Source organism: Cydia amplana, chromosome 8 (genome assembly GCF_948474715.1).
Source record: "Cydia amplana chromosome 8, ilCydAmpl1.1, whole genome shotgun sequence".
NCBI classification, from domain to species: domain Eukaryota; kingdom Metazoa; phylum Arthropoda; class Insecta; order Lepidoptera; family Tortricidae; genus Cydia; species Cydia amplana.
Genome location: NC_086076.1, coordinates 15,255,718 through 15,399,896, shown reverse-complemented (window position 1 = coordinate 15,399,896; position 144,179 = coordinate 15,255,718). Strand labels below are relative to the sequence as shown.

The following is a 144,179-nucleotide window of genomic DNA, read 5'->3' as shown; positions in this document are numbered from 1 at the left end:
ATAGAGCAAAAAAAATCGTGTTTGTTGTATGGAAGCCCCCCTTAAATATTTATTTTATTTTATTTTTAGTATTTGTTGTTATAGCGGCCACAGAGATACCTACATCATCTTCCTCGCGTTGTCCCGGCATTTTGCCACGGCTCATGGGAGCCTGGGGTCCGCTTGGCAACTAATCCCAGTAATTGGCGTGGGAACTAGTTTTTACGAAAGCGACTGCCATCTGACCTTCCAACCCAGAGGGTAAACTAGGCCCGTATTGGGATTAGTCCGGTTTCCTCACGATGTTTTCCTTCACCGAAAAGCGACTGGTAAATATCAAATGATATTTCGTACATAAGTTCCGAAAAACTCATTGGTACGAGCCGGGGTTCGAACCCGCGACCTCCGGATTGCAAGTCGCATGCTCTTACCGCTAGGCCACCAGCGCTTCCTACAGGTAACAGAGATACCTACATCATTTGTGAAAATTTCAACTGTTTAGCTATCGCGGTTCATGAGATACAGCCTGGTGACAGACGGACGGACGGACGGACGGACGGAAGGACGGACAGCGAAGTCCCGTTTTTTATCCTTTGGGTACGGAACCCTAAAAACGGCTGCATATGTGAGATTTAAATGCATACAACCTGTTGAGCTGAGATGACCTTTTAGATAGAAATAGCAACCATTTATTCGTGGCAAACATGGTTACATGCAAAAAGTTAATGAAAAATAGGTAAAAATTAGAAAAAGCAAACTAAGAACACATAGCATATTTATGTCATAACATAACACAATTAGTAGATGATACGGTCCCGATTCAGTATGGTGCTAGCCTGGCTGGGCTAACGCTGGGTAAATTCTACTCGTATCTAGATTAAACTTCAAAAATGAAATGAATTTCGATCAACATTAACTATACTTTTTACTATTTTTGTTGTCTTTTGCTTTTATCTTACTTACGCGGTCCGTTCCCTACACGGCTACCATCAGTTTTTCACTGACAAACGCCGTCGAGAACGTAATTTACTTTCTACATCGATACTCGATAGCGTATAATATGCCAGTTTTAACACTGTCAGTGACTCATGGTACGGGCTCTAATTCGTCAGAATCTTTGTATATTTATGCTTTATCCGTGTACTTACGTTCAAAAATATTATTTCTGTGGCAATTAGCCTAACCTAGCCTAACCTAGTCACACTGACAATAAATGTAAGTACTTAAGTGTGTTATACCATTTCAGAATTGTTACGGTTTTGATCTCATTTTGATATGACTTTGAAGATGGCTCACGCTCACAATCACAAAGACAATCTTCAAGGTCGTATCAAAACTAGTTCAAAATTGGGATCAACCTCCTAGTCCGTCATGAATGTATTGTCAGTGGGGAGACACTCCTGACTTCGGGCAAACTCGGCTCCGTTCGGCTCAGCATTGCTACGAGCGAGCAATTATTAGGGTTGATACAACTTGACGTCCCTTTGCGTGCACGACCACAGATAAGATAATTACTTGAATTTTGACAACTCTAAATAGTCAAAAGGGATAGTGCTATAAGTTAGAAAGGGATATAACGATTCGACCTTGAATCGCTCTTACATCGGTTTTGTAGGAAGTGTCCTTTCTGTACAGTAGTATTATTACTTATTCTGTGGTATCGCTATCGTAACATTCTATAAAACAAGCTTATTAGTGGCAATATCAATAAATAGCAGAGGCTCCCGAGACGCGACCTCCACGGAACTAGTTCCAAAGTAAATGTCAACGGCTATTATTACACGGACAGGTCAGCGGGGTCAGACGGTTCACTGTGGTCTTAACACGCAATCACACAAACCTCACATTCTTTAGATAATTATGTTATTAGCAGACTTGCCTTTTTTGAAAGATAATTGGATTTTTATCTTGGAAATATTTTGGAACTATTTAGGAAACAAATGACATTGACCTATTTTTGTTTGGCTTTATTTTAATAAGGATGTTTTGGAACACTTTTGACGCATTATTTTATTGTACTCCGGATTCAATGCTAGTCAAAATAGTTACCAAATTAATTCAGATGAAAATAAATATTAAATAAATATAGATGAAGAAAAGTAAATTAAATAATTAAATTGTACACAACCCATTTAATAATTACGAAAGACTTAAAGCGCCACCTAACGTCACATACACGAATGTTTATGATCATCGCGCAACATACAAGCCAAATCACTATCGATACCGGCGTTGCAAAACACTACAGTACTTACTAATAGATGTCGCTTATAAATAAAAAAAGATAGAAATCGATAAAAGTGAATTATCACCTTTTTGTGTTAGTTGGACGTAATTGGTAAACTCGAAACGTATAGTTTTAATAATTCATAAAATAGAGTTAGACCAAGATTACTCTGCAACGATTTTGTCGATTTTGATTGCACAGACTGTGCAAGTGTTATTGATACGTCATGATTTGAAGAAGTTTGACGTTTAAAATAATACTTGCACAGTCTGAGCTATCAAAATCGCTGCAAACTTATCTTGGTACAACTCTAAACTACCTTTGTCCTAAACATGTTTTAGAAAACCAAAAAAATAAGGAGTTTATGTATGACTTTGTGGAATGTTAGCTTACCTATCTGTTGGAATGCCTAAATGAAAAAATAAATAAGTCATGAAACGAAAATAAAAGAAACATAAGATTTCATAATTTTCTTGTATTTTCAAGTATGTATTAAAAGTATAAAAATATCTTTGTACAATGTAATTTTACTAACTAGTTAAACACCAACATGAGATCCATTAGGCAATGGAATATAGCACTGTTGGCTTTAGATACCTTATGACGAAACAGGGATTACAAACGGGCAAACTGAAGAAACTAATGTTACGGGAAGTCTATTGTATTTATATCTGATAGGACAGATCGCTTAAACAAATCTGAAACATTTCTATTTACAGGATCATTAACGTGTCAGATATTTTTAAGTTCTTCATCTGTTTAGATTTCAGATATTTATTTTAGTAGGTAACCCTTAAATTTCTCAATTCGCCTCATTCCCGCCGGCTTCGTCACAAGATACCTTAATATGGTTCTGTTTAACGCGTTTGATAACACAGTTCTCAATTAGTTTGCAGGCTGAGGGGGAGCAGTGGCGAGATAAGCGAGGGCGCGTTGGATAGCCTCAGGGATCGGTGGCGGGGTGGGCAGGTGAGCGCCCTGGGGCTGGAAGCCATTCTCGTTAGCGATGTACGAAAGTTGCACGGGGACTCCATCTATGCTAGTGTAGGAGGACTGTCCCTGCACTTCAAGAGCAAGCTCTTCGGCGCCAATGTTCTTAAGAGCACCCCGTTCATTGGCCGCGATGCCGTTGGAAGTCTCGAATTCCCACTGATACGAACCATCAGGGTTAATTTGACTGTCCTGCTTAAGGATCTGAGCGGTTTGGTCCTGAGGAGCTGCCACGGCCACCGCTACAAGGGCGAAAAGAACCTGAAACATAGTTTTTTTTTTCAATTAGGTGTTGTCGATGGGGAAAGTAATAGATATCAAATTTTGATGAAAATATGACGTTAATGATGACACCCCCTCAGTTTGTTCTATTCAAGTCGGTACAAAGTTTAGACGGACGCTAGACGGATGTTTTAGAAAGTTGTTAAAAATATTTTAAAGCAAATTTCAAAATTCACATATTTGCACAATCACTGACACTTACAATAGATTTCATGTTTGTGTTGGGTGGGTGAGGGCACTAGACAATGATGATCTAACTCTGTTTTCATCGGTATATATAGTGGTCAGGGCGATGCGCCTTCCACCGCAGGCGGTATTGCACCACCGGAGTTCAATCGGTGATACATTATCATGAGGCTGAAGCCAATCATGTGTGAGCTTGCGTGTTCTCAACATCTTAGCCTTAATTTGTAACTTTAATTACATTTTAATCAGGTTAGCCCCAGAATAGAAAGGACAACGCGAAGCCCTGGTTGAAAAGGGCCTGGCGGGGATAACCCCGGTTAAAACCGTCGGAGGGCAAAGGCAAGATAAAAGAACAAACTTAATGACCAATTTTATGAACTGGGAATGTTCCTCAATGTTCCACCATAGGGCCAAACACAGATACATTATAGTACCTATCGCATTCGGTTCGGTCGGTTTCGGTTCGACGCACACTTAACCGTATTTTTTGCATTACAATTAATCCGCATAAGATTTTATACCTACCTAATGATTAAATGTTGACAGAATTTATAATTATAGGATTAAATATTTCGCTGTTTACATTACAAATACAAATACAAATAATTTATTGAGAAAAGTATAGTACAGTGGTTGCTCTTAAAGACTAAGAATTTATAAAGACAAGTGATTTACAAATGCCTGAACTAGGATTCCCTGTGTTTCAGGCAGCGAAGGACAATATTAACTATTTATTAATTATTCACTTAATTATAAACTATAAGTAGTACACAATACAAGTCTTATTACCTAAACAAAAAAGTAGGTTCTTAAGTATTAAATATCAGAATACAGTAGGCAGTAGGTAATCATTTTACGACTATTAGTAAGTTCTCTGTATCATCGTACGTCATTTTTTGAAAGGCGCGTCGTAGAGTATTCTTGCAACAAGCATAGCTAAGTGGGTATAAGTCTAGTGTTGCATTTAACCTGTTGTACAAAAATGGGCCCAAAAAGACAAAGAATCTAGATGAAAATACGTATTTTCTTTGTACGGTTTGCATGCATATAATATCTTTGCGCCTTTTATTTCTATAATCAGTGTTGAAAGGAGTTCTGGCGTGCTGCTTTAGTACTGTGCTTAATATATATAATTGACGAACAGTTAGTACTTCACATGATTTATAAAGGAGGTCAGTAGGGTATAGGAATGGGCGGGAAGTGGCTACCTTTAATAAGGCTCTTTGAGCTCTTTCTAGGGTTAGTAGTGTAGTTTTAGCTGTGCCACCCCAAGACGAGATGCAGTAAGTTAGTATCGATTGACATATATTGACATTAAAAAGCAATAGAAAAATCGTTAAGAGATTATCAATAAAAAATCAATTTGATTACAGTTGTGAATTGCAGATTATAATATTAGGTAAATAGGTATTAGCTAATACCTAGGACTGCTATGAGAGTTAAATTTGAGTGGTTTGCGCTGCAGTAGCTGCAGGTAGGCAGCGTAATTTTTTCACTTCAACAATAATCAACTAAAATGGTAAACTAAAAGAGACCATACGAAAACGTCATAGGTACGAGTAGGTATTTACACGAAAGAGTTGTAATTAGGGGTCACTTTCTTTGGCCGAAAAAGTAACTCGTTTCAAGGTACCTATTTGCTAAATGGCATTGATATGAATTACATTGATAATGTTATATTGATTATACTAACTCGATTTGCATTAGGTACTCATTTCCTATTCATGTTATTCGGGTATCAATGAGAAATGTTGCGTCAAATATTATTTTATTATACATTGTTATATTCGAGTGAAATATAAGAAAATTTCCATGCCCGTATCCTTTACTCTTGTAAATGTATTTGTATGTAAAAGTCACAAAGTGGCATTATAGACCGGGCCGCGTCCGGACCGGAGCTTCCGGCGCTTACTTTTTGATAACGTGATTTACGTGATGCTTTCCATAGAAAATGAAGCTCCTGTAGGGACGATCGGATTTATTTTTCTGAACTAAAATTATGTAAAACTACCTAGTTTCTGCTTGCGACTTTGTCTGCATGGAATGATAATGATGATTTTCCCCGGGACTCAAACAATCTCTATGCCTAATTTCAACTAAATCGGTTCAGCGGTTTAAGCGTGAAGAGGTAACAGACAGACAGACACACATTCGCATTTATAATATTAGTATTCAAGTATTCATTTATAATACAGGGTGGAACAGAACGAAGAACTTTTACAAAAACGGGGAATTGTTCGAGGGGGGAGCTTTATATTTTCCCAATGAACTATGTTCATATTCTTTACTATTTACGAGATAAAGCCGGTTAAACTTTAGTGCAAAAATCCACTTGTTTCAACCCTAGCAAGTTGATCGGGCGATGACGTCATGAAAATAAGTTTAATGACCTTTTGTAGCAAAAATGAAAAAAAAATGACAATGACATGTCACTGCTAAATAAATGTAGGAATTGACAGGTCTAGCTAGGTTGCCGATCACAAATAATAAACAAGAAGGTTAAACCAACCAAAGTTTAGCAAAGAAGTTACTCATTTCAACTACAGACAAAGAAAATCATACTCTCTTTATTTTCTAGTAACTGTCCATCGGTAAGTTATTCTAATGTTTTAATAGTGCAATGTCTTCGCTAAGAATATTTAAAAGAGTAACAAAGCTATCATGTAGCGACGAAACTTTTTAAGACTTATTAATCATACTGGCCGGTTAAAAGTGCTTGACGATTGATTGAATACAATTTGACGTTGTGTCATTGGCAAAAATCTCATATCGTGTTACAAATTTACAAAATGCCTCAATTGAATGCTAGAGGTTATTTAAATTTGCTTTTTTTTGTACGCAGAGTGCAATTACAATGCCGCCGAAGCCTTACGCTAGTACTGAAACAGGTACCCACCACCCCATCCAACAGGGCATATGACAATTTTGCGTGCTATTGATCGTGTTACCAACAATAGAAACATCGTACCACGAACGGGGCAGGATGACCAACGCGGTGGACGCGTTGTGCAGCATGCTGTACGATTCGAAGAGAGGGTACTGCAATACTTCGATCGAAATCCAAGGGCAAGTTCGAGACAGGCGGGCCAACATTTTGGAACGAATCATACAAAAATACTACGAATATTAAAACATGCCGGCCGTCACCCGTACAAAATTCAAAGGGTTCAGGCTTTGCTTCCAAGAGACTGTCCTGTCCGGGAAGCATACTACCGGTGGCTTTTGGAAAGGTTGGCGGACTATGGAGAGTTTCTCAAACACGTAATTTGGACCAACGAGAGTTTGTTCACACGAAACGGTATGTGGAACCGCCGTAATGAGCATATCTATGCTGAAGAAACCCCATTCGCATATCGTTATGCAGGACACCAGTATCGTTGATCAGTGAACGTTTGGGCGGCAATTCAGACACCATTATAGGGCCTGTGTTTTTACCACCAACTCTCAACTCTCAACAGAGTGGGATACATGAATCTTTTAGATACGGAGCTTTTCGAGTACCTCGAAGATTTGCCATTGGCCGAAAGACCACTTATCTGGTACCAACAAGATGGAGCACCAGCCCATTCCACACATGAAGTGCGACGTAAACTGACGGAGCTTTTCGGACGTCAGTGGATTGGACGATTTGGACCACGCCGTTGGCCAGCTAGGTCTCCGGACCTAACGCCGCGGATTTCTTTCTGTGGGGTACTTTAAAAGATATGGTGTTCAAAGAAGAGTGTAACACCGCAGAAGAGATGAGACATAGGCCTACGGTTGCCTTTGAAACTCTCCGTAGGAGAAACATCCGCACCCAAATGTTGTCGCAGGTACACCGACATACGCGAGCACGGGCAGCAGCGTGCATAATCAGACATGGCGGTACTTTTGAACATCGCATGTAAATAGTGTAAATTTGTATTCTAGGTATGTGAAGTCAGTGACATCTGTCATACTGTGCAAATGTAAACACACAGTAACTTTATAGTGGCAGTTAGGGTTGTCACCTATAGTAAAATGATGAATTTTGAATGTCTTTTTGTTTTACTTAACCTAGCTTTAAAATGATAATAAATTGATTGAAAATTAATTAGATAACAATATACTTTCAGCAAAGATCATAGTAAAGTACCACCCTGTATACGTAGGGATTAAGTTAAGCCGATCCCTAAAAAAGTGGACAATACCAGGCCTATGGAACTCTCCGCGCGAGCTCGGTTTTATACCTACGAATCTGTTCCCGTTCACGGTAGAAAAGCAAACCAGTTGGTTGCCACACGCGCTCACGCACGCACGTCGCGTCGCCGCGCGCTCGAATATACCTACTAAAATGTATGCGAAAGAAATGTCTTCGTCACGAACAAATAACACAACTTGTAGTGTGGATGAATGCAGAAACAACAAAACTAATAAAAAATACTGTTTTTGCTCTTCCGATAGATAGGAAAAGTAAGTAGACATTCTCAATACAAGTACTTATACCAATTAGGTATTTTTATTTTTACGATAGTTGCAAGCTACAAGCTACGTAGGTGGTATTGAATTATTGATTCCTTGCGCGGTTTATAAAACGGCGTAAACACTGCGTTTACTGCAGGGAGTGAAATGCGTCGGAATGAAACGCATAAACGGAATATTGTAATTACTTATTGCAACTTATCTTGCTCATGGTTATTTTACGCTATGATTTTATATGGCCAGTTCTAATGCTAGTTTGACAATTAAAACTTATATTTTTATCTTCTATAGAATCTATAGTTTAAGTAGGTACTTATTAACCGAACCGAACCGAAGACAATGTTAGGTACCTACTTATTTGTAATCATTTCTAAGCGTCGGCAACCCTAGCGTTACGCCGGTGCGCGCGGTGCGGGGAGCGGCGCGTTGAAGGTCATTCCATTGTATTTTAGTGTAAGTATTAAAACGGTAGGTATTTGCGTTTTCTTTGAGAGATAAGTATCTGTTCCTAAGAACTATTATATAATCTGTGACAATACTTTGTTCTGGCTTAAATAGGTCTTACCTATAATATTTTTACGACCCTAATTTCCATATTAACGTCTATTTCAATGTTGGTCAACGCGATGTTATGTTAGATTATTAAAATGTATTAATTTATGCATCGGTTTATATAATGAAAATGTTGCCTAAAATAGTGAAATACAATAGATAATATTACAAACCGGTCGAACAAAAGGATCACATGACATAACCGAATATGGCATGAAGTATAAGTAGGTACCTACTTATACGAGTACCTAAAGTGGAAAAATACAAAACTATGACTTTTTTATTATCCGAATCGTCCGACCTGACAATCTGTAGCTATTTATTCATACTTAATTCATAATTTCTTTTAGTAATACCACTATATATATATCTTGGTTGTAAATAAATTATTAATATTATTCTTTAAATATATTGCAACCATGGTACAGTACAGATGTCAAATATACTAATAATAAAATACTTACAATAAAAGCGCTGACTTTCGCTTTCGGGTTAGCATTACGCTGAGGCCATTTTGTGGTACTTATACTATAATTTTTGTTTAAAATATACTTTTTGTAATACGTTTGTATAAAATGTAGTTTTAGTTTGCCATGAATAAACGAATTTATTCTATTCTTATTCTAATAATATTCGTATGCAGAGGCAGACCAAAAAAGAGATGGCGGGATGACCTTGACGCTTTTTGCAGCGACTGGCGGGAACATGCAACAAACCGTGATGAGTGGTGGAAGAAAGGGGAGGCCTTTTCCCAGCAGTGGGACACGAAATAGGCTAGGTGACCTCCATACAACTTCCTCCATATAAACTTAAAACGCAAAATCTCGCAAAATAGTATAAAGGTGACCTGTGTCACCGTACCCATGCTGTTTGAAAATACTATATGTATATCTAGGTGTTTATTATGAGAGGTCTCGTCACCAATAGGTTGGTACATAATATGTACCGTTATTAAACTTTGACATATGCATAAAACCGCAAATTAAATGGACTATATTTATTACACCCCGGCTACTTCAGATTTCAAGATCAAGAGAAAAGAATAGAGCATCTAAGTTATAGTATCTAAATGTCAATTAAATTAGCACGTTATTTGCATCTAGTGCAGAGCACTGCAAAAATCCTACCTACCTACCTAATTTTGTTTCTCGGTTTTCCTGTAGAAAGGAGCACCTTTCTACAGGAAAACCGAGAAACAAAATTAGGTAGGTAGGTAGGATTTTTTTTTGGCAAAAAGCCATTTTATCAAGCCATTCGACGTTTTCTGTAGCAATGCATTCAGCTGTATTGCTGTGCAGTAGTACTGCTGCAGCACTGCTGCTGACTGCATTGCTACAGGAAATGTCAGAAACAATGCTGATGCTTGGAATTTTGACATTCCCTGCAGCAGTCATGCATAGCAGCGCCGCGACAGTATCTCGCCCGCCAGATAAGTAGACTATCCGTTCTGCTCTAATTTATAGAGTCAGAAGCTCCTGTGCTAAGCCTACTCGGTAAATAACCCAATATTAATTATAAGTAGTTATAGATAATACTGTAACTGTAGTTAGTTTAAAATCCTATATTGAGGATAACTTGGAAATATCTAGATACCTAAAGTCTATTTTTTTATTCGGTAGACTAAAATGACATTTCATACTATGAAATGTCATTTTAGTCTACGGAATAAAAAAAAAGACTAACCTATTTATAGTACCTATTAACACTAATTAAATATATCAGTTTAAGGATCAAAACAAACAACGATGAAAAATTCCAAGTATTTGGTATATTTATGGTCCGTATAAAAGTACAAAATGAGAAATCACTAATAGTTATGAGTATTGTGTTTAGGCCTGAAGTTATTGTTGGTTTTCAGGCTGTGGGGGGGCGGTGGCGATGTAGGCTAGTGCGCGCTGGATGGCCTCGGGGACCGGGGGGGCGGTGGGGAGGTGGGCTCCCTGGGGCTGGTAGCCGTTCTCGTCAGCGGTGTAAGTCAGCTGAATGTTTCCGTTTTCCCCAGGGTATTGGAACTGGCCATGCACCTCCAGAGCCTCGACTTCACCGACCTTCTTCAAGTCGCCTTTCTGGTCAGCGCTGATCCCGTTGCCGGTCTCGAAAGAGTACGAGTATGAGCCGTCTCCGTTCACCTCGCTGTCCTGACGCACTATCGGGACGGGCTCCGTCGAGCCCTGGGGCGCCGCGAACGCCACCGCGACCAGCATAGACACCAAAATCTGGAAAAACACAAGGTTTTAGTCGCCGGAAAACACTAACACTTAAAACTTCTTTGCATTTTTATCAGCAATCACGGAACTGAACGCGTATTGTTTACTGCATTATATCACTGGCACAAAAAATCCATGCGAATCACTTGACACTTACGATGGACTTCATCTTGTCAATAGAGTAGTTGGGGAGAAGACGAGTGTGTCTCAACTGGTACCGATAAATCCTGACAATTTGGCTATTTATAGTAAGTGTCAGCGACCACCTCCTTGCATTTCTAGTTGCACAATTCGTTAGCATCGTACGAAATAAGTAAACATTAGGTGCATTAACGCGTGCCTTGTATGTACTTAGCGGGCGACGTAATGGCTGTCAACAAATCTAGCGGAATTTCCAATTTGTTCAGGTTTGGCCTTAGCCCACGCCGGTATTTACGATTGCATTCACTAGAGAGGTGTTAAGGCGTTTATTTGTCTCCTGAAGGTCCCCCTATTAGGGATAAATCATTAAAACATTTATTATGGATTTTCACTAGGCCAAGTTTCTTTAAACGTTAACTTATACAATTTTTCTGAATTTGTTACACTATTTCCATCGACATTTATTCAGTCTTTGATCTATTTCATTTTAAGTATCACCATTTTGTCTAAATTTAAGTCAGTTTGTAGATGTCACGTTTCAGTAGGTACATGTCGATGTCGGTAGGTCAAAAAACTGTTGAAATCCAATGTCAACTGCTCAATTCCTCGATTAGATGCGTTAGGTATGTATTTCGAGTAGATTTCGTGGTCTTCGTGCGTAATTTGATTATTTTTCAATTATAGACAGTTGAGAAAAACTCTATGAAGGCAAACAAGTAGGTATCTATTGCCAAATTTAAGATAACTATTGCAAAATTACAACTACAAAATTCAAATACTTATTACTTACACCTGAACGAAAATATTAAAGTTATCGAGTACCTATCTACTTGAGTAGAAATTCAACTGAATGACATATTGCCAAAACCAAGAGCAATCTTACTTCATAACAATTAAATTTATAGCCACTATCTTATCATACATTGCGTCGGTTAAGTAGGTTAAGTTCGCACTGTAAATTCATGGCAATATCATTTTGTTAATGTATTACATGAGCGTTCATTCAATCTGACGCGTCAGCACTTCTTGTGTCTGCCATCGTCATAACAAGCAGACAATATTGAACTTTATTTGTAAGACAATAAGATTGAAGATATGATGAGTAGATTTCCGTAACCGATGTCTCGGTAACTCAAGATGATATGACGCACGATGTGTTAAGGTCAGCATTCCGCGAAGATAACCCCAATATGGGCAAAACGGTGCATTTCTGAGGAAACGTTAATTTTATGCGGTTTCAAAGGAAAAGATGTTTATCTAAATGTAGAGACCTTTTACTAAAATAGCTTTGTAATTTTCCTTATGTCCTGAGGCTCGGACTGAATTCTGGGCTGACATGAAGAAGACCTGAGGGCCTACCGCGAACCTCGTTCGACGTGTTGCCTTCCTGTCACACTTACGTACGAATTTACAAGTGCGACAGAGAGCCAACACGTCGAACGTGGTTCGCGGTAGGCCCTCTGCAACCTCTGGGCCGGGCCTTTTTTAATTGCAATCACTATAACATTATATCACCGAATTGGTTCGAAATGGCATCTCGGAGGCCAATTCATAGTTACCTACATTTTGATGTCATTTTGTTATCAATTCACCCGTGCGTCGCGCTCGCGTCAATATATGTAGGTATACTATACGAAGTACGAACAAGTATGAGCGAAATACACTCGCGATTGATTACAAAATTACATCGAAGTGTACGTTCAAATTGGCCTCTGGCTTAGTAGCCCCTAATTCATTTTTGCATAATCGCAGACAATTGAAATGATTGATTCTTTATGATCATCATTAACAGTAACATAAAATGTCACATGAACAAATGCTGTGACATCTTGCATGAAATCAAGCATCATCTTAAATAAAAGTCGAACATCATACAGGTATTGCCTAATCATTTTGAATAGGTTTAAGATAACAAAAGGACTTTATATGTCTTACATAAGTATAAACACTTCAGTCGACAAGTCCATGTTATCTGGGTTCCGTGGCTTACCTATTAGTTTTTTTTATTTAAATGTTTTTTGTAAATATATTTACATTGTTTTTTATTTTGTTTAATACACTTTCGCTACTATTATATAATAAAAAAAATACTTTAAAAAGGTTTTTGGATCTATATTTTTAAATTAATATAGAATTACCTAGTCTGTTCGGAAAGAGAAGATTCGTTGAATGTATTGGCCCCCATACATTCCACGACTCTTCTCTTTCCACACAGACTCTAGGGTAACGGCACCAGTGGCCAGCCAGGTACCAGTGGTCAGCCTTTTGAGTCGTTTATTGGTCATAAATATCTGGTATATTCGTTTAAACGAATCGCGAGTACTCAAATAGGAGCTATGATTCCTTATTGGTTAATACGTCACACGACAGGTGCGGTGAGGGAACGGGGGGAAGAAATATACTCGTTCATACAGGTGCTGTTTGTCCACGAGTGCAATAGTGTCATGTCCGCCATATTTTTTACTGCACGTGGTGTTCTCTTAACAGGCAAGAAAAACTATGTTTTAATGTTAAAAGTTATTGTTTTTGTTAATTATTGGTTTATTTATTAGTTTATCTATTAAATTGCATTATATTTGAATGAAAATATCAATATTTTACTTATAAATTGAGGGGGCTGGCCACTGGATAACACTTTTTTCCAAAGAATCCAGTGCCCAGCCCCCCACGGCTGACCTTTGGGTTATTCGTTTATTTTATTATTTTCGAGCCAATGCGACCGTTAGGACCGTTAAATTTACATTTTCAAATTTAGTTAGGCATGCCCTAGTCAATTTAAAGTAAAATCCAGTAGTCAGCCGCATTTGAAATAACGTTTTAATGCGGCTGAGCACTGGGTTTCGCGGATCCAGTACTCAGCCATTGACCTTGCTTGGTACGTGTCCGCCAAAAATATGTCCACATTTTTAAACACTATCTCATTGAAATAAGATTCAAAAGTGTATACATATTTTTGACGTTAACTATACATAACTATCATTTTGCTTTTTCCTGGTCGGTATATGACTTTGTTTATTAATGATAGGTTAGATCTGCATAGACTCGATTAATTATTTTTTACCGAATACCTACTAGGAACAAAATTATATATTACCTGATTTACCTCGTTAATTTTTGACGGATTAATTATTAGAAAATAAATATTGCGATTCTTAGTTTGCAAGAATAATGTTAATTAATTAAGTACCTATGGCCAACAAATTTCGTGTCATAAGAATTGTATGCACCTATAAGATTTTTTTTTATTAAATAAGTAAACAAGTAGGTAAGTAATACATATATGCAAAAAAAATATAAACTAAAATTACAAAATACAACTAACTACAATAACGATAACAAAAATTATAAAAAAATATATATTATAATATCGTTGATTTTGATATAAATATTAGTGATTTTAATCTAATTATTATGAATAGTTTATATAGGCTGAGTACTGGGTACACAGAGGCTGCTTACTGGATTTTGGAGGCTGACTACTGGAGAAAAGTGCCACTTTTTGTTTAAACTTAATTAGAGATATTATAAAGAGGATTGTTATTTTTTTTAATATTTTGTTTTAAAACTATGATAAACAATTGATCTAACCATGTCATTTGTTTAATTGTCCGACTAATCCTGTAGAAATGCCGAACGTTCAAACTTAAAAAAGTAGTTATAAGGCTGACTACTGGTGCCTTTACCCTACTAATATAATATAGTTATTGTCTCAAAAGCATTTAAGTAATTCTTTCAAAAACAGTCTGAAAATGATTACTATGAGAAAAATTATCACATCGTTATTGCTTGAGTGACACTACAGAGATTGTAGTGACAGATGCCCGGCATAAAAAGTGTTAAATATTGTTTCTTGCTCCTACAATCAGATCAATACAAGGCTTACTTGGTGGTGATATTAGGCAATGTATATGATATTGATATTAGATAGATAAAGACTGTTACTCGTACTTAACATATTTAACTTAGTCACAAAAATCCTTGCTCATCATAAAAACTAAATGCGCTTTCCAGTTTTTTGATCAACAACGCCCAAAAAACGATTTTGGTATATACCTAAACATCATTTTGACGGGCCTAGGGTTTGCACGACGGATCCGAAATGTATGGGAAGATCTGCGGATACGGATCCAGATCCGTATAATTTCATACATTCCGGATCCGAAATGCAAATCCTAGACGGGCCTCATGAGGACAATAATTGTGCACAAAATACGACACGAGTTACTCGTAACCATATTCTGTGAGCACTGTTCCAATTTTAAATGAAGAATTTGAATACCTTCTCTTAGATAATGAATCCTTTTGTACATATAGGTACCTGTAAAGAGTTGGCAACACGCTGTTGATACCTCTAGAGTTGCAAGCGTCCTTGCGCCTCGGTGTCCACTTAATCCAATTAGGCTTGGACTTGTTTACCGCCGTCGTGATATTAAAGAAGTATTAAAATAATTGTATGAGACTACGACGGAACCCTAATTTCTTTGACTCACCGTAATATCTTCGAAGTCTTCAAACACATTTCGTTAGATGAATTAATTATATTTGTTGGGAGTGGCCGAGTGACTGATGTATGGTTATGATAATTCGACGAAGTCACGCGCCATTTTGATACTGCAATGGGTTTCATTCGCGATATTACCAAATGTAAGAAATAAATGTTTAATTACAGATTTATGATAAATGTCATTATCCCCGTTACGACATGAAATTCGGACTGCGGAAAAGATATTTATGTGTCGTTGGAAGGTTTCCAAATTTGCGAAATTGCTAATACATGGAAAAATCTTCTCATATTTAAAATAGGGATTTAAAAAATCCATTCACAAAATGAAATTATTCTGTTTATTGCTTTCCACCATTTTATCCGTAACTTACACATCGTATGGATAAATCAACAGTCTAGTTTTTTACATAGGGCTGAAGACCCGAAGCACCCGAGCTCGGCGCGTTTCCTTTAAAGCTAGTCCGAAGGCCGAGTGGCAGGATTCAGGTACTCTATTATGGCTGCGTCTCTGATACGGCTTACCTATTTTTTGTCACTGTGATCCACGTAATAGGAAGTGGACGTAGTGGAGCGTAGCCAGTGATCATTTGCAACTTCAAATGATCAAATTCGTTTATTCTTCAAATTAATTGTATGGAACTGAAACATGTGAACTGTAAAACGTAATGTACATTCATAAACTTCCTTCAATTCATTTACTTTACAATAAAAAATTATTAAAAATACAGGCGCGAACCTAATTGATATGTAAATTAAATATAATCATTAAGCGACGCTGACATTAACCTTACATGTTATTCAATTAAGATTGAATTTTTACTCGATAATGTCGTTTTCAGAACATAAACATGTCAAGCATTTATATTAAAAACGCAAGTTGACATGAATACTGGCATTTTGAATATAATTAAAAGTTTCGAACTATATTGCGATGCCTTGTTTAAGCGATTGGTTAAATAAGAAAGACTTATTTACCAAACAAGTACCTAATACAGTTTCGTAACATAAATATACCGCGGTATTCGGAAAACAAGATCCGTTCTAGAGAAGAGAACGATACGATATGTACTAGATACCTGGTAGTTAATGTCACTTTTATGTTAAATTATCGTATTAATATGGTTTCAAAATCGTTTTGAGATCTAAAAGTACATAACGAGACGTTTTAGACATTGTGGAAATCGTTCAAGAGTATCATTCAAATTTGACAGGCTAGATCTTTAAAATATCGTTGCCGTATCTTGGTGATGTCTAATAGATATCTAGGTCAAAATCCGAATCGGGCCCATAGTTGAAACTTGAAGGATGATTGAGAACTGAGAAGGATGCGATATGTATATAGTAATCAATATAATCATAGACAATTACATGATCGGCAACAAGCATGTGACACCCGTGAAGGCCACTTTATGGTGTCAGCCGTGTGCTTCGCATTATTGGACAGGCCGTCATACAAAGGTACCTCTATCTACACATTGTATTATTTTTTCAGACAATTAATTTAATATTGATGTCTTTAAATTTTTTTGCAAGAATTAAAAGGTTGAACATGTAGATTGTCATAACTATATATTTGGTATTGAAAAACTACGAAACAGCAATATTTTAGCTATATTTTGTCTCTCATGGGTCTGTATATCTATACTTTACAATTCATTTAAGTACCTAAATAATTTCGCAGCATGCAGCGATTGATTTTACTTTGTTGTATAAACTAGGTATTCTAAACTACACGATTAGGTACGATACGAAGCAAAACAACCTAAGAATATATTATTACGAAAATTATATAGGTATCCGTATAATATCTTTATGTATTTATTTTTATAAAATCTCAAAACAATGTGACAAAACGATGAAAATCACATTCTGTACGACGAACCAACCTTTCTTAAATTAGTTTTTGTTAGGGTTTTGATGTTCTTAAAATAATTCAAAGCTCAAAAACTTTTTTGATCTTGTTGTTTCTGTGTATTTCTGTTTACTTCATGACCACTCAAAAATGTAATTTATCCATAGGAAATAAAACCTTTGGCTACTGAAAATCTTTTTAGGAACCGTAAGTAAAAATTATACAAAAAAAAACACGTGGAATACCCTAAGTATATTTTTCGTACATACACGTCATAAGTATGTTCGCTCTTCGTAGTTATCTGTAAAAATTGAATAACCGACATAATAATATGCTTTTTTTTATTATATTCAACTTTATGACATCATCTTCATTTCAATTTTACTGCACCCTGCCTACTTTTTGCGAGAGAGGTGTACTGGGATAAGAATCACATAGATATTATGTAACATACCTACTTATAAAACTATATTTTTAAAATCGGCATTCTCAAGCCACTTTATTACCCATAAACCCAAATAATATATTAGATAAAAATTGCCTTACACCGTTTTGCCACATGGCCGCTGGTTGCCAACCGACCGGGTCAAGAGGTCGTTAGGAGTGAAGTTTATGGCGCGCGACCTTGACACGTGTGGGGAAAGTGATTCGACCGGTTCTTGGGCAAGCCAGACGCCAACCCGATTGTTCGAGAACAACCGAAAGGCGCTCATCAGAGGGCCTACCGCGAACCACTATGCTCGTTTGGCTATTTGTCTCTGTCGCTCGAATATGCAAGAGAATAGAGTGGCAGATAATTATATTCCGATTCTTGATGTTCGCAGTAAGTCCACTGAGCCTATAGCTTGCTCTTTCGATATTAGTTTTCTGCGAGTTTTACCTGTTGTAAATTTTGTTGTAAGTTATCATTATTTAAATTGATTTATAATTTAAATTAACGGGGTGACACAAGTGTTTGAGGAAGAAAGCGTTTAAGCTGTACTAAAAACAATTAAAAATGTGTTTTTGTCATACATATAATGAAATGTAATGAAATATCTTTTAATTTAGGTAGGTACTACTTATTCAACCATGTTTTGTTGCTACGACAGCTGCTCTGCGATAGAAAAAGGCATTGTAACAATAATTATTTAATTCATATTGTTTAAATAAAATAATTTCATAACATAAAACACATTTATTTTAAGTTATTAATTAAATACAAATATAAAAACAACATAAAATGCTTAAAACTACACACTTTTATTTTTTACATTTTTGTTTTGAAAACAATAATAATATTTATTTATAACAACTAGCAGAATTATCTAAGCCTTTTACTTTGTTACATATTATTTGCCTCAGAAGGAAAAGACCATAGAATAGGTAATATCATGCATTTTTCATCAAACATTTTATATACAAAATAACACTTCTTTGTTGCTTTTACTCAAAAGAATTATAGCAGAATGTCCTGAAGTATGATCAAAAACGGACTAAGGAAAGAGAATGTCAAAAATTGCCCACAATGAAAGAAAGAAAATAGGAATACAGAACTTGGAGAAAGAAGTAGAAGATGATTTAAAATAGACTTGCTGTGAAGGTACATTTAACAGTAGATACATTTAAAAAAATTGAAATACAGTCCAGGCGAAGGCGTAGCCAAGACCACGTAACATAAAATTATGTCGCATCTGTCATCTCGATACATTTTCACGTTTTGTTTGAAGTTTGTTTTGTATGATTGTCATCTTGATTAATGCTCCATATTTAATCGTTCGGCTGTAGAAGACTATTCGCTGTACGTCCTATTGAGTTCTGTAGTTCCTGTTGTCAGGGGTCGGAGGCGGCAGCGTGGCGAGGTAATCCAGAGCCTTCTGGATGTCAGCTGGGATCGGGGGAGGGGTCGGGAGATGCGCCCCTTGGGGTTGGAAACCGTTCTCGTCCGCGATGTAGGTTAGCTGGATAACCTACAAAGGGAAATTTAATTTGTATATTGGCCTGCATATTGGCCGCGGGCTAAATAGGCTAAATAGTCACAGGTTAAATTAAATCTCAGCACTAGATAAAACCGGATACGCAGCACCTGACCGTTAAATCTAAGTAGCTATTGTTACGCGGGCATCCTTTGTTCAAATCCAGTTTGCTATTTTGAAAGCCTACGACTTAAAAGCCACCTACTTTTAGAAATCAAAAAGATGACATCTATTTGAATTTATATTGTGGTCTCGAAAGTTTGATATTGAATGATACTGACTTGCTATTGTGCTATTGTTATATTATCAAGATGAGAGGATCAGACTAGTTGTGTACTGGTATTCTGTGTATATCTAAATGTTCAAACAGGTGATTGGATAACATAATTCGATAGGGGGGTAATACGAGTAGGCAGGCATCGTACAACAATCAATTCAATGTTAATTTCATTCAATTTCGACCTATTACGCACATAGTAGGTACGCATCTTTTAAATTTAATCTATAAGTAGTACGCCAGATACTTAGACGTTACATTACGGCTTTCTTTATTTGATCCGTTCACCTCTTTGGTGATCTGCTTCTTAGGTCGACTTTGCCTTGCACTACCAGGCACTCTTTTTGATGCCTTCGAATAAAATCATTGCATGCCACGACATGGCATAATGCCACAACCTAGCTACTGAAACAAAATGCAGCTCATTTTTAACCCTTAATGTTGCCAAATGTCTACAAAGACAGCTCACAGATTAAGGGTTAAACAAATTCTATTTGTTCCTGTATATTATTTCAATAGTAAAACTAATAAATTTTCCGAATTATTACATAAATTTACGCAGTATTTTAATTTATAAAAATTACATTTGTTTATAGACGAAATGTCGGAAAACTTGAAAAAACCTGGAAGTTGATGATTTTTAGTATGTGATTTTGGGCAGATTTTTCGGGGATTGTAATTATTTTATATTTACAAACTTTATCATAGGAACATTACAAATAGTGTACCTTTCTGACGGCAGTTAAGATTTTTCCTATACCCCTTACTAATAGCTATATATTTCCAAAAATATGATTTAGCCTATGCAACTTTTAACACTGATTTCGCGGTGAAAATCGATGATATCTTTTTTTTAACTATTTTTCCTAGAAACGGCAAACAATTATGTGATACATAGATTAATTTCGGGCAAAAAGAAAATATCATGCATTTAAGGGTTAAGAAGAAACGTTAAAATTTCACTAATCTAAAAAGTAAAGGTGTTGTCTTAACTTACCTGGCCATCAGGAGCGGTGTACTGATATTGTCCTTGCGCTGTCTGCGCCTCCTGGTCTGGGACACCCAGGTTCTTCACGTAGCCCTGCTCTTCAGCCGCGATTCCGTTGCCGGTCTCATAACTGAATGATAATTAAAAGAGTAAGAATAAATAACGAACCAACAAAGCGGGACTATTTTTACTAGATGAAAATAAGTAATGTGACCAATTTACCTACTAGTCCTTTTATTAAAACATTTACATTGTTAATTTTGTGAGATGAAAACTCGTTCCAACATAATTGCAATAATTCATTAGCAAAATTTAGCTTCACGTCAAAACTTTTTTATATTATTATTCTGTCGTAATTATTTGTATTGACAAAACATTTGTCAACACAAGGCGAATATGATTAAATAAAAACAAGGACATACTTGAGGCATTAATATAAAAAGCTTTAAAGGCCTAATGCTAAGGCTTAATGTGTGCAGTCGGTTCACCAATTTAAATTTAACGACCATTAAAAAAAAAACAAATTCTCATCCTATTTTATATTTTTGAATGTGAATGCGGCTTGGTTTTAGATTTGTTAATAGCCTACTTAGTCGCTAGCCGTATTTTACACTATCCAAGATGGAGTTGATCCCACTCCCCCAATATTCATTGATAATTACCGTAAAATGTGCCTACTTTGCTCCTTTGTGGGTAACTATGCTCCAATTTAAAAAATGACTTATCGTTTATTATATCCAACCATGATATTTCTATATTATTATTTATATACTCAGATAAACGAAATTGTATATATTTTTTGAATTGCTACTTTAGTCATAAAATATTCTCTTTTCTTGGCGGGGTCTATTAATTTGGCGCACAATGGGGTGACTTTGACTATAGGTAGGAGCAAAAATACCCCCAACAATGAGTATGTTGTGCCCCGTATTCAAAGCTTCTTTTATATAAAACAACATTTCATAAAGTTGATTTACCGATGAAATATGTCATAGGGTTTGCACGACGGATCCGAAATGTATGGGAAGATCCGCGGATCCGGATCCAGTTCCGGATAATTTCATACATTCCGGATCCGGATTGCAAACCTTAGTCACATGAGATGTTCTTCTTCATATTCAATTTGTCTGAATATTTAAATGAGGAACAGTTTAAAAAAGATTCAAAATTTGCTTAAAGTGGAGCCAATTTTGGAGCAAAGTCGGACCGTTTTACGGTATTTCACCTCCATTTGTATGAGCCGTCGGGGTTGATGACCTGTTCCTGCCTGATGATGGGGATGGGGGTCGTATATTGAGGATCTTGGAAGGTCTGGAAACTGCTGACGTCAGCGCTGACTGCGGCTACTGCCAAGACGAGGATCACCTAGAAATAAGAGTAACATTGCTTACATCTACGGTACAGTCCTCAGAAGTGGAATTATACTTGGTCAACCAGATCTTGAAAGTAGAAAAAGGCGGCAAATTTGAAAAATGTAGGCGCGAAGGGATATCGTGCCATAGAAAATTTGAATTTCGCGCCTTTTTTTACTGACAAGATTTGGTTGACCAGCTATAGATTTGATATTACCCGCAATGCATCTCGCGATAATTGTAATGGTGCGAGTAGGTGAGCCAGCTGGGAGTAACGCCACATCAATATAAAATCAAGAATTGTCATTTAAAGTATGAACGTCGCTCTGCTACGAATATGCTTAGGAGGAGTTAACCACCGTCCCCTCTACCTTACCAACCCGACATTATCTTATTACATTTTATTAACAAAATTAAATTTATTAGCAAAAGTGTACTCTGCCTGAAACAAATGTTTTATTGTTATTGAAACTTCTCAAGAAATAAACATCCCACCAAAAACATTTTCATGTAAAATGTTGCCAAGACGAAACCATAAGGCTCGCACTGACAAAAAGTTATCAGATCTCTTGTAGAGCCAAGCTTCTAACTCTACAGGCCTTACCTTCACGGACTTCTACACCTTAGTCCAAATATGTGGCTTGACCGTTTCGTCACATGGGCGTTAGGTGAAAAATGTATTCACTATTCATTATTTTTTGTTATAAAATAGTTCTTGTAATAATGAAACTGACTGACTTCAGGAAGTACCCTAGAGGTTTTGATGATCAACAGTGAGTGAGTGAGTGAGTGAGTCAGTGACGAAATCGGGGTTTTTTAGACATTAATAAAATCTTAAGTATAAGAGCTATGCAATTGAACATTTTTATACTTAATAACTCCACTATTGACATCATATCCCGAGAGTTTTGTTTATCTGGTATAATCCAAACCCAAGTTAAGAGGGTTCAAAAAAACGACGAAGCGCTTCGAGAAAAGGTAGGTAGTGCCCTTGCGCTTCGCTTTGCTCGTCTTGGCGGGGGCACTGCCGTGCCCCCAGATATCAAGATTGCCTTTTTTTGCAATTTAACGCGCACTAAATTAAGTCCACAATTTATCTTGAGGGTAATAAAGTATATTATTCACTTTTTACTAATAACCAAAGGTTCCAAAAGAGGCATAATTTGGCTCAAAAAATTACTCCGAGACGTTATGGAATTTCCATAAATAAGAGATCTTACTCCGTGCCTTTCGCAAGAGTACAGACGGATTAACTCACGAATTTCATATTAAAAATAATGTCTATATGTTAACAGAAGTAGCCGTGAAACAATAACGCTAATAACGGTTTACGATAATGGTACCTAAAGCGATAAACGTATTAAAATATTGCAAAATAGGTAGATGGTGATGGTGGTATAAAAATACGTATATTCTATAATATTTATCTGTACGAATTGATATTATCACGAATCGTCTTAGTTTACGTAACTTCCGTGAATGAATAAGGGGTCTATTTCACTAAGTTCCGTCGATTAGTTACAACTGTCATTATTACAATTGAATCATTGGTGGTGGTGATGGTATCGTGCACTTACATAGCATGGTATGGCTAAAGTGAGCTTTGGTGCCGTCAATAAAGTAGGTACTTACTTCATGCATAATCAATTCATCATCATCAATGCGTCTAAATAATTTATAGCGTAACCTGTAACCTCGTACTTACTGTTTTAGATATATGTGAGATTCGTTTCATAAATTAAGATTACCTAACCTAGGTAATGAACACCTTCTTCATTACCTAAATTTGAAATAGTTCTAGAAAATAGATCTTACGCTTTAAATTCGTTAACCTCAGCTCAAGACCAGTAAAACTTAAAAAATAGTTGAGAGCAATACTCACAAAGCGCATCATGTTGTATGTATGTTGGCTGCAGGTTGCAAGTCTGATGACAAAGCTTGGAATGATGCACTCACAACGCACCCCCTGTATTTATACGTAAAAATTGGTTGCAACTACTTATCGTGGCAGATACGACATGTAATTTAGCATATTTTATGGTGCACTCGAGGACCGGCCCTTGCCGACAGAGGAGCAGTCATTGTGACACGTTCTCTAGGTATTTGTGACTGTTGTAATTTAATTAGTTTTTCACCACACCTGCTGGTAAAGGCCTTCTTCATTGTTCAAACCGATCTACTGACGGTTATTTCAACTAATGAAAACTCAGTAAGGTTGCGTTGTTTTATAATTAGACACGGTATATATCATTAAACCAGCTTGTAAGTACCATGAAACTGTTTTATCCCCGAAATATTTATTACTTAGGTGATATTTAGCATAGGTGATAGCTCATTCGGAAACCGGGAAGTAAATCAAATATACGTATTTTGTAAGATTTAATTATTATACTAAATGACTCTCTAAAGAAAGGTATAGTCAGCAATAGAATATTGCTGTGAAAACTGTTTTTGCCTAAAAGTATATTAATCGAATTATTACTTATTCCTTAAAATAAAATAATAAGTCATTTGATTAAATAACTTGTTAGAATAATGTTACGTTACGGGAGCTTGCAAGCAAAGCGTTATAATCCGCTTTAGTAGACTGATAAAATTACAGTTCACAGGCAGGTATATATGCTACCATTCTAGTAGATCATAGAATCATATAAAAAATATGCTTTTATTTATATGCATTCAGTCTTATACGTAGGTGTGTATAAGTATTTAATTCTTTGCAACGTGTACCCATTTTCCTGCTTGCTAAGTGTACGCAAAACACGCACAAAGACGCGCAAATTCCTATACGAAGAAGCGAACCATTCATTATCCAGACACGCCATAAAGTAAGAAATATGAAAAAGAAAAGTTTTCAAGTAAACGCGTGTCAGGCTTAACATTACGTAAGGAATCGTCGCAGTTCCGCCAGCTTACTTGAAAGGGCTCATGCGCGTTGGTATCATAAAGAGCGTTCGCCGTTTGTAGAAGCGGGTAAAGTTAACCTTAGCATGGAGCATCGCAGGATGCAAACCAGTCGCTTTGATTGCGAGTGTGTCGAGTGACATGCCCGCACTTTAGCGGTTAGGGTCCCGTAGCCAAATACGAAAACCTACGTCTTGGAATAAAGGCTTAGGCCATCTAGTTGATTTAGCTGCAAGCCCACGCTGGATCGGGTAAAATATATGGGACCCTACCACCTCAGCTGGTCTCAAACTCATGCTACATACCTGCAAGTTACATCTTATTCTATCTACCATACGAAGTCCTATTGTTTAAGGACGATGCTCATGTTAAGTCCTTCCTTTGTAGTCGGGAGTTCAAAGATTTGTATATAAAAGCATCCGTAGAAGCAAATTACAGCTATTGCATAAGATATTGACAATTGTCTAAAAGAATTTGAACTAAAATTGGTATATGCAGTTATGTATTATAAAATGTATGAACTACAAATGAGATTATTATACTCACACAGAACCCTCAGTGTGTAACACCAACTTGCGCGGAGCATTTTTTTGTCATTTATTGAAATTGCACCACCAAGGCTCCATATAAAATAACATTATTTTCTTATTGACTTTAATTGCTGTCAAGACCAGTTGTGCAGTAACGCGCTGCAAATTAGTACGTGCATGAAATTTTATGATCTGATGGATTCACTGCATGGCATTCATATTGAAATATGCAATTGTTCATACAAAGTTAAAGTTCAAGAGGTTTTTATGGAAGACTGGCGAATTTATGTTGGTGTATATACTATAGCGGTTTTTTATCAGTGTGGCTTTGAATAATGGCTCACGAAGTGCATAATTTCTTGTCAAAAAGTATGAATTGTCTACAGAATGTAAATCCTATCTTCTCTTGTGCCTGCCTACTTAATTATTTTTTACGAACACCGCGATATAGGTACATAATATATAAGGGCTTATTATTAACCGGGCAACTAAAATCTTAAACAGGAACTTCCATTGGGCATATAATAATATAATTTGGCTGTGCATTAATATTTTAGCGCCATAAAAAAAATATTAGCCTCAAATATAAGCATCATATTATTAAAAATACTGGCAGTAAAATCAAGCCACCCAAACAAAGAACTTAAAGTGATAGGTTGGCGTCTAAAATAATAAATTGGCAACTAATGTCGTAAAGCAACCATACAATTTAGTTGTCATCTAGTTGTTAACACCTAAGTACCGTAAAATGGGGTGAGTAGGGTCAAAACTGAAATTCAAACCTCGATAACATTTTATTTTTACATATGAAAACTGAATGGTGTATATAATAAGTGTTCCGGACGTTTATATTTTAGTTTTTATTTTATTTTGGGTAGTTCCATTTCATAACTTTGACGATTAAGAGGAAAACCCACCTCACCCCGTAGTGCCTCGTATTTGGGGTGAGAGGGGTTTTCATACAAAGGTTTGTTGGATAGATTTTTTTTATTATGCGTATTACTATAGCTCCATTTTAAATTGGAATACATTATTTTTGTATCAGTAGCCTTAAAATCCCTTCTCACCCCCCTCTCAAACCTTCTCTCCCCATTCATAACCCACCCCTCCCCGCGAAACCTACTCACCCCGTTCTACGGCAATCAACTAATCATAACTGAGCATAATTATCGTTTCAGCTAGGTACTATTTTAACACGAAAGCAGTTAAATTTAATGAATATTGGTCACTTTTTACACAAAATACCTACGTCAAATTAATTTACCAATACGCAATGGTCAGTATACTTATAGTCGAAATTTCTAAAAAATCATGATTTTTGTATGAGTAGCCTTAAAATCCCTTCTCACCCCCCTCTCAAACCTTCTCTCCCCATTCATAACCCACCTCTCCCCGAGAAACCTACTCACCCCGTTTTACGGTAATCAACTAATCATAACTGAGCATAATTATCGTTTCAGCTAGGTAGTATTTTAACACGAAAGCAGTTAAATTTAATGAATATTGGTCACTTTTTACACAAAATACCTCAAATTAATTTACCAATACGCAATGGTCAGTATACTTATAGTCGAAATTTCTAATCATGAAACGCCTAATGGCCATTATACCATTAGATCTTTAAGTTTTTAATTACTAATTTCAATAGTTACCACTGTGTTCTGCTAGAGTCAACAGATAGGTGCGACGACGAGCGAAGCGAGGAGGAGCGTGTTAGGCTGACCGTGTAATGACCAAACAAAATATTTTAAAAGAACTTCATTTTTGAATTAATAGATAGCCGTTTTCTTTTTAAAATGTCCTTCATAAATGGTCTCCAATATAATAATTCAGTTTCCAAATAAATACTTAGTACCTGCCTAAAAATAATCAAAAGCTGTAACGGCATTAAAATACAACTCATATTGATATATTTCAAGGTTCCGTTTTTGTTGCCAAACTATTAATTTTAGTACCCATTTCTATTTTTTTAAACTACCCAAATTCGATAATTAGTTGACCGGTTAAATACGTGCCATATATAAGTATATACTCGTATTTAAGTATAAGCTTTTGACTATTTTTAGTGTTACACAGGTGGCCCAAAAATATGTAACTACGTGGACCCATATTTTTTTGGATATTTTTTCTTACTCAAACTTCTAAACTAAAAAAACTAAAACTAAATCATATAACTAATAAACCAATTATTTTTCGAAATTTCCTCCTTTACCTCAGATACAAAAACGAAAAGATTGTGAAAACGTAACAATTCTGTGTGAACGTAGGTATTACTTGGGCCACCCTACTTAATTTCAAGACTAGCTAGAAGTAGCTAGAAGTGAACTCTACTATAACTTTAACTCTTAAAAAAATTGCATAATTTTTTCAAGTCAGTGTACAGAGGTAGGTAACCTATAAGATAACTATAGTTGTATTTTATGGAAACTTAAAAAAAAGTAGCTAGAAGTGAACTCTACTATAACTTTAACTCTTAAAAAAATTGCATAATTTTTTCAAGTCAGTGTACAGAGGTAGGTAACCTATAAGATAACTATAGTTGTATTTTATGGAAACTTAAAAAAAAGTTCCAGCCCAAAATGAGCATCATCTGTAATTAGACTCATATGGGAATGAATCACTGGTTTTTTGCTAACTCAATTAAACTCGTATTAAATCTCCTTTAATCTTATTCCGAGGAACGCGTTGTCGACGTTTAAGCGTTTCGGTAATTTACCGGCGCCATATTGATTAATGTGGACCCTACGGCTGCATGCGCAAGCGCAACGTCTCTGCGCAACCTGCTGTCGAATGTTCAGGGGCTAAAATAAATTGGATCTGTAGTTTGAATAAGAATAAGGGTCGCTGTCACTGAAACAGATTTAAAGAGAATCATGCTATTTTTTCCTGTCCTGACTCACTCGCTCTCCTACACCTTTCACACACACATACACCCACACACACACAAACACACATATACACACCCTAAAAGCACACACCTTATCACCCTCTCTCACACATTATTTTAATTAGGTTTAGTTACTTTAGTTACTGTTACTTACTCTTTTGTAAGCCTCAAGATACAGGCTCAGCCTAGTTTGGGGCTTACTGGACACCTTTGTGCATGCGTATTTTATTATAAATAAAAATTATTCTTATTCTTACCTACTTTACGATAATATTTCTACTTCTAAAAAGGATGTGTATGTAATGTCTTTTTAATCTACTTTTACTGCCAAAGTTGGCCAGCCTAACTATTTCCTATTATTCTATATTGTATACTATTTCTGTAAATCGCTTTACTTCTTTCAGTTATGTATGTATGTAAACACTTTATTGTACATAAGACAGGTTAAGATACAATTAAAAGAAAGTATACAATGTACAAAGGCGAACTTATCCCTATAAGGGATCTCTTCCAGTCAACCTTTGAGCAATTGAGAGTAGACAAATGAAAATGACAGACAAACGAACACATGTACTGAAAAGCAAATTATGGTTCAATTATTACCCAAGTAAATAATTAAAACCTTTAGCCTACATTACATTTTAGTTATCAATCTAATAAGACGACGAAGACTTGTAGTGAAGACTTGCGTTCAAACAAATAAAAAAAAACAATACCGTTTTTTACAGTACTTTAATTTCATTATAATTAATCTAGCACAATATAGGTACCTATCTCTAGCTCATGTGTTATTAGAATCGTTTTATACCTCCTTTTTTGGGTCTTCCTTCTTATTCTGATTGTTGTTGCTGTTTACGTTGTTCAACCAAGAGGGACGGTAGGGGTTGTAAGGATTGTAGGTAGCCGGGTCGTAAGGGGCCCTGGGATCATAAGGGTACCTGGGATCGTAGGGTTTTCGAGGGTTCTGGGGATACCGGGCATCATACGGGTACCTCGGGTCATAGGGTCTGTTCAATCTGCTGTACCCGTTGTACCCATTGTACCCGCTGTAGCGGCCGTCAAAGCGGTTGAAGGGGCTGTAGGGATTGTTGAAAGCTCGGTCGATGATTGGTTTGCCGTCCTTGTCTAGCACGGGCGCTGGTAATACGCCCTTGCCATCGGCGGGGATGTGAACCCCTGAAGGTCTAAATCCTGTATAATACAAGAGTATTAATGCCTTTTTTGTAGTATCAACTTACACACCTACTTATTTTGAATGTAATAGGAAAAGTTGAATGTACCGGCTTCTGTCGCCTAAATAGTGTTTTTAACCCTCGACGCAAAAAGAGGTGTGTTATATGTTTGACGGCAATGTCTGTCTGTCTCCCTATCATAAATCAATATTTTTTTCATAAATAGCACAAAGGTTAGGTATAATTATAAATAAGTAAATAACAATAACATCGCAACCAGACTGCGCTATGTATTAAAAAAATGTCTCACTGGCTTTTCTTTTCAGTGTCAAAATTTAGTTGTAAATTGTAATAAGCTTCAGAAACACACGCTAGACCGGGCTGGGGCCGGGCCGGAGCTTCCGGCGCTTCGTTTTCTATGGAAAGCACCTCGTTAATATCACCATCAGCCGTCAAAGAAAATGACATGTCGGAACGCCTCGGCCCGGACGCGGCCCGGTCTAGCGTGAGTCATCCTTTATACCAGGGATGTTGCGAATATCCGCAACCGCGGAACTTCCGCATTATTTTCAACATCCGCATCTGCATCCACACCCGCATAAAATCGATGCGGAGTTTAATGCGGAAGCGGATGTGGAACAGGTCGGTACAGGAACGTCTTAGCATCGGCGTAAGTGCTAGACTGCTAGGTAATTTAGTCATTAGCCAAAAAAACCTATTAGAAATGAGCAGTCAAGCGTGAGTGGGACTTAATGTACGGAACCCTTGGAACGCGAGTCCGACTCGCACTTGGCCGGTTTTTTGAAATAAAAATTACTAAAATGTAATATTTGACGTTTTTTATGTACCTATCTTGACATCCGCATCCGCATCCGCGGATGTGAGTCTTTAAAAATCCGCATCCGCGGATGTCAAAAAATCGGCATCCGCAACATCCCTGCTTTATACCACACTTGCCTTCATGCAGTATCACTGATATATTAACATATTATAAGCTCATTATTACCTCGCATACTTGCAAAAAGATTAATGTGGAATGAATGCATATTTACCATTTTCATCAGCGATGTAGCTGACTTGAATGGGCGTGCCGTCCGGCGCGACGTAGGCGTAGCTGCCCTGCACTACCTGTTAATTGACGAGTTTACGTATTACAAAGCGGACCCTTAGGCGGTCTCAACTAGTATTCTACGTCATATTTTTAAAGCTCATAACATCGCTAATATTATATGTTTATGATAACAATAAATTGCCAACTTGTCAGCTTTATCTTTCCATTTACGAAAAGTAATGTTTGACAATAGTCGGTTTAACGGCCTCCTATACCTAATCGGTAGTCACTAGTCACTGTATTTGGTGTACTTACTAAACTGGATGTCCCATGTTTGAGTAACTACTATGCGATCCTAAGCTTTGGATGTTTTCTATGTATTTAAGTATGTATTTATCTATTTAATCATTTATATCGTCACTCATAGCACAAACTTTACTTAATTTGAGCTAGGATGATGTGTAAAATTTACCCCAAATATAAAAAAAGATATATAGCTGCTATAACGCGAGCTTATATTAAAAGAAGTTGAATTGAGCCTTGGGTCGTAAATTGACCCTGTCAGAGTAGCATTATTCAATAAAGTTGAAAAAATATGGAGTTAAAAGGTTTCACTTCGTTTTTAATGCGAAATGATCTGAAGGCGGAGGAATTTTTAATCGATGCGTTAACATTTATTCATTGTTCATTATTATATTGAAAAAAAGGCAAACTATTATTGTTATGTAATAATATTTATATTGATTATTACTTTAAACAATGTATATGTATATAATGAAAAGAAACTTAATAGGTTTTCAATATTTTTGATAATTATCATAAGCAAATCACTGATTGCTTTATTTTTTAAGTTGTTTGATGGTTTTCCCTTAGTTAGTCAATATTTTACGTATTTCGAAGGTGCAATATAAGGGCTGTTCCGTACCGTGAGTTGGTTCAACTGACCTGCGTTCCCTGGGGTTCCCCTGCGTTGTCGATGTAAGCGTCTTTCAGGTACCCTGTTTCTTGAACTTGCTTTCCATCAGCAGTGGAAAAACTAGACAAACAGACCAAGAAAGTTTTAGCGAAAAACCATCTAGAGGAAAGTTCATCATTCTTCTCTATACAAACGTAGCCCCCATTTTCCTCACTGGATTCATTAATTTATTCTTTTAAAATTATGGCTTCAGTCCAGTAAGACTGGCCCCTATTCGAGATACAACTGTCAGATTTCGCGTCCACTTCAATTCAACAGTTGATTGAATCGCAAATCGCATGTTCATCAACTGCGAAGTTCAACTTAGTTTTATTACTACTTTAAGGTTTATAATGGTCTGGTTGTCACCTAACTGTAGATTGCTAATGTCAAATTTTGACACAGGATTGTTACGATTCAACAGGAGTTCAACACGATACGTCAAACGTCGCTTGTCGAATACCCCTCCTGTACAACAAACACATAGGGGCTGTATATATTTTAGCAATTATAATTTTAATTAGTAAGTAAAAAGTATAATTTAGATCCTAAATATTATCAGAATACACAGTTAATATGGATATTGCTATATATGGTGTGGTCACTTTATTGCACTGACACTACCGTACCAAGAGTGATCTGACACTATGGGGTATTTTCCTCTTTGCAAACGTTTCAACATGTAGAAGTTTTTCGAGTTCAGGAGTTTTTCTATCCTCTTTGAGATTTACATGAGAAAAACGCTTTTAAATGCTTACCTGTAAGAATAGCTGCCATCAGCGCCATGATCGTTGCTATACGTCAGAATAGGCACAGCCTGCCCCACGGCAGGGTTGTAATACGGGTTGTTGTATCCAGCGACTCCAGGGACCAAGGGTCGTGGAGTAGGGCCGAAGGGGAAGATAGTTGGGGCCACCGGTGGGATTGGGGGTAGACCTGGAGGCACGTATGGCACGGGGGTCACTCCGAGGGGTAGAGGAGAGGAAAGTGTCTGCCCACTTGCTAACGAGCAGCAGAGGAGGATGCAAGGAAGAAAACGTATCATCTGTGGAAGGAAAAAAAATTTTTGAGTATACATTAGGTTTGCTTCATCATAATTATATAGATGTGACAGGAGCAATAAACTAAACTGTAGACTGTACGCCTCAAACTGACCAACATTTGTTCAGCGACTTTTAAAAATATCTTTAATTATTAGTACCTTACCTACACTTTAAGTTTGTTCTAAAGGCGCCCACTGATTAACAGTCCGCCGGACGATATCGGCCTGTCAGTTAGAATAAAAATTTGACAGCTCCGAACAACTGACAGGCCGATATCGTCCGGCGGACTGGTAATCAGTGGGCCCCTTTAGACGCAATGTATTGCGAATTTTGTTATGTTTAAAGCGTGACAAGCAACGCCAATTACACTGATGACAGCGTACATTGGAAGTTATTTAATTTGTATAAAAAAGAGAAATTCTAAAGACTTGATAATTTTTAAAAGCTTTTAAACAAACGTTTTATCGTTTGAGGACTACAACCTATGATTTAATTATTTTCTCTTGTTACAGGAAACACCCGGTATAATACTTTTTTAATAGATTGCCACATTGTGAAAATAATATGGACATTATATAAATTTACATTCTGATATTTTTTATGTTTATTATTAAAAGATTGATTGGTTAATTGATTACAAACTTTTTTTTTTTCTTTTAAACATACCATGTGGGGTACCCAATGAAAGGGCTTTGTGAGTAGATCACAAATATATAACATGCTGTAACACTTTCAATACTTGGTCTAACTTTTTTTTTTGTTGAATGATTTGCAGTAAATCGCTAAGGTCTTGTCTTATCTAGTAACTGATTCAATTATTTTATTCACGCGCCGCGGCGCTATCGTGCGGTACCTCCTAACTATGTGCGAAGTATGTAAGTCGAGCACTATTTCCTGTTTGCATTGTTTCATTAACTTCGTAATGAAAATAATTTGACCACTTACTTTTTTATTCTTATTATTTTGGTGATTATATTAAATATTTAACCGGTTGAAAGGTACCTAAAATATTGGCACGAGTGACGTTAAACTTGCGACTGATTCGGTTCTTAATTCGCCGTTCACAATTAACAATTATTTTACCTCTGTGAGCTCCTAATCCGTCTCGCGTTGAACTCAGCTAGCTACTGTAACCGTGGGATCCAAATATTCCATTTATACGTGCAGGGTTGCTTTGTGCCGATATTTTTTGTTATGCCATCACTCAAACGTGAGCCCCGCACACGTCTCTTTACCTACCAACTGTTTAGGATGTACTTAAATGTTCGCCGATGTTCGTACACCACGAACCAGAGTCATTTACCAATTTTAACCGAAAATTACTATAAACGCTACCAGCTGCAGTGCCTACGCAGGGATTATCCACTCATATGTTGCACAAATACCCCTCGGTGGTCTATTACAATTTAGCGCTACAACGGATACCCTGTTTTGCATTGAATGGTTATCACGAACTGGCATTTCCGAGTTACAAATGTATAGGTTGTAACGTAAATTACATACCAGTCAAAACTATTAACAAGAGCGCTTGGAAGACAACTGTAACATTATTTCAATTATCGAGTGCTATGTCTTAATTTGAACGTTTAGTTCTCATTCTAGTATTAGGTACAACAAGGGCATATTGGTGGTTGTTTGTTACACTTTAGGTAGGTATAGTTGATAGATTTAGGGACCTACTTAGTGCTGGATTAATGGATTAAGAGGCTTTTTTTACTAAAATAAATTAAACTGCGATAGATATAACTACCACAATTGCAATCAATTTTGTAAACGCCAGGTACAAGTACTTTCCAAGTACTTTCCAAGTACCGTGCCAACAAGTTGGCACGGTACTTGGAAAGTACTCTATAAAGACGGTGTACACTCCTTTATTCAAAGTAGCAGGGAGCCTAAGGTCACCGAAGGACGTTATTCCGTATCAGTCACCTGGCGTTTACAAAATTGATTGCAGTTGTGGTAGTTCCTATATCGGAGAAACAAAGCGCACAATAGCAGAAAGAGTTAAGGAACATATTGCAGCTGTCAAAAATCGTCAGGTGAACAAGTCTGCCGTGGCTGAGCATTTACTGGAGTCAGGACCAAACCACTGGATTGAGCTGCATAACCCTAAAATCCTGTCCACGGATCGTCATTTCTACAGCAGGAAAGTACGGGAAGCCATTGAAATCAAAAAACATAGTAATTTCAATCGGGACGAGGGTTTCAAGATCTCATCCACATGGAATCCAGTCATTAGTAAATGTAAGCGTAAACGAATATCGACAGTCGATAAATCGAATATCGTTAGTGTTGTGTGTCGACAGAGTGACATCCCTAGTGCGCAAAACGTTCAAGCGGATAAACAAGACCGAGTGCGGGTAGTTCGAAAAACTCGCGCGGTTAGACGATGCTGATGTCAACTTAAGCCAGTCTTCTCCGAGACCACGGGGACAACGCCGTCCTCGAAACGTCGGAGGTAAATCTTAAAACTTAGATACGCGATTAAGTCCCGTTGTATAATTTAATAATACAATCATTGTGTCATAAATCACATTAAGTACAATTTATAAATAACAATAATAATAAACCATTTGAGGAGGGCGAGGAGGCCCTAGCCCGATTTGAGCAAGCAGGACTTAGCCCAATCCCTCTCGTGCATGAATGTGATGAGACCTGTGTCTAGCACCCTATTACCGGGCACCGACAAACCTATGTATGTACTTACTTATAACTAATCATAAGTAATACCGCTACAACGTACACGTAAATTTTCTCGACGTACACATGGAAATGACAGTGGCATCGGACGCGTCAACGCAGCAGCAGTAAAGGTGACATTCGGATAGCAACTGCGACTGCATTACCGTTGCAGTTCCTATTATTACTGATGCGGCGTTTACGGGGGCCTTAAACCTGTCAACGGCAGTTAGAACGCAACAGTAATGCAGCTGCAGTTGACATCCGAACGTCACTTTAACACGTATTCAAGGACCCTTTTGTATACGGATACATCAATTAATTAGCGCTCGAAACGAATCTGCATAATACTGTAATAAATTATAACATCAACCACAGATCCAGCAACCGTGGCCGTACACTCCATTAATTATCTCATTAGAAGAAGGTCAGAATTGTTTTCATCAAATCCGTCGGTTGGACTTAGGAGATACAATCTCGCTGCACGTAAAAAAACTCTCATACGATACGATAAACATTTTTCTACTGCGTCGCAGCGCCAATAATATTAGTACCTAAAGCCAACTTAAGACACACTAGGAAACACTGTTGCATATTAAAAAGATGTAAATATCTAAATTTCTATATACGAATTTCGCGGTAGACCCTCAAACATTCCCAACGTTTTACGCGTAGAACCTCCCTTAGAGAAAATTTTACTTATTTTTAAATTACATACCTACTAGCAAAAAGCAGAGCTTTGTAAGGGCTCGCGGAGTTACCTAAACGTACCGGACCGCGACTTTGATCCAATCCAAGGCTTGTTTCATGTTCGATCGAGTGGGTACCTACGTAATAAGTCCGTTAAGAACGCAGCTATAAGTGAGAACAAGAAAGAAATATACTAACCGGACCTCGGTTGCTGTCCGGTACGCCTGTCTGTTACAGCTTTTACTTTGTCCATTAAAAATGTGTCCAGACGACAAAATCATCCACACAATTAAACAATTTCATAAGCGCTTATTACGTCCTACACGGTCGCCCAGTACTTACTTTTTGTAAAGAAGCCAACTGGCTTTCCTACATAATGTTGGGTCAGTCAGCCAATGTCCTTGAATTTATTTTTGCGTCCACACCCTCTCCACACCACAAAATTGACCGAAAAACTATCCCGTCTGGACACCTACTGGCGGTAATCACGCTGCTCCGCACATAAACACACACACACAGTTCCACTAGGTACAGCCAGGGTTCAGCATCAGCTCTATCTTGGGTACTGCTCTTCTAAGTGTTCATTAAGACGTGTCAGATGACCAAAACAGCGTGTGCTATGTTGCACAAAACCTGAGTTCCACTAGGTACAGCCAGGGTTCAGCATCAGCTCTATCTTGGGTACTAATCTCCTAAGTGCTCATCAAGACGAGTCAGATGACCAAAACAGCGTTAGGCACACGCATTATATATATCCTACACGATCGCCCAGTACTTTTTGTAAGGAAGCCAACTGGCTTTTTCCTACATAATGTTGGGTCAGCGAGCCAATGTCCTTGAATTTATTTTTGCATCCACACCACACAATTGACCGAAAAACTATCCCGTCTGGACACCTACTGGCGGTAATCACGCTGCTCCGCACATAAACACACAAACACAGTTCCACTAGGTACAGCCAGGGTTCAGCATCAGCTCTATCTTGGGTACGACGAGTCGGATGTCCAAAACAGTATGTGTCTATGTTGCACCAAACCCGAGCTCCACTAGGTACTGCCAGGGTTCAGCATCAGCTCTATCTTGGGTACTATATACTCTCCTAAGGGCTCATCAAGACGAGTGAGATGACCAAAACATCGTGTGCCTATATTGCAACAAATCTGAGTTCCACTAAATACTGCCAGGGTTCAGCTACAGCTCTATTTTGGGTATCTCCCAAGTGCTCAAAAAAACGAGTCGGAGGACCAAGACGAGTCGGATGTCCAAAACAGTATGTGTCTATGTTGCACCAAACCCGAGCTCCACTAGGTACTGCCAGGGTTCAGCATCAGCTCTATCTTGGGTACTATATACTCTTCTAAGGGCTCATCAAGACGAGTGAGATGACCAAAACATCGTGTGCCTATATTGCAACAAACCTGAGTTCCACTAAATACTGCCAGGGTTCAGCTACAGCTCTATTTTGGGTATCTCTCAAGTGCTCAAAAAAACGAGTCGGAGGACCAAAACAGCGTTTGCCTATGTTCCACCAAACCTGGCTCTTCTAAGTGTTCATTAAGACATGTCAGATGACCAAAACAGCGTGTGCCTATGTTGCACCAAACCTGAGTTCCACTAGGTACAGCCAGGGTTCAGCATCAGCTCTATCTTGGGTACTGCTATCCCAAGTACTCATCATGACGAGTCGGATGTCCAAAACAGCGTGTGTCTATGTTGCATCAAACCTGAGTTCCACTAGGTACAGCCAAGGTTCAGCATTAGCTCTATCTTCTGTATTGCTCTTCCAAGTGCTCACGTGTCGATTGACTAAAACAGCGTGTGCCTGTGTTGCACCAAACCTGAGTTCCACTAGGTACAGCCAAGGTTCAGCATCAGCTCTATCTTGGGTACTACTTTCCTAAGAGTACACATCAAAACGAGTTGCATGACCAAAACAGCGTGTGCCTATGTTGTATAAAACCCGAGCTCCACTAGGTACAGCCAAGGTTCAGCATCAGCTATCTTGGGTACTGGTATACCCAGTGATCACGCATGACGAGTCGGATATCCAAAACAGCGTGTGTCTATATATGTTGCACCAAACCCGAGCTCCACTAGGTACTGTCAGGTTTCAGCATCAGCCTTATCTTGGGTACCTACTACTCTCCTAAGTGCTCATCAAGATGAGTCGGATGACTAAAACATAATGTGCCTTTGTTGCACCAAACCTGAGTTCCACTAGGAACTGCCAGGGTTCTGGGTCATTTTGTTGAACTGCACGCCGACGTTGCAATTGGCGTGCAGTCGGCGTGCAGTTTCCATACAAGTTGCAGTCGTGTATTGGCCCTAAGTCACTGAACTATGTTCAGTGACTTAGGGCTGATACATGACTTAACGACTAACTTTGTATTAATATGCTTATCTTTATTTATAATTTTAGCAGTTCCAAGCAATAGTAACACTAAAGGCGCCATTCATTAATTACGTAAGACAATTTTTGTCAGGTTTTGACCCCGTCCCTCCCCTATGTAAGAAATAATAAGAATAGGCTGACCCCCTCCCCCTCCGACCCCCTATATTAATCTAAATGAAAAAAGCGGCCAAGTGCGAGTCGGACTCGCCTATGAAGGGTTCCGTATTTAGGCGATTTATGACGTATAAAAAAAAACTACTTACTAGATCTCGTTCAAACCAATTTTCGGTGGAAGTTTACATGGTAATTTACATCATATATTTTTTTTAGTTTTATCATTCTCTTATTTTAGAAGTTACAGGGGGGGGGGGGGGACACACATTTTACCACTTTGGAAGTGTCTCTCGCGCAAACTATTCAGTTTAGAAAAAAATGATATTAGAAACCTCAATATCATTTTTGAAGACCTATCCATAGATACCCCACACGTATGGGTTTAATGAAAAAAAATTTTTTGAGTTTCAGTTCGAAGTATGGGGAACCCCAAAAATTTATTGTTTTTTTTTCTATTTTTGTGTGAAAATCTTAATGCGGTTCACAGAATACATCTACTTACCAAGTTTCAACAGTATAGTTCTTATAGTTTCGGAGAAAAGTGGCTGTGACATACGGACGGACAGACAGACGGACAGACAGACAGACAGACAGACATGACGAATCTATAAGGGTTCCGTTTTTTGCCATTTGGCTACGGAACCCTAAAAATGAGTTCACGTTTGGTTTGTTTTAGTGTTTATTTTTCAAAAATATATTTTTATGAATGTTTATTTGTACCTGTACAAAGGTACTTGAGCTCATTTACCCTAACTCTGCACCGTGTTTGATAGCATAGAGTGTGGAAGTATTATTATTATTTTAAACGTTATAACTTCATAGAAATTTAAAAAATCGCATCTTTGTGATCTTACGTAAGAACTATAAAACCCCCTCCCGCCCTTGTAAGAAAAAATAAGACATTGTTCGATCCCCCTCCACCCCAAAATCGTCTTACGTAATAAATGAATGGCGCCAAAACTGTTTCTCGAACTGAAAATACCTGATTTAAGTTTGCTAACACAACATGACTGATCAGTTCATTAGCGTCACAAAACATACGAGTAAATTGACCTCCGCAGTGAATATACAGCAAGATTGATTGTTCTAGTAGGTATTCACAGAAAATTGCTAAATTGGGAATCAAACCAAGCGAAGCGATTTTAACCCACTTTTGTATTTCATCGATGTTAATGGCGTAAACGCCATCGACATTATTGAAATTGAAAACACCACATAGGTATCGTTGTTTGAGTACCCACAACACAAGCCTTCTTGAGCTTACTGTGGGGCTTAGTCATTTCATTTCATTTCATTTCATTTATTTTATGCATAAATCATGGTTATAATAAGGTGTTACATAAACATTTGGTACATGGTCGCCCTGCAAGGGCGTAGCACTGTCTTAAAAACTAGTTTAAAACTAAAAAGTTTATTATACCTACAAAACACGATCATTTTTAAAATTGTTAGTTGTAGTAGAAATATAACAGTAATAAGTAATAAACAATTCACAATAAATATAGAACATTGATGATTTATCGTCAAGAAATAATTATAGTAAATTGGAATTATAATAATAAAATTAGTTAAATGTCAAGTCGTTACAGTTATAGTTCGTTAAATTATCATCAAAATACTCACTTATGGTATAATAACATTTTGAGACAAGTAATTGTTTTAGGCGTCTTATGAAGGTCGATTTGTATAAGAATGTTTAATATTTATTTATTTATTTACTACTAACGCCATCTGTTAGAGAAATAAATAATTAACATTAGCGCCAATGTTAATTCATTATTTTGCCAACAGATGGCGCTAGTTTTAATACAAAGTGTTATTACTTTAATTTATTTTTTTACGCTCATAAAATGATATTTTTATGTTTGATAACACATCTAGACATCAATTTAAATTACTATGTTAAATCTCAAACCTAACAGTGCAGGAGTTTTTCCGTAAAGTGTACCACAAGAATGCATAGTTTGTCGAATAGTGATAGGGCTCGCTTCGCTCGCCCTAATTATTAAATTTTTTGTGGCGGTAAAAAACTATATAAAACAATTGTTTTATTATTGACTTCCCGTGCCCTCTATATCTCGTTAATATACAGGGTGGATTTTCTTTTTGGGTCAGTGAGGGCAGCTACCAGATCCCGTGCTGCTACAAGAAAACGGTCTTAGAAGACCTTCCCTCGATTTCAAATTAATGAAGATTGGCTTTTACAGATTTTGGAAAAAACATACAGGGTGCGAGAAAAAGGTCATTTTTGACAAACTTTTTTTTTGATGCCAATCGATCCCATTCCTATTGAGGATCAAAAGCTTGTATGGAAGCAAAAAAAAATTTCCGGCTAGAAAAGCCACAAATCGAGGAAAACTTTTCCCATACAATTTGTATGAAAATGAAAACTTTTATTTTTCACATGCTATTTTTGTATGCCAATCGATTCCATTCCTATCCAGTATCAATAGTTTCCTAGGGATCAACTTACGATAATGTACTAAAAAGCCACAAATTAATAAAAACTTTCTCCATACATTTACTATGGAGAAAATGTGAAATTTTATTCACAATTTTCTACCTCGCCCATCAGTGCTACAGCAATGTCTTCATACAGTATTGTGGTTCTTAAATGTAACAGGACTGATTGGCCAGATAGAAAACTGTGAATTAAATTTCTTCTAAGACCGTTTTCTCGTAGCAGCACGGGATCTGGTAGCTACCCTCACTGACCCAAAAAGAAAATCCACCCTGTATACCCTACAGTAGGGCTAAGATGGCCGACTCTTTATCATTTGTCACCATGGCTGTCACGTTCTAACAAATATGTATCTAAGTGCGAAAGTGACGCATGGCATGACAGGTGATAAAAATACGACCATGATACCGCTGCAGATTGGGAACTCCTAGTGTAAACGGTAGCTACGATGAGCCTGCTCTTAGAATAAATTAACAAAAGAGCAATGCGGCTTGGAGTACTTAATTGTTTTTTTTTTTATCCAGTCATATATTGGCACCACAAAATGTCAGGGTTTGATTATCTACTTCAAAGGTTTAATGAGATATTTGTTTGTCATGAGAACCATGATTTCGGTCTCATAAACATTGTTCACCGTTTGTAGTGTTATGCCGTGAGACAGTGGGCCCCAGAGCTCCACATTTGATTTAATTATAACATACTAATTGTTCATGTCATGATTTATTGTAGTTAATTAACACTCCACACTAATGACATAGTTAGTGACCGTAATATGGTTTGCCTTATTATTGTTAGTATTTTGTAGAAAATAACTATGTAATATTTTAAATAAATGGATAGACCACGTCTCGTTGCCTCTATCGCTCGGAATCATCCGGAGCCGGATGTGGAAGAGTTACAGAGAGGTACATGTACATACATAACGATTCTCGATGTTGACGGTGTGGGCCCTTTGACCCGTATCAACTACCTTTTGTTTCTGTTGGGCACTTGGGCAGTTAATTATGCTGTTCTAGGCTAATATTATTTCAGGAAATAGTTCCGATAATAATGTTTTTAGTTCGTTTAAAAATTGTTTCATATTAACGGTTCGTATTTTTTTTAGAACATTGTTAATTTATATTGCATACATATGAAATGCATTTTTGATGGAAATATCCATTCTATCTTACTGATTGTGTGATATGCCGACTATTTCATAATGTTGTATATTATTATGGCAATAAAGAAACAAATCAAAAACTATTAATAATAAGAGCCAGCCCACTGCAGTCAAAAATATAATTGAGTCCGCCTTTAGATTCTCACGAGACGCCATTCAATATAGCTGCTGCAAGATAACATCGTAATAGTTGTTTGCCATGTTATTACAAATTGTAACATCTAAAATAACCCTGCATTATCCGTCTGTTCTGTTTTCAATCGAGATGCCTAATTGAATGTCTTCTTTTTTCTAAAACACCTAAATTATGTAAAATATCTCGAAAAAACGCATGTCGAACAAGAACAACATTACGAGTCATCATTAAATTAGTAATAACACCAGGGTTAGGCGTCGTTAAATTAAAATAATATCCTTTGTTCTCTTTAATCAAGTTTATTCACAGAACATGTCAACAAAAAATAGTATAAGCAAACTTAAAAAGTAATATGGCAGTGAGAAACAAAATAACAAAGAGTAACTAATAAAATTCTAGAGAAATGGCTAAGATTATACCAACTGAAGCGCCCAACGCAATGATGCGACTGTAACATTCACACTGAACATAGTTGCATGTGACTCTCATAAACTAGTATGTTTTGTAGCAATCGTGTTCCATCACATTATCAATAGTCGCTTCAGTTAAAACAATGTACCTATTTGTTAACTAGGTAGGTAGCTAAAAGTCCGTGAGATGGTTGCCAATGGTCAGGTGTAGGTCTCTCCGTTGTAAGCTTAGGCCTGCACGGGGATGTCTGCGCTTTCCGGTTGGAAGCCATTTTCATCAGCGACGTAGTTGACGTTGTGCTGCTGGCCAAGCTCGTCGGGGTAGCTGTACGAGCCGCGCACGACAACCACTTGTTGCGGCTTGTTATCCTCGTCATTCACGGTTTTAACCTCACCGTTCTCGGTCTTTTTGATACCGTCTTGAGTTTCGTAACTGAAATTTAGATAAATAATATTTAGGTACGATTGATTGATGGACTAATAATTGGGCTATATTTTCACTTTTTGAATGACATACATTTCTAGGGCTTTCCCTATAAATATGACCCACGATAACACCAAAAGCACTATTAATGCAATAGAAGTAAACCAAATAAGAGCCGACTCATGACATTTGATAAAATAATGGAAACCTCTTTAAGATGCTCAAATAAATTATAGTACTAACTTGTAAACGTATCCACCCTCAGGTTGCTGGCTGAATTCTGAGCTAACAATCTGAGGCACAGGTCGTTCAGGTAGTACCGGGGGCCCACTGGCCAGGGCGACGCCTACGAGGGCGGCGACACAGACGGCAACAAAGATCTGCATAAAAAAAAAACAGTTACAAAAATAATTACAACTACTAAAAAAATATATATGTATAGCTGGTCAACCAAATCTTGTCAGTAAAAAAAGGCGCGAAATTCAAATTTTCTATGGGACGATATCCCTTCGCGCCTACATTTTTCAAATTTGCCGCCTTTTTCTACTGTCAAGATCTGGTTGACCAAGTATATATACATATATGTATAGCTACACCTACCTAATCTACCTATGCTTGACATACTTAATGAGATTTCGTTTAGTATAAAGTACAAACGGCACCTACAATCTAATACCTTTAAACGAGCAATTCTTGTTTACTTATTTATATATATATTTCGGCGATCTCGGAAACGGCTCTAACGGTTTCGATTAAATTTGCTATATGGGGGTTTTCGGGGGCGAGAAATCGATCTAGCTAGGTCTTATATCTGAACAAACACGCATTTTTGAGTTTTCATATGTTTTCCGAGCGAAACTCGGTCCCCAGATATTGTAACTAAATGGTGATGCCCATAGTTAAGTTAATTCCTATCATTTTTCAGTCTAAACATATTATAAACTGAAATAGATATCATATATTAAATATAAAGTGACGAAACCCTCCAGTTTTAGGTAGGTAGTCAGAGTACCTACCTAAAACACTAACTAATCAAGGTAATTGATAAAAATAATTTGATATCTGTTCCCAATTTAGTGTAAATATATGTTAATAATAACTAGGTTTTGTGTGCAGTAGTGTTAAAATTCGCTAAATGATACAATTCATTGAGGCCAATTCGAACTTTAATTTTCATATGAAAATTGAGTTATGTTATTTTATAATTTGCGTGTGCATTTCTACCCCGCCACCACTTATACGTAGCGGAAACAAATATTTAAAGGCGGTTGTAATAAATAAAAAATATGAACCGCAATAGTGCCTCCGTTAAATAAAAAATTAAAATATATTATAGTTTAATAGGGGGCCTAAAATAAGTAACGTTATTATTTTTGTACCCCTTGTTTCTCCCATAGATACATAAAAAATCTATATTCGTGGTATACCTAATGAAGCAACATGAGTAGTACGTATATTAAAAAAAAATAGAAATACAATAGGTAAATTATTATACAATGGTCAAGAAAAAACATAGAAATAAAAAAATCGTCACAGACTCTCAGTGCAGAAATCCAACTCTCACTTTAGCAAAATGGAAATACGTAAACCGTAGAATTCTAGTTCTAAACACACATAATTTTAATTCACTTCAATTGTTTTAATATATTATATTTAACAACTCACTAGTTTCATTTTGAGTAATATCTGGATTGCTTCTTTTAGATGAGAAACTTAATAGCGACTGATGCCTAAATGCTAGAATCTAATTCTTTTATACACATTTCCCTGCGATCTAATTCTAAAAATATAAAAACCATGCAAATTCAATACCGGTTGTCCGAATCTGTCATCGATAATCAACGTACATGACCGAACTATGATCAATATGATCATAACTTGGGAAACCAGGACACGCAATGTTCAACTTTTGGCTGGTTGCGACAAAGTTCAATATCGAGCTCGTAAAATAAAACACTTAGGTCATTTAAAGTCCAATCGATATATAGGAGCACCAGACAGCTAATCGTTTCGGCTATACATATATGCACCATGTACATTAACATATATGTACAGTCAGCAGCAGAAGTTGCTAAGCGGGCGAGGTGTTCAAAATTACCTTGACGCGCAATACACCTCGCCAGCGTAGCAACTATTGTTGCTGACTGTACATATCCGTCGTTTCTGTGTTAAATAACCAGGAAAATAACAGTCAAAATATACTAGTGGTAATATGCATTTATACATTTTAGAAAATGTTGTTTGTTCTTCAAATTGAGAGTGTTTTGGGTTGGCATTGCGATTTGAGACATTTTTGAAGCTCAGAATTTACTTTTAACAATTATGAATTAACCTTTATATATAGGCCAATGGTTTTCTGAAAGCCTAAGCTTCATAATTATAAGGCTTAATCGAATTATGACTGTCAAAAGTATATTATATTCGTAATCTGACTATAAGCTCTACCTACACAAGTGATACGGCTATCATAACCTTAGGGTTACTTTCATGATTAAGTGGCGATCTGGCGATGTCACCAGTGAATTAAAACTATGATTAATAAAATTAAATAATTCTTTACGGTCACGATTTTTACATATTATTAACTATAACACGGAACTTTATCGCGTAATTAAGTTTTAAAATTTACCTCCAACGTTTCGCGGACGGCATTACCTCCGTTATTTATCCCCGTGGGCCGTGATGGTAATGCGCTTTTGTCTGAGATAAGTTTTAACACTTAATTACGTGATTAAGGCCCGTGTTATAGTTAACAATGTTAACTTCAATTATTGTTTAAATCTAAAATAGGCCCTTGAGGCATTGTACCAAGGATGCTGGCGACATTACCTCGCTGTATCGCAATGCTGATACGTTGTGGGCTAGATTTAAGCTAGTTTTTAATTTCTTTTAGTAATACACTGTATATATCTTGTTTGTAAATAAATGATTATTATTGTTTTATAACTACTATATTGTTTATACGTTCAAGCGAAAAACCGTGTGCGTGTTTGCCACCAACACGATTTTTAAGTATTAGTTAGGCAGCATTTCAAAGATTTATAAATATGAAACAGTTTAACGACTTAATAACACGCGCAATCGTATAATTCGTCAAAATAATATGAAGCTTTTAGGCTAAATGTTTCGTTCACAGAACATATTAAAGAGGTTAGAATGGCTATCGCGCGCAGTTAGTATCGGAATCGGTGTCGCCGCTCGTTCCTCTCCACATTTACTAACACTCGCGCAACGGTAGTAAAAACTTGTGTGCGTGGTGAATGGATACGCCTCCTTTCTTTAGACAGATTTGATGTCTGGCTTCTTAATCTGAAGGTTATTGTGGCGCAAAAGGTATGTTTACTTCGTTTTTCGGTCAGCGCGGGCGAGTAGCATGCGAGCGTTTGCTCAAAACCGCCGGCGACACGTACCCTGCTCGCATCGCCATTCTAACTTGTTCTGTGGTTTCGTTACAGACACTCATGCAAAAACCTGATTATTTTGCATGAGCAATTATGATTTTTATAGAGTGAAGGGACTGAAGGGTCTTCGGTTTTATTTTAGCTTCGAATACCTGTATACCGTGTGGAAATAGCACGCTGACTGCATATTAATATTATGTTTGAAGTTCGCTTGTTTAGCCCTTGCTAATGTTAAAATGACCTTTGCTAGGTATACATTTGGTGACTCGTCTCATTACAGTTTATAATATTTTATTTTTTTATATGAGCCTAGTGTCCCACTGCTGGGCAAAGGCCTCCCTCCTCCCTTTCCACGTATCCCAGTCTTGACCCGTCTCCCACCAGTTCCTGTCAAAGGCGTCAAGGTCATCTCGCCATCGCCGTCGAGGTTTGCCGCGACCCCGTGTTTCATGTGACACATCAAACATCAAACAATTTATAATATTTCAACGTTAATTTAGGATATTACCGGTTCCAGCACATAAATAGAACAACAAACGAAAATATTATGACATTAATAAAATTGAATTATGTATACCTACTATTAAAATGTTATAAATATTTATATCAAGAGTCGTTTAGTCAGTCAACATTAGGGTTAGACTTCGTTAAATTAAAATATATTTGTTTTTTCATAAACAATTTTTTTATTTACAGTACATTACAACAAAAAAATAGTATAAACGTAAAAAAAACATGGCAGTGAGCATCAAAATAACAGAACAATTGGAAAAACGAGTCCCAACGATGTTATTTCTTGACTAGGAGCCCGATTCTGATTTAAATTTTCTGTTCTGAAATTTTTATAGATTTGACAGGAGAAAGGTGTAATACATAACAGTTTCAGAACAAGACATTGAAATCAGAACAGGCTCAAGGTAACTAGAGTTTGGTTGTCTACGTCGAAAGCTTAGGCCTGGGCTGGTGCCTTGGGGATGTCTTCGCTTTCAGCGTGGAAGCCGGTCTCGTCGGCGTAGTAGGTGACACTGTGGGGTTTGCCCTCTGCGTCGGTGTAGCTGTACGAGCCGCGCACCACTACAACTTCCTGGGGTTTGTTCTCTTCGTCATTGACGGTTTTAAGCTCACCGTTCTCGTCCTTTTTGATGCCATCTTCGGTTTCGTAACTGGAAGGATTAAGATGAATTATTTTTTTATCAGAATGTCTCTTTCAGTTAATAATTTAAAAGGTAGATACTATACAGTGTGTAAATCCAATACGGGCGAATATTTAAACGGTGGTTAGCATAGGACCTAAAAAGTATATTGAGATAGATTTTACTTAGAAATGCATTGAAAATTATAACCATACAAAATAATTCGGCCCGCAATGTAATACACCACACACGTTACGGGATACGAGCTTTTTAAAGTAACTGTCAACGCTTGTTGGCAGTTACTATGAAAAGCTCGTATCTCGTAATGTCATTATCATCTTGTTTCTTAATGTTTACAGTACATTGCTGCTCGGTACATGTGGAAAAAATTAATCACGGGGTCATAATTAAGTGTAACTTAAAAAAACATCTTAATTAATGATAAGACGGGTAAATTCTATATCTGGTTTAATTTATTGCCCGTATTTGACTTACACACTGTATAATTGTCTACTTTTTTAATCATAGATTAGAGACTAGATATACTTGGAATGAAAAATAGCTGTACAAAAAAATAAGTCAATTCAATGGATAACGATAAATTGTACATACGCGTAAGCATATCCACCGTTAGGCTGGACCTCAAAGTCCGAACGAAGGATTTTGGGCGGCTCCTGTTCCGCGGGCGCGGCGAGGGCGACGGCCACGAGGGCGGCGACGGCGAGAACAATCTGTACATAACATACACTGTATTATAAAACGAGTAGTAAAAAATCTAAAGCTGTTTTGTATGTGACTATCTTTATATTAAACGTAATTAAGCGTACCGAATCGACCCAATGCCGCAGCGAATGTGTTAAGAATACAATGTTACATTGGATCTAAGGTAAACGTACTAGTACTCGACATGCTAATGCCCAATAGATGACACCCTGCTGTCACCTCTATTGACAATTACTTAAGTTTCAAGATGACATGTACTGGGACCGCGTCGAGCACCAGTACGTTTACCTTATCTTTCTATTTATTTTTTCCTTAAATATGGTGCTTGCCAAATTTTTGTCAGTTTAAAATAATTTTTAAACGATAAAAACATTATTTTAGTTTACGATCTACTTCATTCTTCTATTTGCTGCTATCGATTATGTAAGTAGGCCGTAAAGTAGTAGATATACGATTAGCAAATTTTAATTTTTGCGACATCCCCTGAACTGTTTGGTTATTAACCGTTTCGTTCCGTGTTCCATTTTCGAAAACTTTTTTCTGTGGCGGCGAACAATTATTTCATGACACGACAGGCGCGCCTTACTATACCCTAGAATATGATGGCACGCCTAACGTGTCATACGCCACATATTAAAAACATTGATGACGCGCCTGTCGTGCCATCGCACCGAAACAGTTAATATTACCAAGTTGCTACTTGCTGTACAATGAGGCCTGTCCCAGAAATGGAACGAATGTGCCCACATGCATAATGTAGGCTCAATGTTGGTAGGCTGGTTATGATGATGATAATGGAGTTACTCCTTGTTAACCCAGGCGACGAATAAATTAACCTAAGTTCCTTAATTGCTTGTTGGGAAGCTAGATCATAGCTGTATTTTTAACCACACTGCATTTTAGCACACATCACTATATTTAAACTCTATTTATCACAAAATTATGTTAAAACCCACCAGTTTCATTTTTGATAATGTTTAGTTTACGACTGTTCGATGGAGAACCGATGAGCAACTGATGCCTAAGCACTCGTGATGAAATCTTTTATACATTTCTCCCTGCAATCTAACGTACTCAATGTCATATGTCTACGAAACATATTTACCTACTCAACACTGGCTATCCGTATTTCGTCATCGATGGCCGGCTGTAAATCATCGAACTATGATGACATTTCGGGAAAATGTACTTGACATTCAACTTTGTACTAATCCCTGTGCTTGCCGTTGAACTTTGGACTAATTTGTCACATAGTGGGTTTGCACTCACACTGCTAGGTCCTGGCAGAATACCAACCCCGCGGCAGCAATGCTGCAGCACATGCTGAGTCGGCGCGGCGCCTTTTCGGGATTGTGTCGTGAGTTGGTCGTGAGTGACAATAAATTCCTAAATAATCCTACTACTATTTCGTTTGTAATTAGTTTTTAGTGCCTTTATTAGACCTACAATGGTGAATTTTATTTTAAGTTTTTAATTTACTTTTGCTCGGCATGTTTTGGAATAAAGTATTATTTATATTTATTGTATAATATGTGTTTAAATAAATAGGCATATACATAATGCACTTCATTTAAATCCCAGGGTAAATATCGTGCTGATTAACTGAGGGTAAATTTTTGTGCAATCGTTAAGTGGCACACCGTTTAAAGTCGCGTATAACGTTCTTTCGAAATTCATGTACTTATTCATTATTTTATAGAATTCAACGACTCTACATAATGTAAATATATATTCCAGGGACCTACATATTGGGCTAGGTCACCCTCGTTATTTTAATTATTTTTAGGTATTAGTTTTAGTTTTGTAGGTACATAGTTTTAATTTTGGGTTACTATTTATTGTAATGTAATGTTATTATGTTTATGGTTTCCTGAGTCATGGTTGTTTTCTATGTATTTAAGTATTTGTATATTATATATATCGTTGTCTGAGTACCCACAACACAAGCTTTCTTGAGCTTACCGTGGGGCTTAGTCAATTATTTATTTATTTATATTTATTTATTTATTTTAATAAATTATTTATAATACATGTTTATATTTAATTACATATATTTACCTACTCTACTGAAAACCTGCAAAAGACCGGTTACCTAAATTAAAGGTACCAATTGAAAACGTATCGAACTGTAACGGTACAGTCAGCAGCAGAAGTTGCTAAGCGGGCGAGGTGTTAAAAATGACCTTGACGCGCTCTTATTCTCTTAACAATAAAGTCGCGTCAAGATCATTTTGAACACCTCGCCCGCTTAGCAACTATTACTGCTGACTGTACCAGAATAAAACGGCAAAAGACCGATAACCTAAAATCAGTAAAATCTGTCAGTATTTTTTTGGACGGAAGTGCTTGGCAAACGCTCTCAAAGGTGACCATCGGGACCCCTAAATTAACCCATCTGATACCACCATGAAACCAATTCCACCCAAGGTGTTTCGGCAGGAAAGGCCTTGGCAGACTTAAGGTAAACGTACTAGTGCTCGACATGCTAATGTCCAATAGATGGCACCATGCTGTCACCTCTATTGACAATGACTTAAGTTTCACGATGACATGTACTGGGACTGCGTCGAGCACCTTATATATTCCTGAAATGAGGGTTCATACCTACCGACTAGAATTGGTTTCATGGCCAGTACTTATCAGATGGGTTAATTTAGGGGTCCCGATGGTCACCTTTGAGAGCGTCTGCCAAGCACTTCCGGCAAAAAAAATACGGAAGATGTCGCTTTTCTATGTCTGCATGTAAATTTCTAACTGCTGCCATCTATAATGTTCGGTATCAGATGGATTCAATCATTCCCCTTTTTTCGCACCGGAAGTAGCCTTTTTTTTCGTAGATACTTTCAGCAAGTTCCGCCGTGGCAGACTATCAAATTCGGATTCGCGGTATCAAGTCGGAAAATTTGCAGTCGGCTCTTCTACCATACGGCATTAGCAACAAAAAGTAGGTACCGAAATATCAGAAACTCATAAAAACAGAAATAGATGGTACACTTTAACAGTAGGTAATTATAATTACTAATATGACCATGATTTCTTTTTTTAAGGGTTCCGTACCTCAAAAGAAAAAAAACAGAACACTTATAGGATCACTCGTGCGTCTGTCTGTCTGTCCGTCTGTCATAGCCTATTTTCTCGGAAACTACTGGACTAAATAAAGTTGAAATTAATTAATTTTATAGGTAGTTTGTTTTTTATTTTATTTCTAGTTATAATTAAAATTCGTCAATCTTAATTTGCTCAAAATATATTAGAATTAGAATTTGTTATATTAATTGAAATTTGGTTCACATACGTAAATTAGTGACCCAAAGATGGACATGTAACGTAAACAAATGAATTTTAAACATGGGGGCCACTTTAGGGGGGTAAATGAGAAAGTTAAAAAATAAAGTTTTTCAAGCTATAACGTGTTATATATCAAATGAAAAGCTCAAGTTATTTATGAAATTAGCCAAAAAATTACCATTCCCCCCCTTTATCTAAGATACTACTGGTTCTAAAATTTTGAAAAAAATACACAAAATAGTTCGCACCTAATTTACGGAACCCTTGGAACGCGAGTCCGACTTGCACTCGGCCGGTTTTTTTTTTACTTCTACATCCAACATTATGGGAGTATATTTTTCACATTCATACCAGTTCTTCTCGTAGGTACTTTCATACTTAATACGGTTCTTTCATTCTGAACTACTGTACTTTCCTGAGTGGGATTCTCAGCTAACTTATTTAATTTTATTTATTATTTCTAGGTTCTAAACAAAAACATCGGGGACATGAGGGGATAGGTAGTACCTTGAGGTTTATATTTCTATTGCTTATTTTAAATTATTTATTTATGTTGTCTTACACTCGTAAAATATGATTTACCTATTTATTAATAATTTTAATGTATTCCATCAAAACAAATTTATCGGACGAAGCATTAAGTACCTACATCGTGCCACGTTCAATTAAGAATTACCATTTAATACTAGTTAAAGGCTGACGCCAGGCCACAGAATAAATAATAGTGTATTACAAAATACCCTGTTTAGGTATACCGAACGTACCTAAAGTCTAAACGTTGCCGGTTGGACATAGTACCTAAGTACCATATATTTATGATAATAAACTTTTATTATAATTAAATAATTATAACTACTTAATAAACGTAACTCAAAAAATTACCAAAAACTACACTCCAACCCTTGGCCTCTCGGCAAGGTGCCCATCACCCAGACAGCATACCCGCGCTGTATCGCGATAGCGAGTCTTTGCACAAGAAATCTGCCGGCGCGAGGGTCCCCTGTTGAGCCCACGTGCACCTTTGCCCCACGGCCCGAGTGTCTCGACGCCAACAGCTACTCGTGTCGGACAGCTATATTTGTCGGCCTTGAATCGTTCTCGGACGTCCGCCGCCGCCCCGGCATATCAGCTAGTCGCTGAAATGTAAGACGCCCCAGCGTGTCGGTCGGCACAGGTAGCGTCCCACACCAGCGGACGGCCCATCCTCCAGGGGATTAACGACATCCCGTCGGGGCGCTTGTTATCGTCCCGCACGATCTGGAGCTCCAGGCGGCCTAGCCAAGGTGACGATCGCCTGCGCTTCGCCATCGAATCGCTTTGTGTCTCTCTTATCTTATATTATTATTATTATTATCACTCTTCCATATTAGTTTTAAAGTATTTCGATTTGTTTTAATACCTACATTTTGTAGCCTACAGCATAATTTAGAGATATTTTAGTTTAGTTTAAAATGTATCTAGATACCTTCCTTTAATTATTTTGATAAATAAGAGTCATAATCATAACTTACTAATATTTGTTATAATTTGTAAAAATGTAGGTGATATGTTCCGGACGCACGCAAAAAAGGAATAAATACATGGATTTAATTGTAATTTACTATGGGATGAAAATATTAAGGTAGTAAGGTAGGTAGCGGGGGAAAGTGTCTTTAAACTTGAGGAGTAGCGGGCAGACTAATTAAATTGTAGTATACCTAGTAGTTTCAAGTTACCCCTAGTAAATATTACTACTGACGCTCTGAATTCCTTTATTGATTGATACAATTACGAGTCATTTAACTCATTTACCCTGGGAAAAGACGTCGTTAAATTAAAATATACTTTTATCCTTTCAATCAAATTTATTTACAGTCAACTACTACAAGTCAACAAAAACAGTATAAACGTAAAAAATATGGCAGTGAGCATCAAAATAATAAAAAAAAACTAGGGAAATGCGTAGCGGATGCCGCGCTCGCGTCCCCATAAAGTTGACTTAACTAGGTAACTAATGTTCGTGGCACGGTTTGACTGATGGTCAGGGTTGACCGTTGAGAGCCTAGGCGGCCTTGGGGATGTCTTCGCTTTCAGCGTGGAAGCCGGTCTCGTCGGCGTAGTAGGTAACGCTGTGGGGTTTGCCCTCTGCGTCGGTGTAGCTGTACGAGCCGCGCATCACAACAACATCGTGGGGTTTGTTCTCCTCGTCATTGACGGTTTTAAGCTCACCGTTCTCGTCCTTTTTGATGCCGTCTTCAGTTTCGTAACTGAAATAGTAGAAAAGGTCAATAAATTATGGGTATCCAGAATTTCTACTGACTTCTGGCAAACACATTTGTCAGTAGATAAAGGCGAGAAATCCAAATTGTCAATGAAGTCAACCCTTTTTCTTCTTCCTCCTCAGTAACACATTCCTAAGATGCTTAAGAATAATTTTCCCGATTACTATACTCGTACCACCACAGATGATTTAAAAGAAAGAAGCTAGGATACGAAATAACACACTTTCTTCAGACAGTGTATCTGTAACTACTTTTAAATTATTTCGATTTTACTTAACTGTGACGCGGTGGGAAAAGTTATGTTACGCTACGCGAGGAGAAAATCTCACTTCCTGGCCAAGGCAAAACGTAAAACTTAAGACAAACCACGGGCGGTAATTCGTAAAGCCCCAGATCGCATATTTATATACACAAACACCTGCGATCTGGAGCATTCACGAATTCACCTCCCTAGGTATGTAATGTACTATTACGGTACTCAAAGGTATCTTTGAGTAACGTAAAAGTATAAAACTTATTATGTATAACCACTGTTTTACCACCCTAAAATGTATCAAGATTAATATTTACAATATTAAATGATATGGACACTGTCTTAAGGAAATTTAGACTTACGCGTAATTGTATCCGCCTTCAGGCTGCTGTTCGAATTCGGAACGAAGAATTTTGGTGGGTTCTTTTTCCGCGGGTGCGGCGAGGGCGACGGCCACGAGGGCGGCAACGACTAGTACAATCTGCACACAAATAATAAATACATCATAATCATAGAAAACTCCAGATATTTTGTAGAAAAAACATTTGAGAATACATTCTTGGATCCTCATAGCATAGTGTTCCATACTCAAGGATTGAGCTTATAGGGATATGTATGCATTCTTATTAACTGCCAAGTTTGTGCAAAGTTAGCGAGGTCAGATTTTATATCCGATCTTAAGATGAAGAGGTTTTTTGTTTTACATCTATTTTAATAATTCTATGTCGAAATCAATTTACATAATAACTCGATAAATAGGTACCTAATAAAAACAAGTTAAAATCGACCCTGTAAACTGCTACGGTTATGAAGACCAATCATTGTATTATGATTACAAGTTAATTATCTATATTTTACAAAATATGAATAAAATAATGTCTTCCAAATTGCAATCAACAATATAAAAATGTTTAGCCTATTTTGCACTTGTTATCGATGCTGCAAATTGTTATTTGTAAGAACTTATTTTAATAAAAGACACTCAAAATAGTTTTATGCTTTTAAAAGGCTTTATGAAACGGGCGCCTGGCGCTTGTTACATGGAAACTGTTTGAGTTTATGTTTATCAGTTATATTAATCAGTAAATCTTTGATAACTAGTCTGGATGAACAAAGACAATTTTTTAATTGCTTTTTATAATTTCGGAAAGTCTAATATTTCTTGTATTTTTATAACTACACTGCATAACTTTAAACACACTTCACTAATGCTAAAATATATTTTTTCTGTATAATATATAATAACTCACCAGTTTCATTTTTGATAATGTTTATTTTACGTCTATTCGATAAGAAACTGATGAGCAACTGATGCCTAAACGCTCGTGACGAAATCTTTTATACATTTCTCCCTACAATCTAACGCACTCAATGTCAAATGTCAGACGCAAATATAAAATACCGGCTACCCGGATTCCGTCATCGATGATCAGTAGGTACGAGCTTGTCTATTTATCATCGAACCATAAACGTATTTCGGGAAACCAGTTAATACTAGCGTTCTAAATTAAAGTTTATTTATTTTATTTAAAAATTTAAATCAGGCAACAAGGCCCATATTACCAATACCTTACAGACTAACATAGATTTAACTAACCTCTGACGGAGCTACAATACATACCTATATGTTATTATAAAGTTGGCAAAATAAGATATAAGAGCAATTGTGCAATAATAACTAAACAGTAACACACAAAAACGTTTCGTTTTCAAAATCGAGAGTCCTCTATCTTAAATATGGGGATAAAAGCTTGCGCGATCACAACTATAATGTCTGTCCTACCATACAATAAAATTAAATAAATATAGTTTTGACATAATTTAAGTGGTTATTTCCAGCGACTTCAATCTCCAGCTTAGAATAAAACTAGGCTTCCTAACTTATTTTTCTAACGTTACACATAACTAATTTTCCTGGCATGTGCAAGAAAACTGTATTTGAACTGTTTATTTCTCTAAACAATTTGTAGAACGAAAGGGTCTAGCCGCAATCCTATAGTGAAACTGCCCCTGGCTGAAGTGTATACCTTTCTTAGGTGCGTTTATTTGTCTTATTATACTTGGTCAACCAGATCTTGACAGTAGAAAAAGGCGGCAAATTTGAAAAATGTAGGCGCGAAGGGATATCGTCCCATAGAAAATTTAAATTTCGCGCCTTTTTTTACTGACAAGATTTGGTTGACCAGCTATATAAGATATCGTTTTACCAAATTTCAAGGCTAGAATCCCCTTGGTTTAGCTAAAAAAAAAATTAAAATCATTTTTATTTTTTTGTAGCTAAACTAGTAATTCGATTGTTTTGAAATTTGGTTAATATATAATATTAGTATATTTTCAAAAAAAAAATCAAGGTTTTAACTTGTTTATAAAGGCTTAAATAAATATTTAAAAAAAAATTAAACTTTTTTTTTAATACTTGTGAGATAGCGACAACCTCAATTTTTTGTTATTTAATGCAGAATATACTATTGCATAAAATATATTTTTTGTAAAAAAATCCACTAATGCATACAGGCCGTCCTTCTTACGTACTTTAGGGTGGTTCATGTTTGTATGGGAAAAATTCAAACTCTAGCTAGAAGAAGCGGCACCCCCTTATTTGGTTACACTTATTATGCTGATAATGTACACCAAGTTTTGTTGTAACTTTATCTCAACTACAAGGGGGTGTTCAACCACTTTGAAAATTTTCAACGTTGTATGAAATCCAAAACTAAATAAACTTTTTTTTAAAGATTTTTATATAAGTAGTTGTTTTCACATTATTTGTAAATGTGATATATAAGTTATTAAATAAAAAAATATATTTATTTATTTTTTTCATAATATTTCAAGTTTTTTTTTTAATTCACCTGAAACATTCTTAAAAAAGAAATATATTTTTTTATTTAATAACTTATGAAAAATTCTACATTAGTATAAATCACATTTACAAATAATGTGATAACGACTACTTATATATAAATCTAAAAAAAAAAAAAAATTTTGTATTTCATACAACGTTGAAAATTTTCAAAGTGGTTGAGCACCCTCTTGTAGTTGAGATAAAGTTAAAACACTTGGTGTACATTATCAGCATAATAAGTGTAACCAAATAAGGGGTTACCGCTTCTTCTAGCTAGAGTTTGAATTCTTCCCATACAAACGTGAACCACCCTAAAGTGCGTAAGAAGGACGGCCTGTATGCATTAGTAAGACATTTTTACCTTGCTGCTCCAAATGGATTTTTTTACAAATAATATACTTTATGCAATAGTATATTCTGCATTAAATAACAAAAAATTGAGGTTGTCGCTATCTCACAAGTATTAAAAAAAGAGTTTAAAAAATTAAAAATATTTTTTAAGCCTTTATAAACAAGTTACAACATTGATTTTTTTTTGGAAATATACTAATATTAGATGCAATTAACATCCAAATTTCAAAACAATCGAACCGCTAGTTTAGCTACAAAAAAATAAAAACTATTTAAAAAAAAAATTTTAGCCAAACCAAGAGGATTCTAGCCTTGAAATTTGGTAAAACGATATCTTATAATAAGACAAATAAACGCACCTAAGAAAGGTATAATACACTTCAGCCAGGGGCAGTTTCACTATAGGATTGCGGCTAGACCCTTTAAGTAGTAACTTACCCAGCAAAATTTTATTAATCATTTGCTTAGTTTACTTAAATCTAAATTTATCAAGATTAAAAATGAGCCACTATGTATGAAAATTTCAATAGGAAGTGACTCTTAACATTGCTCCTAAGGGTATTCTAGAAAATATGTATACATAGTAATTAGCAAAGTTTTCTTCTCACGTAAAGCGTAGTTAAGGCTTATATCGCGATATCTATACACGTTGCGCAAAAGTGTTAAGGAAACACTAGTGTTAGTGTTTTAGTGTTTTTTTTTAGGATTTATTATCTACATTACGAGTAGGTACAAATATTTAACTATTCAATTCCGGTGAAAACTATTAAGAATATAAGGCATTCCGTCCTCCCACCTCCTTGAAACTCACCTTCGAATTTCTCTATCCGGTCGCCCGAGCTCTAGCTCGCCGGGGGGCCTAGCCAAGATGACAATCGTCAATCGAAACTTCAATAATGTATGGAAAGCAAAGAAAGGAAAATTTAGCAGATAGCGCCATCATAGTTTGCCCTGTCAATCCCTAGACTGCGTATATCCCTTTGTATATATGATGGTGCTTCAAATGTTGTAACTTAAATTTGAACCACTTCCAGGTGTCTCATTGAGCTAAAATTTGGCATACTTCCGTATTTCCGATGACAATGCAATAATATGGTAACATAGGGCTGATCTTATGATGCAGTGAGAAGGTAGCCAAAGGAACTCTTCGATGGGAACACATAAACACATTGAGTTTAGGCTCATTTGAAAGGTCTTGAGACGTACTTTGACAGACATGCTAAGTACTGTCGACAATAAAAGTGTGTATCAAAAAATATTTTTGACGGTTACTTGTTTAATGCCCTGGATGCCAGCCCTTTAAATGTGAGTTAATGTGTTCAAAACGCGAAAGTTTTAAGTAATTTTATTACAAGTGAGAAATCTCGACATCGATTATCTCGTAGTATTTTATGGCGGTGTAGTTTAATTAGCCAAATCTCATAGAAAAAGGGGCAATCTATGATGGCGCCATCTATGCAAACCTTTGACAGTTGCCAACCCCATTTTTCTTTTCGTCACGCGTTTGTCGATATACGATTGCTAGCATGGCTAGGCTCCAAGTTCTTTACGATAATTAAGGGTCGCAGGCTCTTCAACTCACTCAAGAGATTAACACTTAAGAGTAACTATAGCCCTAGGAAAATAATAATATTATAATACTGAATTTTCTATGCCTATTCAGGCAGGATGTGCTGTTCAGAAATTGTTTTATTACATCTTTATTGCACCATATTCAAGAAATAAATAAATGATTGATTGATTGATTGAAAACAACATTAACGATTTACGACTCTTTGAAATTCCTAAGATTTCTACTGCGAGCTGTGGTTAGTGTCTTCTCAGAAATTTGCCGACACCTGCGATAGGGCCTTAGGAAAACCAGACCTTTCCAAACTACCCTATTTGTAATGGGCACAAGTATGAGAGTTGTGTCACGCTTAGATAATTTTAAACATCGTGTATTATGTTGTATGAGGCATATCTTGTTGATATCATATATGCTAAGAAATGTCTTAATAGTAGTAAATAGGTCATGCAAATATGGTTCAAATTTTTGTTTGCTGTGCCAAAGTTAACAACATTAGTGTAATAACTAATAAATGTTCACAATTTTGGTAGGTATAGGTACCTAGTTCAAAACTGCATCGAGACCGGTTTCGGCCATAAGAGACACTACCAAAAATAAAGCTCTTTTTAGGGTTCCGTACCCAAAGGGTAAAAAACGGGACCCTATTACTAAGACTCCGCTGTCCGTCCGTCCGTCCGTCTGTCACCAGGCTGTACTCATGAACCGCGATAGCTAGACAGTTGAAATTTTCACAAATGATGTATCTCTATTGCCGCTATAACAACAAATACTAAAAATAAAATAAAATAAATATTTAAGGGGGGCTCCCATACAACAAACACGATTTTTTTGCTATATTTTTTGTTGGTGGTGCGGAACCCTCCGTGCGCGAGTCCGACTCGCACTTGGCCGGTTTTTTCCTTAACTGTCGGGCACGAAATAAACATATTTGTGTATGTGATAAAAAAATTGGCCTCTCGCAAAATAAATAAAAAGTGTCCGAATTTAAATAAAATTCGAATTTGATCAAAACAAACGAGTTTCATTCAATATTGTTAGATAATATATAAACTGTACAACCTGGGTACCTTTACTTATAAGTGCCTTTAATTGTGCTATAATATTTTTGTTTTGTTTATTTTTTGCAATTTATTGTTATTGGCCCTTTTAAACCTAAAAAGGGGTGTTAAGGTGTCAATATATTTACAAACATAAAAATATAAAACCAGAAATAATACTCACTAAATTACCAAAAAATATCTACCTATTTTATTGAATTTATGAAATTTAAATCAGGCAACAAGGCCCATACCTTACAGACTAACATACATATGTACCTACCTATATGTCAATAAAATCTAAAAATGCGGAGCTTGCTTGCTTCCCGAAACCCGCGCTCATCCCGATACTTTGCGCGTAGTGAATTTGCTTTTGATGCTTAACTCTGCGTGTGTCTCATTATACCACACATTATACGGTCAGAGGCAGCATCCGTTCATTGCACAACCTACATTTCATGAAATTCTTGAATGGGCCTCTACGTTTTATATTCGGTTCCACGAACGTCAAAATACCGTTTTCCTCTGTCCAGGAAACTCATAGATAAATTTAGGAAAAATCTTGAAGGGACCTAGGTTCTAGTTCCTAAATTAAAATCTTAATGCTTAATAATTTTGTAGCACAAGCTCACACCTGCTCGTAAACAAAGAACTTAAAAATTATTATTAAATTGTACAACGGGACTTAATAGCGTATCTAAGACCACGTCTTCTCCGAGACCACGGGGACAACGCCGTCCTCGAAACGTCGGAGGTAAATGTTAAAACTTAGATACGCGATTAAGTCCCGTTGTACAATTTAATAATGTGTAAAAATCGTGAAAGTTTAAATCAGTGTTAAAAATTATTGCCTATAATATGACAAAAATTGTGTCCAGGAAACATGCAATCGATATTTGCTTCAAAATATCATTGCAATGTTATAATTGTTAGTGGTATTATCTACTATAGTAGTAGTTTAAGTGTAGGTAGTTAGTACCTAGGTACTTTTTGTATTGTATTAAACTGGACCTAGCTACGAGAACTAGTTGCTACAGTCCACGTGTCAAGTACGAGTAGCACTTTTATTCCATGATCAATCTTGAGGACTAAACAGGTGATATACATTCAAGCTAACTAAAACTAGTATGGAAATGGCATGAAATATCTTACTGCGTAGGCAGCGTGCATTTTCTTCTATTTCTATACCAACAAAAAGTCAATTTATACTGGGGTTCTGCTTCGTTAAATTAAAATATATTTTGTTTTTTTTAATCAAATATAATCACAGTACATGTCAACAAAAAATAGCATAAACGCAAAAAAATGGCAGTCGGCATCAAACTAACAAAGAGTAACTGGGTATTGCGAAGCGGATGCCGCGCTCGCGTCCCGACGATGTTATGGCTTAGCTAACTAGAGTTCATGGCACGGTTTCACTGTCGTTCATGTCGAGATCTTAAGCCTGGGGCGCCTTGGGGATGTCTTCGCTCAGAGGCTGGAAGCCGTTTTCGTCGGCGACGTAAGTAAGGGTGTGGGGTGTTCCCTCCTTGTCGGTGTAGCTGTAGGAACCGCGGACGATTACAACGTTGTGGGGTTTGTTCTCTTCGTCATTCACGCTCTTAATCTCACCAACCTCCTCCTTTTTGACGCCATCTTCAGTTTCAATACTGAAATATAAAAAAAAAAAAAAACGTTTAAAGGAAATCTAAATTTCGATTTAAGGCTATAGAATAAGTTAGGATTCAGAACTATTTAATTGTAATAAATTCACTTAGGGCACTTTAAATGTAACAAAGTAGGTATCAACATCTAGACAAAATTCAGCTAACCGAAAAATATTTTACAAATTCCTTAGATGCAGTGCCGCAACCAGCTGTCATGATTTATTTCTATTTATAAAAGTACATGAAACGGACACATTAAATAGGATCAGTGGGGATACACTCCTGACTACGCGCAAACTCGGCTCCGTTCGGCTTAGCATTGCTCCGAGCAATTATTAGGGTTGACACAACTTGACGTCCCTTTGAGTGCACGACCACAGATAATGGCTTGAATCTCGACAACCCTAAATAGCCGAAAGGGATAGTGCCATAAGTTAGAAAGGGATATCATGATTCGACCCTGAATCGCTGTCAAACTTCGGTTTTACGCGTAAACTTACGCGTAACTGTATCCACCCTCTGGCTGCTGGTCGAATTCGGAACGAAGAATTTTGACGGGCTCTGGCTCCGCGGGCGCGGCGAGGGCGACGGCCACGAGGGCGGCGACGAATACGACCTGCAAACGTACATACGTACATTATATTAATTGTAATACATCATTGTAACAATTAAATTCACACTTATTCCAGGTACGCTGGCTTCGGCTGTTCTTTCTAGACAATGCTATTATATCAAAGCCCCTAATTTTGTTTCTTATTTGCACAATATTTCCAAATTTTATATTTTTTTTATTTCGGAATTACGATATGGTAACGTAAACCCTAATGTTCTGATAAGGACACAAAACTAAAATTAAATAAGTTACTAGGCACTTAACAAATTGACACAAAAAATAAAACATAAGATTTTTAAGGGAAACTAAAGATTAATTAGAGAACTGAATTTCACTCGTCATTTTAATTTAAAGAATAATTTGATAACCCACCAGTTTCATTTTTGAGGATTTTTTGGACTTTTGTTCGACGAAAACTAATGAGCGACTGATGGCTAAGCTCTGGCGACAAAATCTTTTATACATTTCTCCTAGCAAAATAAAGCACTAAATGTCAAAACGGTGCAAACAAGCCCGCTCAGGCGCTCAATACCGGCTACCCGGATTCGGTCAACTTGTACATCACAGAACTATGATCAAATTTTGGGGAACCAATACATTCTAAATACAACTTTGAGAATATCGTGACACGGTTCAATATCGCGCTAGTAAACGAATGACATTTGAGCAGGTTTGTATGCCATCATAGTACGTACCTACCTACTCGACACTCCTATGTGTGCGTATGTGTTTAGCAGCTATTTGAAGGTTTTATTCACAACTATTTACTTTATAATTTGTCACTTAATATGAAATACGACAAAAGGGTATTGGGTCAAGGGTGCACGGGTGGTGTTTCCTGAACGCGTGAATACCTACCTACCTCTCCGTTTGAGCATATACAATTATGATTTATTCATATTTTTAAGGCTGTGATTAAACTATTAATTAAGGAATACAACTTTAGTAAACAAATCATCAACAAATATTTTGATAATTTTTCAACGTACATAGGTAGATAGTGTCATTCCCTCCATTAATAAATAAGCCAAGATTATATAATAATTGATATTTATCGCATAAATCTAAATAAAATTCAATTTTGTTTGCATAATTCGCTAAACGAATTTAGAACACAAAATTGAGTAACTGCGAGCATTTCTCATAGACGCGATAGGCATTTCAATGTCAAGAATTCCCACAATAAGTCATTATAAACCGCAGAGTTGGGGATTTCTCTTTCAACTCTTTCATTTGTTTAAGCGAAGAAATTAAACAAAGTGTCAAGAAAAATGATGTTATAAATTTTATCTATTTGGAGCATATAAACGTCAAATGCTGACCAAAGGCATTTACAAAACTGTCCTGCACAAACCATCACCAATTTACAAGTGCAAGTTTGGGTGCAGCAATTTTGAGACCCTGCTCGCGATCCTTTGGGCTTTAATAATCTTACCTACAGATTTCGTCACGCAAAATAGGCGCCTGTCGGCGAATTGCGGAAACCTACCCATACAACCATACAACCATACCAACAAACCAACCATAACCACCAACCATACCAACCAACCAACCATAACCATACCACACAACCATAGTTACATTATTTTAAATGTACAAGTATGTATGTTACCTAGTCCGTAAGGTATTTGTACCTAATATGGCCCTTCCTGCCGGATTTAAATTAAAAAAAAAACACGATTTATACAGTCTGTTCGGAAAGAGAAGAGCCGTGGAATGTTGGCCTCCATATTGGCAATGTTGGGCCCCATACATTCCACGACTGTTCTCTTTCCGCACAGACTCTACGTTAGCAGTAATTAGTATCTGTATGTCTTAAATAGTTGACAGCTAGATTGTTGTTGTAATTTAGACACTTGCTGCTACGTATTGGACCCTGTAACAAATATTCAAGTTTGACGGTTTTTATTACGAACCATCGCGTAATTACTTCTATACCATCCATTGGTACAGCATCCAGGTACTAACAACTCCGGATTGCATTTATAGTACCTACTCTACTCGTACAATCATATACAGTTACAATATACCTAACCTGTAACGCAGTAAAACTCAACATTCTTCGTGGGTTAAAAACGGCTTGCATCCATATGTGTTATCGAATCGAATACAATGATATAAGTAGTATAAGTTAAACATTTATTTGGTACAGAACTAATCTTCATATTATGAACTCATGCTCATCCATCAAACATAAATCAAAACCGAACGACCGATTTGTTGACAAATCAATCATATAATTAAAAAATTGAACGTCAGTCTTCAAATATCAAGTAGCATAACTTTGAACTTTGATAATATCATGGTTAAGAGGAGATGATGAGTCTGGTTTATTTATACCCATATCAAATTTATTAATTGTTTTGCAAGCTCGACTGTTGACTTGAGGAAAATGACCAGTATAAGTAACTAACAAAAAATAACTTGTATACGATTATTCAGCAAATAGGCCACTAGGGCACTTTTACGTGTCAACTTACATTTACATAAAAAAAAACATAATAAAAAGATATTAAATTCAATAAAATTTAGAATTAAAAAAAATCGATAAGTAAATAGTAAACAATGGAAAATTCTTTAGACAATAGAGAGCGCTTTCCCTTAAGTATTGAGACGGAATGTTATAACTGAATACCTAATACCTACTTAACATTTGTAAGCAAATAAAATAAAGCCAATTAAACATTCGACGATATTTAAATCCATCGCTGATGTGATTTTAGAGACAAAGTCACCTATGTAATTTCAAATTATTTAACAAGTTGAAAGAAAAGGAATTTTGTTTTTTTACACGTGTTAATATTCGGATGATACCATGAACAGGTTCTCGTGTGTTTTTAGGGTTCCGTAGCCAAATGGCAAAAAACGGAACCCTTATGGATTCGTCATGTCTGTCTGTCTGTCTGTCTATCTGTCTGTCTGTCCGTCTGTCTGTCCGTCCGTATGTTACAGCCACTTTTCTCCGAAACTATAAGAACTATACTGTTGAAACTTGGTAAGTAGATGTATTCTGTGAACCGCATTAAGATTTTCATACAAAAATAGAAAAAAAACAATAATTTTTGGGGGTTCCCCATACTTAGAACTGAAACTCAATTTTTTTTTTCATCAAACCCATACGTGTGGGGTATCTATGGATAGGTCTCTAAAAATGATATTGAGGTTTCTAATATCATTTTTTTCTAAACTGAATAGTTTGCGCGAGAGACACTTCCAAAGTGATAAAATGTGTGTCCCCCCCTGTAACTTCTAAAATAAGAGAATGATAAAACTAAAAAAAATATATGATGTACATTACCATGCAAACTTCCACCGAAAATTGGTTTGAACGAAATCTAGTAAGTAGTTTTTTTTAATACGTCAAAATCCCCTAAATACGGAACCCTTCATGGGCGAGTCCGACTCACACTTGGCCGCTTTTTTATGAGGTGTAGCTACTTAATATATTTACGATACAATATTTTATTTAATAGATTAATGGTCCGAAGGGGATCTCTGTGTCTGACTCCCAATATATAATTAATTGAATATTCATGCAGAATTATGTAGACCCCGAAGTATAGGTAAATAAATCATCAGCAAATTTTGCAATAAGCGTGGACCGTTCCTTTAACAAACTTTGTAATGAACTATACGACCTTCAAACCTTTAAGAGCGTAGGTACTCCAATCTTAAAAGCCGTTAACGCATTTAAAACCCCTCTGATGTTGCGGGTGACCATGGGCGACGATAATTGCTTACCGTCAGGCGATACGTCTGCTCGTTAGTCTATATCATTAAAATTGTTAATATGCGTACTAAAGTTCCCTCAGGTGTAATTTTTTTTTTAAGTTTTAAAGTTTGACTAACAGTTTTATTGCCCTTAAGTGTATGATGTACGATACAAGCAAGGTAACACAAGTTGGAACCTATATGTCGGCTTCATTAAAAACTAGGTGAGTGTCGAATACAGCTCTATTCATAGCTGTAGGTAGTGTAGGTACTCGTACGTTCACTAGAACACCACGAGTACCACGACCACGACTACTCTTAGTTTATGATTGATGGACAGTGTGATGTCCGACTACAGGCTAACATTGAGGTCACTGGGCATAGTAGAGCTGACGCGTTCCTTGCCCATTTGATCGGCATTAACGATCCCAAGGAGGAACCTCGGACAGCCTTCCATATGGGTTGCCAACCCCTATGGGTTGGATATAGTTAAGCGTACGTGACCTAGCTTAAAAATTAAATAAGTTCTTACTCTACTTTGAAAAATGAACCTAATATCAAGTTCATAGGCGTAATACATGTTTGTAATACGCCTATGAAGTTAGGTTCATAAGAAATAAGTAACTAGAAAATAATCAGTTTAATTATATTTCTGGTTTTGGACGCTGCGTTTCTGGAAATTAAGTCTTTTATATTTTTACCGACATACGTATTTGCATAGTGAAATCTGCGAGCGAGCGTCACGAGCAACAAATGCCAGGTCACCGCTAATCGGTACCGAACGTTTAAAGTTTACGGTCAAATCACACACCTGTGAGAAAACAGTCAAATAATTACACGCAGCAGTCAATTAAATAGGTATCGTTAGTTTAAATTAAATTAAAATTAACATACTTTTATTTCGGCCAGGGTATCCTTATAAGTTATAACATACAACACAAATAAATTGACAAAAACACAAAAACAATAAATTAATACATATACAACTTAAATAATTATTAATTCAAACATCACATATATTATATTAATTAATTATTAATTAAGTTTAGTAGCCTATTAAACAACGCGCTAAATTCTGCTTCCATGGAACACTTTTCCAAATGGAGATATATCTCTACAGTTCGCGTTCAAAAGTATCTGTCAGTTTAATTGTTCTATAGTTACGAGTATAGTTCGTTTTTTTAGCATTATAATAAAGCTAAACAATCTTGACGTGTATTTTTATTGAAAAACACCTTTGAAAAATAAGTCACGGCAAATATGTAACAATTATGAATCATACACGATTAAGTATTTACATTCTTTTGCTTTCATAAGTAATATATATAGTTTACTGATTTTTAAAAAGCGTTTTTCAATTAAAAGACACGTCAAGTTCGCGTAGTCTTTTTGTAATGCTAAAAAAACGAACTATAGGTACCTATAGAGACATATTTATTTTTGTTAAGTTATAATAGAATGGCAGATACTTTGGACGCGTAGCCGATCCGTTTCATCCGTTACTTTTGATACTGACTGACCAATATATAATTATTTTTTTTAGGTACACGGTGACAAAGTGATATATTACATTAATAATTTATGTAATATTATAACCTTCTCAGGTAAACCAGGGTCGAAGTTCAATCTTAAAGGTCAGCATCATGCCATCGCAGACAGTAGGTACCTATGGTTTCCGGTTCTCTCTACGATACCCTAAAAACTAAAAACTAGTCGTTCGTAAGCAAGCAAAATAAAAGTTATATTATAAAGGTCGAGATATTCTTTATTTTAAGAAATTAGCAATTCATGGCCACTTTTTACAACATAGGTATTTAGGCACAGAGATTACGTCAGCGGCCTATGTTTGTGATGCGACTGTTTTTTTAAGTTCGTCTAATTAAACATGTCATTGAGTTATGTGCCCACATCATTTGTGTTGCTGCTGTTTGAACCAAAAGGTGCTTTATGGTGGCGGCACTTACTACATTATTAACGTTTTTTTACTACAAATTTGAAGTTATAGGATGTAAAGGCCTTTTGCAGTTAGGTCTCTTTTCGTTAGTATGGAAGCATTTCAACACGATTTTTTCCCGCGACACCGCTTATTAGGTTTGGCGGTGGCCGTACAATTTCGTAACGCCGCTGACAATGGTAAATCAAAAGGTTTATGCTCCTTAATTAAAAGATTTGGTTTCAGCACTTGACATAATACAAAGGTAAAAAATAACTTACAGCAAGTATTGCGTCAAATTCCAGTTCCGCAATCGTTGCAATGACAGAGAATAAAAAAATGGTAAGTTATTTTTCATATGCGAAAGGCTTAAGGTCACTTGTAGGTATGTTCCATACAAGCACAGGTATACAAAGCATGATAGTATTTTATACAATCGTGATATAATTAGAGCTTTTCAGTCGAGTATTGTGGTTAAGCCACGAATCTTGCCGAGTGGCATAATTAGTGAGGTACGAGATTAAAAAGCTTGATTATATCTCTATTGTATACAGTACTTTTTCAGAGTCAACTAAACGAATACTTTTTCTACTATCCTACAACTTCAATAATAATAAAAAAACTACTAAAACGAAGCTCGTCGATGTCTTTTGTTCAATCGCTTGCTTTTGTCCTCTCGACCGCGGCGACACGTGATTGGTCAAATTCAATATAGTTCACTAAAGCGTTTCGTAATGAAGAGATTTTAGTTGAATCGTGAGCCTATAGTGAACAGTATGCGATTATATCTAGTTTGGTATATGTCTTTATACAACCATTAATGTCGTGTAGAAAAACATTTTTCACCTCAGCAGCTCGAACAAGGGTACTTTGCTACTTAAAAACAGTGAGCAAAATCGCATTTTGCTCACTGAGTGAGACAAAATGAGCAAAATGCGACTTTGCTCACTCAGTGAGCAAAATGCGATTTTGCTCACTGTTTTTAAGTAGCAAAGTACCCTTGTTCGAGCTGCTGAGGTGAAAATTTAATTGTTGGTATATCTTAAGAAAACATGAGTGAATAGAGGTAAGTGATGAAGAAGGAATACATTTTTCGGGTTCTCTAATATGTTCTCACTGCTGAGGTGAAAAATGTTGTGTACTACACGAGATCAAAGTTATTTACATCTCGTGCGCTTTTGAGTCCCTTACTACGCTCAAGATTCTAAATTAGATTCACTCGCTACGCTCGTGAATCTATTATAGAATCTTTCGCTTGCACGGGACTCAAAATAAGCACTCGAAGAAATATCAAACTTTGATCTCTTGTTGTACAAATAACTATTATTGGTTTTCTTAGTAATATGTATAGTATTGCTTACCAAATTAATAATTAAGGTGTGTTATCTTACCCTTAACATACTAAGATCGCCTGATGCACCTGCTTGACTGCATTATTTAATGATAACTTTTTAAATGCCAAATCATTTAGTCGAATTGGTATGCGACCTAAGCATGACCTACGTGAATAGATACCTACTATATTTATCTAAACTATTAAAAATCTTATTTACATGTCTGCGAATCGTACTTTTTATGAATAATTATTCCCTTGTTGTCAAGCCGGGGGACTTCCAATATAATAAAAGTACCTATTGTGACTTAATAGTATTTCTAGTAGAGCTTGCCAAGCCCTCAAGCTTTTTTAGGGTTCCGTAGTCAACTAGGAACCCTTATAGTTTTGCCATGTCCGTCTGTCTCTCCGCCCGCGGCTTTGCTCCGTGATCGTTAGTGCTAGAAAACTGAAATTTAGCATATATTAAATAAAAAAATAGGATTGCTCCACACGAAAAGTGGGGGTGATTTTTTTTCGCTTTAAGGGGTCATCCATTAATTACATCACACGTTTAGGGGGAGGGAGGGGGTCAAGAAAATGTGACATATTGTGATATGGGGTAGGGGGGAGACACAAACTTTGTGACGTCACTTTAACTTCATCAGTAACCGAAAATTTATTTAAATTATTTTATTCGCTGTACATTTAAATAACAAGTTTTTAAAACGATAATCTTTTTTATTCGTTTAATTTTCTTTCCTAAGAAGTTTTGGATTATAAAATTACTAATATTTATATCGTCAAAAATATTTTGATAAAATATTAATAATACTTAGGTCCTTACTTAATTCGATTTGGCGATTTCGTAGAAAAAATTTGATGTCACACTAGGGGGAGGGGTTTGCCAAATGTGACCAAGTGTGACAAGGAGGGGGGAGGGGTCAAAAAACCTAGAAATTCGTGTGACGTAATTAATGGATGACCCCTAATCCTGTAGTGTGGACTGTGGAGTCTCGATGAATAGCTCTTTCAAAACGAATATGGGTCTTTAACAACCATTTTGTGATAAACATAATATTTTCGAAATAATCGCTCTGAAAGAAAAAAAGCGGCCAAGTGCGAGTCGGACTCGCCCATGAAGGGTTCCGTATTTAGGCGATTTATGACGTATAAAAAAAAACTACTTACTAGATCTCGTTCAAACTAATTTTCGGTGGAAGTTTACATGGTAATGTACATCATATATTTTTTTTAGTTTTATCATTCTCTTATTTTAGAAGTTACAGGGGGGGGGACACACATTTTACCACTTTGGAAGTGTCTCTCGCGCAAACTATTCAGTTTAGAAAAAAATGATATTAGAAACCTCAATATCATTTTTGAAGACCTATCCATAGATACCCCACACGTATGGGTTTGATGAAAAAAAAAATTTTGAGTTTCAGTTCGAAGTATGGGGAACCCCAAAAATTTATTGTTTTTTTTCTATTTTTGTGTGAAAATCTTAATGCGGTTCACAGAATACATCTACTTACCAAGTTTCAACAGTATAGTTCTTATAGTTTCGGAGAAAAGTGGCTGTGACATACGGACGGACAGACGGACAGACGGACAGACGGACAGACGGACAGACGGACAGACGGACAGACGGACAGACAGACAGACATGACGAATCTATAAGGGTTCCGTTTTTTGCCATTTGGCTACGGAACCCTAACAATGCCGAAAGTGAAACCCAGAAATCCTTTATGACGCCGCCGTGGAAGTTTTAGGGTGAAGAGGACTTTTTATTCCAGGGTCATCTCCTTAAGTGAAAATAAATAAAAAATATTTGTTCCATTAGAATTACCTGACCTGACATTTCGAAGTGATTTGCAACTACCAGAATAGACTTGGCTATACTTTTTTAACCGACGAAAAAAACGGAGGAGGTTCTCAAGTCGACGCGTATATTTTTTATGTATGATTTAGGGTTCCGTACCCAAAGGGTCCAGTCCGTCTGTTTGTCACCAGGCTGCATCTCATGAACCGTGATAGATAGACTGTTGATATTTTCACAGATGATGTATTTCTGTTGCTGCTATAACAACAAATACTAAAAAGTACGGAACCCTCGGTGGGCGAGTCCGACTCGCACTTGTCCGGTTTTTTATATAGTGTCCGTTTCGTGTGTCTTCAAAATCAATACCTATTTAACTATCCGAATCCCCAAGGTTATGATTACTACGAACAAATTATTAGTCTTCTGTTATTTTACCATTTATAATTATAGTTTCAAACGAAGGCAATAAATTGTCAAGGCACAGACAGACAAGTATAAAGTGGCAGGTGGTGATATGAATAATCATATCACTACCTGCCACTTTATACTTGTCTGTCTGTGCCTAAACAATTTATTGCCTTCGAATACTAAATTTTAACGTAAGCTTACAGACAGGCAGAATCTTACAGGAGAGCATTTTAAAATCTTTTTCTTTTTAAATTATTTTACAGTAAGTATACATAATAGCACTTTACGTGCCTATGTCAAAAATTTACAGGGCCATATGTACTGTAAAACGTACGATACACGTGCGAATTGTGCGACGTGTAATTCACAACAGCTTCGATCTATGCTGTTTGTACGTGTACGGTATTAGATCGCAGATTCATTTCTCGAAGATAAAAGTTAAACAACGGATACAAAAACACATTATTTTATTTGAACAGAAAGTGAAAACAAAACACATCGGCACTTTATATATAAATAAATATTAGGTACTAGTTTTTAGCTCAAAAGATCGCATATTCCTTAGTTACATTTCCAAATCACAACTAGCACACATATATTTAGCGTTGTGACAGACAGACACAGTCTCGCCATAAGGGTTCCTGTTTTACCTTTTTGGTACGGAACCCATATAACTTTTTGGCCCAAGGGTTGTCATTGTCACATGATTCTTATGAGGTGGGCAGAGAGGTCAGAATTGTATGGCGGATTCGACGTCGATAGGTATGGTGAGTTGGTGACACCCTGACACCCTTATTGAGAAATTATAATTAGAATTATTAGAAATTAAAACTTACTATTTTGGCAAAATATACTGGCAGACGATATGAAATTAAGTATGTTTTATTTTAGTACAGTGCACATTTTATAGTTACAAATCAATAATACGAGTCACTCACTAAAGCCTATTTTTTTATTCGGTAGACTGAAATGACAGTTAATAGTATGAAATGACATTTCATGTTCATACAATTAACTGTCATTTCAGTCTACGGAATAAAAAAATAGACTTTAAAGATTGCTCGACCTGGCCACGTAGCCAACATGCCAAACGCTTAGGCTCCGTAGCGATCGAAACGCAACTGTCACTGTCGCACTAAACTGGAGTGATAGAGAGGCACAAAGCGTTTCGTTAAAGCGATTGTCACCTTGGCTAGGCCGGCTGTTTTCCACCATAGTAAGAAGCTATAGTTCGTTTTTTTTAGCATTAGAAATAAGGTAAACAATCTTGATGTGTCTTTTAATTGAAAAACACATTTTAATAAAAATAAGTTACGGCAAATATGTAACAATTATGAATCTAATACGATCATTTATATTCTTCTGCTTTCATAAGTAATAGTTTTTGATTTTTAAAAAGCGTTTTTCAATTAAGACATGTCAAGATCGCTTACCTTCTTGCAAGTTCTTTCTAATGCTAAAAAAACGAACTATAAAGAACGACACAAATTGGTTTCTCGTTGGCTGTATATTTTGTTTGTAGTTTGTTGGCATACTAAAGAGGAGAGACTACAACTAACTCAAAATAGGTTTGGAGATCTGTGGTCGCTCCCGCTGGTTTGACTCTAGCTTGAACTGAAGGTCCATCACCAGGTGAGACGCATCACGTGGTCCGTCTTCCTCTTTGAAGACTTGATGAAGCCGAGGAATTGGAGTTCAGACACGGCTCGGGTGAAGCGTGCCCTGAAAAAAAAGTACAGGTGGTATTTTATGACCATTAGACAGTTGTTGTCTAACTAAAATATTTATAAAACTGTACAAGCCTCCATAGGGTATTTGACTACTAGTCAAATCAGTTTCTTTTTTCGAACTGTCGAAACTATTTGGTACTATGGTATTATTATGACGTCACGATCAAATTACCTACTCTTTATAGTTTTATACGGGTATGAAATTGTGACTAATAAAAAATGACTAAATTAATTATGTCTACGTTTCTCTATTAATCTTCTGGTGCTTTATTTCTTGCATGGTGTAAAATAATTTATTTTACAGTAAGTACATACATATCGTGCTACTTTCCCGAACTAGTGCGGGATTGAGCACTTTCCGTGCGTATGTCGAAACTTTAAAGTGCCATATGTACTGTAAAACGTTATACGATACACGTGCGAATAGGTAATTCGCAACTCATGTCGATTCCCTTCCCTTCCCTTCCCTCCCCTTCGGTCGTGTTTTAATTTATTGCCACTCGTTTCGAATTTCCCCTTTTCCACACTTGTATCATAAATAACTATTAAATACAATCAAATACCCTATTAGTTCATTTGTTTTATCCTTTCCTTACAAATACATAAACACAAATAACTGATTAAGATAAACGATTCCTAGCTAATTGAGGCTTGTAGCGCGTTTACGAATAACACCATAAGTAAATGCGTTGTATACCGAGTGATTAGACAACTTTAGACTTTAGGTAGGTCGCTATAAGTGTTATTACTGTGTGTGCACGTCTCCTTCTTCATCGCCCGGGCACAGGACCGCGGCGAACGCTTGCAGCCAGTCGTACAGGTTGATGTGTTTCCCGCACTCGCGGTGCAGCTTGTACGCTAGACACACGTCCGGGAGTGTTGCTGAAGCGCTGTCCGATGATGAGAGGCGGCAGCATAAACACTGGAATACAGGCAAGGTTTAAACCAGGGATGTTGCGAACATCCGCATCCGCAACCGCGGAACTTCCGCATTATTTTCAACATCCGCATCCGCATAAAATCGATGCGGAGCTTATGCGGATGCGGATGTCGAACAAGTCGGTAGAGGAACGTCTTAGCGGCGGCGTAAGTGCTAGGTAATTTCGTCATTACCTATAACGGAATCGTCTAGATCCAGAAAAGTCGGCCAGGTTACTGTTTATTAAATATAACGCACCTATATTCTTGCTCAAATACTAAACGTTTCGTTTTTTTTTAATAAAAAAATACTAAAAATTTAATATTTGACGTTTTTTAAGTACCTAATCTTGACATCCGCATCCGCATCCGCGGATGTGAGCCGTTAAATATCCACATCCGCATCCGCTTCCGCGGATGTCAAAAAATCTGCATCCGCAACATCCCTGGTTTAAACCATTGAACTCTTGAGATATCAATCTTTGAAACCAAGAACAAGCGGGCATCTCGCTCGTTATTATATAAGTTGTGGAATGAGCTACCGTTCGAGGTGTTTCCCTTGCGCTATGACATGGGGTTCTTCAAGCAGATAGATAGATAGATAAACCATTTATTAGCTTGCCACAATACACACATTGACAGAAAAAACAGAAACAATAGGGCAAACCTTGGCTTATCGGTGATACTTGGTAATTCGGTGATACTGCGTTATAATCTTACACAGTTCTCACCATGAGGAAATGCGAGCTATAAAATTGTTGGCAGCTGTTAGTTTTGATGCTTGCAATTGGGTTGGCAGCGATTTAATTGCTTACATTTCAGCATTGTAAGCTCAGCGTAAGATAACAACGCATCATCACCGAATTACCAAGTATCACCGATAAGCCAAGGTTTGCCCTATATAACAATATCAAACTAAAACTAAAATCAGGAACAAGATGTATCAATAAATGTGCTGTGTGCGTTGCAGCAAAACAAAAGGGTTCTAGCTCAGTAATACGCTCCACTCTTTCGGGTGAAGCACTGATAATTCTGCTAGAACCCAGATCACGGACAGATTATCGAGTAAAAAATAATAATACAAAAAGCAGGTATTTAGGGTTCTCAAAGGTCAGCAACGCATAAGTGGCTCCTCTGATGTTGCTTATGTCCATGGGCGGCGATGACTGCTTCCCATCAGGCGTCTCGCCTGCTCGTTTGCTTCCTATTACAACGATTTCGAGATCGTGATAAACGACATTGTCCTTAGACATATTTTCAGCAAATTTTGTTTGTCTACGATATTTCATAACAGTGGTTAAGAGTGATGACTCTTATCAACACAGAATATGTAGAATATTCAATGCGTTAAAAATTTAAGAACTACTGAGTCCTATGACTTTTCTGAACGATCGACGATACAAGTAGTTACTGAAGTTCCTTTCTTTTGACGGTTATAAATATCTCCTTGTTGAAAGCATGCGAAACGAATACGTCTTAGACCTAAATAATAAAGACACTAGCTATCACAGTTCATGAGATACAGCCCGGTGACAAACAGACAGACGGACAGTGGAGTCTAGTAATAGGGTCCCGTTTTTACTCTTTTGGTACAGAACCTCAAAAAGTTTAGATTATTTGTTTAGCTACTCTAATCATTTTTACATAGCAAAAACGTCTCTACGACTATTTCTGGTTGCTATAAGCATTTGCGCAGGCAAAATTCCTCAGCGCGCAAAAGCAGTCTATGTCGATATTGTCGATATCCAGGAATAGGAAGATTATGTAAAAATATGATTGGGAATATTTTAAAAAGCGCTGGTGGCCTAGCGGTAAGAGCGTGCGACTTGCAATCCGGAGGTCGCGGGTTCAAACCCCGGCTCGTACCAATGAGTTTTTCGGAACTTACGTACGAAATATCATTTGATATTCACCAGTCGCTTTTCGGTGAAGGAAAACATCGTGAGGAAACCGGACTAATCCCAATAAGGCTTAGTTTACCCTCTGGGTTGGAAGGTCAGATGGCAGTCGCTTTCGTAAAAGCTAGTGCCTATGCCAATTCCTGGGATTAGTTGCCAAGCGGACCCCAGGCTCCCATGAGCCGTGGCAAAAATGCCGGGACAACGCGAGGAAGATGATGATGGGAATATTTTATATTTATAAGATGCATGGTTAGCAAGATTAGTACTTATGTACCTGTAAATAATGGTGTGGGTTGCTGAGCGCGGTGTGCACGGCGCCGCGGGGGGAGCCGACGATCTGTTTCCTGACGCTGCTCACGTCAGTAAAGAATAACACCTCGTGGAAAGTCTGCGTAGAAGGCGGTTGTAAGCCCTACAAAACGATTTAACTAAATCATCAAATAATTACACACACAGGTAATAAAAAGCATGAATATAACTAACTATAGTGTGTCAAAGGACTGTCTCATTTCAAACATATACAGAGAGAATCATACTATCTTTGTCATACACTAGTACTAGCACCGCGCACCGTGTGGTGGCCGGCTTTAGAATAGCGCCAACCCTCACATAGGATAAGGGTGTCGTACGAGGCGACTAGGTCCACAAACGAAGCAAGAAAGTATTTCGTTACAGGGGAGATGGTCGTCCTCTTAGCATTGGTTTGCAATCCATCTGGGAGAAGGATACTCCAAAATAAAACCCGGGATGGAGTTTCCGTAAGGCGCGAGTAGGGTCCAACCTGAAATAAGCGGCAGATTCCTGCAGCTGACCTGTCTCCACACGTATTGGCTCGCCTTTACTGTGGGATAAGACAGTGAAGCCGAGAGGGTAATGCAGGGGCTGGGCATCCCTGCGTTTCCTTAATTTCGTCCCAGGCGGTGTATATATTTCTCCGGTTTTACACCATAAATCGTCTGCAATAGACGCTAAGGCCAATGATGAGTACTAACACCCAAAAGAAAAGGTTGAGTAAGTATAGTTTTTATTTGTTCCTATTTACTGACAAATTGGTTTGACCAACTATAACTAATATGTATGGCTCAGCAACCCAAAGAGGGCCTTGGCCTCCGAGAGCACACTACTTTTCCCGATCCTGCGCCGTGTATGCCAGTTATCGGCTTGAAGCTGACGCAGATCCGCTGATGAATATAAGAATTCTAAATTTAAAATAACAGCCGTTCACTTAGTTGCGACACTTGTATGAATCTACGTATGGCGTTATTCATAAACGTGCTACAAGCTTCGATTAGCTATTTATTAGTCGTTATCTTAGGGCCAGTTGCACCAACCACATTTGACAGACTGATCAACGTCAGCCGGCGCGCCCCGGCGCTTTACTATGAAACTTTCCATAAATAAAAAGCCGCCTGTCACCGTTAAAGCGTTCGCTAAATTTTATTGTGGGAATTTTCATAGTTCTCTGCCGAGTGATGTTGATCAGTCTGTCAAATGTGGTTGGTGCAACAGGCCCTTAATCTGTCATTTTAACTTATGTATTTGTAAGGTAATGACAAAACATTAATTAACTAATTTAGGCTCGTAAAGTTTTGTGAATAAGTGGGTCGAAATATGTGCGTTGCCTCTTTCTACGGAGCAACACTAATACTATACATTGAAATAGTTGTTTATTTTTAGACTAATTTTAGTGTACCCTAAAACTACTTAGCCCCTTGCACCATTTCACTAACCGGGGGTTAACCGGTACAATTTGACACTAGGTTAACGGTTTAATCGCTTAACCCCGGGTTTGTGGGATGGTGCAAGTGGGCCTTAGAAATCAAAACGTTTGTATATAATACCTACCTTTGCAAACATGTCCTCAAGATAGCTGACGAAACGCGAGCGAATCATCTCGAACTCAGATTGGATGCGGTCTGCCCTCGTCGCACGTAATAGTTGCTGAAACAATTATAGAATAGAATATCTTTATTTGCATAGAATAAGTACATTGTTTGTGTCCACAGGTGTAATTTTGACAATTTGTTGCTTATTCTGCTATATGTATATAATAATACTAGCATGCAAAATTTTACACAAATTCAAATTTAAATTTAAATACTTAATAACAATCTCATTCAACAATTTTGTTCATGAATATTTTCGTAGAGAAAGTCCTTGAGACAATAATAATTTTTATCTAATAAATAACTGTATAGTGATAGTGGTAGTGATAGGATAGCAGTGGTAGTGATAGCAGGATAATGATAGTGTCCGAAATATTAGGCTATTTAAATTATTTAAACCCGAATTCCCAAATTAAAGGATCGACAGCTTATTAAGGGGACGGTATATGACGTTTTCGATTTAGAGCTCACTTTGTGCAATCAATTTGTTCAAGAAATGTTTAATAACTGCATTAAATTATACGTAAATTTGTTCACGAAGAAGCCGTGTACCGGCTCTTCACGGCATAATATTTTTTATTTGCTGTAATTCTCTACAAATCGACACTAAAAGTATCCAAAAATCAAAATATGGAGTTCCGTTTGAGCAACACGCATTACAGTTTTGCCTTTAACAGTAATTGAGTTGTTGTGTGATTTTGAAAGCTAGATAACTAAACTAACAAATTATTATCTACTTATATTTTTACTCACAAATACAACACAGAAATTCAATCCCAAATGTAAACTTTCGTACAATTTCCATACATTGACGACATCACTCAAAATTCTTCTTCGAGTCAGATGGCCGCTGGCCTTGGATCGAAGCAGACGTGTACTTCGTCGTAGCTCGTTTTTGACATTATTTAGACATTTCATCATATACGCATACGAAAATGTATACCAGTAGATAAATTGTATTTCAAAAAATAGGGTAAATTAATTAATTTAAAATTTGATTTGTTGTTATTTACAGGTCGTAACGATCGAAAACAGCAGTAAACTATCCTAAAACAATACGATTACAATTGAATTTAAGTAACTTGTTCCTTCAAAACCCGCTTAAAATGAAAAAAGTTTAAAGACTCGTTTTACTGATTGGGATTGATTTTCATTATGCTGGTATCAATTTTGCGTCATTAAAAAAAAGTATATGACTTCTGTACGTCAATGACATTTGATGTCAATTGTAATCTTGTATTTACGTTAGAGAATATTATATATTCATTTAAATATTACTTACCTATTAATACGAAGCGTAATTCGTTTAATACCTGAAAGTCTTAGTGTCTACACCTACTTTGTTGCCGTTCGTTCCGTCTATATGTGTGCGATTACGTGCTGTTCTCAATAATCAAGAAACAAGCCATAATCTTCAAGAATAAAATAACAGCAAGACCAGCATTTAGTACTAACTAGTTTTTGCGGATTTGGAGACAAGAGATGAAGCTTACAGGCTAATACCGCTGCGGTCTGGTTATTGTTATGTGTATATATCGAGTATTATATAAATTTACTATAAAATAACAATGTTTTATTTCAATGACATTATGTGCGTAGGTATGTATGTTTCGGTGATTATAAGAATTTTGTCCACACAATAATTGTGCAAAGCAGAGACTGCATCATGCTTTCTTTACGGTATAAGCGGTATGGTACCGTTATTATTTATCAATACCGGTTCGTTTTGAAGGTAAAACTATACCGGTTGAAATACAAAGTACGGTACCGGTATAAAATTACAGCAGGGACAACCATTTTTATAGGTGTACAGTCAGCTGCAGAGAAAAGGTACGACCAGATAGATAATTGTATGCAGGGGTGGTACCTTTTCTCTGCAGCTAGCTCTACCTAAACCATCATTGACCGAGCGTTGGCGAAGGTCTCCGTTTCAACTTGGGCAAAAATGCTTTCGTATGTCCGAATTCTTCTCCTTTGCATATCACATTTCTCAACTGATTCTCGTGAAAATTCGGTAGTCCGATATAATTATTCGGTTTCTTTTTTTTTTGAACAATTTAAAATAGGCAGAAATTGTCATAAAGGACTTAAGCGCCAGTAGGGTCTGTGACACTTAAGACCTCTGCGATTATTAGATACTTACTGGCCCCTATTTCACCACGACCACGGTGACAGGTGCGACAGTTGTCGACATCACTGTTGCTGACGTCACAGGCCTCCATAGGCTACGGTAACCGCTTACCATCGGACGGGCGATGTGCTTGTTTGCCACCAACATTTTAATAAATAAATAAACTCCATTATATTGCCACTAAAAAATTCTTATTTTGCGAAGCTAATGACAATTGTCACAAGAAACACGGCAACTGTATCGAAATTGCGACTGCACAGAACTCATTTCCTGTCAAGACTTACCGAAAATTCTTTGAAAAATCTTGTGACAATTGTCACAAGATTTTTTTGCGAGAGAAATGTCTGTTTTATCCGATATAATAAAGTTTTTTTTTAATAATAGGTACAATGACGGTGGCAAACACGAATACGGCCCGCCCGATGGTAAGCGGTAACTGTATTATTAAATTGTACAACGGGACTTAATCGCGTATCTAAGTTTTAAGATTTACCTCCGACGTTTCGAGGACGGCGTTGTTCCCGTGGTCTCGGAGAAGACTGGCTTAAGTTGACATCAGCATCTTCTAACCGCGCGAGTTTTTCGAACTACCCGCACTTGGTCTTGTTTATCCGCTTGAACGTTTTGCGGTTCCGTTGTACAATTTAATAATGTGTAAAAATCGTGAAAGTTTAAATCAGTGTTAGCGGTAACTGTAGTCCATGGATGCCTATGGCGTCAATAACAGTGATGTTTTTGTCGTACCTGTCACCGTGGTGAAATAGGGGCCAGATTACGCCGCGCCGCGTGGAACGTGAGGTGCATTGGGGTAAATGCATACCATTCACTCAAGGAAAATAATCTCCCTTATAAGATCACTCGTGTGTCTGCCATTTTGTTAAAGCCAATTTTCACCGTAACTACTGGACTAGTTCAATTGAAATTTAGTACACATATGTCAAGTAAGGAAGTAGTAAGTCGGTGATCTGAAGATGAGTAACGTAAATAAATGAACTTTTAACTTTGCGGCGATTTTTGGTATCATGTGACATATCAGATATAATACATAGTTATAAGTAGGTGAGCAAGAATGTACCATAACCTAACTCAGAATTGTATTATATAAATACATATACAAAAAATAGTTCAACGCCAAAAGATTAATGGAAGACCTATGTCCTATAATAGGTGAGTTGGTCTTAAACAAAAAATATGCAATAAAAATGTGTAACTATGGAACCCATAGTGAATCCTACTCGTACATGATCGGTTTTTATATTATGTACCTATAAGATATTTTCTACTTTATACTTTATAAGTGTACCTACATAATATTTACTTATAAGCAGTTGTCACGTAAAATATTTGTAGATTTTTTTGGAAGTATGTGTCACATCATCATCATCTTCCTCGCGTTGTCCCGGCATTTTGACACGGCTCATGGAAGCCTGGGTCCGCTTGGCAATTAATCCCATAAATTGGCGTGGGCACTAATTTTTATGAAAGCGACTGCCATCTGACCTTCCAACCCATAGGGGGTAAACTAGGCTCTTATTGGGATTAGTCCGGTTTTCTCACGATGTTTTCCTTCACCGAAAAGCGACTGGTAAATATCAAATGATATTTCGTACATAAGTTCCGAAAAACTCATTGGTACGAGCCGGAATTGCAATTCGCACGCTCTTACCGCTAGGCCTCTAGCGATTTTTTTGAAGTATGTATAGCACAAAAAAATATTTAGAAATGTAACATTTAAGGTGGGTAATTAAAATACGGTATAAACATTATTGGAGAAGACTTGGAGGAAGTGTCATAGGGATCTACATTCGATGCGTGGAAAACAAGTTCTTTTGTCTAATTATAATCCATCGGCAATCACGCGAGCGCATAAAACGAAAATCATTTTTTTTTCACTCCCTAAAACTCCCTTAACCTAATAACAGTAACACAAAAAATAAAATATAGAGGGTTACCAACCAGCCAAAGAATTATAAGTAGATATATGCACTTATCCCAACGCACCTCACGTTCTACTCTGCACGGGGTTCATTGCCGCTCCTACCGCCGTAAGTAACTATCAACACCTACATTATCAAGGCTACGATCGAAGATAATCGCTTCAGCACTGAAATAATACCGGTGGAATACCGGTATAATATTTTTTATTTTAATTGTATTAATTTAATAGTGAAACAAAAGGCGAATATACCACATAAAAGTAAATCGGTAAAGATATTAGGGGTACATTAGCCAACACTGTTTCCATATATTTTCAAATTTTATTTTGTCCGCCTTAATTAAATTTTGCACCCTGCCGGAACTTTATTTATTTAAATTCTCATTTAATTGATTTTGAGCCTTATGAAAAGTCGTATAGAGTAGTAAATAAAATTTTACATCCGACTTAATGACATCTGGTTTTATTCGGTTTAACTTTAGAAAACGCGTATCTCGACAAAGCCATAATGTAGAAAATTGTCAACAACCAAATGAATTATTAGAATTTAAATACGTCACGTGTGACATGAACAGACAAGGAAAGCAAGATTAAATGTATTGTTTCTCTTTCTTCTTTCAATGGAACGCTTTTCCTAAAAGGAGGCCACTAAACTCAAAACGCTATCTTAAAAAAAAACTTGATGGGTCAGTGACCTGTCCCAGTAAAGTGAGGTAGTGTGCGTGAAGTGCGCTTGTGTGTGAAATGGGGTAAATTGACAGAATCTGAAAATTTACCCACCTCTACCGTCACCTTAAGTAGCAAAGTTCAGACCAAAATACTAAAGTAAAATTAAACTGTGGGTTTTTAGGGTTCCGTAGCCAAATGGCAAAAAACGGAACCCTTATAGATTCGTCATGTCTGTCTGTCTGTCCGTCTGTCCGTCTGTCCGTCCGTATGTCACAGCCACTTTTCTCCGAAACTATAAGAACTATACTATTGAAACTTGGTAAGTAGATGTATTCTGTGAACCGCATTAAGATTTTCACACAAAAATAGAAAAAAAACAATAAATTTTTGGGGTTCCCCATACTTCGAACTGAAACTCAAAAATTTTTTTTTCATCAAACCCATACGTGTGGGGTATCTATGGATAGGTCTTCAAAAATGATATTGAGGTTTCTAATATCATTTTTTTCTAAACTGAATAGTTTGCGCGAGGGACACTTCCAAAGTGGTAAAATGTGTGTCCCCCCCCCCTGTAACTTCTAAAATAAGAGAATGATAAAACTAAAAAAAATATATGATGTACATTACCATGTAAACTTCCACCGAAAATTGGTTTGAACGAGATCTAGTAAGTAGTTTTTTTTTTATACGTCATAAATCGCCTAAATACGGAACCCTTCATGGGCGAGTCCGACTCGCACTTGGCCGCTTTTTTTAAGGTAAAAATTCGAATTTCGTTTTCCTTTGGTACTATTTTTGTTTAATTTGAAGTTAGGCAGAATTGGCTACAATTCTGCCTAACTACTACATAACAAACATACATACTAGCTATAGTATGTATGTTTTATATGGGTATAGACAAGACTTTTACACATCCAGCCAAACAAGACATCCGCGCCAGGCCACAAAAATTTCGTCATATAAAGCCGTAGTACCACGATCCCGACTATCGGGTCGTCCGGCCTGGGAACGAAATCATAAAATACCCGATAGTCGGGTTTTCGGCACTGAATGTGTTAAGCCACTGGTATAATTGGGTGAATCAACTTTTAGAACACTGATTTCGTGTCCCTAGACTTTCTAGCAAAAAAAAACGATTTTTCAAAAATCATGTTGATTTTTTTCTTTTTTGTTTACGCGGGCATTATTAGATACGTAAATATTTAATTAACACAATAAATTAACAACTTGATGAGATAAATAAATATAATCATAATCATAATCATAATCATAATCATTTAATCGCAATCCATAAAATAAAATAAAAAACCTTTTATTTCCTGCTACAAATATGTTACATGGATGTATGTTTGGTTAGTTAGATATTAGTTTTTTAATTTATTTGGTTGTTAGTATTTTAGTTACTTAGTCTATAAGCAGGAACCCCTTAGGTGAAGGCCTCTAAATTAAATATTTACGTATCTAATAATGCCCGCGTAAACAAAAAAGTAAAAAAATCAACATGGTTTTTGAAAAATCAATTTTTCTTTGGTCTAGGAGTCTAGGGACACGAAATTAAGTGTTCTAAAAGTTGATTCACCCAATTACCAATTAGTATATAGAAACATGTATTTACAAGTACTAACCTCTTTCAATTTGTACCTATTTCCCGGCACAATTTCCATATCATCCTCAGTCTGATTAGCTACATCTGCGAGCACAGTGGCCTCAGTATTGGCGTTTTCGAGCTGCCTCAAAAACGTAAGCAAATGAATCCTAACCGTCTTAGCAAAAGTTTCTCCTAAATCGTTATTTAAGACTAATTTGTTAGTGTTGTTCTTGGTTGGTGAGGATCTAAGAGGTTTTACTGGTGATACAACTTGTAGCTCCGTATTGACGACTTTAAGTGCGCCCTGTATACTGTCTAGTAGCTTCAGTTGTGATTGGAAATTTATTAGCTGCATGCATTCTTTGAAAGTTTGGGTTTTGGTTACGGATTCGCCGGCACATTTGGTGTATATTTCGCGAACCTGAAATATAAACCAAGAGAAATAATTGTTGTATACGGTATCATAAATCTAAATCAAACAATGATAGAAAAACCTATTAGAAATGTGCAGTCAAGCGTGAGTCGGACTTAATGTAGGAACCCTTGGAACGCGAGTCCGACTCGCACTTGACAGGTTTTTTTTTGGTCGACAGTAGAAGATACAAGTATTTTTCCAAAGTAGTGACGACATGATATGTATCATAATCATTCATATTATGTAGTTATACATTTTTAACCAAATATTAATTCATGTCAGCACTTGAAACTAGATTTAAAGGAGATTAACCCATTTTAGCTATAGGCCCAAGATACACTTGTAAGTTTTACTTACGTAAGTCCGTACTTACCCTGCTACTGTGTCCCTACACAGCTATACTACAGAATGAGAGATTCATATCGTTAGGTATCTCATTTTAACAAATAGCTTTGTCCCCACTTACGTAAGTAAAACTTACAATACAAGTGTATCTCAGGCCATAGACTACCACACTTCTACTAGATATAAGTTCCAGCTTCGCCTAAACTCACCGTCTTCCCAATAATATTTTTAGGCAGATCCTTCAAAAACGCCGCCAACAGCCGCACACACAAATAAAAGCTGTGCAAGTAATCATGTAGCTTGTTCAATTCTTGACACAACACCTCTCTGAAGAAATTGTCGTCTTCAAACAGACCAATTTTAGTTTCACAATCTTGTGCCTCGAGAAAAGGTCGGAAAGAGGGTAGTTGCCGGATGGTTTCTAAGTCTTCTGCTGATAATTTGGCGGCTACGTTTTCGATGTCTTCTCGTCCGCAGCAGAGAGATTTCACGTTGTCTCCATAGTAGTGTTCCATCATGCAATACTAAGAAAGAAAAAATAAATAAATGAAAGTTTATTGGTAACAATGGTTGGTAGAAATGTTCGGTTTAAAGTTTATCCGTAAGCAGCATAGTAGTATTAGATATAGAGTAGCTAGCTCGACTAATGTGAGCTGTGAGCTGGTAATCGCAAGTAAATATAAGTTACGTTGGCTAAAATCCGACTGTGTGTGTGTGTGTGTGTATGTCGACAAGCCTAAATGGAATCTTTAAGATCCAAAATCATAATTTCTATAATCCGATCCGCAAGTATGTGTCAGGTATCCGTGTAATATAAAATATAACACAAATTCAGATTTACAAAACATTTCGGCTTCAATGACGGTGATTTTTAAATAAATATTTGGTTTTAATTTATAACACGCAGAAACATCTGCGAACGATGCTATTAAAGCTTAGAATAAATTTAAAAGTGGAAAAATTGCTGTCTTGGGTGAGACTTGAACTCACGGCCTCTGGATCGATACTCCAGCGCTCTGCCATCTGAGCCACCAAGACGTCATCCATAGCCAGCAAATCTTTCCACCATATGGGTCAAGGGGACCCGAGCAACATCTACTCAAGATAGTATTTTTTCCACTTTTAAATTTATTCTAAGCTTAATATTTGGTTTGTTTGACGACTGGTCTGGCCTAGTGGGTAGTGACCCTGCCTGTGAAACCGCGGTCCTGAGTTCGAATCCCGGTAAGGGCATTTATTTGTGTGATGAGCACAGATATTTGTTCCTGAGTCTTGGGTGTTTTCTATGTATTTGTATATTATATATCGTTGTCTGAGTACCCACAACACAAGCCTTCTTGCGCTTGTGGGACTCAGTCAATCTGTGTAAGAATGTCCTATAATATTTATAAAAAAAAGGGATATTTAACTGATTTGTCAAATTGAAGATTTACCTTTATGCTTTGAATAAGTCCTGTGACCGAGAAATCGTAGAACAAGAACACGTCAGTCAACAGCTCGAACGCTTTTCCAGACAAGTGGAGGGGACTTGTGTAGGTCAGGAATATATCTTCAAGCACCTGAGAAGTAGGTACATAGTATATATTAACCACAGAAAGGGTACATTGTCTAGTAATGTCAATTGCAAAATATTATATCTCGAGATCACAAACTCTATATGCGAGAATGTTATTTTGTACCTTTATCACCTTAAAGTCATGTATAGTTTGGTCATAACAATTTGTCAGTCAGTAAGAACCAGGAAAACTATACTCATCCTTTTCTATTGGGTGCTAGTACTAGTGTAAGACAAAGATAGTAAAGTAGAGAATCACTCTCTGTCTATGTTTGAAATGAGACAATCCTTTAACAAACTATATTAGGTGGTGAAAATGCTAATCCAGGGTAACTAGTTCTTCTCTTGGCACTGCCAGTCTTTATTACTTACTGATTGCTGCTATTTTATCATTGAATATACAGTTATTTATTTCATAAAATAAGCAAATTACCACTACATAGTATTTTGACCATGAACCATTACGTTTATTTTTTACAAAAACCCAGTGATTTCATAAATTAGATGTCAATCGAAACAAAAGCTTGTGAACCCACCTGATTCATGTATACCGGCGACGAATGTGAATGGAATCGAATGAAAATGGAACGACTTGTGCAGCGCCGACACAAACGTGGCCACGCCGAACACGAACACTATCGGCAGAGATGACACGTACGAACTGTATCAAACTTGGAACCCACCTGATTCATGTATACCGGCGACGAATGTGAATGGAACAGAATGAAAATGGAACGACTTGTGCAGCGCCGACACAGACCTGGCTTTGCCGAACACGAACACTATCGGCAGAGATGACACGTACGAACTGTATCAAACTTGGAACCCACCTGATTCATGTATACCGGCGATGAATGTGAATGGAATCGAATGAAAATGGAACGACTCGTGCAGCGCCGACACAGACGTGGCTTTACCGAACACGAACACTATCGGTAGAGATGACACGTACGAACTGTATCAAACTTGGAACCCACCTGATTCATGTATACCGGCGATGAATGTGAATGGAATCGAATGAAAATGGAACGACTTGTGCAGCGCCGACACAGACGTGGCTTTACCGAACACGAACACTATCGGTAGAGATGACACGTACGAACTGTATCAAACTTGGAACCCACCTGATTCATGTATACCGGCGACGAATGTGAATGGAATCGAATGAAAATGGAACGACTTGTGCAGCGCCGACACAGACCTGGCTTTGCCGAACACGAACACTATCGGCAGAGATGACACGTACGAACTGTATCAAACTTGGAACCCACCTGATTCATGTATACCGGCGACGAATGTGAATGGAATCGAATGAAAATGGAACGACTTGTGCAGCGCCGACACAGACGTGGCTTTACCGAACACGAACACTATCGGTAGAGATGACACGTACGAACTGTATCAAACTTGGAACCCACCTGATTCATGTATACCGGCGACGAATGTGAATGGAATCGAATGAAAATGGAACGACTTGTGCAGCGCCGACACAGACGTGGCTTTACCGAACACGAACACTATCGGTAGAGATGACACGTACGAACTGTATCAAACTTGGAACCCACCTGATTCATGTATACCGGCGACGAATGTGAATGGAATCGAATGAAAATGGAACGACTTGTGCAGCGCCGACACAGACGTGGCTTTACCGAACACGAACACTATCGGTAGAAATGACACGTACGAACTGTATCAAACTTGGAACCCACCTGATTCATGTATACCGGCGACGAATGTGAATGGAATGGAATGAAAATGGAACGACTTGTGCAGCGCCGACACAGACGTGGCCACGCCGAACACGAACACTATCGGTAGAGATGACACGTACGAACTGTATCAAACTTGGAACCCACCTGATTCATGTATACCGGCGACGAATGTGAACGGAATCGAATGAAAATGGAACGACTTGTGCAGCGCCGACACAGACGTGGCCACGCCGAACACGAACACTATCGGTAGAGATGACACGTACGAACTGTATCAAACTTGGAACCCACCTGATTCATGTATACCGGCGACGAATGTGAATGGAACACTTTGATGAGCAGTTTGGAGGAGACGTGGTAGGGGAACGACTTGTGCAGCGCCGACACGGACGTGGCCACGCCGAACACGAACACTATCGGCAGAGATGACACGTACGAACTGTAAAAAAAATAATTAAGGGTAAGAAAATAAAGTTACAGTCTTCAAAATCTTTAACAACAATATTGGAGGAATATCAAGTGTCTTGAACTGGACTACCATGGTACCATGAGGTTTATAAACAAACGTATCATTGCAGAATCATATGAATCATATCAACTAAACCCACTGTATCATAACAATCAAAAAGATATGCACTATAATTGGCCAAAGGTTCATCAGATTATAAATCAACTTAGTGGGAAATATAGTTACCATTGTTCAATCAATCATCTCTTTTTTAAATAATTTGAAATTTTGGCCCTATGCAAGTATGCAGTCTTCCACATCAATTCTTTTAGTGCATCCTGTCAACTACAACTTAAACCTTTGACTTAAACCTAGCAATTTTAAGGACAAGAAATATTTCAAAAAAATACTAACCTTATAATCATAACAAAATCTTGTAAAACATTACAATTGAAGCTTTCAAAGTCCGGTATAATGATGACTAGTGATCTCATGGAGACAGTTTGTCGTTTCTTAGGAGAGGGGCTGAGATACTTATTGTTGTACCAGTTCTGTAATAGTCTCATTGTACATTGGTTCTTTTTTAATTTCTTCTTTGTTGGCAGTGTTTCATCATCTGAATCTGCACTGTCATCCTAAAAAAAAAGGTAAATAACCATACAGGCGTATTCTGATATTAATTATGGGATATGAATTCGATATGGATCGGATCTGTCAGTGTCAAAAGTGACTTTTATGTTTGAAGAAATGTAACTTTTGACACTGATAAATCTGATATCAATTATATCCGATCCATATCTAATACAGATAGAATTCATATCCTATAATTAAAATTAGAATACACCTGTTAGGCAACCCAAGAGTACAGTGTAAAATGTGTAGTCCTACCTTTTCCACCCAGCAGGAAATATAAGAAGTTCTTACCATTAGTTCATGTCCATTTACCAGCTGCCAAACTGCATTCTCAACTAAGTGCTTCACTGTAGATGCATCTTGCGAATTCACCATTGCAATGTGAGGTGTCACTTCATCCCTGAAGACATAATACAGAAATAAAAATAAAATTGCATATACAAGGACACTATGTCTATGTTACATACACTTACCTTGTTTTCTGTATTTCGGAAAGCATGGCAAAAAAAGTAATGAATTATAAGCCAAATAAAGGTTACATATTTTATATGATATATACATATCTTGGGTTATGTTATGGTACAATAGCATTTATCAATATTAAACATTTTTAATGAATCATTTATTTTCAGGATATTTAGCAGTGAAATTAACTATACAGCATACATAGCTCTACACATAAAAAAATCATTAGTTTTATACATATACCATCTACTATACTCACCGCAATACCAATCGGCGACTGAGGTCATAATGCTATGCAGTTGGTATTGCGGCTACTATAGTAACTGTACTTAAATTCAGCTTACAATCTACTTTATCTACTTCAATTAATATTTTGGTTATAGCTGGTCAAGCAAATCTTGTCAGTAAAAAAAGGCGCGAAATTCAAATTTTCTATGGGACGATATCCCTTCGCGCCTACATTTTTCAAATTTGCCGCCTTTTTCTACTGTCAAGATCTGGTTGACCAAGTATACCTGCAGAACATGCAGGAACCAGAGAATTAGACGATTGCAAATTGTCAGTTAAAAGAAATATCTTTTGTCTTATTTAAGTCTGTCTGCATCTTATTTACCTTATTTTAGATATAAGTGTTTCAAACTGAGACACATGGTCCGGCTGGTTGACTCCGGTAAGAAGAGTGGCACTGGGTATGATACCCTCCAAGGTTAGTGATTCATTACCTCCGTAGAATGACTTTATGTAGTTCACCATGTCATTCAGTAGGACATCATAGGTTTTTTGATGCAAATCCTACAAACAGTATGTTTTTATACTAAATTAATATGTAAAATAATATTGGCATATATATGAACATTTTTAGATGAAGTAACTGAAAATAAGACAGATTATGTTTGAGAAAACAGTAATTGAGGCAAAGGAAATATAATGGAATAAATAAACTGTTGAAGCCAAATACCATGCTATATTTGAATACAATTTTAACTTAATTACTAAGATTGGTTGCATCTTTAAGAAATCTATGAATCTGCTACAATGTGGTTATCAAATATTGAAGACTTACCGTTATTCTAGACTCAATTTTGCCCCAGTTCTTTTTATATGCCTTGTACCATGGTTCTTTCTTGAATTGTTTTTCGAACAAGTTGGTTTTTTGCTTTACATTTTTAGGTTTTTTCAATGTACTAGGGAATAGAAACACACCCTGTAAAACATAAAATACTGATAATATGGTTTATATCGGATATTACATAACTTAAAAACTTTAACAAGCAGGTTACTGTACCTTTGAAACGGATACGGTAGACTCCATTTTATTACTTTGGCTCAAAGACCTAGTTGCATTTCCTATCACTTTGGGTTGAAAATTAACCGTAGTCAGCAATACTCGTAATGACAAAACTATAAACACATTACTTTCGCAACTCAATAAAGCAGCTTGAATGAACACCTGTTGGCATGTTGGGGCTTTTGGATGCTGAAGAGGATACTTATAAGAGTTATAAGTCTGTATCAAGTCTTATTAACTCTTAACAGAAACTAAGCCCCAATAGTAGTAATTAAACTAAAACAAATGAAGTAAAACCAATAATATTCGAGGGAAAATTTCGTAGAATGCTTACGAATAGCCGAAATTAAAGTTGTTTTGTTGATGTCCGGAATTTCGCGGTTATGTTACCTTACCGCTAGGTAGCAACTGTCAAAATGACATTGACATTACAATTTTCTTTTTAAACCATAGACATAGACCATACTTTTTCGTTAAGGCCTGTACACACCTTTGCTATATATCGGGCCAACTCAGTTGGACACAATGAAGTGATGAAACAACGTATCACAGCGTCGGAATGTCGGAAGCGAAATAAGGGGTTTATAAGTCTGTCTATCCGATCGTCGGTAGTATCTTCTTAGTAGTTTGTGCACGTATCTAAGAGCTTCAAGAGTCAATGACAAAGTAAGTACCTAATGTCATCTTTAATGTAAAATTTAGATGAAAATAATATGACATTTACAATGACACCACCACGTCTACCGATTCCCACTACTACAGACTTCCATTTCTACAGAATCTCAATTGCGGTGCCAAAACAGAATGCCAATTTTACAGACTCTTTATCGTACTGCCTGGAATGCCCACTGTTTCTTTTAAAAACATTTCCTTCATAACTTAACTAGACGGAGGCCCGCTTCGCGGGGCTCCTATTTCTGGGCGGTTTGCGCTTCGGGCATCTGAAGCTACCTAACGAACCTAACCTACTTACCTATTGATTTAGTGAGACATCCGTGAAAACATTACACTTTGGGGAAAAACGCGAAGGTAGGTAGAAATAGGAGGCCCGCGAAGCGGGGCTCCGTCTAATTAAGTTGTGAAGTAAATGTTTGTTGAAAAGGAACAGTGGGCATTCCAGGGAGTACGATAAAGAGTCTGTAAATTTGAGATTCTGTAGAATTGGGAATCCGTAGAATTACGAATCAGTAGAGTTGGGAAACTATAGAAATGAAAATTTGTAGTATTGGGAATCTATAGTATTGAGAATCTGTAGAAATGGGAATCTGTAAAAGAAATCTGCAGAATGGGGAACAAATTGCGTCCACAACTCCACATCGAGCATCGAACGTTTACTATGATATTTTTGCATTTTTTGCTTTAACAGATTAATAGTTGCATCCCAGTCATTAAGCGTATGCCGTTTGTTCGGTATCCCGGAGCGGATGGTTGGGCGTTTTTTTTTTTGTCCCCTACACTTTTTTTTTAAATTTGGGATTTTTTATGTTATTTCTACTCAGAATTACGAGCTCTTTCTATCCTAATAGGAGAAAAAATGTGTCCCAAAATTTCCATACATTTTTCGATCTTTCCATTCCGCGACCGCCATACAAAGTCTATGAAAAATGGTGATTGGTGACGTAATGGAAATAAAAACCATAGGACACTTTTTTCTCCTTCGCCCGCCCGCGCTTCGCCCGGTTAATGTGACTGATTTGCCATAATACTTTCTACGTCAAAAAAATAAGGAGAGACAGGGAATGCGGAATGTGGTATCATGAAAACAGCAAATCTGTAACAGAAACATATTTATTGTCATTTACGAGTATCAATTACATTCCACGTGATCTGATTGCGTTTGCTTATTTACAATCAGTTCAATCAAGCAAATAGTGAAACTTGCCAACTGCAGTGATAGGTTCAAATTATAAAAGGATGGATATTTTTTCCACAGGCATAAAATTTAATTTATTGCAATTATTTTAGTGATGAGATAACATGGAGATAACAGCATTTTGAAGCTTAAACCTTGTACAACATAAGACACAGCACAGACCTTCTTTTATGTGCGTAACGTTAGCCAAGTGAAGGTCAAACTTACTATCAACAATCACAATATAACGAGCCCCCTACAGTCTACCGTATGTTGGCCAGGTTGGCCTTCGTTTACAGTGTATACACTGTGTAGTCTGATTTTTATTGTCAAAACATATTTAAGTTAAAGAGGGTAGAATCAGATACTGGCAAGCTAACACGTTTATCAAATGCAACAGCTCCGTATAAATTAGAGATAGGGAAGATGTGCTGTGTACCAACCATGCAGCGCACTAGCTGAGTGTAACTCGTGTGCAGGGAGTGTCTTGCTTTTTAGAAGTATTGTTGCATACAAAATAGCTAATTAGGAGCATTTCAATTAAAAATACAATTTACAAAATATACATTTTACTTATCATAAATTATTAGTGGACGGATCTTAAACAGATATAAAAACGGGTCACAATATTATTAAATAGATTTTTTATTTATATCTTAATTCCTGCTTTGATGAAAGCTCTTAACTATCTAAGAATTTATTGATACCTATTTACAATACATATTTAAATTTGATAGAATGTATAATTCTTCCGCGAGAATCATGTGTGTTATGTATATTTAAAAAAACCCTCAATTTTTTGCAGTTAAGAGTTCCATCATAGCACGCGCAAAATTAACTACTTACGGACGAACGTGCAATAAAATACTCTTCCTTATTATAATCTAAAGGTGTTACCCCAACTAATCAATTGTTGTCAACTTGTCAATGCCTCAAATAAAGTCTTTAGAGTTAGACCGAGGTAAGTCTGCAACGATTTTGATAGCACACGCAGTGCAAGTGTTATTTATACGTCAGAATTTCATAGAAGTTTGACGTTTGAAAGGGGAGTGATGGGCAACTAATGCATGATGAGACTGTTATTGTCCCACAGTCCTATATGGCTGAGATCTTCTATTGTGTAAAAGGAAAGATAAATCTTAAAGAGTTCCCATCTCGATAGGTGCTGATACTTTAGCATGTTTCCTTCTGAATATACAACGGTAGCTTATGTTAGACGGTTGATTAGTTATTCGACGCTTTTATACTTTATAAGTCGACGATATCGTCCAGGATTATAAAAGCGTCCAATGAAGTAACACCTTAAATCGTCCCAAAATCACTAGATCACTGAGTAGAAGGACGTGGCGACAACGTTGGTTCCTCGCAAGGTGAGTGGCGTTCTTCTGTGTTATACTTGTATTCCCTGTCTCCGTGTTCAGGGCCCGGAGGCGTACCACGGCCTTCTGTGACTGGGGCCGCTTCTAGAGGAGGTCCCGTGGGACCGAAGGGCATGTTTTCGGAGTTGTACGCTACGTCACCGGCACCGACGTATTCAGATGGTTGGTAGCCGTAGCTGTTTAAGCTGAAACAAAATCGCTTGCTTATTCGTAATTCTAACCTATTATAAATATCTACAAAAGGACCCAATACATATGCATAGATAACGATAACGACTTTAAATTTTTCGGTGTTGGCTGTAGTGGGCCTTCAGGCCGTCAATTCATGGTAGGCTTCGGAACACTGATAATTTTGAATAATTTAATTACAGGGCAGACTTACAATTATTTTGGTCATATTATGGTCAGTTGAGTTTCAGATAAATGTATATTTAATTCGCTTACCTGTTAGGCCAATATGAAATATCTTCAATGGGGTGGTGTGCGTACGGTGCATACGCATGCTGATAATAGGGCGAGTGCTGCGCTGGCGTCTCGTACTGGAAACAAGCAATATGGCAACAACATTATTAATTGAAAATATAAATTTTCTAAAGGTTGTCCGGAAGAGATCGCTCTTTAGACTTAAGATCTCCTTTTGTTTATTTCTGTCTTTATGTAGGTATTATGTGTGTTTCCTTATAAATTAATTATTTTGAGTTTGTGGCGCACCAATACTGGCTGCCTACAACCCGTCTATAAGTCTACGTCAACGTGTCGGTCATGTCACTTCGACAACTAAATTTTCCTTCTGCGATACGGAAGCCTAAATCTTATTTAATCCTATTGTAATATATTCGCTGTAAATATTCTCTCATTATATGTAAATATTCATCATCTCTATCTCCGCGTATTATTTGGTATATAAATAGTGCCCTAGGCAAGGGCACCATATTGGTGACCCCGACGAAGAAGAAGATTATAGAAGATTCGTTCCTCACGCTGCCGAACACCAAGCCCCTCTTCACGACATGCTAACTGGACCTAAACTGAAAAGTTCGTCTCCACTAACTTGGACAGATCAACAGTTAGAGGCTTTTCAGAACTGTAAGTCTAGTCTTGCAAACTCTACATTACTGGCTCATCCCATTATGGAAGCAGAACTTGCTCTTGTTACTGATGCTTCAAGCACGGCCTTGGCCGGCGTTTTACAACAATTTGTACAAGGACAGTGGCAACCACTTGCTTTCTTCTCAAAGAAGATGACACGGCAACAGACGCAATACAGCGCGTACGATCGGGAGTTGCTCGCTATTTACGAAAGTGTCAAACATTTCCGCTACATGGTCGAAGGCAGACATTTTGTCATTTATACAGATCATAAACCCATCACCTTCGCCTTTCAGCAAAAAGACAGGAAATGTTCCCCGAGACAATTCAATTACCTTGATTTCATTTCGCAGTTCACAAGCGACATCAGGCATATCTCCGGGAAAGACAACATCACCGCTGACACGCTTTCCCGTATCGAAGCCATTGCCGTGCCACCAGACTTCGAAGCCATCGCGCAAGCTCAGCAGGAAGACCCAGAATTACAAGAACTTCTTGCCAAGCAATCTTCGTCATTGAAGCTTGAGAAAGTACCCGTACCAGGTACCAATGTTTATTTATATTGTGACACGTCTCAAGCAAAGCCACGTCCGTTTATCGTCAAGCAGCATCGACAGAAGATATTCAACACCATCCATGGCATGAGTCATCCAGGTACGAGATCCACAATCAAACTTGTAACTCAGAGATTCGTGTGGCCATCTGTACGCAAAGATTGCGGTACCTGGGTACGTGCATGCGAATCGTGTCAACGTGCTAAAGTACAACGTCATACCTCCTCTCCTCTCGGAAATTTCAAATTACCAGAAGAAAGGTTTAGTCATGTACACATTGATCTGGTCGGCCCATTGCCACCTTCATCAGGATTCCGTTACCTTTTCACAGCCATTGACAGGTACACACGGTGGCCCGAGGCAAAGCCACTGTCTGATATCACGGCTGAAACGGTAGCCCATGCATTCTACGACATTTGGATATCGCGTTTTGGTTGTCCTCAAACCGTAACTACTGACCAAGGACGTCAATTTACCTCACGTATGTTTAAGGTCTTGGCAGAGCTTTGTGGTGCACAGCTGCGTCACACGACGGCTTATCATCCGCAAGCCAACTCGATGGTGGAGCGTCTTCACCGCTCCCTGAAGGCAGCCATCATGGCCCACAACAGCACGAGATGGACTGAGGTGCTGCCGATCGTTCTACTCGGCATAAGAAGTGCGTGGAAGGAAGACATCAAATGCTCAGCTGCAGAGATGGTGTATGGTGAGCCTTTACGCATCCCGGGTGAGTTCTTTCATTCTCATACCTCAAACACCCTGCAGCCTGATGATTTCGTCACTCAGTTGAAACGCCAAATGTCACACCTCAGACCTGTCCCCGCATCAAGGCACGGAAACAAATCAGTATTTGTTCATAAGGACCTAAGTTCATGCAGCCATGTTTTCCTTAGACAGGATGCACTGCGTGGATCACTAGAACCGCCATACACTGGCCCATATCGCGTGCTAAACAGAACGGACAAGACCGTCACATTGGATTTATTACGAGGACCAGTGACAGTCTCCATTGATCGTGTCAAACCAGCCTACATGTTGAACGATACAGCTTCACCTACAGGCACAAGTGCTAAGCCTACTCAAGCTGTTGTCCCGGTGAGAACCACTCGGTCTGGCCGGAAAGTAACCTTTCCTTCTCATTTTCAGGCAGGACTCTGATTCTCCCAGGGGGGTCCTGTGGCGCACCAATACTGGCTGCCTACAACCCGTCTATAAGTCTACGTCAACGTGTCGGTCATGTCACTTCGACAACTAAATTTTCCTTCTGCGATACGGAAGCCTAAATCTTATTTAATCCTATTGTAATATATTCGCTGTAAATATTCTCTCATTATATGTAAATATTCATCATCTCTATCTCCGCGTATTATTTGGTATATAAATAGTGCCCTAGGCAAGGGCACCATAAGTTTGTGCAATAAAGAGGATTTGTAAATTACATATCATTGGTAAGGTACATCCAGATCTCGTAAATCCACAATAAATCGCAAGCAGTCACTGATCCTTTCGCAAACGGTTCGCTCGAGAAGCGCATTAGTGATCGATTCGATCGAAATTAGGATGCAGGCTACTAGCTGCATCTTTATTGATTAACAATTGGTAATTATAATATAACAAATTCATAATCACATTGCTACTTTATGTAAGTAAATGTAAGTGAACTTACTTGAAGTGGATATAACGGTTGTGGTTGTGTGGCAGGGGGCTGGTACTCCAGCGGCGCAGGGTACGGGGGCGTGCGGTACGGTGACGAAGGGGGTGGAGGGGGAGAGCCCTGCGCCGGCCAGTAGCCGCTGCCGGACCAAGTGTAGCTGGCGGTGTTCGCTGATGTAGTGCGCTCTGAGCTGCTGTAGGTTGCTGAAATGAAATATTAACCTAAAATAAATGCATGTTTTGAAGTAAATCCGACCTACTTTGGAAGGAAGGCCTATTGAGGTAGATAAACAATGATCATCAACCAACGACCAATTATACCAATCTTCAACGTAGGTCTTTAATTGAGTCTTAAATCTTCTCGGGGCAGAGGTGTAGGGTTGGAGCCGGTTAGCTTTATTTGACGTTCATAAGCGCATTGTAATTTTGCGTACTTGAATAACCTATCTTTTTATCTTTATCTTATCTGTAGTCTGTTTACGAAATATAATGACTTACAAGGCGGTGATAGCGTCCGTGGCCGGGAGGGCGGCCGGGGTGGATATGGCGCAGGCCTTCGGGAAGCGGCGTTACTGCCGCCATACAAGGACTGCGATGCCACGAACCATCCGCTAACTGTAACAGACACAGATACGATCACGATCAGTTCAATGACTTCTGTTTATTTCTAGTTCAAAATTCTAGATTATTGCATTAATTCATTCCTGGCCTTATTATGGTTCTTGAATATGACGACGCATAGAACATACACATATGTTAAAGCCTTATTCTATTTTATTGTTGGTGATCATTGCAAGGAGTTGAGGTCTAGATAGGTTTCGCTATTGGACTTTTATTATTGTGGTCCACAGTAACAGCACGATTTTATCGTCATCGTCAACCAAACTAATGCTGGTCAACCAAATCTTGTCAGTAAAAACGGCGTGAAATTCAAATTTTCTATGGGACGATATCCCTTCGCGCCTACATTTTTCAAATTTGCCGCCTTTTTCGACTATCAAGATCTGGGTGACCAAGTATATTGTAGTTTAGCTAAAAGTTTATGAATATTCTCATTGGCAAATCTTATTTTAGAAATGTAAGGATTATTTTAGAATATAATATGCGAACATATATTTTTTGTTAAATAGGTACTAATAAAAACATATTTACCGGTTGAAAAGATCGTGAAACGAAACGTTTGATTAATGTCCATATTGGAGGCGGAGCTTTGGGCCCTTTGGGGCGTGGCCAACGCCAAAATTGCGAGCTAAATCGTATAATGTATAAAGGCCATCATAAAAAGAAAAAGTTGTCTATGACAACTGTCATCTGTCAAATAACTGTCAAAAGTGTCAAAGCAAACCAAGCAACCGGTTGGAATTCTTATTTGGATTTGTTTAACTCCTATTTGTATTTAATTCAGTATTGTTTTAATTTCCACCCTCTGCTCTTAACACTTCTCTGACGCCCTTTGGTCTAAATAACTACAAAGTATTGGACATAACTTCTTTATTCCGAGAATCCTTGTGAGTTAGTAAAAGTAAAGTACGCTCTACTACTTTCTCCCAAAAAAATGAACATGGCAAATAGGTTCGTGCAAGCAGATTCTAGTAACCTACCAGAAGTAAACACCTTGATGATCCTTGAATATGTTATAAGCAGCAACAAGCACAGTATTGATGAAATAAGAGATGTGAAACAATTGGCGTAAGTTACTTACCAATTACCCAATAATTGCAACTGACTAATATTCTGGGTGCCAAGTTCATTAAATTAAATAATATTCTTTTAATTTCAGGGCATCAGACGAAAATTATGTTATAGATGCTGTAGGATTCGTACAGCTTAAAAACAATGGCACTGAATGCCTTGTTAAGGCCAAAGTTGCCTCGGAAGAGGAGGGCGAAATTAAATATTACACTGTGACTGTTAATGTAAATGAAAATACTATTATTAACAGTTCATGTAATTGCCATCCTGAATTAGCAGGTAAATATTTGAAAACATTTGATGTTCTGCCACATAACTGGTCTTTGACAGCCATAGACAATGTCCAAAACTTCTAAGTTCCAGGGGCTTAAGACTTCATACATTCGGTGTGTATGAAATCTTAAGCCCGAGCGTCGTACATCGCGCGTGTGTTAATGCTTCCAAGGGACTTAGATGTATTTTTACTGCCGACTCAATTTTGCGTCTATGGACAGACTAACAGTTATATTAAATTGACTTATATTGACCAGGATATGAACCGTGATTACCTTTTGTATTGTTTTCGAGCTCCCAATATTTTGACCCAGTACAAAAAGCACAATACAAAGCAATAATCATAATCATAATGGTAATCATGGTTCATATCCCCGTCAATATAAGTCTAGTGAAACTAACCATGAATCATTCAAAACTTTTATAGTTAAATGCTTCTAGGAGGATGCAAACACAGTTTGTTGTTCATATGTTGGCTGGAAGTGAGATCATCAATACCTGAAAGCGCTCCGGTGCAATGTTTTTGGCATAAACCCCTATTGGGAACTAATTGTTCACTGCTTGCCAAGGACATATTTAAATTCTAAGGAGCGCTCAACATCATAATGTAAGAAAAGAAACTTTACAAACACTATTTTATACCATTCACCACAACTATAAATGTTATTGAATTGAATTGAAATAGAGTTTATTTGTGACACATACATTTAGCTACATTTTCTTTTACACTATGCAAGTTATCCATTTATTTATTTATGTTTTAACTCTTTTTCTGGTTCTTCTTCTTTGTTAGGCTGTCTTGGACATAGGCCACCTCCAGGCGTAGCCACTCCTCGCAGTCTTTTGAGAGTCTTATCCAGTCTTCAGGAAGGTCATCTTCCCATCTTTTGTACGGTTTACATTGGGGTCTTTTCTTTCCTCTTGGATACCATTCTGTGACATCTTTTGTCCATTTGTCCGGTTGTGAGCGCATCATGTGCCATGTCCATTTCCATAAATTTCAGACTGTAATTTTTTTGGTTTTAGGAGGATGCAAACACGCTTTTTTGTTCCTGTGTTGGTTGAAAAATAAGTCATCCATACCTGAAAGAGCTCCAGTCCAATGTTTTTGGCATAAGCCTCTACTGGGAACTAATTATTCACTGCTTGCTAAAGACATTTTCAAATTCGAAGCAAAAAAGAATGCCGATGAACAGCAACCAAGAAACCCTGATGTGCTCAAGAACTTTCTTGAAGAATGTAAGAAAAGAAACATCACAAAGTCTCTTATTGTGAAACATTCACCTCCACAGTAAATGCTGTTGGTAAGTGCTTATTGCTAAATGCACAATTATTATAAGGGATGAGAAGACATCCAGTTTTAATTTCATAATTTAAGTGAATTTAACATTCCAGTTTAAAAATGGAAGACACTCAATGTTTTATATTAACATGTGTAATACCTACTAGACTAGTAGACTATTCAGTCTTACCATAATGCGGTACCTACTTCTAAATTGAATACTTTGCACTAGTTTAATAGTAAACTATTAAAGCTCCGTGTGTAAAAGTTTAAACACAGTAAAGGTTTACTAGTTAGTTATACTTCACTGTAATTTTTTTGCAACATCAAATTTAGCAACTTGTAGTACATAAGTACATTTCTATTCAACTAAGTTTCTTTGTTACTGTGTCTCTAATTTTTATTATTAATATATTCATCACATTCTTAACAAAATTTTGATTTGCTTGTGTATAAATTTCCCAAATCATTTGATAATGGCGTTGTCCCCGTGGTCTCGGAGAAGACCACCACGTGCTTTGAGTCTTCTCCGAGACCACGGGGACAACGCCGTCCTCGAAACGTCGGAGGTAAATCTTAAAACTTAGATACGCGATTAAGTCCCGCTGTACAATTTATTATTGTGTAAAAATCGTGAAAGTTTAAATCAGTGTCATTTGATAATGGTCTCAATATTTTTAACCCTTTGTTTTAAAACTGTGACAAGGTATATTTATTTTGCATCAACCTGGGTTATAAAAGCCCAAAGTGACAGTGAGTAGTTGAGTACCTAGTTGTGAGCCACAGACCTACCACTGTCTTGATCATGCAAGTAACCTTAAGGTACTGAAGTATTTTGAAATCACGATCTACCGTTATATGCACACAGTATATTTTCAACATTTCTGACTAGGTGTTACTTACCATTTAGGAGAAAAAAAAATCACATTCAAAATTTTAAAAAAAGGAAACGCGTGTGTTGTGACGGACATTTTAAGTAGATACTTCATACCTACTCCTTGTTGTCTTTATAGATGTCGTAGGCTAACAACCTCTATCTATCTAAATGTTTGTTAACAAAGAAGTATCCACTTCATAATTTACTTACCAGAGGTCAGAAGAGTGGCGGAGGTGGGTCTCAAAGTTAGGTACCATCTTCAAACAGGTTATGGGCCCAGCTTACATTAATATAAATAATCAACAACTTACATTGTGGATATTGGTGCGGCGACGAACTTTGTTGCGGATAGTGCGTTCCCACAAAATCCCTCTGGTAATAACCTTCAGGCCTCTCCTTAGCGTCCAGGAACGCTTTGGCAAAAGGATTATACTTGATCTTCAGTGACGTCACTTCCTCGTTCTGGTACGCGGTGACCGCGATGAACTGGGTCTCAGGGAATGGGTAGGTCATGATGCGACGGAGATCCGTGCCCACTTTCACGAGATGGACTCTTGGTTCGTATTTGTGAAGAGAGTTCAGCATGATCTGAAAAAAATAATGTTTTATGAATGTAGGCAAGCGATATTGATTAATCTATAAGAATTATAGTCTGATTGAATACTACGGCTGTTTACACTGATGTCAATCAATCTGAAGAAGGATTGATAGGTAGTAACTAAAATTGTCTTGGGTTACCGCGATAGTTACTCATGAAATATAACTATAGAAACGGATTACGTCGCGTGTAATAAGTTTATAATTTATCCCGACGTTTGGAACCTTTTACAGCGTTCATGCTGGTCAACGGGTGACCACGTTTCAGGTAGTAACTAATAACTAACATAAGTAAATTATATCATGTTTGTGTCTACCTATTCTCGTGTGACAATGGTTGTTGAACTTTAACTTTTAATGAAATGTTATAGTTTTATAATGTGAATAATGTGGGGACATTTTCATTTGTTGTTTGCTTAACTTTTTCCACGCCGTGTCAAACACAAAAGCTGTCACTCCGACGCCACATCATTGAAGTGTCAAAACTGAAGTTGAACTTTATGTATATGCACGTAGGTCGATGTTTCTCTGTGGTCTGTGACCGATTAATCGGTCTTTGGCGTAGAACCTACGGTGCGAATATATCGGTCATTGGCGTCCAAAAGGTTAAGTCGCCTTGGGCTGTAAGTGAAGCATTTTTTTGACTCTTCAGGCCCAGGGGAAACAAGCTATTGTTTATTACACTACACGACGAACAAGAATAAAATAGGCATATCCATCATCTACAGTCATTTGTGCGAATATCTTGTAAAACCAAGCATCAAAAATGTCTGAATCTACGAATAGGTACGTTGTTAATCGTGAGCGTCTCATAGGTAAGGTAAGGTAGTAATAGGTAAACATAATTGCAGGTGACTGTACCCTCGCCTTTGATAGAGCGGTGCGGTGTGTATGACATTGCTTTTTTCATTGCCCATGTCATGTCCCTATGTGTGCAATGTTATAAACTATTTCAAATGAGTTTCTAATTTCCTAAGTAAATTTGTACATATGTCTTCATATCTTGCCGGTTAGAAATAAATAGGTATTCCTCAATTATAAAATACCTATTTAAAAAATGTGTCCTTTTCAAAATAAATCGGCAAGAAAACAGAAGAAATCGAGTGAAGGCTCACTGCCACGTCATGTCTGATGTTGATGTCTGACATCATATCGTAACTGTTCGGTTATTTCTGAACTTAAATTTCCGCACTATAGGTCAGTTATAAATTGAAAACCGTTAACAACCATTCGCTAGCATTCACAAACAATTGTTACTTTACACGTTTCAAATCTCGCACACTCTTAACAATAAAATCATAATCGGGCAATTAATACGCCATTAATTTTTGCAGAAGTCGTCTAATCTAACACGAATGGGACTAGCAAATATAGCATCGAGACAATAATTATTACAAATGATAGTGCGTACGCCGCTAAACAGTTGGTAAAGCTACAAAATTCACACCGAGACGCCAACATATGGATCTGGATGTATCTCATGTTTGTTTTCATGTTCATTCGCGCCATATCGCGTGAGAACAGAACTGGACTGTTGTTTCCGACAATCCTTTTCGAACACATCTTTTCAAACCAACCAACAAGTGTGATCTTGAGATCCGTAATAACTGCTTTGTCGGAGATAATATTTACTCTGGTTTGTCTGAAGAGATACGCTCGTATGTGATGGGAACACTGGTCAGTAGCGAGCAACTGTAGCAGTAACACCTCCACCACCTGCTTTCTATTAACGCAGATTAGTATTCTGTCAATAATGCCTTTTAGGAATATCGATGGTAACGGGAATCTATTAATATGGAGCAGTTTGATACATACGCAGTTGAGAAGCCGTTTTGAATCAGCCAGTTTTACATACGGTTCGTCCATTCGTCGTCATACATAAGGCATGGAAATTGTTCCCACAAAAGACGAATACAAAGTACATTTAGGAACGCATTTGCTGGCTAGTTTTAATACATAATACACACCTGTCCATTGCCATTGGTTTTGTTAGTGAGCTTGACTTTGGCGAAAGAGATGGGCTCCTTCATCCAGTGCGCTCCGAAGTTGGGACTCTCCGGGTGGATGTAGATGGCGTTCGATGGCGGAACCTCCGCTTTGCCCCCTGGAACCTGATAAAAGAATTCATGTCTTAAAAGAGAATGGCGTCCAACATCGACTGGAGAGAGAGACTCTAGAGTGCAAGACATCGACACTTGGAAAACAGAAAGGTAAGTTTTTCCTCAAGATACTTGAGTAATCATAAAGTGTCATTCTATGGAACTTGCTAACTATGTAAACAAACCCCCATATTAAAATTGTCTTTGGATGTCAATTTACTAGTGACTTTTGTTTACATAGTTAGGAAAGTTCCATAGAATGACACTTTAGCTTGTTCTATAAAATAAATTTGTACATGAGGCACGCTCGACGTCAAATTTTGTCAGCACAGTCTAGGCACATAATCCTACGGGACTATGTCAATTTGACCGTAGGGAACATGAAGCACAATACCCACACCCCAACGTGTTTCCAACGGTTCGAATCGGCATACTGTACGAACCAGAAGGGCACTGTGTAGGAACAGTACATGGCCGTCGGGTGTGACCACAGAACATTCCACTGGCACATGAAAGCAACACACCTAATGACTCCTTGGTTATTGACTAGCACGTCTCCAGGCTGTTTTGAACACGGGAACCGTTCGATTGGATTAAATACATACCCACTCCCCGTTGACGTATTTCCAGCGGTGTGAATCGACTTGCACAAACTCCAGCAGCACCGTGTACATGGCCGTCGGGTCCAAGCCGCTCGCGCTCACTTTGACCACGGGGAACATTCGGCTGGAACAAAAAGGTATTTAATTGAATTTGATGTTTTAATTCTACTACTACTACTACTACTACTCTCTCCCGACCGATTTCGAACACGGCGACTGTTTCAACTAAAAAACAGTCAAGTGCGCAGGAAATATTAAGGTGCGCAAGCGTACGCGCAGACGCAAATGCACACTCTCGTCGTCACCCATCTTGACCCAGTGGAGCGGAGAACCGATACGACCGGAGATGGAGTCAGATGCTGTGTCTGGCCGATGAAAACTATGCCCTCTATCATCGCCCTAGGCCATCCTTGCCTTCTTATCCCGCCGGGTCCACCAAACATGTTCATGATGTTTTAATTCTAACATGTAATACCTAGTTACTTATCAACAGAGTAATGCCTAAGTTTTCAATTCACCTCTCTATTCGTGTTGGTGTTTCAAATATGCTGTTATTTCAACGATAAATGGTGAATCGTTTTTACAATGTTTGATGAATTGGTTAAAATATTCGATTGGTTTCACGTTAAAATATTCGATAATACAATTAAGCTATCTGAATTAAATTACAAATTGTCTAAAATTTGATATACAAATATTAATTATGTTTTAAATACCTATCAAGTCTTTCTTGTCCGATTTCGTCGAAATACCTAAATATATTATGGATAACAATGACACTAATATTTCGTAAATGTGATCTCATCATGATTTCTATCTTTAGTTATGATGATGATCACACCTACCATACTTGTTTTACCTAAACGTTAAAACACAATAGTTTGGGCATAACACAATAAACATGGTAGGTACCTACTAAAATATGTAGTTAAAGGCAGCGTGGCAATTGATATAAGTACATACATTCCTATTTTTTACTCATCATATTTATAACGACGTTAATATTTGTATTTTTTGATTCTATATATTTATCATGGAATATTAAATCCTTTCCTTGTCTATAAATGGGACCATTCAAGGGCTTTCAAAGTTTCAAGCTTTCAAATAAACAAACATGTTATTAGCTAAAACGAGACATAACAAAAGAACAGTTAAAATTAATAATCTCTTTCTTTCTCTCGCTTTCTCCGTCGTCCTTTTTAGGGTTCCGTACCCAAAGGGTAGAAACGTACTACTAAGACTCCGCTGTCCGTACGTCCGTCCGTCCGTCTGTCACCAGGCTGTATCTCACGAACCGTGATAGCTAGACAGTTGAAATTTTCACAGATGATGTATTTCTGTTGCCGCTATAACAACAAATACTAAAAACAGAATAAAATAAAGATTTAAGTGGGGCTCCCATACAACAAACGTGATTTTTGACCGAAGTTAAGCAACGTCGGGCGGGGTCAGTACTTGGATGGGTGACCGTTTTTTTGCTTGTTTTGCTCTATTTTTTGTTGATGGTGCGGAACCCTCCGTGCGCGAGTCCGACTCGCACTTGGCCGGTTTTTTTAGGGTTCCGTACCCAAAGAGTAAAAAACGGGACCCTATTACTAAGACTTCGCTGTCCGTCCGTCCGTCTGTCACCAGGCTGTATCTCATAAACCGCGATAGCTAGACAGTTGAAATTTTCACAAATGATGTATCTCTGTTACCGCTATAACAACAAATACCAAAAATAAAATAAAATAAATATTTAAGGGGGGCTCCCATACAACACACGATTTTTTTTCTCTATTTTTGGTTGATGGTGCGGAACCCTCCGTGCGCAAGTCGGACTCGCACTTGGCCGGTTTTCTCAATTCTCTGTCGAGTATTAATTGCCCTAAAGCCTAATCTATCCGCCTTACCGTTTCGAACGTGACGTTGCGTTACGCGATAGTCCCGTTTAGTCAAAGCCTCTTCCTTGTTTGCAGTCGCTTAAAAACAAGCAAGAACTAGTGTAAGGAGTATTGTTCGACCCGAGACCTTACACCTCAAGGATAGGGCGATATCGGGCACGGACGGCGCTGGTTAGCCGCCCTGCGATAATGAGCAAGACCTACCCTGCTAATTGCTGAAACTAGCCGCGGCGGTTAGCACTGTTCTATATGGTCTCTCGTGATCGTACGGAGTAAACAGAATCATTAAACTAAATGAACCTAGTGCTGCAGTGCAACCTAGTGTGTTTTGATGACAAAAATATTAAAGTTAAAAATTTGATATCTCATGCGGGATTCGAATATGAAATGATATTCAAAATTGTAAAATAGGTACAGCCGCCATCAACAATTTCATTATTTTTGTTCAGATCATGTTGAAAGTTGATACTTATCTGACATTCGAAACCCTTATCAAATGGTAGTCAAATTGTAAAAAAGCGGCCAAGTGCGAGTCGGACTCGCCCATGAAGGGTTCCGTATTTAGGGGATTTATGACGTATTCAAAAAAAACTACTTACTAGAATGATATTAGAAACCTCAATATCATTTTTGAAGACCTATCCATAGATACCCCACACGTATGGGTTTGATGAAAAAAATTTTTTTGAGTTTCAGTTCTAAGTATGGGGAACCCCCAAATTTTATTGTTTTTTTTTATCTATTTTTGTGTGAAAATCTTAAGAGCCAACAGGAGTGGTCATTTCTCCATATAAACGTACTCGACTGTTTCCTCCGTGGGTTTTGAAGCTAAGAGCAATGATTTTTTCAACACAGATTAATATTGTCAATATCTGTGTCGGACCGTTTTGCTTTGATGGCCTAATTGACTATGCCGCAATGAGAGGCGTGCTATTCAAAACTGACATCAATTAGTCAAAAAAGCAAAACGGTCCGACACAGATAATGTCATAATCATTTAGATTTCCAAATTTGGTTACGATTGGTTAAGTTTTGGAGGAGGAAACAGTCGAGTACGAAACCTCGATTTTTGAGATTTTTACGCAGGATTTTTCGCCTTTTCCTTATCGCACTAGTTTTAGGAGCCGCTTCCGTTAGCGAGACGGGTATATTTACCTAAAATATTTAAATCTTAGATCCTGTTGGCTCTTAATGCGGTTCACAGAGTACATCTACTTACCAAGTTTCAACAGTATAGTTCTTATAGTTTCGGAAAAAAGCGACTGTGACATACGGACGGACAGACGGACAGACAGACAGACATGACGAATCCATAAGGGTTCCGTTTTTTGCCATTTGGCTACGGAACCCTAAAAAACAGCCACCATCTAGAATTTCTACGTTTTTGGTTTGATCACTGAAAATTTATTCATTTGTCACAATTGTATATTGTTTTTCTATTCCACATTTTTGGCGAATCGCGAGTTTACAGTTTGGGCGAACTATGAGTTTATACTATAGTAAACTTTAACGCACAAAATATGAAAAGATGTCCAATGGCCTACTTAATGCCTAAGGACATTTCCCTACCAGTCAACCTATGGTTATAGCTAAACAGAGCCATGTAAAAATGGTGTAATAGTAAGAAGAATTATAGTTTTGTACAGTGTAGGTACATACACTTTCCTAATACATAGTTACACTCGTACTAACATTTGTGGCTCAAGCTTTTTACTTCGAATATAAGCAAACCTATATAATTACGTACCTACAAATTATGTGCATTGCCCCATAACATGTACATCGGTTGATTAATGTTCCCTTACAACAAGTTTATGACCTCTCACTAACTTTGATGACCTACCTGATTATGCTCTCGGTGTAATTACTAAACATTATATTTTAGCTTTTAGCTTTATTCGCATCGTGTGCTTCATTGTTGTCTAAGGACCTACTTTGCTATGAAACTATGTTGCGGTCATTAAGTACGGTATTTTGAATGACTAGTGAGTAAATCATATTTTTATAACGTGCATAAATACAAACAATGAGACATAAGATGTTTACTTTTGCTTGAATAACAACTGTTACTTTTTATATGAAAGCCATTAATGGCAGTTTTCGTACGAAGGAGCGAGTAGAGTTAGGTAATTAACTAGCAGACATTTTCTAATTGCAATAGGTACCTATATGTTTTGTTTGATAAACATTTCCAAGTTTGCCACTTCTACCTATGACTAATCTAGAAGAAAAAAAAGGTTGTTTCACGGCATTTTATTAGGGTTCAAAGATAGGTATGTAATTTACAGGTAGGTAGGTTAATTAGGTACATGACATCACGGTCAATTTTGGTGCCGAGAGGATAACACCATTTCCTGAAAATCCTGATATATTGCCAACTCACCGCCCATTCTTCGTAACGATCATCTCATTGGTGAGCGTCTGAAAGCGCACCCACAGCTCGCGGTCATCCAAAGCGACGGAGACCTCGCGTTCGCGGCCGCCGCGCGCGTTGCCGCCGCCGACCGTCGGCTCCACGGCGCTTAGGATGTGGGATGCAGCCATGTTGCTGAAACAATAGCAAATTACTCAATAAGAACTCGGACACCTTTGTGGTTCTTAAGAAAATGATGTTAGTAAAATTCGGACATATTGAGCAACCGCTCCGTTTTTGAGCGAGAACACGCGGAAGCATCTCCGTTTCAGCTTATTATTCTACATTTCCCTGTTCTTTACAGTAAAACTTTTGTCAAAGCAAGTTTTGGGTAAAATTCCTACATTTGTGATTCTGTATACCGTGCCTAATAGATGCAATTAATGATTCATGAACGTATCAAACTAGGACGTACCGAAATGAATTTATGAATCATACTTATGTGAGTCATGGGACACGGGTAGGTGTAAATTAGTGCCGAAAGATAAAACAATTTATATCATCATAATTTTCAGCCAAACATATTTCTTTCCCAGTATAAAGTTCTAAACTCAAATTAGCCTGTTGATAGTCGGCCATTGCCAGGGCATATTCCTGAATTGTACTTATATGTATTTTCATAAATTATTAGGTATTAAATTTCACTAAAAAGTGATTCGTGTATAGGCAGTGTTCTACTTTAGCGATTGTTGTTTGTTATTATACACCTACCTACCTAATAAAAAGAATACGAACAAAATCTATAAGTTGTTAGGGTTAGGTAGAGGTATACCATTTTGGTTACCTTAGTGGATATTGAAAATTGCTCAGTACAAATACCACTGTTAGGTATCTACTTATTGTAAAAATATTATCATTCCATTTGCAACTGTAATGTTATTGCCGCCCTTAAATATTTAAACGGTTCCTTTTTGTGTCATGTTTGGTATTTCGAAAGCTAAGAATTTTAAAAGCTAGATAAAAAGGCAAACACCGCAAAAGTAAATAGGCGTGAATACTGTACATATAATACAATTTAAGCACAACGTATCCATTACGAAATACACCACGAACCGGTGGCAAATAAGCCGGATATTTTATTTTACTCAAGTTTGGCTCACGATCTCGCCCGCTGTTTGCAGTTCCCATTAGCACGCGCTACGTCGGTTCAACGTACGTTCCTGTACGATTTTTATAATTTAGTTTCCGACCGGTCAGTTATAAACTAAATAATATTTAAACCAAACTATGCATTTGTATGGTACACGTAAGTTCCAATTCTTTGTTTGCAAGAGATTTTCGAGTAGCAGCGCGTGTTCTGTAGAATATAACGTATGTATATGCATCAATGATTTATAACTATAGTCTGTCAAGCCGGATATGTCAGTAGCAATGTAAAGCAAACTAATGTATGGTATCCCTAAGAAACGAACAAAAAGCAGCAATGTACATCGAACAACGATGAAATGTAAACAAAACAGTTCCACAGATAAGATATAAATGACACGATTTTCGAACAATTCAAACGTAGTGTTGCTAACCCGCGATTTTTCAAATTTGCCGCCTTTTTCTACTGACAAGATTTGGTTGACCCAGTATATGATAGGTTATAGGCGTTCCAAAATTGAAGTGCTTACAAGCGCTTACCTTGTGACAAATTGGACAAGTTGCCTTTAGACGCGGCTGGACAAGCGAGAAATGTGCACGTGCTAACGAGCTCCCGCACACCGAAAGAGAAAGAGACGACAACTATGTTTAACATTAACAACGAGTGTGACAAAGATGGGTGGAATGAGAAAATTAATCAAAAATAACAGATTTTGTCGTAGGCACGGAAATAAATATGGAAGTATTTTTTGTGTTCCTCAAGTATGAGTATAACCTAATATCTATGGTTATCACTACATAGTATAAAACAAAGTCGCTTCCCTGTCTGTCTGTCTTTATGCTTAGATCTTTAAAACTACGCAACGGATTTTGATGCAGTTTTTTTTAATAAATCAGAATCACTCTGATTCAAAAGGAAGGTTTATATATATATATACCTAATTTGTTAACCCGTGCGAAGCCGGGGCGGGTCGCTATATAATATCATTGACATGCATACCCACAATTGTAGAATTACCTACCAAATCGTCATTTTTCGCGGTAGGAACTTGACGTTTACATTATTATGGTCGTCCCAAACTTTGTCGCTGCAAAGTCGGTGTAGGGTGTAGGATCAACTTAATTCGGGCTCTACTTTTATCCGAAGACTAAATTTTCTTGAACTAATGGCATTTTATTGTGCCATGGCCATAGATCACCGATGCGCAGACGCGGCTTTGGGTAAAGAAAGTTATTACACGTAATTAAAAGGCGATATCAGAATTTATGTTCCTAGCACGCTTTGTACTTACATACACATATACAGGTTGGTCTGGGAGGGATGGTCGACACTGACCATAGAAAATTATTTTATTATTTAGTTTATATTTCTATTTACGGTGAACAAGAGTTTAACCCTTCAATAGGTATTAAAATTTATTTTATGGTTAACTTACTGAATAAGCTGTATGTACCTTACATACAGCTTATTCAGTACATTACAGTACAGTACATTACATACAGTCCGTTAACTCTCAGAATGACCTTCGGATTTTAGAAAGATACATCGGGTATCGGCGGTAACACGCGAAGGTGATGCTTCTGTTCTGCTTCCTTATTAACTCACAAAAAGTTTTAAACTTACCGCAAAAAGTTAAGGATACCTATTGTCTCAATGTAAAATAAGTCCTAATTTAATGACATTATGCTTTATATTCGGTGGATGGCTATATTGTCTGCTCTAGACGGCACGGCGGCGCCATATACACATACGAAAGGTTAATTGTAGAGGCTTGGCCCTATCAAGTCTCCAGGATCATCCTGTACGGTATCGATGTAAACACGAGTTAGATCTAAGCCCAGACTCGCACAAGCCTTGCCATTAAAAAGAAAATGTTCGCAATCCGTATACGAGTAGAGCTTAATACTTATTTATACGCGGAGTCGTAAAACGATGAATAATGACGTTGCATACGGGGCCAGTGTGTAATTACCTCGTCTTTATACGAGAGGCTTTCGTTGTTGAAAACTTTAGATGTATCCGCGGTATTGTGGGTGTATGGGGCTTAAAGTAAATTACACTAGCTTCAGTCCACACTTCCACAGACATATAATATCTGAAAGTCTAACGACCTGTTCGCCAAGGAGGAGTTTTGGCTGAAGGGTGTAAAAAGTTCCGGCGGTTCTGCGGCCGGCTTCGTGACATTGCGGGGTTGCGTAATATGCAAATATTAAATGAGAATCAGAGAATCCGAACTAACCTAACCGTCTTACCATAGAGAAAAAAATACATAGAGTGCTCACTCCATACATCAGTTTTGGTACCAAAAAGACTATTATTTTCATAGTCGCCATCTAGCATCGAGTAGCGGAATTATCAGTACTGCTACTTGACAATAGATAATTGCACCGACCCATAACGTTCTAATCTTCAACAATTTTCAGCAAATCATTATAACCGGATTAGCCGGAACTCTATTTTCAACTCCATCTGCTTTAATATTAGTTGTAAATTGTAGTTCAATTCAATTTTTTGAGTCGCGACTCACTGGACATCTAGTAGCGGTACTGATAATTCCGCTATTCGATGCTAAATGTCGACTATGAAAATAATAGTCTTTTTGTTACCAAAACTAATGTATGGAGTGAGCACTCTATTCTTACTATATTTCTCTATGGTCTTAAGTAGGTACCTATTATTTTATAATTGAGCGATAAAGTTAAGTATTTTTTCTACTCCCGTACTTTTATTTGTCATTTAAAGGGTCGTGCACACACCTTTAAACCCCTCTCTTATAGTTGTCAAGACAAGTCTTTAGTCTATTCCCCAAAAAAGTATTTGTGCATACACGCAGTATCTTTTTGGCACTTTTACGATACTTCGTGTAATCACCACTTAAAAAATATTGTATGGAATACATTGTTGCCAACCTAATTTTAATTGTCATTTCTGACAGATGAGTGAACCATAGACATGTTTTGGTTAATCATCATCATCATCATCAGTTTTCATCTTTATAGGGCTGTATCTCCTAAACCGTGCGTCGTAGCGCAAAAATATTAAAATGTTCATTCCTCTGTAAGAAGCCCCTAATTAATATAAAAAAAAACACAAAAGAGAAATAAAAAAAAAACAAAAAAGCTTTATAATGCTGTATCTCCTAAACCGTGAGTCGTAGCGCAAAAATAATCAAATTTTCGTTCCCCTTTGAACCCCATAAGTAATATTTAAAAAGCACGAAAAACAAAAACAAAAAAAAAGAAAGAAAAATGTTTATGGGTTGTATCTCCTAAACCGTGCGTCGTAGCGCAAAAATAATAAAAGGTTCATTCCTCTGTAAGAAACCCCTAATTAATATTAAAAAAAAAAATATATATATAGGGCTGTATCTCCTAAACCGTGCGTCGTAGCGCAAAAATAATAAAATTTTCGTTCCCCTTAAGAATCCCACGCACTGAACAACCTATCATATTAGGAAATTAAACAATCATCATCATCCATTTTTATTATTATTTCATTGCATTTCAAAGTAAGTGCTTGGTCGTAGAAAAAGTATTGTATGCAACGTTGTTTAACTGAGTCAAAAAATACTCGTGGCGTCTTTATTAACAATTTTCGGCTTCGCCTCAAATTGTTACTCACGCCACTCGCCTTTTTTGACCCCTCTTAAACAACGGTTGCATAAAATACTATTTTATAATGCGACCCAAAATTGTAGGGTACGAGTTTTGAAGAACATGAGTACCTACCTATTCACATAAATACAGCGGTTTAGAAAAGTATATGTCTGTGCTCCAGTCCTGTACTATTCATAAAGCTTAATTTGCGTCCGACTTCAGACCTTCTATTGCGCAAAGTTATTATGAATCTAAGGCTCAAGTTATACTGGAAATGAGCCCATAGAAGACAATTGTTTTGAATAGTTCGGCGGGTTTCATGGCAAATAAATGCTAAGATTCAATAGAGCCTGTCGCGCGCTCGTTCGTCGCAGAGACGAACATAAATTAATTCTGCTATTGTAAAATGTAAACAAAGTATCCGGTTATTGTTTAAAAATTGCCGTTGGTGAAGCGAGTATTAAAGTTTATTTTGAGAGACAGATATTTATGTCAAATTTTTAATTGGATTTTCTATCGAGCAAGCTGAATGTATAGTCTACCCAATTGGGTATTACAAACATAAAACATAAATATGCTATCTTATTTTATTAACGTTCATAAGCGCATACCTACCATATATATAGCGCATATAGGCATACCTACTTGAAAAATAAATTATCTTTATACTCAGAACTAGTGACGTGCAATGTGCATACATTAGATAACAACGCGTAGGTCTTTTTTTTGTGTCTAATATCGTTCTTAAAAAAATACTAAATATTTTTTTTTATAAAAAAAAAACTAAGTATAGATACTAAAGTACACCGTTACAGGTAAAATTTATCAGGCTCTGTGACACCAGCCACCCCTCTACCAACTGATCTGCGATGACTCAAAGCTGACTGGATGACCGCGAGTGTCAGTAGGTATATCCCTAATTTGATTATATAATTTATACATAGACAACTATATCGACCGGGATATGAACCGTGATTACCTTTTGTATTGTTTTCGTGCTCCCGATATTTCGACGCAGTTACCTACATATACATGTATGCATCTTGTTCACGGGTAACTGAATATAGCGGGTGGGTGTCATAGTATGAGTCTAGTGAAACTAACCGTGAATCATTCAAAACTGTTACCTAATTTAATACATGTCCATTATATTCCACGGTTGACGCGCTTCTCTTTCTCGCTCGTTCGCTGAAATGTCAGCGACTCAGCGCTTTCAGTTCCCTCATCAAGTAGGTAAGGTTGACGAAATATAAAGTGAGCCGATCTCTCGAACAAGACAAGTTTGAATAAGATCGGCTCACTTTATATTTCGTCAACTTTACCTGTCTGTCTCGTAATTTAGTCAGCTAGGCGTGAAGTGACACGACCGTATGGGCGATTTTGCGTCATACCGCTGAAAAATGAAATTTAACTAAGTATATGTGACTAGTTACGTCTGTGATATGGCACTTCGTTAAATAGAGCCATAAATACTATAAGTAGGTACATATTGAATTTGTGTACCGTCATAATAAATTACTGATCTTTAATAGATGTAACAGTTAATTCGGTTTCTGATTTAAAACTTAATCTCAATGTTGATGAAACTTTTTATTTGAAAAGTAGGCATAGGTTTTCAATGTTTATTATATGATCGATTCTTGGAAAACGGCATATACAGTATATCTCTGACCATGGGGCTTTAAATTCAGGGCTTGATTTTACCCGCTAAACTGAGCTACTTTTACTATGGGACCAACCCTAAAATCGGGGAAAAAATTTTGGCTTTTCCATAGAAAACGTCGACATCTGATCAGCCAAAATGTATGAAAAAGTAAAAAAAATTCGGGATTTCGGGGTTGGTGCCATGGTCAGAGACACCCTGTATGTATGTTATAATTAGTGTCCGACCGAAGGTTCGGTTTCGGTTTCGGCCAGTTTCGGCCAAAAAATCATGTTTCGGCTGTAGTTTCGGTTTCGGCCAAAAAACGGCCGAACCTTTCGGCCGGGCCGAAACTTACGAAATGGTACTTCGGACAAAGACCAAAAGTTGGGGAATAAGTAGGACAACAATATTAATACCTACATATACTGATTCATGTATATTAGGTACAGAAATGAATTGGTTTATTATAAAACACTAATGAGGGCGCCACTGGACGGTTGACGCAGTCTTAAGAGGCTGTCAATACCTATAAGTGAATGAGATAGCACTGTCGCATGTTACTGGGCCCTGGGCAAGAGAATAATAAGAAAACTAGCCTCACTTTTTACCTCAATTTACCATTGGTTTGTGTTCCACATGTCCTCTACTTCGGCTTAGCCTTTGGCCTCGGCCTGCGGTCTCGCTTTTTAATACAATGGACATTGGTTGGAGTCTGTGCTCAACTACTTATCCTGAAGCCTTAAGCACGGCTTTGACTTCGCATGAAAGTTCGTCTCAATGGGGCACTTCGGACTTTTAGGCCCAGGTGAAGATCGGTACCCGGCCTTGCGATATTGTTAACAAAAAATTTCGCGCTCGCTGCGCTCGCGTTTTTGGTTGACCCTGTATCTACATGTTAGCTTGACTGGTGAATGAATAGAGTTAGACCAAGAAAATTCTGCAATGATTTTGATAGCATACGCAGTGCAACTAGTGCAAATGTTATTTATACGTCATAATTTCATAGAAGTTTTGACGTTTAAAATAACACTTGCACTGCGTGTGTTATCAACTTATCAAAATCGTTGCAGAATTATCTTGGTCTAACTATAGTAATTTTCATAAAAACTGCTTAAGTAACATCAATTTCAAGGACATTGGGTGTTGTCAGCCCCATAATATGTGTGTAAAAGCGGGTTTATGACATGTTTTCAACGATTTTAACAAGTCTACAAAAGTTTCGGTTTCGGTTTCGGTTTCGGCCGAAACTAGAGCCAAAGCCGAACATTCGGTTTCGGTTTCGGTTTCGGCAAAAAAACATGTTTCGGTCGGACACTAGTTATAATTCTTTATTTTGTTTTAAAATCATTCATTTATCATTCATCAACAATGTCTAAGAAGTCAAACATATGTAAGTACTTATAAGGCACATTATATGTAAAATTTTAATTATCTCTGTAAAATCAGTCATCGTTTTACAACTGGATACTTTCATTTATTTATATATGAATCAAATCCAGAATTTTGATAAATTTCCAGTTCTATAAACGAACATCTTCAATCACAAATCCGGCCAATACGACCCGGAATGTCAATGCCTTGCAGAGCCGCGTTTTACAGATCCTATAAAATATCAAAGATAACAACGAGTGGCACTGATGGCGCGCCGCGTGATTGGGCGTTTATGGCACCGTCGATAAATGTGGGCCTTTATGTAGACGCGCATTCATATCGCAATTGTCCGTACCGTGAGCCGAGGTGCTAATTATCAAATGCAAGACCGAAATTCAAGAAACAACGTGTATGCGAGCGAAAGCTTCAGCTATTAATAATACTATAGGTAATACCTACTCTGGTGTAACATATAACTATATATGTACAGTCACCATCAGATATATCGGAGCGCCCAAGGTGTTCACAGTATCTGAACCCGCACTCTTACGCCCTGACAATAGAGGCGTGTTCAGATATTTGTGAGCGCCTTAGCCGCTCCGATATATCTGATGGCGACAGTACAACTTTGGAGTTGGAAGCAAGCTACGGTGCCCGCTTACCATGAGGCTGCGCGGAAAAAAATGCGGAACTTACAATTTGTATTGATAACGGATTATTGTGTACCTATCCCTCACATCTCTATAACTTTTTGATATGGAGATATCAGCAATATCTAATCTACATCAAGATATGAAACAACATTAAATTTATTTTCCGAGCTTTTCATTGCGGTTACATCCGCATAGAACTTGTTATACCTATAGTACCTGCCTAGCGTTCATCCTCTTATTACTTTCATCCCAGTTTTTATGAGTTTTTGTATTGTAATTGCCACTAAAATTAAAAAAGATATATTATTTGTTTTTATTTTATTTTATTAGAATATATATTCTATCAGTAAAGACTTTTTAAATAATCTGCCTCCATAGAAAAAAGACGCAAAATTAACTAAATTTTTCCAATTTTGGGCTAAAAACAAAAACCTAAACGATTTCATTATTATCTAATGCTTTATATTTATAATAAAAGTAATGATTATTGAAGTGCTGAAAAAAATCTTAGCCCGTACAATAAAAAACGAGGATTGAGAGGATACAAAAACCTCTGACTTTTTTCTTTTAATTTAATATGTTTATTAAGCAAAATACATAAATGTAAAAAAACGCTCGGATCAGGCGCAGATAAATCTCCACTACTCTAGATAATATATTTATGTAGTCTAAGCGTGTGCCATCTTAAATTTTTGACAGAAATTAAAGAATTTTTAATTTTTTTAAGAGAAGGCTCAACGCAATAAAGTTTGAAAAACATTCCTGTATGTATTGTACATGTACCTATTCATATCGCAATTGTCCGTACAATGAGGCAGAGGTGCTAATTAACGAATGCAAGACCGACCGAAATTGAAGTTGAAACAACGCGATGTTGGCATTTCCAATTTCAAAGTTTGCAATAGGTACGATGAAGGCCCGGCCTATGCAAACGCCGAAAATTAGTGGCGTGATTTCACATTGTTTCTCGATCTTGGGTGATATCACAAATTCATTTTAGATAGTCAATATTTTTCCAGGCCTCTGTGGTTTGATTCCGATATTTCCGATTACCAACATTTTATCGTTTAATATAGGTACATATCTACCTATCGCATAATAAACGTTCTTTTTACGTAACGTTTATTAGTTAACTGATAAGTATTCAAAACATTGAAAGTTTTGCCTGGACGTCCAAACATAATTTTAATTTTTCTACCGTATTTCTTGCAGGTATATTATTAGCTTTCGGATAACATACCGCCTAATCCGCCCGGGTTTGGATTTGGATACAAGAGATTGCACGGAGATACGGTTATACCTAATTTTTATTTCGTCAGTATCTATCACTGAAGTCGCCATATCGCGAGGCATCTCGAAAACAAGCTGAATTCACCTCTAGTATTTTATTTAATGGTCTTGCGTCATCGTTTCTTCAAACTTGAATTTTCATTATCACTTGACATGTATACAACCATCAACCTTGATATGTTAGTCAAACAATAGGCTACATCAAACAACCGAAAGACATGATCAACAAGGTTTCGCTTTGATTGTGAATAAATATTTTTCTGCTACTGCTAGGGTTTTCCATTTCCTGCATGGTCGATTATGGATTCATGTACACAGTACGATGTGTGTGCACCTGAGGCGGTTAATAGGCCTTGATCTCCCGTTGCCGACGTACGCCGTCTTCTGAACTTTATGGAGACACTGCTACAAAAATTTTAGTGTGAAACTGCGTACGAAGGCAATCGGCCTCTCATACCTCCCTTCAGAGGTATTGAACGCCATCCAGTCCAGCCAAAATCATCCTCAGCCTAAGTTACCGGTCGCCATCACTGTGGCACCGAAACCCGGCCGCGCTCAAACGATATCACCGGACTAGGGGTCGCGGGGTTGGATAACTATAAGCACTCACCCGACGCACCGCTCGTGACAGCCCGAATCCATACCCAGCGGGCTCAGCACGGTTCCATTTTTATCGACTATCACTATGCCCGTCACTTTCGCACTTACATACTTGTTAGAACGTGACAGGCATGGTGATAAACGATAAAAATGCGACCGTGCTACTAGGGCAGGACAACGAACGACACGGTGAAGCGCGACATGCGGAAACGCGGGAAAGACCCCTCGTACCCTCCCCCAGGGAAACCCACGACGACGTACGAAGGCAATGCGAGACTAAGGCTTTACGTCTGTAGTTACGCGCATAGGGGCTATTCATAAATTACGTCATTTCAAATTAAGGGGTTGGGGTCTGGACATTGGATGATGGTGGCATGACGTAGGAGGAAGCAGGGGGGTCATTCGAAGCATGATTTTTGGATGATTTTAGCGGGGGGGTCAAAAATCGTCAATACATAATAGATGACGTAATTTATGTACAGCCCCATATATTGACATCTGGTTGACGCCGACCGGTTCGTTGTTACCTATTTAATCAGAGAAAATTCTTTAATAGCATGAGCACATGTAGGTATATAAATTTAGGTTTTGCTAGAGTGATTCATATAGGTACCTCAATGGAAACTAATTTCCATATTTTTTAATTGACATAGTTATAAAATAAAATTTACATCAATTATTTTTAGCCGCAACCTAAAATACCAATAACGGTGAACAAAATTCCTTGTCAACATACCACTGTCACCACTCATCAATTTCGTTATTAAAATATTCAATGTAAATATTCAAATTCGGAAGCTGATAACCACAATCAAGCTTTTTTGGGGGCTACATTTCAATTAAATTTTATTCCTCCGAGGTTGTCATAAAACTTTAAAGTTTGACGAGTAAAGCCCATTGAGGAACTCCGAATTGATATTAATTCAAATAACCCGGGTTAAAAAGTCAGGGTTTTATGTGGGCTGTAAAAGTTTATTGTGGGCTTTGTGGCGAGGCGGATGTGCCGATAGGGCTGCGGTGCGGCCGGTGCGCCTGCGCCGACGGGCGCTTTGTGCCGCTCGTGCGCGCCGGCCACATAGACTCTTGCGCTTACGCAAAAAGCACTAATACTATTGGGATTTATACATGTTTATTACCTATCCTTTTCTTCTGGATATTGACAACTCACCCATCCTCAGAGATGATTCGTGTCCCTTACAGAGCTTCAGGTAAACTTGTATACGTTTAGTTCAGTGTAATCACAGAGCACGGTTTCAATGAGAAATCCTCTTCATTGCAAACTCCACAAGTTATTCACTAGAAAGACTGCGATCATTGAAGAAATTCGCATACGAGTATTTCATTTGAAAAGCCAGTGGCTGGCATCTATTGCGGATTACACTGATAAAGCTATGGAAACTCACCAAGAAGACCTAAAGGATGGAATACTATTAGATAGATTACTCTTTATTGCACACCCCAATAAAAGACACATTTCCTTAAAAAAACATTGATTAAACATAGAGGTAAGGCAGACGACAGGCAATCTTATCGCTAATGATCTAAAAAGTCTGATGGAATCGAGAAGAAAACAATCACCTTAGTAAAATTATAAATACATAATATGGGGAAATGGGGCTAGGTACTCTTTAACTGAGGAGTATTCTCGCTAAACGATGAGAATAACAGGCCTGTGCACACGCAAATAGCACCATCACTATTACCACCCCATACACGTTTATTGCCTTTTTCTTTTGAATGCAGACAGCTCACCCATCTGGACGAGCTTGGTGCTAAATCACAAGTTGTTACAATTTAATAGCACACTGGTATTTACTACGCTATTGGCCATTTTAAATTCTTAATAAGTATAAACAATGCTTGCACACCTGACGTGGTTTATGACACGTAGGTATTAGTTATTCGTTTATTTTCGTAGTCACGAAACTGGTCAAAACTTTGATTTAACGGTTAGTAGCTTTACGCTTCGTTATTCTTATTAAAATACCGTGACTAAAAAAAACTGGTATAACTGATTTAACCTGATATAAAGAGTGTAGTAATAACTATAAAATCTGTTATTACTTTAATATTTACCTACTCTCAAAGGATCTCGCTAGAGTTAATATATACTATGTACTAAGGAAACTCATGAATCAATTATTAACAGTCAAATATCGCTTAAAGTACGAGGGCTGTTTGATAAGTACCCGTTTTCCAAATGTATTAATATCACGGGCCGAAAATATGTATACAATCGTTTTAAGCCATTTTTCAGAGGTGGGAAAATTTAAAAAAAAAACAGCATTCTTTTGTTTTTTTCTCATTTGACAGCGATTCAGTGAAAGCGTGAACTTAAAATTGTGAAAATGGAGAAAGAGCAGTATCGGTCTGTAATTAGATTCTTGTTTTTGGAAGGAAAAACATGTGATGAAATAAAAGTAAGAATGCAAGCGGTTTACCATGAATGTGCTCCTTCTATGACAACCGTCAGATACTGGTTTAACGAGTTTAAGCGGGGGAGAACAACCGTCTTTGATGAGGATCGCCCAGGCCGCCCAATTGAGGTGACTACAGACGATATGGTTAAGAAAATTGAAAATATCGTTTTAGCCGACCGCCGAATTGAACTTCGAGAAATCGTTGATGCTGTAAATGTTCCAATCGAGCGGGTACAAAACATATTAGAAGAAAAATTGGGTATGAAGACAGTATCGGCGAGGTGGGTGCCGCGTTTACTCACGGAGGAGCAAAAACGGAACCGACTGACTACTTCGGAGCAGTGTTTGGCCGTGTTCAAACGTAACCCGAAGGAGTTTCTGCGTCGTTTCGTGACCGTAGACGAAACGTGGGTCACCACTACCCCGGAAATGAAAGGGCAGTCGAAGCAGTGGATTTTACCGGGTGAACCTGCGCGAAAGATAGCAAAAATCGTTCCATCGGCTGGAAAGGTCATGGCGACCGTTTTTTGGGATTCGCAGGGTATTATACATATTGAGTTCTTAGAAAAGGGGAAAACGATAACAGGGCAGTACTATGCCAATTTATTGGATGAATTTGACGCTGGGTTGAAGGACAAACGACCCCATTTAAAAAATAAAAAAGTACTGTCTCATCACGACAACGCACCAGCTCATTCGTCTAGAGTTGTGATGGCTAAATTAACACAATTACGCTACGCCCTATTGCCTTACCCCCCGTATTCTCCAGATTTGACCCCATGCGATTTATTTTTGTTTCCCAACCTGAAAAAATGGCTCGGTGGTAAGCGATTTGGATCAAATGACGAAGTCATTGCCGCCACAGAGGCCTATTTTAATGACTTTCCGAAATCATACTTTTTGGATGGTTTATTGAAGCTTGAATATAGGTGGAACAAGTGTATAGAGTTAAAAGGAGACTATGAAGAAAAATAAATGCATATAAACAAAAACAACTGATTATTTTTTTCATAAACGGGTACTTATCAAACAGCCCTCGTAAGTACCTACCTATGCCATGGTTGAAATAAAAATCAGTATTCCTCCGACGGAATAACGATCTTGCTATATCTAAATACATCTAGAATCTAATCTAGATTAACATTAGGTATGTCATTCAAAATCTCATATCATGTGCATAGACATACACTATCATACAATACCTAAGGTAAGGTGGGGTAAGACGAACATACTTTATTTTGCTCGGGGCTAGACAAGCAGTAGGTTATGAGGATTCTATACAAGTCTTTGTCTTGCCCCGGTGATAGTCTTACCCCACCTTACCTTATGTAATAAAATACCATAAGCAATAAAAACAGTGGACAATCAAAATTATTTGAAACCACCTTACCTACATACATATTTAATAAGATAAGATTTATTAATTTAATAATAAGGTGTATGTATATAACATGACATGAGTGCAATAAACTTAGAGTTTGAGTTTGAATTTCGGATTAACAAATAATAGTCTAATAAATATATCACGGAAGAAAGAAAGAGCGCGCCGCGCTAAATATATCCTACCCGGATAATTGTGGAGCTAAATCTGAATTAAATTCGGACTTTGGTGCGTGACAACCGAATTGTTTAAAAATGAGCTCCCAACCACAATACGTGGTAACTGTAATTTAAAAAAGTAGGTATCAGTTTCAGTTTTTCATTACGTATTTTTCATTCAATTTTCACAAGATGGCGGCGCATGCACTCCGCGGAAACGGACAGTGCAGGGCTAAAAGTGCAACTAAATTATGTGTTTTTTGTATAAGTACGTCATTTGTTATTAGTTTGGCTTACTTAATAATATTTTGTGAAAAATTCAATACTATAGGTATACCTAGCTAGCAGGATTCCTACAGGACACTGGAAAAGCCCGACGGGTTTTGACCACGCATTTCTGAACGATATACCTACATAAAATAATCGTAGGTGCACACCTATTTATTTCCCATACAAGCACTTGTATGGGAAATAAATTTAAAAAAAATTTGTTACTTAGTACCTAGTTAGATTAACTCTTACCATTCTCCTTTAAAGGCTATGTACTTAAATTATGATATATGTGGCATTGCGGCAGAATCGTTGAGAAAATCAATTTGTCAGAATTTAATGCTAGATGGCTCTGTTCCGGGTAGTAAAAATCCTGAATCGCGCTATTAAGAGGCCATCAACGTGCACACTAGTTAGCGCCACTGCTAAATAATCGTGATTATTTAAATTTAACGAAATATATTTAAAAAAGGGGGCCGCTACGTACTGTATCTTGTATTAAAGTACCTTTTGAATTAAGTCCAAAGTTAAAACGGCCGTTTTGGTTTTAAGTTCATAGATTGACGAATCCAGCAACATAGAAACTAGTTTGATGTAGGTATTCAATAGGTACTTTAATACAAGATATAGTACGTATAGCGGCCCCCTTTTTTATATCTTTCGTTAAATTTAAATAATCACGATTATTTAGCAGTGGCGCTAGTGTGCACGTTGATGGGCTCTTAAGATTTTTCTTGGTATAATGACCGCAGGCTCATAAGTATAATTTTTGTTTAGTTAACGAATTGAACGCTAGATGACGCTGTTCCGTCATACGGTTTATGTTCAGTTTACAAATTGAGACTAAATGGCGCTGCTTCCTTGTAGTGAACCTAAATCGCGCTATTGAGATTTTTCTTGGAATAATCAGGCTCAAGAGGATTTAGTTGAAAGGTGACCGCATCACGTGACCGCGTACAAACGTATTCCTGTTCCTCTCTGGATATTGACATTATGGATAATATTTTTACACAAATAGATTGTAGGTTATGTACATTACTTTACTCTTTGTATACGAGGGGCGTTCAAAATATTCTCGGTATTGATATCTTACAACCTCTTCTAAAATTTCTTTCGTTACTGGCCGCTAAGGTTTATTCATTGACATTAAAAAAAAGTATAATTCGAACCGAGATGTTCTTTTGTTTTTCTGCAATTGCTGAACAAACATGAACATCATGTGGGAATTGACAATGTTAACTAAATTAGAACATCGATGCGTGATAAAATTCTTGACAAAACAGGGTAAAAATCAAAAAACCATAAAAGAGGAAATGGATTGTGTTTACCGTGAGTCTGCTCCTTCTTTATCTACCATTCAAAAGTGGTCAAGCGAGTTTAAACGTGGAAGGGAGAGTGTTGAAGACGACCCTAGACCTGGCCGGCCTGTAGTAGCTACTTCACAAGAAAATATTGATAAAGTGGAAAAACTTATATTGGAAGATGGTCGAGTGAAGGTAAAATCTATAGCACAAGTAACCAATCTCTCTATTGGTACCGTACATGATATTATCCATGACCATCTTAATATGTCAAAAGTAAGTGCAAGATGGGTTCCGCGAATGCTGACTCGGCTTCAAAAAGACATGCGTGTAGCTTGTTGTTCCGATTTTATTGACCTGTGCGGTGAAAATCCTGATGAGGTGCTGCAAAGAATAGTTACTGGAGATGAAACCTGGGTTCATCATTATGACCCAGAGAGTAAACAAGAGTCCATGCAGTGGCACATTAAGGGTTCAGCTCATCCCAAGAAGTTCAAGGTCATCCCTTCAGCTGGCAAGGTCATGGCCACGATATTTTGGGATTGTGAAGGAGTATTACTGATCGATTATAAAGAAAAAGGTGTAAATATCACAGGACAGTACTACGCTAACATTCTACGTCAATTAAAGGATGCAATCAAAGAAAAGAGGCGAGGAAAGTTAACCAAAGGTGTTATGCTTCTGCATGACAACGCCCCCGTCCATACTGCTCATATTGCCAAGGCAGCTATTGTTGAATGTGGGTTTGAAACTGTTACTCACCCACCGTATAGTCCGGACTTAGCCCCCAGCGACTTCTTTTTGTTCCCCAATCTTAAAAAGGATCTGCGTGGAAATAAATTTTCCGATGATGAAGCATTGAAGGCGGCAGTGGAGGAGCATTTTTACACCAAAGATAAAAAATATTTTTATGCAGGATTAAAAAAAATAATTGATCGATCTTTTAAGTGTATGAACATAGGGGGGGAGTATATTGAAAAATAAAAATATCAAACTTTTCGTACTTGTTTGTTTTCATTCTCATACCGAGAATATTTTGAACACCCCTCGTATATATACCTCTATCAATCAACCACAGATATGCCGCTAACTAGAAAGGTACTTACCTAGGTACCTAATTGTGGTCCTAGAAATGGCTACAACAAAGTCGTTGCAATTTAGGCCCTAAACCCTATCGGAATGAAAATTTAACCCACTGTCCCAGGTACTTACTTGTAATTTTAAATAATTTTACCTAATGAGAGAAAATTGCTTTTTAGTAGGTACAGTAGTAGAAACATCTTTCGCCTTTCTTCCCTTGTGAGATTTGTGAGGCTTATTTTATTTTAGCTTACCTGCTTTCGCCAGTTAAATTCTCAATCCCGTCCACTTAAAAACACATAAAAAGTCCGACAAATAATAAGGTTTGTTTTAATTATTTTTCACCGAACACTATTTACACTTTTTAAATTCTTATAACATAATTCACAAAAATCATTAAAAAAAAATTTTCGATTAACGACGTAAGAAATGAACGTAAATTTTATCACAAATCACGATCGGTGGCAGCGTGTCAGCAGCGTGACCAACTACCGCGAACTCGGGCGCACTGGCGTCATTAGCATATATACAAAATAACATACCCACTACCTTTAGAGCAAGTCATACGAAAACCACTCGTAAGACTATAAACTTAAAACCTCGTGTCCTTCGTCTACACGTAATGACCACTACAGGTTGCGCAACCAAATATCAACTTTATTAACTGCTGCAAATAGTTCTATATCGGATTTACGGTGCGCTGGCGCAAATCGGTTTCAAGCCCCGCCCCTAGCCTATTGACAAACATACCGATTGGCGGCCTGGCGAGGCGATCGCGCGCAGCATTGAGGCGGTTCTCAAGTTAGAATTTTCATAAATTGTAGCAATGTCATCGGTGGATTTCGAAATTTCACAGATATTGGTGCCAATTTCTAACACTTGCACTAAACTCTTAGCTAAAGTGAAAAAGCTTTGTCATGTTCATGCCACAATTTTTTTAGATAATTCACAGGAATACGTTTGATGCTAAACGTACATGTAATTACCTAATTAGTCTAATTACTGAAGCTGAAGACTGTTTGATAGGTGTAAGGGGTAGGTACTACTATATAATTATTTAGTTTCATTCATTCTAGACCCCGGATTCTTGTCGCGATCACGTGACAAAAAGGTGATTTGGGGAGTAAATGGAACAGTACCTATTAATTAATACGGATTTATTAAGATAAGATAATACAAAAAAAAAGATTAAAATGTCGACGTCGCTCTATTGTTAACGGACTCTCCGTAACAGATCAACAGTTGTTCTAAATGACTTGCGGTTAGGCTACGTCTTCTAGCAGAATATATCCACTTCAAAAAAGAAAAGCTTCTTTCCACTGGGACAGATGTTAACGGAGCATATTTGAAAAGTTTATTAGTTATCTTATAATTTAAGTATTATCTTGTTCTACCATTCCATTTACTCCCCAAATCACCCTTTTGTCACGTGATCGCGACAAGAATCCGGGGTCTAGCTAGTCATAAGTTCTTATAAAAAAATATATTTCACCAATAAAGAAACTGAACTGAAGTCGAGATTTAGCTTTAGGTACTTAAGTTTTTGGTTGGAGACTGAAAATTAACGGTCTCGCTGAGACCTGATACTTACATTTTATCTATTAAGTACCTACTTGCCTTTATGTTGTGAATCTGCCTTGTGTTAGTACCTAAAGAAAAAATATTTGTTTATTTACTATTTGTTATTGGTTTGCCAGACTATTACCCATATACCTGCTGTTAACAGCATCACTACATAGCATCTACATAGTATAAAACAAAGTCGCTTCCCTGTCTGTCTGTCTGTATGCTTAGATCTTTAAGAGCCAACAGGAGTGGTCATTTCTCCATACAAACGTACTCGACTGTTTCCTCCGTGGGTTTTGAAGCTAGAGCAATGATTTTTTCAACACAGATTAATATTGTCAATATCTGTGTCGGACCGTTTTGCTTTTTTTGATATTTTTGTTTTTTAAGGCGCTAGAGCCCTTCAAAAATGGCCAAAATGGCCTAATTGACTATGCTGCAATGAGAGGCGTGCTATTCAAAACTGACATCAATTAGTCAAAAAAGCAAAACGGTCCGACACAGATAATGTCATAATCATTTAGATTTCCAAATTTGGTTACGTTTTGGATACGATTGGTTAAGTTTTGGAGGAGGAAACAGTCGAGTACGAAACCTCGATTTTTGATATTTTTACGCAGGATTTTTCGCCTTGTCCTTATCGCACTAGTTTTAGGAGCTGCTTCCGTTAGCGAGACGGGTATATTTACCTAAAATATTTAAATCTTAGCTCCTGTTGGCTCTTAAAAGTACGCAACGGATTTTGTTGCGGTTTTTGAAGTGAAAACTTCTTTAGCGGCGCTGGGCACTTTTTGAGGTGGGGAAAAAATGATAAACTCGAGACTTATGAATAACGCCATCAGTAGGTAGTGAAACTCTACTTTCAAATACATATTATCTTAGAAAAAAAATCATTTTTTTTCTTCAATATTGATGTAGGTATAGGTAATATAATATAGGAATTAACATCTCGTTTTTAGTCGCGAAACTAAGTATCTTGGAATAACAAAACTCAAAAAAAGTCAGTCTAGAACGTTGGTACCTACCTACTTGTAAAAAAATAAAAATCCTTTAGAGTCCGCAGCACCGATGTCTACCGATCGACTCTTTCATATTCATTTAACTTAGTGGTCCCAATTTGATTTGCTCGCATACCTACCAATATAGCTTTCACAAGCGATTCGAAGATAGACGGGAACAGAAACTAGCCAGCATTCCACCGCCTCACCCAGTTACGGTCTGCCCGGCCGGGTGCTAATTGGAAAAGGAAACCTCAAACAACGACCGAGCTCAACGCTCTCCACAGAAATGTTTCATTTTTAAACACAGTGACCGTTACAACTACAACCGATCGCAACTACCAATATTAGATATTTCGAAATTTCGAAGTTTAATTTTCTGGAGCAGAGAGTTTTCGAAGTTGTAAAGGTCTGCCATATACCGTACTATGTTGGTAGGTATTAGTTTGCGTGATGGGTTTCTATTAGAAAAGTACTTAGGCTTAGTTTTGGGACTAGTCTAGTTACATTGGGTATTTAATTTATACTTACCTACTTCAAATTGTTTGCACGCAACCAAGCCTTCAAACACTTCGTAGTTAACTAACTAGATCTGCTAGATGATAAGTTTCACTTCCCAAATTGCTTCCCATCGAATTGTAAGGACCTAGGTAAGTATTTAAGTAGGTCTACTCGTAGGTATATTAAATAGTCACATGATTAATGCACAGTTGCACGCAGTTAGTTGAAGAAGATAAGAAATTTTGACGTCAAAGTCTGGTTTTATAACACCTAATTGTTATTTATTTACTTTGAATCTAGGTATAAACGAATGCATTTAAAAAGTCCAGCGGCAGAAAAAGCGGCACTGACTGTTTTATACTAAAAGCAAGTAATAGTTATTTTCGATACAAGTGCGAAAAAGAGGAAATTCGAAACGAGTGGCGATAAATTAAAACACGACCGAAGGGAGTGTTTTAAATCGACACGAGTTGCGAATTACTTATTCGCACGTGTATCGAACAACGTTTTACAGTACATATGGCACTTTAAAGTTTCGACATACGCACGAAAAGTGCTATTTTACGCACTAGTGCGGAAAAGTAGCCCCATATGTACTGTAAATACCTTTCTCGTTTTTTACTAAGCTGCTCAAACTTACCCTGCTTCCTTCCAGGAAACTACTGGACGAAAATTCTCTTAATTCGTTTGTTGGTTCTGTCGGACAAAGTCAATATAACCAGCATGATCTGCGACATGGTGAGGCTGCTGAGTATAGTGAGTATTAGCTTCTAGTCGGACTACATTTAGGATTGCATGCATGAATCTAGATCACGAATCCTAATTTTTTACCCTATTCGAACAGCAATCCCAATCTGTAGATAGATTGATTGATGTGAAGTGCCTTTCTATATAATCGTATTGCGTCTCCCACAGCTATAGGCTACGTGTGTGATGCAGAATGCAGGGTTGCAGGCACATATAATTTGGTAGGTACCTAACTACCTATAACTATAGGTACGACGTACGAGTAAGTCGTTACCTACTTTTTCTACCCTTTTAAAGTTTTTATTTTAATTAATTTTAATTAATAATCTTTAGATTCTTAACTCTATAAGGTTTTGCCTGGCAATGTAACAATTTCCGTTCCGAGTTTTTTTCACTGTCCGTATGCTTTCACTGCTATCTTTTAAAGCCTGCGAGATACCACGAACCCACAAAAAGATGAAGAAGATATCCTGTAACTTGGAGATTTCTTTACAACGCCCACGTCACTCCGGCGACGGTGCCGAGTGCCGACACGCGCACGGAAACCAGCGCTGCGCATCTTGTTTGTTCGGAGTCCCCTGCTAACTCCGTCGTTTAAACACTACGTGCTAGCACGCTATGAATTACTTTTCATATAGATAAAATTCACGCCACTCTAACCTCCTGAAATTAACACCTGTTTAGCCCCGCGCCATATCTGTCTTTTGATGACCGTGTCGTTTATGACCTGAGATTACTTACACAGCCGTAGTTAATTAGTTGATATAAAAAGTAAAACCAGTTGTTTGTGACGCTACGCGCTACATTTGGTAGCTTCATGCTAAATATTCGAATGCCCATTGATGAAAACTTGAAATTGAAATGTAATTTGTGTAAACTGGATTATTGTTGATTCATTGTTTGTGTTTATGGAACTGCTTTTTAACTATCTCTTCGAGTGTATGCGAAATGACGGGTTACTGTTATCTCGTTAGTACTGTTTCCGTTAAACGTGAATGGATTACAAAATATAAATTGAGACGTACCTATGTTAAATATTCAATAACAGATTTGGGAGACGCATACTGGTGTCAGATATATGTGTCAGGTGTTGGTTGTGGTGTGCCTACCTAATAAAAGTAAAAACTCCCAATGCCTGAAGACTTCACGAATAAGTACCTAAGTCAATTCTTACCCAGGTAGAAGCTCACGCCATATATCAAACTGTTTAATCTCGCATCTTCAAGTTTACTTAGAAAAAATATTGTAAAAGTGTATAAGAGCAAAATCTGCAAACCGGTAAACGTGAAAGATGTCATTAAACATTCAAAAGTAAGAAATTAATACATATGGAAGCAAATAGTCGGCGGCATTCCGCCGGCTCAAGAAACCACACTTGCAAGACAAATAATTTAATGTCATTAACACAGCGTTAAACTTAGCAGTTTCGAAATTGACTTGATTGAAAATCAACAAGTAATTTATACCTACCTTACTAACGTGTACGTGTGTCTGTTTAGGGTCCAGTAAAAAAAAAGAAAAGCCTTGACAATGGATATACATATAGGTATGTGCCGTTGGATTTTGTAAGATATCTGCCAACGTAGAATACAAATTGACACTTTCTTGAACTCGGGGCAGACTACGCCGACAAAACACTAGAAGAGTCTACATAAGTATTGTATTGTAACTGAGGTTGGCTTCATAATCCAAATTGTGGGCAATTGTGGAATGTGAGGTTTGCAATGTAGGTAACTTATAGAAAAAGAGTATTCATTTTCATTAATTAGTTATTTATGTATTAAGGGCGACATTTACCTATCACAAAATGGAATCAATTCTGTTGTAGGCGAATTAGATCCCTATAAGTATTACATTATGTAGCGAACTAGAGGTCTACCTATGCGTCATGGCAGTATCCCAGGGGCACGAAGAGCCAAAAAAGGCATCGGGACATTATATTTGCTGCGATAAAGATCATATCCTAACCTGATCTTATTCCGTTATATTCGCGCTCTTAGATAAGTAGAATTAATATTTAAAAAAACCGTGATACTGACTCATACCTATGGCTAACAAGACCTGAAAATAATATGCCTACTGGTCCACTCTCCATGTCTGACTAAAAAGGCACTGTCGCTATTCCGACGGGCATTGCTCTCACCGTTTTCTGTTAGCTCTATACTACTGCTTACCTGTACTTTACGATTTCGTACGTAAACTCACAAACAGTCTCCATACTCGTCCACTTTAGTGTTTGAACATGGTGACACGAAACGTGTTCGATAATTATTGGAAGGATCAATACCGTCCAACTATTCGACTCTAGGCAAACATGGTTTATGGCTCGCTGCGCTTGAGTTTCTATTTGAATCTTAAATTCAAACACGGTTTACTTGGAGTGCGGTGCGTCGAAACCTGCGACTATGTATTTACTGTCTGTAGGCATACTTTGTTGCTTGGGTTTCAAATTCATCAGGATTTATGATTTTAGGGTCATTGGAGCACTGGTTATTTTAGCCCCGGCAACTCAATTTGGCCAAAACTAGATTCTCTCTCGAAATAAACTCTATTATTAATTGATTTGTCTTACATACATGCTCTCAAGCGAACATACTCGTACGTCTAATTTACTTACCTGACTACATAATATAGGTTCAGCATCAGCACTTCCTGCTTCGCAAAGCTAAACTGTGGGATGAGCTGTCGCCCGCGATATTTCAAGAAAAGAGGGTAATATATATCCATATCAAAGTCCGGCAACGCACTTGCAAGCCCTTTGCTGGTGTTGCAGGTGTCCATGGGTGACGCTATATAATTGCTTACAATCTGGCCATTCGTTTGCTCGTTTGCACCGTATCATATAAAAGCACCCCTAATGTGTCCCGCAGGCGTACTCCCCCCTTGCCACATAGAGACCACCTCTAGTTATCAGTACTTAATAATATTTTACAGTACAAATGGGGCTACTTTTCCGCACTAGTGCGTAAAATAGCACTTTTCGTGCGTATGTCGAAACTTTAAAGTGCCATATGTACTGTAAAACGTTGTTCGATACACGTGCGAATAGGTAATTCGCAACTCGTGTCGATTTAAAACACTCCCTTCGGTCGTGTTTTAATTTATCGCCACTCGTTTCGAATTTCCTCTTTTTCGCACTTGTATCGAAAATAACTATTTTCTACTCGTCGCCTGCAATGCTTAAATTAAGACTTCGTATACCAAAGTGAAATCGCATACTTTTTTCACTATGGGACCCCAACTCAACTATAATATTTATTTCGATACAGTTTAGTCAACTATAATATTCATAATCTGACTTTTGCGGAGTAGGAAATAAAAGCCAAGGAAAAGCTGTACTTTGTTGCAAGTTTGTCAACAAGCAAGCTTGTGCAACACATGTCATCTATCCCAATCAGGGAACTAGCAAAGGTAGGTAGGTAACTTACCTTTCGCAGTTTTGTTTACACTGCCCTAAAAGTCGCCTTTGCGACTTATTTGAGGGTCATAAAAATATTTTTAATATGGTCAAAGCATCGTGGGGGGCAGTATGCAAATCACTCTACCTGTAACCTAGCTTGGGCAAATACGTCTTATCCTGTGTTTGCACAAAAAGGCTTAAGCGACGGGTGTTGTTTTTTTTAAACCGCCTTTTTGTCTTGCGTTAGTGTAGTTTGCTTAGGTTTATGACAGGAGTAAAGTGCGATTATGTGGTCCATTGAAGTTGCCGAATGGATAACAGCGGTAGGACATGATTGCGTTTTGGTGTTGGTTATTCCCGCTTGTTAAGTTTGCATTTGAGTAAAAATCCTCGATGTCATATTTATGTAGGCATTATATGGATTACGGTTTAGGAATTAAATATGTAGGCATATACTCTAGGTAATACCCATCTATTATGACATGACCACGTGGACCGTTCATAACCTTAAGTCGAAGAGTTCCCCGTGTAGGGTGACTGCTAGTTTTTGGCCACTCTTAACAATAACACTTACATTGGCTCGTTTCTTTCTGCCTTAGTATGGAGTGGCCAATTGTAACGTAATACGTTACATGTTTCATAAAAATAGACCTTAAAAACTACTACTTACCTAATTAAATAGTTATTTGTACAACAAGAGATCAAAGTTTGATATTTCTTCGAGTGCTTATTTTGAGTCCCGTGCAAGCGAAAGATTCTATAATAGATTCACGAGCGTAGCGAGTGAATCTAATTTAGAATCTTGAGCGTAGTAAGGGACTCAAAAGCGCACGAGATGTAAATAACTTTGATCTCGTGTAGTACACAACATTTTTCACCTCAGCAGTGAGAACATATTAGAGAACCCGAAAAATGTATTCCTTCTTCATACTTACCTCTATTCACTCATGTTTTCTTAAGATATACCAACAATTAAATTTTCACCTCAGCAGCTCGAACAAGGGTACTTTGCTACTTAAAAACAGTGAGCAAAATCGCATTTTGCTCACTGAGTGAGCAAAATTGCATTTTGCTCATTTTGTCTCACTCAGTGAGCAAAATCGCATTTTGCTCACTGTTTTTAAGTAGCAAAGTACCCTTGTTCGAGCTGCTGAGGTGAAAAATATATTTACAATTCTAAACTATATTACACACTAAAATATACAATAGTACTGTATTAAAACTGTGTATTTAGGATTATAAAATCATCATTACGCTGATTAATTTTAAATATGTCGCGCCATAGTTATAACATTCACTTACAATAATGTTCACATTCGCGAGTGCATGAATGAATGTACTGAACGGTGCGCTATGTCATCGCGCACGGCCGGCGTCTCGTTCATTTTACCATTGAAGTTGAGTGGAACGCACGTCGCTTAATTATCGATCTCTGCTACGGATCAAATATCGAAACGTAATCGAATTTAACTTCGTCCCTACGTGTTCCTCAACCATTATAAAATCACTGTGGTGTTTAATTATGTTTTTAAGTGTACCCCGAATTGGGGTCCAAAGTCCAGAGCGACTTTTGTTGGCTTCCTGCTTGCCGCCCGCTTGCCGTTTTGCTACTGGCGTGCTTCTGGCCCTTTCCCCGACTCAGCGCCACGCAGTTCCGAGCTGCGCTGAACTCAGCGCCGATCAGGAAAACGGCGCCTACCACCTCGGCACCGTCAGGGGAGTACTTCGGCTGCAAATGATTAGCGGAATCCGATCCTAATAAGTATTAGCGCGAACCACGACATTTTACCCGCTTTACCATCTGAGCTAGTTGTGGTAATAAATATTTTGTACCGTTCTTCTGCCTACTCATTTATAATTTCCCATACCTAACGGGACACCTAGTAGGTTAGAACGCTTCCAGAACGCGACACTGGCGCCCTTACACGTGGTTTATACCTTATCGGATTCCGTTTTTCTTTGTGCCTTGTAGTTAGTGTATGTTTGTGGTTATTTTTTGTGAAACGTTTTTTTTATTTTGCCTTCTTTTTCTTCTTGGGTTTTTTCCTGCTGCTGAGGTGTACGAAGTTTTAGAATTTTAATAAAATATTCTGGATTATTTTTTATTCTGTGTAAAATCCAAGTTTATGAATTTTATTTTCACTTTTGAATTGTTTATGAAATTGTTTTAGAAATCATTGTATCATTTTACTGGCGTATTAACTAGTACACATTAGTAGCGTTGCTTTTTTTCTGCTAATAGTTTTATTTTTTATTTTTACTAATTTCAATTAAAAAAAAAACCAAACGTTCATCATCATCATTTTAATTGTAACAGAGCGGAGAACTAGAGTTGATTATAGTTTTAGTAGTTGCTTTTGCTTTGTACCACTTACCCAAAATATTTATTTGGTTCATCATGCTGTCCGTGAGGTTCTTATCTCTTCAAAAGTCAGAGCTGGAGTATGAAGTGCGTATTAGAGGCGCCTCTCCCGCCTCATCCGTTGAGGAACTTCGCAAACAAATTGTAAAACTTTCAAAGGATTTTCCTTCAGAGCATATTTTAGAGTCTCCACTCGAAGCTACACAAGACCTTCACGGCTGCTTGGAAGTTCTCACTAAAATTCAGTCAAATTTAGACAGTGCAGATACCACTGCTCCTGTGTTGATGAGAACCCAAAACATGCTGAACCATTTATATAATCGTATTGCGAGGATAACACGTAGCGATGACATTAAAAAAGAGTACGACGAAGTCGTTAAAGAATTTGACCTTCTTACGAAAAAGTTTAAGACCCTTCAGGCAAATAAACCTTTTGCAAGCACTTCCAGCGCGGGTTCCACCAGCTCTTTTGAATCTGGACCTGCGGTCCCCGAGTTGCAGAACGTGATCTCGGTGACATGCGACCGTACCTCAGCTGATCTTGCGAAATTAAAATTTAACGGCACAACTTGCGTGCGCTCTTTCATTCAGCGTGTTGATGAATTTATAAAAGCCCGTAATATTCCTACTAGTAAGATTTTAAATTACTCTACTGAAATTTTCCAAGACAATGCCTTGCACTGGTATCGGTCTGTTAGAGACAAGGTGGATTCTTGGTCCGAATTAGCAGCCCTATTGAGGAAGGACTTTGATCAGTCGGATTATGACTACAGACTGGACGCGGAGATTCGTGCTCGTACTCAGGGAGAACGCGAGAGCATCACCATTTATCTCTCTATCATGGATGGTATGTTCTCGCGTTTGTCCAATCCTCCTTCAGAGGCAGAGAAGTTAAGAATCCTTCTTCACAATATAAGGCCCTGCTATGCAAGCACTCTGGCATCAGTGGCTTCTATTTCGGACATAGAAACCTTACGTACCTTGTGCCGCAATTATGAAAGCGTTCAAGCTCGACTTTCACAATTTCAAGAACCGCCTAAGGTCACAGCGAATACAGTTGCGCCTGAATTTGCCTACTCTACAGATTCTAATAAAAACAACAATAAATATAACAGTAATTTTAATAGGCAAAACTTTACAAACAAACAATTACAACAAAAATTATAGCTACAAACAACAAAATAGTAATCAAAATTCATCAAAACCACAACAACAAAATTATATAAATAGTGTTCAAACAAATAAAAATCAACCATACTGCCCAAGATGTCGTAACAATACGCATCACATTCGTCAATGTCAAGCTAGTCGTGACATTATTTGTTTCAAGTGTGGAATGAAAGATGTGAAAACACCTGATTGCCCAGTTTGTTCTAAAGGCAAGCAGAATCAAAAAAACTAGTTAAGCAGAGTTGTGGAAATTTCAATAAGGAAGATTGGGATACCTGGCTTAACTTTATAAAGATCTTTACCTCTTCATACAAAATTTCCACAATTCTGCAAACTAAACCTGATCATGATAATAGGCCGTATGTTAATATTAAGATTAATGATATTGACGCCTGCGCTATGTTAGATTGTGGTGCTGAAGTAACAGTATTAGGAAATAATTCCCATAAGTCTTTAATCGACGACTGCACCTTCCACCAGAATCAGGACAACTCCAGTATGAAAGCGGCTGGCGGTCAAATTATGAATAGTATTGGGTACATGAATTTACCCATTACATTTGAAGGGCAATACCACATAATTAAGGCTTATGTTGTCCCAGAGATTACATCTCCCATCTTACTCGGCGTAGATTTTTGGCGTGCGTTCGGACTTTGCCCAAAATACGTTGGAAGTATCAAATTGTCAGACTGCCCCATTTCTGAAATTAAAACGAATCCTGAAGAGACCTTTATTCTCTCTTACGACAATTTGACGCAGCCACAGAAAGTAATAGCGGATACTGTTATCAGTCAATTTCGGTCAATATCCACTGAGGAGAAAGGTTTGGGTCGTACAAATGCAATCACCCATTATATTGATACCGGCGACGCCCAGCCTATTAAACAGCGTTATTATAGAATGTCACCAGAGAAGCAGCGCATCTTGATCGAACAAGTTGACGAAATGTTGGCCCTAGACGTCATCGAGCCTTGTGAGAGCGCTTGGTCGTCCCCTGTTCTCATTGTTAATAAAAAGAACGGACAGCCACGGTTCTGTCTCGATAGCCGTAAGCTAAACGCGGTCACCAAGCGCGACGCTTATTATTTGCCGTACGTGTCGGAAATTTTGGATAGTCTCCGTGATGCTAAGTACCTAAGTAGCATAGATTTATCCAAGGCTTTCTGGCAAATCCCTATCGCGCCTGAAGATCGTGACAAAACAGCATTTTATATACCTGGTAGAGGCACCTTACGTTTTAAAACAACTGCTTTTGGTTTGACCAATGCGCCTGCGACACAGCAACGGTTGGTAGATAATTTGTTTGGCCACACGGAGTTTAAGACGTTTGCTTATCTCGACGACATCATTATCGTTAGTTCATCATTCGAAGAACATGTGTCACGTCTGTTGCGAGTTTTGGAAAAGTTAAAACAAGCAAATCTCACGGTGAATTTTGAGAAATGCAAGTTCTTTAGGAGTGAGTTGAAATACCTCGGGTACGTGGTCGATAGTCGTGGCTTACGCACTGATCCCGGAAAAATTGAGGCGATAGTTAACTTTCCCACTCCTACTAACAAAAAAGAACTTCAACGTTTCCTAGGAACTGCCACGTGGTACCGTCGTTTCGTGCCCAATTTTAGTACTGTAGCAGGTCCCTTGAACAGGCTAACTTCGAATGGCAAAAAGGCTCCAACATTTGAATGGACTCAGGAAGCTGATGCGGCTTTTAACGCTTTAAAGGAATCCTTGGTTTCCGCACCAGTTCTATCCTGTCCGGACTACTCGTTGCCATTCGAGGTTCACTGTGACGCTAGTAATTATGGAGTTGGCGCCATGTTAACCCAGACTTTAAATGGTAAAGAACACCCCATAGCGTATATGAGTCGATCTTTATCCCAAGCTGAGAGAAATTACAGCATCACGGAACGCGAAGCTCTTAGTGTCTTGACAGCACTAGAGTACTGGCGCTGTTATCTCGAAAATGGTAAGACTTTTATAGTGTACACTGACCATTCTGCGTTAAAATGGTTCTTATCTTTAGAAAATCCCACTGGTAGATTAGCACGTTGGGGAGTACGGTTATCTGCGTTCAATTTTGAAATGAAGCATCGCCGCGGAGTCGATAACGTTATACCTGACGCTCTTTCTCGCGCTGTCCCAGTCAATGCTATTTCTTTAACCAATTCCATAACCAACACAAGTGATGACTGGTATAAACGAATTTACAACGGTTGCCTTAATTCTCCAAGTAATTACCCTAATTTTCAAATTAAAAATAATTCATTGTTTCGGCTATGTAAATCTAAATTTGATCAACTTACTTCTGAATTTGATTGGAAAGAGGTAGAGGTACTATGTAGCGGCCAACAGCTATAGCTATGCTATAGTTTGGCTATAGTCACCCTATGCCAGTAGGTAGGTACCTACTTAACATTTTATTTATTTTGACATTGAATTGCATGTTAGAGGAACTGAAAGCGATGCTAACGCACGTCGTTGTTTATTGTGTGAAAATTCCACGACATTTTCGTACTCAAGTTGAATAAGGAATTCATCCAGGGGGCCGATTTTTGAATTTCGATCGCTCGATTTCGGCACTCGAAAACGGCGAAATGCTGATTTTTGAAATACGAGCGATAGAAATTGGGAATCTATTGGTATTGACCAATCGTTTTCCATTCTATTAGTAGAATTTACATGCCTAGTAGTAGAGATATTACTGAAAGAAATACATGAAATCGAGCGGTCGAATTTCAAAAATCGGCCCCCAGGTGGGCGCCACGCCACAGTCGTGCACACAGCGAACGTCTGATATAACTTTATTTCAGCAGTAGGGAGGTTACAAGATTAAAACGAGAGCATTAGTTTAGTGAATTTATTTTTGTTTCTTTAATCATAACATTGAAAAAAATAAACTATATTTAAGTGAAAATATGCAAATAATTGAATAGCGTCCGAGGTTCACCCACTACTCACATGTCTATCGAACTTCTTATTATCCACAACACAACATAACACACAATAACCATGTGGAGGCAATGCGCTCAACTCGGATGTGATATATGGAATACAATACAAGCCAAGGTACAACGAACATATATGTATCACTGCAAGAAAAAAGAACCTTATCCCTGCGTGCTAAGATTCGAAATTGACTTTACAATGATCAACCTCTAAACCCTAAGCCCTATAAGGGTACGTTCACATCAGACTTACAGTTAGCTGCGTTTATACAGACGCGTGAACGTTCTTTTCAAAAGTGTACTGGACGACGATGGCTCACCGTCAAATTATAAGCCTAATGTAAACATACCTTAAATTACAATTCCCTATAAAATACCAGAGGTGATTTTAGTACACAGCCAATATAGAAGAACTTTCAGCTCATAATTTCAAAGGTATTAAAAATGATTTATAAATTTTATAATCAAATACTTATAGCGTTTCATTCCAGAAATAGGTAAGTATAATTAGATATTATATCTCTCCATTAACCAATGGAATCGGGATAATCTCGTAAATCGTATTACTAAAATAGAAGAAATCCACTATGTTTTTGCAACACTTAGTTAACACAAGTTATCCCAATCCGTTTTACCCACGATTACTATACGATTGTGAATCTTTTCAAAAAACGTTTTAAACACGGATAAGTCGCTGGTCGAATATGCCATGAACTTAGCTTGATCTTACGCTGGTATTCTTCTGTACATGATATTCTTCAAACTCAAAAGGACTTCGACGATTAGATTCTTTTTCAAAAGTTTGCCATACCCTGGTTTCAGGAATCAGCAATATTATCGCGTAACAGTTTACTGGAGAAAATATGCTTTTCATGACTGATGTTATGATTTAGTTTGAATAAACTTTATTTACTTGAATAAAAAAAGTTATGAACAGCTTTTCACACAATCCTAGACGATTGCTCGAGGATCCTAAATTGGCATTACGAAGCTTTAAAGAGATTTCAAGTTTTAAATAAATAAATAAAATGAGAACTGTTTAGTTCTATCTAGTATCACGAGCATTTTAACTTAAAGGCAACTATGAAACCAAACCCTTTTTTGAAAATCGTAAAAAATTAAGAAGAGGCCATTATATTACACTTCCTTGACTTCCTTGAAGACTTTGAAGACCCGTCCATAACCTAGGTTTTATTATCCAAGCAGTATTTAACTGGCATCGTAATAATATATACGCTTGACAAGTTCCAAGGCAAACGAGTCACTAGAAGTAAAACAAAATGGATTTAAAAGATTTGTTTGCGTACAATGTTGCATAAAGCTCGGCAAAGCTAATAAAACTTGTAATTTGAATTACCTCACGCGGAGTCTGTTCACAAATGCAAGTATATTTGACCCAGAGATCTACTACTATATACGTTAAAGGCCCGGAATTCAAATTTGTATAAGAACTCGACCCTTCGTGCATTAATTAGGGTTCCGAACCATTATTTATACTTTTATAGGATCACTCGTGCGTCTGTCTGTCCGTCTGTCACAGCCTATTTTCTCCGAAACTACTGGACCATTTAAGTTGAAATTTGGCACACATATGTAAGTTTGTGACCCAAAGACGGACGTATAACGTATATAAATGAATTTTAAATATGGAGGCCATTTTTCGCGTTTATGACACGATACATTGATCAGCATGCTAATATCACAAATAACTTTCTACACGCGATTACATTGCTGATTGCTCACACAAGCGCAGACATTAACGTAGATAAATAGATGGCAGTAAATGAACTGGGGCTAGATAATTTACCATGACAGTAACTCTCTATTCACTCTATTCTCTTTGCAGGTAGTGATGGTTCTGTTTTTAGCAGAAACTAGAGCAATAACGCACCTTCGGCAGGCCAAACCTTAGCAATTTAGTACTTCCCCGTAATAATAACAAATTAGGCATTCAATGGCATCTAAACACTGCTTCCTATTTTCTTTATTATACCAAGTGTAAGGCCTGAGTGGACGCTCGAAGCGGAGCGTTCGGCGGGGCGTGCAGCGTGGCGTCGAGCTCCCAAGTGATTTGAGCAGCGTGCACTAAGGCCGCTCCTATACGCTTGCATTTGTTTAACATGCACGCCGCACGCCCCGCCCCGCTGCACGCCCAACTTGAGCGTCCACTCAGACCTTACACTAACAGTATAAGATAATTACGGATCTCAAAAATACCTACGCTGACTTTCATACTTCATAAGAATCACAAGATTACTTATAAAATTCCTACATTACGAGGATTACTTTAAAATAAATGTAAACAACATTTTTGAAGTAAGTTAAAAAGCATAACGCTTAATGCTCAAATGGTGTCCTAGGTATTCAAAGGCTCTGCCCTGTCAATTTATATAATTTAGGGAGTATATTCTAAACACGATTTTAGTGTTTATAACCAAGCTGTACATACAGATCGATAAATATGAATATTAACAATCGAGATACTTTTTATTGAGGCAGTCAATCTTATTGCATTTAGAGCGCATTATCATTAAGCCTTTATAAGGCAGAGGGAATACATTTCCCACGTGATTTTGAACTTTATTTCAAAGCGATAAGGTTCATATTTGCATAATTCCTGACACCCTTATGCCTTATAAAGGGTTAAACATGTTGATGATTTCCATAGATTCATGACATCATGACATACCAGGTGTTTTTTTGCATTCCTCGAAGTTATCACTTTTTAACGTTTTCATTTTAAGTTTCGTACATATTAGTTACTTAACTAAACTTTATTTGAACATACATTTGACCTGATATTCCAATCTATGAAAATTTGCACACGATTTTTCACAGAACACTGCCTTCATACTTAAAGTGGTATTTCGGATTATAAAGAGAAAACTGACAGCAAATTGAAAAAAAAACGGCAATTCAGATTTTCGTGAACGCATGAACTTGAAGTCATTAAAATATTAGATACATGCCAACGTGCTAATTGGTAACGCTCCGTAGAATATCACTCTTCCATATGAGTGCCACAGTGACAGTCGCTTTTCGTTCGCTACGGAGCGTAAACGATTGCATGTTGGCTACGCACTGTGGCCGCTTATCATGACATGTGTTTTGTCGCGCGCGACAACGCAAGTCATGCTAATCGGTCTGTGTTTGTCACCTGTTTAGTAAGTAATATGTTTGACGATTGTGGCAAGTAAGCCGAAATTATGAACTATCCGACGAACGCACCTCCCCTCTCCCAGCGAATACCCTGTTCATAATTTTATAACATCTCGTTAAGCTAATCTAATCGACTATTTAAAGATTAAATATTATCTTATAACATAAAAAAACCAGAACATATTAATTTCAATCTCGAATATACAAGCCGTGCGAGGAAACTTTAACAATTGAAAATCATCGAGTCAATTTTCATAATAATTCTCCCATATTTATTTCTACAGATTAAAGGATTGGTTGGAAATTCCTCAACTTCATATATTTATGCATGGAGGAGTTATTATCAAAATCCACTGCACACGAAGACTGGACTACAATTAAATCCAGTTTGACTGGAACGGACGCTGAATGTGCGCGGAAGCAACTTTATTAACCAAGCTGCCGAAGACGTCCACCTAACTACAATATATATTTGCATGTTTACAATTTTCATACAAATTTCGAAATTTACTCCATTTTAACTGTCATTGGTCTCCTTGAAAAATATATCTTTACACAAACAAACCATAGAGTATTATTACAAAATACCATGTTTTTTCAAACAAAAACTCACAACAATTATATTTTGCGTACAGAGACCATAGAGTTGGATGGTATGCCAACTCCTCAATTGTAACTTTTTAGCGAGTATGTAAATGTAAGACAAACGTGTTTTACATAGTCTATCAGTCAAGACCTTATTGGAACATTCACAAAGTTTAATAGAAATTACAGTATCAATCCTGTCTGGCCTAAAGTAACCGGTCAGCTGACAAAGAGTAGTGGTATCAAATTTGGTACCAACCTATAAGAATATTAATAGCAACACTGCCCCTAGTAGACCTTGTCTTTGTTATAGTAGAACCTCGATTATCCGAACTCTGAATTATCCAAATAAAGTTATCCGAACATTCGCCCAAATATGTTGCTTGTGCCGCTATGGCTATGTTACGGTTATGTTGTGGGGCCATGGTTATGGATTGGTATCGTGCTCGTGCATGCTGAAACGCGTTTTGTTTCATAGAATGTTGTTAGACCACTATACGTTAATATGTACGTCAAATCAGCACATTATAAAACAAAGTCCCCCACCGGATCTGTCTATGTATGTATGTTCGCGATAAACAAACTACTGAACAAATTTTCATGCAGTTTTCACCTATCAATAGGTGATTCTTGAAGGCAGGTTTAGGTGTATAATTTGTTAAGCTTTTGTGCGACCCGTGCGATGATCTACTGATCTCTTCCCAAAAAATACCACATTTCGATTGTCCGAACTAGTCTCAGTCCCAATTAGTTCGGACAATCGAGGTTCTACTG

At 37.4% G+C, this 144,179-nt stretch overlaps 11 protein-coding genes across 12 annotated transcripts; 1 reads left to right on the top strand and 10 right to left on the bottom strand.

The window, feature by feature from the left end:
* Window positions 1-3,084: 3,084 nt before the first annotated feature.
* LOC134650589 (endocuticle structural glycoprotein SgAbd-8-like) lies at window positions 3,085-3,841 on the bottom strand. The gene is made up of 2 exons (XM_063505543.1): window positions 3,681-3,841; window positions 3,085-3,457 (listed from the first exon to the last, which is right to left on the bottom strand). Exons 1-2 carry the CDS (start codon window positions 3,690-3,692, stop codon window positions 3,092-3,094), a joined length of 378 nt encoding a protein of 125 aa, XP_063361613.1. The 5' UTR covers window positions 3,693-3,841; the 3' UTR covers window positions 3,085-3,091.
* Window positions 3,842-10,404: 6,563 nt separating this feature from the next.
* Window positions 10,405-11,094, bottom strand: LOC134650294 (endocuticle structural glycoprotein SgAbd-8-like). Its single transcript, XM_063505254.1, has 2 exons — window positions 11,021-11,094; window positions 10,405-10,872 (listed from the first exon to the last, which is right to left on the bottom strand). Exons 1-2 carry the CDS (start codon window positions 11,030-11,032, stop codon window positions 10,498-10,500), a joined length of 387 nt encoding a protein of 128 aa, XP_063361324.1. The 5' UTR covers window positions 11,033-11,094; the 3' UTR covers window positions 10,405-10,497.
* An 8,053-nt stretch (window positions 11,095-19,147) lies between these two features.
* Window positions 19,148-23,997, bottom strand: LOC134650303 (endocuticle structural glycoprotein ABD-4-like). Its single transcript, XM_063505263.1, has 4 exons — window positions 23,815-23,997; window positions 21,806-21,945; window positions 20,590-20,710; window positions 19,148-19,309 (listed from the first exon to the last, which is right to left on the bottom strand). Exons 1-4 carry the CDS (start codon window positions 23,824-23,826, stop codon window positions 19,148-19,150), a joined length of 435 nt encoding a protein of 144 aa, XP_063361333.1. The 5' UTR covers window positions 23,827-23,997.
* Window positions 23,998-28,990: 4,993 nt separating this feature from the next.
* LOC134650262 (larval cuticle protein A1A-like) lies at window positions 28,991-34,039 on the bottom strand. The gene is made up of 5 exons (XM_063505217.1): window positions 33,558-34,039; window positions 32,190-32,476; window positions 31,422-31,512; window positions 30,478-30,553; window positions 28,991-29,444 (listed from the first exon to the last, which is right to left on the bottom strand). The coding sequence occupies exons 2-5, from the start codon at window positions 32,474-32,476 to the stop codon at window positions 29,056-29,058; spliced, it is 843 nt and encodes a 280-aa protein (XP_063361287.1). The 5' UTR covers window positions 33,558-34,039; the 3' UTR covers window positions 28,991-29,055.
* Window positions 34,040-42,386: 8,347 nt separating this feature from the next.
* Window positions 42,387-44,616, bottom strand: LOC134650482 (larval cuticle protein 1-like). Its single transcript, XM_063505438.1, has 3 exons — window positions 44,608-44,616; window positions 43,186-43,322; window positions 42,387-42,951 (listed from the first exon to the last, which is right to left on the bottom strand). The coding sequence occupies exons 1-3, from the start codon at window positions 44,614-44,616 to the stop codon at window positions 42,747-42,749; spliced, it is 351 nt and encodes a 116-aa protein (XP_063361508.1). The 3' UTR covers window positions 42,387-42,746.
* A 2,582-nt stretch (window positions 44,617-47,198) lies between these two features.
* LOC134650305 (larval cuticle protein 1-like) lies at window positions 47,199-62,510 on the bottom strand. 2 transcript variants are annotated; one of them, XM_063505264.1, is made up of 3 exons: window positions 62,436-62,510; window positions 48,089-48,207; window positions 47,199-47,506 (listed from the first exon to the last, which is right to left on the bottom strand). In XM_063505264.1, exons 1-3 carry the CDS (start codon window positions 62,442-62,444, stop codon window positions 47,293-47,295), a joined length of 342 nt encoding a protein of 113 aa, XP_063361334.1. In that variant the 5' UTR covers window positions 62,445-62,510; the 3' UTR covers window positions 47,199-47,292. The 2 variants fall into 2 exon arrangements, with proteins under 2 accessions (XP_063361334.1, XP_063361335.1); XM_063505265.1 differs by lacking the exon at window positions 62,436-62,510 and adding an exon at window positions 49,156-49,230.
* LOC134650313 (larval cuticle protein 1-like) lies at window positions 53,350-55,321 on the bottom strand. The gene is made up of 3 exons (XM_063505273.1): window positions 55,252-55,321; window positions 54,364-54,482; window positions 53,350-53,733 (listed from the first exon to the last, which is right to left on the bottom strand). The coding sequence occupies exons 1-3, from the start codon at window positions 55,258-55,260 to the stop codon at window positions 53,529-53,531; spliced, it is 333 nt and encodes a 110-aa protein (XP_063361343.1). The 5' UTR covers window positions 55,261-55,321; the 3' UTR covers window positions 53,350-53,528.
* On the bottom strand, window positions 61,044-62,072 carry LOC134650587 (larval cuticle protein 1-like; the record flags this gene model as incomplete). Its single annotated transcript, XM_063505541.1, has 2 exons — window positions 61,044-61,453; window positions 61,951-62,072. Coding segments are annotated over 2 exons (333 nt in total), but the record flags the coding sequence as incomplete, so codon positions are not given.
* Window positions 62,511-72,832: 10,322 nt separating the features above from the next.
* Window positions 72,833-90,899, bottom strand: LOC134650187 (origin recognition complex subunit 3). Its single transcript, XM_063505103.1, has 13 exons — window positions 90,873-90,899; window positions 90,651-90,791; window positions 90,201-90,379; window positions 89,414-89,522; window positions 88,904-89,124; window positions 88,333-88,480; window positions 86,205-86,330; window positions 84,981-85,295; window positions 84,049-84,432; window positions 77,647-77,742; window positions 76,076-76,213; window positions 73,732-73,904; window positions 72,833-72,974 (listed from the first exon to the last, which is right to left on the bottom strand). The coding sequence occupies exons 1-13, from the start codon at window positions 90,897-90,899 to the stop codon at window positions 72,878-72,880; spliced, it is 2,154 nt and encodes a 717-aa protein (XP_063361173.1). The 3' UTR covers window positions 72,833-72,877.
* Window positions 90,900-94,006: 3,107 nt separating this feature from the next.
* On the bottom strand, window positions 94,007-126,324 carry LOC134650098 (T-related protein-like). The gene is made up of 9 exons (XM_063504928.1): window positions 126,227-126,324; window positions 109,091-109,255; window positions 104,828-104,948; window positions 104,091-104,234; window positions 101,838-102,114; window positions 97,901-98,017; window positions 97,416-97,606; window positions 94,551-94,645; window positions 94,007-94,291 (listed from the first exon to the last, which is right to left on the bottom strand). Exons 2-9 carry the CDS (start codon window positions 109,249-109,251, stop codon window positions 94,054-94,056), a joined length of 1,344 nt encoding a protein of 447 aa, XP_063360998.1. The 5' UTR covers window positions 109,252-109,255; window positions 126,227-126,324; the 3' UTR covers window positions 94,007-94,053.
* LOC134650586 (uncharacterized) lies at window positions 98,917-100,696 on the top strand. Its single transcript, XM_063505540.1, has 3 exons — window positions 98,917-99,091; window positions 99,183-99,373; window positions 100,394-100,696. Exons 1-3 carry the CDS (start codon window positions 98,958-98,960, stop codon window positions 100,660-100,662), a joined length of 594 nt encoding a protein of 197 aa, XP_063361610.1. The 5' UTR covers window positions 98,917-98,957; the 3' UTR covers window positions 100,663-100,696.
* Window positions 126,325-144,179: the final 17,855 nt, after the last annotated feature.

Excerpts from the sequence above, each read along its gene's own strand:
- LOC134650303 (XM_063505263.1), bottom strand. Across the intron at positions 20,711-21,805 it reads GACGGCTCATACAAATGGAG|TTATGAGACCGGCAACGGAA; the intron begins GTGAAATACCGT and ends ATTATCATTCAG. Across the intron at positions 19,310-20,589 it reads ACACCGCTCCTGATGGCCAG|GTTATCCAGCTAACCTACAT; the intron begins GTAAGTTAAGAC and ends TTCCCTTTGTAG.
- LOC134650262 (XM_063505217.1), bottom strand. The coding sequence starts at position 32,476 with ATGATACGTTTTCTTCCTTGCATCCTCCTCTGCTGCTCGTTAGCAAGT. Across the intron at positions 31,513-32,189 it reads GATGGCAGCTATTCTTACAG|TTTTTCCACTGCTGATGGAA; the intron begins GTAAGCATTTAA and ends CTGTTTGTCTAG. Across the intron at positions 29,445-30,477 it reads CTACATCGCTGATGAAAATG|GATTTAGACCTTCAGGGGTT; the intron begins GTAAATATGCAT and ends TGTATTATACAG.
- LOC134650482 (XM_063505438.1), bottom strand. Across the intron at positions 42,952-43,185 it reads GAGGGTGGATACGTTTACAA|TTACGAAACTCAAGACGGTA; the intron begins GTTAGTACTATA and ends TCTAAATTTCAG.
- LOC134650313 (XM_063505273.1), bottom strand. Across the intron at positions 53,734-54,363 it reads GAAGGCGGATACAATTACGC|TTACGAAACTGAAGACGGCA; the intron begins GTAAGTCTAAAT and ends CTACTATTTCAG.
- LOC134650305 (XM_063505264.1), bottom strand. Across the intron at positions 47,507-48,088 it reads AACGGTGGATATGCTTACGC|TTACGAAACCGAAGATGGCA; the intron begins GTATGTACAATT and ends TAATCCTTCCAG.
- LOC134650187 (XM_063505103.1), bottom strand. The coding sequence starts at position 90,899 with ATGGAGTCTACCGTATCCGTTTCAAAG. Across the intron at positions 76,214-77,646 it reads TTGAGGACATGTTTGCAAAG|GGCTTACAACCGCCTTCTAC; the intron begins GTAGGTATTATA and ends ATCGTTTTGTAG. Across the intron at positions 73,905-76,075 it reads ACCCACACCATTATTTACAG|TGTTTATGCTGCCGCCTCTC; the intron begins GTACATAAGTAC and ends CCTGTATTCCAG.
- LOC134650586 (XM_063505540.1), top strand. The coding sequence starts at position 98,958 with ATGAACATGGCAAATAGGTTCGTGCAAGCAGATTCTAGTAACCTACCA. Across the intron at positions 99,092-99,182 it reads AGAGATGTGAAACAATTGGC|GGCATCAGACGAAAATTATG; the intron begins GTAAGTTACTTA and ends TTTTAATTTCAG. Across the intron at positions 99,374-100,393 it reads TTGCCATCCTGAATTAGCAG|GAGGATGCAAACACGCTTTT; the intron begins GTAAATATTTGA and ends TTTTGGTTTTAG.
- LOC134650098 (XM_063504928.1), bottom strand. The coding sequence starts at position 109,251 with ATGGCTGCATCCCACATCCTAAGCGCCGTGGAGCCGACGGTCGGCGGC. Across the intron at positions 104,949-109,090 it reads ATCGTTACGAAGAATGGGCG|CCGAATGTTCCCCGTGGTCA; the intron begins GTGAGTTGGCAA and ends TTTTTGTTCCAG. Across the intron at positions 94,292-94,550 it reads ATTTCATATTGGCCTAACAG|CTTAAACAGCTACGGCTACC; the intron begins GTAAGCGAATTA and ends ATTTTGTTTCAG.